Source organism: Rhinoderma darwinii, chromosome 3 (genome assembly GCF_050947455.1).
Source record: "Rhinoderma darwinii isolate aRhiDar2 chromosome 3, aRhiDar2.hap1, whole genome shotgun sequence".
Lineage (NCBI taxonomy): Eukaryota > Metazoa > Chordata > Amphibia > Anura > Rhinodermatidae > Rhinoderma > Rhinoderma darwinii.
The window spans coordinates 45,484,891-45,629,069 of NC_134689.1; the positions used below are offsets into that span (position 1 = coordinate 45,484,891).

At 42.2% G+C, this 144,179-nt stretch overlaps 2 protein-coding genes and 1 long non-coding RNA gene across 3 annotated transcripts; 1 reads left to right on the top strand and 2 right to left on the bottom strand.

Annotated features, from left to right (window-relative positions):
- Positions 1 to 1,035: 1,035 nt before the first annotated feature.
- Positions 1,036 to 109,490, bottom strand: PCBD2 (pterin-4 alpha-carbinolamine dehydratase 2). The gene is made up of 4 exons (XM_075859948.1): positions 109,191 to 109,490; positions 105,187 to 105,318; positions 12,225 to 12,305; positions 1,036 to 1,149 (listed from the first exon to the last, which is right to left on the bottom strand). Exons 1-4 carry the CDS (start codon positions 109,296 to 109,298, stop codon positions 1,057 to 1,059), a joined length of 414 nt encoding a protein of 137 aa, XP_075716063.1. The 5' UTR covers positions 109,299 to 109,490; the 3' UTR covers positions 1,036 to 1,056.
- Positions 23,957 to 56,443, top strand: LOC142750970 (uncharacterized). The gene is made up of 2 exons (XR_012882659.1): positions 23,957 to 24,033; positions 56,156 to 56,443. It is a non-coding gene; the product is annotated as an uncharacterized LOC142750970 (long non-coding RNA).
- A 12,565-nt stretch (positions 109,491 to 122,055) lies between the features above and the next one.
- Positions 122,056 to 138,105, bottom strand: TXNDC15 (thioredoxin domain containing 15). The gene is made up of 5 exons (XM_075859950.1): positions 137,924 to 138,105; positions 134,776 to 135,230; positions 128,179 to 128,342; positions 124,851 to 124,981; positions 122,056 to 122,695 (listed from the first exon to the last, which is right to left on the bottom strand). The coding sequence occupies exons 1-5, from the start codon at positions 137,991 to 137,993 to the stop codon at positions 122,499 to 122,501; spliced, it is 1,017 nt and encodes a 338-aa protein (XP_075716065.1). The 5' UTR covers positions 137,994 to 138,105; the 3' UTR covers positions 122,056 to 122,498.
- Positions 138,106 to 144,179: the final 6,074 nt, after the last annotated feature.

A 144,179-nucleotide genomic window follows, 5' to 3' on the forward strand; every position in this document is an offset into this window, starting at 1 on the left:
GATATTCTCTCCTAGAAGCAATATTGAAGGCATATGTTAGGTACAGTAGGGCCCTATGGACAGCTATAGGGGCCATATTACAGCTTTGTAGAATGTCGTATGGAGCCAAATAAACCGGTGCGCATAAACCCTAAAATGAACACTAATTAACTCTTAATATTGGCAAAAGTAACAATTTCAGTGTTATAGAACAGCAAGTGAACATAGCCAAATGGGAATACATGGCAATAAACAAAGTATGCATGATATTTTAGGATTATTATTATCGAAGGGTGTCAATTCATCGAAAGAGAAGTAAGTAACCTTTTCTATTTCATTTTTCCTTCAATTATTTGGGCCATAAAATACATTGACTGTGCTCCCGGTGACCTTTGGAGACTCATCTAATGATATTTACAGCCTGAGTAGATAGAGTATATATAAAACACCTCCAGGAACTAACAGGATCAATTTAAAGGATGTACAATTCACTTTTTCAAACCAATTCATGTTATAGCTAAACAGAAGCCCAAAACTTCTGCTTCCATAACATCAGTTTTCTAGACAACCCAATAATGAAAAAAAAAATACATCTTCAGTAGTCAGGATTAATCTCCCGTGAAGGTCTACTAGGAGTCAATTTACCATACTCTAATTATGCTCCACTACTCAGAAGATCTTTACTGCTCTGGAATATAAAATGTCCATATCATTTTTCATTTTCCATATGGTTTATCTGGTCTCTTTCTTTCTACACTTTCCCTTCAAGTTTTTCTTCCTTACCACAGAGTTTTTAAGATGTTTCCCTTTGGCAAATAACTGTATACAGTTACACTATATAGCGTAGCAACATAAATAACGGATTGAAGATGAATGCACTCTTTATCATCATTAAATGTTAAAAAAAATGTGTAATAGGGTAAAAATATTTTGAAAATTATAAAATTAAATAAGACATCCAAATGCTTGTAATAGGCAGTGCCACGGTTTTCTTATGCCATTGTTACCATAAATTACCCATTGGGGATTAATAAAGTACCACAATACGCAAAATAATGAGCTTGATTAATTTATTTATTAGAAAGAAGCAACTTTTTCAATGAACTGAGCAAGTTTCACATCTTTTCTGGTCAGTTTCCCACAATCATGTGTTGTCAGAGTTATTTGAACCTGTAAGGATAAAGCACAAAATTTCAAAATGACTACAAGTATAGAATAATATACGCCCAAATGTTTTTCGGAAAATACTTAAAATTGTCCTAAAGGTTTTTCATTTTATTCTCACCTTTTTGAAAATAGACAGTAAAGCTATCTAAAGCCAAACAGGTAGGATATGACATAAAACAATCGTTTCTATTGTGAGGCAATATGAATATTCAATCCAACTGACTGTAGCTATGATTGGAATGGTTTTCTGTACATAGTAGCAAAAGTCTGTGCATATGACCACATGCACACTGCAAAGTTACAGATCCGTAGTGTACAACATGGTGCTGGGCCCATACTGTACCTCTGTGTGCCTTTCATACAGCGACACATAGTGTAGGGTTTTTTTTAGTCATACGGAATCCAGCTCTATTGACTACCATATTACAGAGGTCTTCTCCCTTAAAAGCAATGCTCGCTGCCTCTCAGATGAAGGATACAGACCTGCGACCATGCATGGTCTGTGCACACGGCTTTGATTGGAATGTGATATTTTCCATATCATAATTTACTATGTGCTTGTTATGCTGGCCATTAAGAGAATAGACAATAAAAGGTGAAATTTGCAGTCCTCCTCCTGTACTTATTCTTGAACAGCCCTCCATCGTATTGTGAAAAAAGCGATTTTTATAAAATGTAACTTTTACGGTTTACCTTTAAAAAGTGTTTTTAGAAACATACTAACAAAACATACAAAAGTTGCACGTCAGACGCCAGAAACAGGTACCCCGCTTTGAACGTGGACAACATATGGGCCAGTAAATCCTTTTGCCACTGCAGGATTCTTTGTTGAAGCCGTCTCTACATTTTCAATCTCTATCGGCACCTATGGACTATGGGTAAAAGAGGTTTGGCCAATCTCCCCTAATGAATCTTTTGGCCATGAAGAAACGCGTCAGGAGGATCAAAACAATATAAAAAAATAAATAAAAAAATAAATAAAGAGGTTCCCCGATCCCCTTTTTTCAAAGGAGCTGACTGTACCTGACACCAGAACGGGTAGGGGGGCACTGACCCCAAGGCTCTATTACTATTTTCCTTTGTGCAAGGAGATATGTGGGACAACAGTCTATTCAAATGAGTGGAGCTTGGGTTGAAAAATATGTATTAATATACATAATGTATTACTTCTTGGTTCCTTGCATAATAGGTTCATGCATGAACCTATTATGCAAAAACCTATCATTAAAATGCAATTTTGTGTACGTTTGTTAGAGTTTTTCTAAAAACACTTTCTAAAGGAAAACAGTAAAAGTTAAATTTTATAAAAAAAACTCCGAATTAATTTTTTTTTATTTTTTTTTTCACATTAAGAGAATAGATCGCCTTCCAGGAAGTTTATGCGCACAGTAATTTTTTTTTAATTTCACACAATGTACTGATCTTTAGTTGAAATCTTAAATGGAGTCAGTCACCAACACAGACCTTTAATTGAGAGATCTAATATTCTGTATGGAAAATATCACACTCACCTAATTTATAGTATCATCTCAGTGGAGATAGCTTTGATGTTTCATACACCGTGCAGCTTCCCAAATGCTGGAGCAACGGATCAAGAGTTGAATGCATCCAGGGGGCTATATTGCATTCACTAACTTAATGTGGCTATGTTATACATAGCCTAATTTGTGGTATAAAATATCTCATTCACATGCAATGCTGGTGGAATGTGAGTGGATTCTGGCAGGATTTAGGTGCGGAATATGCTTCTGAATTCTGATCGTGTGAACATGGCCTTAAGGTGTCCAAAATGGCAAATATTGATAGTTGTTTCCATATGTCAGAGAATAATTAGAAACATTATTTTGTGAAACTGACCAATGACCAACAGAAAACATTTAATAATTTGTCATGTTATATATTTTTAGGTGCAAATTGGTTGTAAGCTGAAGGTTATGGTGAAATTGACCGATCAGTGGCCAAGTGGAGGTCATTATAGAAGTTCATGTTTGCGAATGTTTAGAACGCTTATGGCAAAAAGTTCAGTATGACAACTGATTGCTTGTGCATCTGTCTGGCAGTTTAATCCTTATATCGATCAATATTTTAATTATCCAAGAACGCAGTACAGCAGAAAGAAGTACATTACAAAGCTCAGGAAAGCTGTTAGGGGTGTGTCTTTTGACCAATTTCAGTAGCAACCTGCAGAATTGTGAATGCTGCTCTGGGCTAGATGACAAAATGTAAACCAGGATCAATACAAGATCAAAGGATGCATTTAAACGATGCAAAATCATAATTTCTGCGGTCCATAGATAACAGGGGTGATGTACGAGCAGAGATGGAAACAAATTTTAGAAGGCCCATGTGCAGGAACATTATAATAACATAGTTGAAAACAGTCCTGATTTTCGCAGAACTTTCGTGCGAACCCGACCACAAAGTGGTGTGATTATGCAAATTTGCTTACAAAGTTGATGCGGCTTAAAGTGTTCTAGTCTCCAGATGTAGTCTAGGAGACAGTAGGAAGCACTGTTATTTTTCGTCTGTCTAGAGGGCCCCTGTACAGCTGCATATATAGAATGTCCACGCTTATGTACAGGTATAAAACGGAAAGAAAATATAGAAAACAAATCCAAAAATGTAGTTATTTTTAGAATACTATTCTTTAGGACTCATGCACACGAACCGTATTATAGCTCCATACAACCTCTGAGTTGCACAGAACTGTATTACGGTCCCCATACAAGTTTATGGACCCTTGCTGTACATACAGAGATTTTTTTTCTATCGTATTCTATATTCAACCAAAAAAAATAAAATAAACTTTGCTTCTTTGGATTCTATACATATGAATGAATTCTCCCCTAGAAGCACTGTGTCTAGGGGAGAATATACAGTATAACGTAGGAAAAAAAGATTGAGACACTAGATTCAAATAAAGTCTATACTTGAATCTACAGAATATTGGACATATTATTTATCAAACATTTGCATTGATTAGGAGGTCTTTGCAAAACGGTCTACTCATTGTTACACACTTTATACTGTGTTGCTGTTCAGGTGTTTGTTATGTTGGCACTGTATTTGAAGCCTGAGTGTGGCGCCGTATGGTCTCCGTTTGGTGTGCCTTGAGTAGAGTGCATAGCGTACTGTGTGAAGGTGCACGACATAGAGAGCCAGAGTGATATATGGTGGAGCAAGCTGTCAGGTGCGAGGAGGAGATATCACACAGCACTGGCAGTACAGCGGAGACTGGAGCAAGTTCTGTGGAGAGGAGTTGGGTTGTACCAATGTTCATCGCTGATAAGGCAGACAATGGGAATCCTGCTGGATGTTACAATCCACTTACCTTGATCTGAACCAGCTGCTGTGAGTGACTTGGACCCTGATCAGAGGTTCAGTCAGAGTAAGGCTTCGTTCACATCTGCGCTAGGGCTCCGTTCTGACGGGGTTTTCCGTCGGAACGGAGTTCTGACAGACACAAACGGAAACTATAGGTTTCCATCACCATTGATTTCAATGGTGACGGATCCGATGCCAATGGTTTCCGTTTGTCTCCGTTGTGCAAGGGTTCCATCGTTTTGACGGAATCATACTGTAGTCGACTACGCTATTGATTCCGTCAAAACAACAGAACCCTTGCACAACGGAGACAAACGGAAACCATTGGAACCGGATCCGTCACCATTGAAATCAATGGTGATGGAAACGGAAACCTATGTTTCCGTTTGTGTCTGTCAGGGCTCCGTTGCAACAGAAAGCTCAGACGGAACGTAGGAACGGAGCCCTAGCGCAGATGTGAACGAAGCTTTAAACAGCATGGATACGGTGTGCCGGAAGTTTTGCCAGTAATTCTATACTCAATAAGAGACTGAAATCCCCAAGCTCTGTGCCCAATTGTGACCTTAACTGTCAAGCTCTTTTTCTATTTGTGACTGTAAGGCTGGATTCACACGAACGTGTATTGCGTCCGTGCGGGCCGCGTGGTTTTCACGCGCCACGCACAGACCCATACAAGTCTATGGGGCAGTACAGACAGTCCGTGCTTTTTGAGCAGCGTTTGTTCGCTGCGCAAAAAGCGCGACATGGTCAATATCTCGGCGTATTTTCGCATCACGCACCCATTGAAGTCAATGGGTGCGTGAAAACCACGCAGGTCGCACGGAAGCACTTCCGTGCGAACTGCCTGTTCCGCGCAACAGCTGCCAAAAGGATGAATGTAAACAGAAAAGCACCACGTGCTTTTCTGTTTACAAACATCCGAATGGCGTGTCATAATAATGGCGGCTGCGTGAAAACCACGCAGCCACGCATCATATGATGCTGCCTCACGGAGCAGGTAAGTGGCTTTTGCAAAGGCAAAACACCGCGTGTTTTGCGTGCACAAAAACGCCACGCACGTCTGAATCAGCCCTAAGGCTGGGTTCACACGACCTATTTTCAGACGTAATGGAGGCGTTTTACGCCTCGAATTACGTCTGAAAAAACGGCTCCAATACATCGGCAAAAATCTTCCCATTACTTTCAATGGGCTTTACGATGTACTGTGCCGACAACCTGTCATTTTACGTGTCGCTGTCAAAAGACGGCTCGTAAAATTACAGCCTCGTCAAAGAAGTGCAGAACACTTCTTGGGACGTTTTTGGAGCGGTTTTCTCATAGACTCCAATGAAAACAGCCCCAAAAACGGCCGTAAAAAGCGCCTCGAAAAACGCCGCGAAACACGCGAGTTGCTAAAAAAACTTCTGAAAATCAGGGGCTGTTTTCCCTTGAAAACAGCTCCGTATTTTCAGACATTTTTGACTCTACGTGTGAACATACCCTAACTGCTATGCTGTGTACCTTATTCTGTAACCGCCAAGATGTGTGCCATGTTGTAACCATTACACTCGTTGCCCCAAGTGGAGTAAAGATCCTTTCTGTTGGTAGCCGCTGTTTCCAACTCCATTACTGGGCCAACATTTAGTGCGGAACCATGTCAAGGCCAGAGGCAATACACACTATGAACTGTTCCTCTTAGACTTTGCCCTAAATGGGAAATTCTTCAGTTAGGGCCTTGTTGCCCATAAAACCAACCAGGGTAAACTCTTCATTTAAGTCCAGTTTTCTTTTAGAGAGTTTTAAAAAATGAGGCCTATGACTTTTGACATAGCAACCAACAATTCAGAAAAACATTTAAGTTAGCTATAAACATATTCTGATGGGTGGAATAGATTTTTAATGTTCAGAGTATATTCACAGTAACTACAGAGGCACCATTTACTCCAACTGCTCATGAATAGTCACATTGGCCAAATTATTGCCATGTCTATGGCCACTTTGAGGCTGGGTTCACATGACCTATTTTCAGGCGTAAACGAGGCGTATTACGCCTCGATTTACACCTGAAAATACGGCTCCAATACGGCGGCAAACATCTGCCCATTCATTCGAATGGGTTTGACAACGTACTGTGCCGACGACTGTAATTTACGCGTCGTCGTTTGACAGCTGTCAAGCGACGACGCGTAAAATTACTGCCTCGTCAAAGAAGTGCAGGACACTTCTTTGGACGTAATTTGAGCAGTTTTTCATTGAATTCAATGAAGAACAGCTCTAAATTACGTCCGTCAATGACGCCTCGCAAAATGCGAGGACGAGAAATTACGTCTGAAATTACGGAGCTGTTTTCTCCTGAAAACAGCTCTGTAATTTCAGACGTAAATGCCGTTTACGTGTGCACATACCCTTATTCAAAGTACTTGTCAGACACACACCAATTAGGGTTGCCACCAGGCCAATAAACCACCCGCCTATCCAATATTTACACTGGGAGTGTAAACTTTTTACCAGTATTTTTGCATGGTAAAATAGTCAGGTTAATTCCTATTTGGATTGGATACTCCTACTTTGCCAGGCCACCCAGGTCTAGGTAAGGGCCTGTTCACATCACCGTTCAACTCTGTTCCGGGGTTCCGTCGGAGGGTTCCGTCGGGTGTACCCCGCAACGGAAAGTGAAACTGACAGCACAGCTTCCGTTTCAGTCACCATTGATCTCAATGGTGACGAAGTCGACTACGCTATTGATTCCATCGGAAAACAGGACACCAGACGGAATGGTGAAGAACGGAAAGCATTAGCGATGTTTCCGTCACCATTGAGATCAATGGTGACTGAAACGGAAGCTGTGCTGTCAGTTTCACTTTCCGTTGCGGGGTTCACCCGACGGAACCCTCTGACGGAACCTTGGAACGGAAGCCAAACGGTGATGTGAATAGGCCCTCAAGTGTGAGATTGTGTTGCCAATGGATTTGGTGTGGGGCTAATCCAGGGAGCGGAGAAAAAGGGATTCCCAGGTGTACACGCTGTAATGTCCACACGGAGATGTGGACTTGGCTGCTAGAGATTCCCAGGTCTCTACACCCAGACTAGTCTCCGTTGCCACCAGATGATGTGAACAGATAAAGTAACCAAGACAAAAGGCAAATAAAAATCAGGGCAGGCGGCAGAATGTCAGGGCTAACAGAGCACGGTCGTAACAGACGACGGTAAGAAAGTCAGGGCAGGTGTAAGACTGTATGAGGTCAAGTATAGTCGCTAACACTAAATTCAAAGGGCAATACAGAAGGGAATAACTAGCAGGCTAGTATTGGAAGCTAAATGCCCAGGCCAAGGGCGAAGGGGGAGGGTTCCATAAGTACCCTGGGAAAGCTGAGTGAATTGGAGCGTGCTGGCCCTTTTAGAAAGGAGGAGTAAGCGCGCACGCACTAACCAATGCCAGAATATCTAGGAGAGAGCAGCGGTGAGGAGGCCGCGAGCCAGGCAGCCCAGAGGAGCGGCGTCGGCAAGGAAAGAGGAAACATCAGAAAGAGGTAAGTACATGGCAGAAACAGGGGGAGCAGAGGCAGCCATGACTGATTGGCATCAGCAGAAATTTGTATCGACATTGCAGAAGAGAGCCAGAGACACTCACATTCAGCAGCCGGATATGTGTACAAAGTCTGCCGGCACAGCCCTGAGAATTATGAGTGGCATAGAAGTATAATGACTCAGTTATAGTCATGGCCTGTCTGACACTACTAGACTAAGCCCTTATTCACACGACAGGGTTTCCCAGCCGGGTGACGGCCGTTCATAAATCGGCCGTCACCCGGCTGCATTAGGAACAATAGACCCCTAATGGGGCTATTCCCACGACCGATGTTTTGACGGCCCGGGAAACCTGGCCGTCAAAAAATGGGACATGCCCTATTTTCGGCCGTTTACCCGGCCCCCATAGAAGTCTATGGGGCCGGGTAATACACGGCCATCACCGGAATGTGTCCCGAGTGACGGCCATGTATTCCGTCGCTCGCGCGCTCTCTCTCCTCCTCCTCCTCACAGTGCAGAGTGCATGTGAGGAGGAGGAGGAGGGGGTCTTTTTTTGTTCCCTGTAGGAGTCGGAATCCCCAATCCCGACAGGAGAAGTGAGTGACTACACTGTCCATATATGGACACAGCGATGTCACTCACTTCTGCAGCGGAATCCCCGACTCTATGGCCGGGGATTCCGCTACAGGAGAAGTGCGTGAATACACTGTCCATATATGGACACAGTGAAGTCACTCACTTCTGCAGCGGAATCCCCGACTCTATGGCCGGGGATTCCGCTACAGGAGAAGTGCGTGACTACACTGTCCATATATGGACACAGTGATGTCACTCACTTCTGCAGCGGAATCCCTGACTCTATGGCCGGGGATTCCGCTACAGGAGAAGTGAGTGACTACACTGTCTGGGCTGGGTGGCATCACCTGCAGGGGGCTGGGTGGCATCACCTGCAGGGGGCTGGGTGGCATCACCTGCAGGGGGCTGGGTGGCTTACAAACAGGAAGCTGGGTGGCATTACCTACAAGAGGTAAGGTGGCATTACCTACAAGGGGCAGGGTGGCATTACCTACAAGGGGCAGGGTGGCTTTACCGACAAGGGGCAGGGTGGCATTACCTACAAGGGGCAGGGTGGCATTACCTACAAGGGGCAGGGTGGCATTACCAACAGGGACCTGGGTGGCATTACCAACAGGGACCTGGGTGGCATTACCTACAAGGGGCAGGGTGGCATTACCTACAGGGAGCTGAGTGGCATTACCTACAGGGAGCTGAGTGGCATTACCTACAAGGGGCAGGGTGGCATTACCTACAAGGGGCAGGGTGGCATTACCTATAGGGGGCTGGGTGGCATTACCTGCAGGGGGCTGGGTGGCATTACCTGCAGGGGGCTGGGTGGCATTACCTGCAGGGGGCTGGGTGGCATTACCTGCAGGGGGCTGGGTGGCATTACCTGCAGGGGGCTGGGTGGCATTACCTGCAGGGGGCTGGGTGGCATTACCTGCAGGGGGCTGGGTGGCATTACCTGCAGGGGGCTGGGTGGCATTACCTGCAGGGGGCTGGGTGGCATTACCTGCAGGGGGCTGGGTGGCATTACCTGCAGGGGGCTGGGTGGCATTACCTGCAGGGGGCTGGGTGGCATTACCTGCAGGGGGCTGGGTGGCATTACCTGCAGGGGGCAGGGTGGCATTACCAACAGGGGGCTGGGTGGCATTACCTACAGGGGGCTGGGTGGCATTACCTACAGGGGGCAGAGTGGCATTATCTACTAAAGGGCTGTGTGTGGCAACAAATTTAAATGAAATTCATCCGATTTTAAAACGGACAGGGAAAAAAACTGATGCAAAACGGGTCAAAAATCGGCCGTTAAAAAAAGCAACACGGCCCGGAACAGAATCAGAACGGATGCAAAACGGATTCAAACCGGCCGGGAAAAACGGCCCAAAACGGCCGATTTTATCGGCCGACACTCGGACCCTGTCGTGTGAATCAGACGTTAAAGGGGTTTTCCCACAAGGGACATTTATGGGATATCCACAGGATGTCATACGCTTCTTCCGTAACGGCCATTCACTTCTATAGGAGTTAAGGAAACAGCGTGGCTCAGTGTGCTACATTGTTTTCTACCTACATGGTCGGAAATTACAAATGACTATGAATGGCTCATCCACACAAGGTGTAAAAAATCAGCCAAAAATAAAAAGGTTCATAAACGTTCACTGCAGTGCAGTTTTTTTAATCCGCATCATGTCAATTTATGCTTTTGAATTGCTGCTTTTCTGTTGCAATGGGGAGCTAAAACCTGCAATAAATAGCAAATGTTGCGACCTTTCGCAAAGGAAAAGCTGCAATTACACCGCAAAAATCGCAACTCAAACAAAATAAAACCCTTTTTTTTCTTCAAAATCAATAAAAAAAAGTTAACATTTACAGCTCGGCTCTTGTCATGGCAACACTTTCTTCGGTTCGCCATCCAGGCCAGCCTCCTAGGATGAAGTTTTATCCCATGTGACTGCTGTAGTTCGAGAACCTTTCACCTCCCCATACATGTGCAGCCGAGTTCAGCATGTAATGGGGAGGGCTGCACAAACCCTGGGGCACTTTAAAAAAAAATTCTACCTCCCTCCGTTATTTAGATATCGGTCCCGTTATTTAAATAACCCCCCTGAACAGTCAACGAGGCGTGTACTGGCAAGGCGGCGTGTTACTGTGGCTGTGACACTGTCCAATCATATATAGACGGTGCCACAGCAAGAGCGAGGAGAGAGAGTGAGCGATTGCAGTCTTTTCATCCGAACTGGCAAGGGGGTGTGTCACTGCTGCGGACAGTGTAAGAGCTGTGGAGAGGAGAGCACGCATGCGCGCTCTCATCTCTTCAGCTCTTGTGAGAGATCAGTCTTGTACTAGGTCTGCCGAACTGGCAAAGGGGCGTGTCACTGCTACGGACAGTGTAAGAGCTGGGGAGCGCTTACACAGTCCGTAGCAGTGACACGCCCCCTTGCCAGTTCGGCAGACAATACGAGACTGATCTCTCGCAAAAGCTGAAGAGATGAGAGCGCGCTCTCCTCTCCACAGCTCTTACACTGTCCGTAGCAGTGACACACCCCCTTGCCAGTTCGGCAGAAGACTAATCTTGAAAGCTGAAGAGTGAAAGTGAGAAGAGCGTGTATTCGCGCGCGCGCACGCACGCACGCACGCACGCACACACACACACAGACACACAGACTCTCTCTCCTCGCTCTTGCTGTAACACTGTCCATATCTGATTGGACAGTGTCACAGCCACAGTAACATGCCCCCTTGCCAGTACCACGCCCCATTGACTGTTCAGGGGATTATTTAAATATCGGGCGCCAAATATAACGGCACCGATATCTAAATAACAGAGGAGGGTAGAAAAAAAATGTAAAGTGCCCCAGGGTTTGTTCAGCCCTCCCCATTACATGCTGCACATGTATGGGGAGGTGAAAGGTTCTCTCTAATCACAGGCTGCAGTAGTCATATGGGCTGCAGCCTCACCCCAGTAGATCAACATACACGGGAACATACGAAAGCGTCACTATGACAATGGATATATCGGATATAAAATTTTTAGAACCACTGTTTTCCGTAGTGGAGATTCCAACCCAAAAAACCGCACCACAATTTTGTGCGTTTTTTTGGCCTGAATTCCCTGTGGGTTCCAGGACTGATATGCGGTGTACTTTTACGCAGCGTATCTGTCCTGTGTGAAAAGTTGTAAAAGCAATTACATCACAACTAATTAAATAGGGAAAACAAGGTGAGTGGTTGAGATTCTGTCCATTTTGGCATGACACATTTACGGTCATATTTAAAGGATACAGTCAGAAGTATTGCTTCTGGTTGACTACAGTAAAGTCCATGGAGATTGGCTTTATTTGCCAAAACAGTACATGACACATGCTTATATATATATATATATATTATACATAAAGTTGCCAGCGGTGGTGAACACTGTGGCAATGTATGAACTGATACACTGTTACTATGCGGTGTGCGATTGAACATACTGATAGAGCGAAGGTTGCAAATTTATTCTGACACTTGACAACTATTCCTGTGTTATAACCTTGCAGGTGCCAGCACGGGTCCTTGTAGGTATGAGCAGAAAAAGCCTTAGCAGGAAGCCTTATTCCCATCTGAGCAACAAAACCTAGTAAAGTGATACCCTGAAAAAAATGCACCAGTGGTTTAAGCTCAGGTGATGGAATAAAAATGTAATGAATTACCTTGTTGTACACATTAAACCATTCTGGGTGGTGATTCATTTTCTCTGCTTGCAGGGCCACACGAGTCATAAATCCAAAGGCCTTTAGGAAAAGAAACAAAAATGATACAGACATTAGGCGAACATAGAAACACTGTTAATGGGAGGGTTTTCTTCTAGAACTGATATGTTTGCAGAGTTTTTCCACTTAAGAGACGTTTTTTCTCATGTGAGGGCTGTTCGGAACTCTCAGGCTAGAATAGGCAAGTTTAATGCAAGATAAATGGCTTTCACATGCAGTGCTGAAAGAGTTTAGAGCTGCAACGTATATTTAAGAGCACATTAAATCGACACTACACAAACTCTGGAAAAAGATACAATCTAGTCAAAGAATGAAAGGAAAGTTCCACCTCTGGAGTTATATTAATACTTCTATTAACTGAATCATTCCTTTTACAAATGCTTCAATATCCTCTATACACCATTAATGGGGAAAGCAGAAAGGCACCCTCAATGCACAGAATATGGTCACCACCTTAAAGGGGCGGTCTATTTGGACCCCTTTTTATGAGGCAATCACTCTACGAGCAATTCCCACTCCTGCAAACCCGGCCTGTCCATACATCACATAGTTGGCATGTATAGCCAGACGCGGCTTCCCCCGCAATAACTGATGATTGCCGGGGTTTAGCGTACTTTAACACACACAAAGTTTATCTATCAAAACAAAAAAATGCATGTTAGAAACGTAACTAAAAAACGTACAGTCTGACCCTAGCCTAAAACGCATGCATTTGTTTTCAAGTGACTATAATTGATGCTAATTTTTAATGAACTAATTGGGCTGGATAGTAAAGGGAGGGGAATTATATAGGAAAGAGTCTACTACTCTCTTTTTGTTCATTTATTCGTAATTTTGGCATCAAAGGCTACGTTCACACAGTGCGTAAAAATTGCACTTTGGAACTAGCCTAAAATTCTGCGTCAAAATCAGCAATAAAATATGCATGTATTTCGCTGTTTATTTTGGTGCGGACGTTAGCCACAAATTTTTATTCCATTATTGAAATCCGCAATGAAAAGCTGCACTGTTTCCGCAAAAGATAGGGCATTTAAAAATAGTCAGCATGCCTACGATAAGCAGTGTTTTTTTGTAAGGCTGTGAGTGAATGGGTTTGTTACTGTACTTTATTGCGAAATTTCGGTGTGGGTTCTGCAATAGAAATTCCGCTACAAATACGCGGTGTGTTAACATAGGCAAAAACGATATAAAAAAAAAATTCCGCAAAATGGTACATGTGAAAGCACCCTCATTAAGGTACAGAACATCACCATGTTTTATTAATTACATAACACAATAAAAAGCATTAAATTAAAAAAAAAAACAACAAATGCATTCTTTTTTTTGGTAAGACTAGCATATGCATGCGTTTATACAACGCACCAAAACTGCATAGCGTATTCACAAATGCAGGTGTTGATCAGGTTTTTTTAATTCACTTTTTAAAGCCAAATCATTAAAGTAAAGAAAGTGTAAGGCTAGGTTCTCACGCTGCGGTTTTGATGCGGGCTCTTGTGCTTGCTTTGCCACAATTTTGTGCGAATCGTGGCAACACACACACACCAATGCAGAGTGAGAACCCAGCCAAGAACAGATTTGACTTCTCCTCTGATTTGAATCCACTCCTGGTTTTGGCTTTAAAAACGGAATAAAAAACCTGAAACACAAAATGATCAAAACTTGCACATGTGAATACACCCTTAGAGAAGCCGGCTTCTTTCTTGGGTACAGTCCCAAGTAGCCGCTTCCACATGAAGCTAAAACCACATCTGCATGCAGTGGAGAATGGCTGCACGACCTTGCCGGTAAAACCCTGCAAAATCATGCGGCCATTAGTCACCACAATTGAGCAGGGATTTGGCCACATGCAGACGCCACTATGTGAGAACGTACCCTTAAAACGTAGTTGTCTTCCTTTTTGGCACCTACTCCTTAAAAGGGAACCTGTCACCAGCATTTCACCTATTAAACCAGCAATACCTGGGGCTAGTGGGTGAAAAATCATTTCTATATAACCTATTATTGTCTTCTTAGTCGGCTCTGTAGCTTTAGTATTCAGTTTTTTAGTGTTCCCATACCGTATGCAAATGAGCATAAAAGAATCAAATCTTTGTTTGAAAAGAGTCATATCTTCATTCCGCAAGTCTTTCCGAGTTTCCCCCGCCTCCTTACTTTTGATTGACAGCTCCTCGCCTTCCCCCAGCACACAAAATCCTGCGCTTGTTCATTGATATCCTCTTCTAGTGTGTGCGCACAAAGGGGCAGCGGATTATTACATTAAAAGGCGCAAAATGTTTGCAGACTGTTATTTACAGTTGGAGGAGGAGTTTGAGAGGATAACGGCAATGAACTTTTGATAGCAGCGGCCAGTGAGGGATAAGTAAAGTTCAATATGTGAAATGCTGGTGACAGGTTCCCTTTAAGGCATCAGGCACACAACAGTTTCCGTTTTGCGGATTGCAAAACATGGATCCTAGTGACTTCCGTGTGCTGTCCGTTTTTTTGCGAACCCATACACTAGAATAGGTGAGATAGACCGCAAATACGGACAAGAATAGGACCTGTTCTATCATTTAAAGAACGGACCCACGAATCCACACAAAAATGATAGTTCAGTATGCTATCTGCACAAAAAAACTGCAAGGACCATGAAGAAAACAACGGTTCATACCTATTCTTGACTATACTGTGAAAAGTTTGAAATCTTCACCTCTATATACACAAATCTCTCTCCAATATCGCCCCTCCGAATCTCTGAATTTATCTCCAGATGCCAAGCCAAACACAACCTCTGCTCTGCACATAAAAGTCTTCTTTCCTCTGCTCTAATCACACACTCGCCGTCAAGACTTTTCCCATGCTTCTCCAATCCCCTGGAATTCTATACCACAGGCCATCCAACACTCCTCAGGATGGAATCTAAAAGCCCACTTCATCAAACTAGTATATAATCTGCCATAAACTTGACTTCAATATTACTTCCCACACAACGTGCATACTGATCCTATATATAGCATGCACAACCCCACCTCCTTTCTCTATCTCCAACCCTTCTAGACTGTAAGCTTCTATGGGCAGGGCTCTCTGTATCATTTATTGTTATGTTGTACTGTTTTATGGTATTTGTACGTTCTCGCCCCTATTGTATACCACATTGTGGAGCACCGCACGAAAACGATGGCCCTAAATGAAAAATAAATCTTTATTATCAATCATAAGAAAACAGAGCCAGACCATATTTAATTTCCCACTGCTGCGACCCCAAATTGGAACTTAAGTTCCAAGGTCCTCCATGAAGGAGTTGTCCAGGATTAGGAAAACATGGCTGCCTTCTTTCAAAAATCGCTCCACACCTGTTCAGAGGTTGTGTGTGGTTTTACAGCTCAGCCTACTTCACCTCAATGGAGCTGAGGCGTAATACCAGACACAACCCAGGTGTGGCGCTGTTTTCTAAAGAAAGCAGCCATGTTTTTCTAATCCTGGACAACCCCTTTTTAATGTTTATCTACATTGCTGTGGAAAAGCATTTGAACCTTTCTGATGTCTCTATCATTATTGCATATTACCCAAACTAAATTGGCTATATATACACTTTTGCAACATTTTTTTACTGCTCCAATGCAGAAAAATGAAGCAACTTCAGATGTACGTTAAAAATATCCTATCGTATTGTATTTATACATTAAAAGAAAAAAAGATAGGGGGGATTTCTTAAAGAGACTCTGTCACCACATTATAAGTGCCCTATCTCCTACATAAGGAGATGGGCGCTGTAATGTAGGTGACAGCAGTGCTTTTTATTTAAAAAAACTATCTTTTTTCACAAAGTTAGGAGCGATTTAAGTTTATGCTAATAAGCTTTCTTAATGCCCAAGTGGGCGTACTTTTACTTTCGACCAAGTGGGCGTTGTACAGAGTAGTGCATGACGCTGACCAATCGGCATCATGCACTCCTCTCCATTCATTTACACTGCACTAGCGATATAGATATATCGCTATGTGCAGCCTCATACACAAGCCCTAACATTACTACAGTGTCCTGATAATGAATACACATGAAATCCAGCCTGGACGTCATGTGTACTCAGAATCCTGACACTTCTGACTCTTTTTTGTGAGATTCCAGCAACGGATACGAAATCTCGCGAGATCTCGGAGCTAAACGAGATTTGGTTTCACTTGCCGGAATCTCACAAAAAAAGATTCAGAAGTGTCAGGATTCTGAGTACACGTGACGTCCAGGCTGGATTTCATGTGTATTCATTATCAGGACACTAGTAATGTTAGGGCTTCTGTATGAGGCTGCACATAGCGATATATCTATATCGCTAGTGCAGTGTAAATGAATGGAGAGGAGTGCATGATGCTGATTGGTCAGCGTCATGCACTCCTCTGTACAACGCCCACTTGGTCGAAAGTAAAAGTACGCCCACTTGGGCATTAAGAAAGCTCATTAGTATAAACTTAAATCGCTCCTAACTTTGTGAAAAAAGATCGTTTTTTTAAATAAAAAGCACTGCTGTCACCTACATTACAGCGCCCATCTCCTTATATAGGAGACAGGGCACTTATAATGTGGTGACAGAGCCTCTTTAACCCCTTAATACTGAAGGTATTTTAAACATTAATAACCAAGCAATTTTTTAAGTCTTTCCATCGTCGCATTCAAATAGCTATAACTATTTTAGTTTTCCATCGACATAGCTGTAGAAGGACTTGTTTTTTGCTGGACAAGTTGTATTTTTTAATAGCACTATTTTGGGGTATTTACAATTTATTGATTAACTTTTATTAACTTTTTTGTTGGGGTAATAGAAATAAACCTGAAATTTCGCCACTTTTTTTGTGTCTTAAATCTACACCATCTACCGTGTGGTATAAATAACATAACTTTATTCAGCCAGTCGTTACGACTGCAGCGATACCAAATGTATATAGTTCTTTTATGTTTTACTACTTTTACACCGTAAAAACTGTTTTTTTTTCTAAATTATTTGTTTTTGTGTCACGATATTCTAAGAGCCATAACTTTTTTATTTTTCTGTATGAGGGCTTTTTTTTGTGGGACGACTTGTACTTTTTATTGGTACCATTTTGGAGCATATGCGACTTTTTAACCCTTTCAAGACCGAGCTCATTTTGACCTTCATGACCAGCCCCATTTTCTCAAATCTGACATGTGTCAATTTATGTGTTAATAACTCTGGAATGCTTTTGCCTATCCAAGCGATTCTTCGATTGTTTTTTCGTGACATATTGTACTTTATGTTAGTGGAAAAATGTGATCAATAAATTCATTGCTTATTTGTGAAAAACACCAACATTTTGAGAAAATTTGCAAAAATTATGATTTTTCTTATTTTAAATGTATCTGCTTGTAAAACAGATCGTAATACCACACAAAATAGTTACTATTTTACATATTCCATATGTCTACCTTATATTTGCATTGTTTTTTGAACATTATTTTATTTTTCTAGGACGTTACACGGCTTAGTACTTTAGCAGCAATTTCTCACATTTTCAAGAAAATTTCAAAAGGCTATTTTTACAGGGGCCAGTTCAGTTCTGAAGTGGCTTTGAGGGCCTTATGTACTAGATAGACCCCATAAATCACCCCATATTAAAAACTGCACCCCTCAAAGTATTCAAAACAGCATTCAGAAAGTTTCTTAACCCTTTAGGCGCTTCACAGGAATTAAAGAAAAAGTACAGGTGAAATTTACAAATTTTCTTTTTTTTGCTGAAATTCATTTGTAATACATTTTTTTCTGTAACACAGAAGGTTTTACCCGAGAAATGCAACTCAATATTTATTGCCCAGATTCTGCAGTTTTTAGAAATATCCCACATGTGGCCCTAGTGCGCTAATTTACTGAAATACCAGCCTCAGAAGCAAAGGAGCACCTAGTGGATTTTGGGGCCTCCTTTTTTTAGTATATATTTTAGGCACCATGTCAGGTTTGTAGAGGTCTTGTGGTGCCAAAACAGTGGAAATCCCCCAAAAGTAAGACGGTTTTGGAAACTACACACCTCAAGGAATTTATCTAGGGGTATAGTTAGCATCTTGACCCCACAGGTCTTTTGCTATATTTATTGGAGTAAGTCTGTGAAAGTGAAAATATACTTTTTTTCTGAAAAAATATAAAAAAAAATAATATTTGCAAGGAATAAAGATTAAAAAGCACCCCAAAACTTGTAAAGCTACTTCTCCCGATTACGCCAATACTCCATATGTGGTACTAAACTGCTGTTTGGACCCACGGCAGAGCTCAGAAGGGAAGGAGCGCCATTTGGATTTTGGAGCGCAGATTTTGCTGGATTGGTTTTCAGTGCCATGTCGCGTTTGCAACGCCCTGGAGGGAGCAAAACAGTGGAATCCCCCCAAAACTGACCCCATTTTGAAGACTACACCCCTCAAGGAATTTTTCTAGGGGTATAGTTAGCATTTTGACGCCACAGGTTTTTTGCTGAATTTAGTGGAATTAGGCCATGAAAATGAAAATCTACTTTTTTCTGAAAAAACATAGAAATGTTTAATTTTTACAATTAATAAAGTAGAAAAATCACCCCAAAATTTGTAAAGCAATTTGTCCTGATTACAGAAATACACCATATGTGGTAATAAACTGCTGTTTGAACACACGGCAGGACTCAGAAGGGAAGGAACAATATTTGGCTTTTGGAGCTCAAATTTAGCTGGAATGGTTTTCGGGTGTCATGACGCATTTGCAAAGCCCCTGAGGTACCAAAACAGTGGAAACCTCCCAAAAGTCCCTTTAGGGGACTGGAATGAGCTATCATTAGGTCACTGGTACAATACACTGCAGTACTAATGTATTGCAGTATAATGTCATTTTACAGGCTCCTGTAACAGCGCGATCGCTGTTCCTGTCAGTTAGTCCCGAGTGTCAGCTGCAATACACAGCTGACACCTGCAGAATATGGAGCGGGCGCAGCGCGTGAGTCCGCTCCATATATAACCCCTCGCTATTAAGTCGTGGTGCTCCAAGGCGTTAATGCGCAGCGGATGGTGCAAATTGAAAATTAAAATTTTCCACTGATATGCCATTTTAATGCACACTATGTTGTGCCCAGCTTGTGCCACTGAAGACAAATACCTCATACAATGTTGAGCGGGTTCTCCCAGATATAAAATATCATATATGTGGACGTAAGCTGGTGTTTGGGCACGCTGTGGGGCTCAGAAGGGAGGGAGCGGCCATTTGGCTTTTGGTGCGCAGATTTTGCTTGGTAACTGTTCTGCTTGGGGTTTTGCTGGTATTTCAGTTATGATGTGGGGGCATATGTAACCTGTGCGGAGAACATCAGGACATAATAAGAGGGTATAATAATGGGGTACATAAATAATAATCCGCAGATATGTGGCCGGTGTCGCACTGATAAATGGTCGCCCGATCTCATCTGCTTTTGGAACACTCTGCAAATTTTGAATCGCCATATTCTGAGAGCCAGAACTTTTTTATTTTTTCTCCAACTGAGCCGTGTGAGGGCTTATTTGTTGCGGGACAATCTGTACTTTTCATTGGTACCATTTTAGGGTACATGTGATTTTTTTTTAGCACTTTTTATTAGATTTTTTTGGAAGCAAAGTGACAAAGAAACATAAATTCTGACAATGTTTTTTGTATTTTTTTTTTACACTTTTCACCGTGCGGTATAAATGACATTTTACTTTATTCTGCGGGTCGGTACGATTACGGCGATACCATATGTATATAGGTTTTTTATGTTTTGTGGTGATTGCGCAATAAAATCACTTTGATAAAATTATTTATTTTCTGTGTCACCGTATTCTGAGAGCCATAATTTTATATTTTTCCGTCAAAAAAGCGGTGTAAAGGCTTGTTTTTTGCGGGACGGGTTGTAGTTCTTATTGGTACTATTTTGGGGTACATGCGACTTCTTGATCACTTTTTATTCTATATTTTGGGAGGGTTGATGACCAAAAAAAAGTGATTCTGACATTGTTTTTTAATTATTTTTTTTGCGGTGTTTACCGTGCGGGAAAAATAATATTATAGTTTTATAGTTTGGGTCGTTACGAACGCGGTGATACCAAATATGTGTACTTTTTTTTAACATTTTCATTTTTTTCCTATAATAAAAGACTTATTATAGGAAAAAAAGCATTCTTTTTTTGTGTAACTTTTATAACTTGTTTTTACACTTTTATAAAACTTTTTTATTACTTTATTTTTTACTTTTTACTTGTTTTACTTCAAGACCTGCAGCACTGATCGCTGCTATAATACATTACACTACCTAGGTAGTGTAACGTATTATAAACTGTCAGTGTGACGCTGAGAGTCACACTGACAGGAAGCTTATGAGAACCAGCATCCGGCTGGTTCTCATAGGCTGCTGTGCATGGCAGACCCGGGGGCTGTTATATGGCCCCCGGTTCTGCCTTATAACCGACTGCAGCACCAGCAATCGGTCCCCGGGAAAGTTTGTTGTAGCAACAAACTTTCCAGTTTGTTATAGCAACAAGCTTTCCAGTTCGTTGCTACAACACACTTTCCCTGCGATCACATGACCGGGACCTGAACTAATCAGGTCCCGATCATATCTCCGGGACCAGAGGCAGGTGATAACAGCGCGATCCGGGTGTCAGCGCTACTCTGAGACACCCGAATCGTGCTTTTAACACCCACCGTGAATTCACGTCGGCACTGCACAGAGCCCAGCAAGTGCCGACGTGAATATACAGTGGGCGGTCGGGAAGCGGTTAAACACTTTTTATTAAAAAAAATTCAAAACGAGATGAACTTGAAAACAGCAATTCTGGCATTGTTTTTAATTCAATTTTTATGGGGTTCACGGTGCGGGTTATATAATGCAATAGTTTTGTAGTTGGGGTCGTTAGGGATGCGGCAATACCAAATATGTGTAACTTTTTACTTTTTTTTTTCATAATAAATTATTTTCTAAGGGGAAAAAGTGGGTTTTTAATATTTTTTTACTTGGGACATTTATTTATTTATTACAAACTTTATTAAACTTTTTTCAACTTTTTTTTTAGTCTAACTAGGGGATTTTACTGTGCGATCTTTTCATCACTTTTATTATACACTTTTTAATAATACTTGCATTGTATTATTGCCTGTCAGTGTAAAACGTCCGAGTCCCGTCAGTGATCCGAGGAAAGATAGAACATGTCCTATCTTTCCTTGGATCGGAGACTCGGATCATTTTTCACGGTCCGTGAAGACTATCGGGTGCCACTAAGATGCCGTCAAAAACGGCCCGAGTGGCACAACGGTTGTATGCATGGAGGCGTAACAGGCATTTAGTAAAGGCAGACCTGGGGGCCTTTGTTACGCCCTCAGGCTGCCATAGAAACCATCCGCACCCCGTGATTGCATTGCAGGATGCCAGTGGGGTGAGAAAGAGAGCCCCCTCCCTCTAAAACCACTCAGATGCGGCGGTCACTATTGAGCGCCGCATCTGAGGGGTTAAACATGATCGGAGACCAATGCTAGTGGTCTCCAATCGATGCCCTGAAGCCTGATCTTCAGGAGCACCCCATCAGATTTGGGAAAACTTCTGAAGCGCCGACGTGAATAGAACTTCCCTTAACGCCCGACATAGAAACACTATACGCCAGTCGTTAAGGGGTTAAATCTGTATTTTCATACGCCAGTCTCTATCTCAAGAACTTAAAGTATAACGCACTTAATTATTTTTTTTAGAGGCGCATCCCTCTTAATAAATTAGGTGCATCTTTGGCCATCCGTGCACCAGAAAGTTATACTTACAACAGCTATGAGCTGCCATAGATTTGCGCCATAATTTACGCCAATTTTTGGCAGAAATTACTATAAATTTGATGTGCCGCGCTTAGTCCTACCCCTTCTGCTAAACTCTCCTTTTTTTAAAAGTGCGGGGTGCGGCGTAAAAGGGGAAAAAATGTCACAGTGATGGTGGAGGGGTGATGATTTGGGCTTGCTTTGCAGCCACAGGACCTGGGAAGCTTGCAGTCATTGAGACAACGATGACATCCACAGATGTGAAGCCATCTGTTCAGCAGCTTAAGTTTGGCCAACATAGTGTCATGTAACAGGACAATGATCACAAGCACACCAGCAGATCAACATCTGAATGGCTATGGCTGAAAAAGAAAAAAAAAAATCAAGGTGTTGGAATGGCCATGTCAAAATCCGGACATCAACCCCGTTCAGAAACTGTGGTGGAATCTTGAGAGCTGTGTATACACAAATGCCCTCAAACATCCACGAACTGAAGCAACGTTGTACAGAAGAGTGGGACAAAATTTCTCTAAAACAATGTGAGAGACAAACTCCAACAGAAAATGGTTACTTCAAGTTACTGTTGCTAATGGTGGTTCTACATATTACTATATGTATATACACAGTGCCTTGCGAATGTATTCAACCCCTTGGTGTTTTTCATGTTTTGTTGTATTATAACCTGGAATTAAAATATCACAAAACAACACTCAGTCCATACTTACCTGGGCAGACTGTTTCAGCGACTGGGCAGGAATCCGAAACAGCATGCCTGAGCTCCTGCTAGTGGCTGGAATGATAAAATACAATCTGGAACTCCCTCTAGTGGCTAGTACATGGCATTACCTACAATTCTGGTAAACTCCCCCCTGATGTCACATGATGCCTAACTATAGGACAACCCATATAATCCTCTCTCTGAGTATCAACAGGTGCCAGGGTATCTGGTCATTTCTACCTAGCTCCAGCATTGTACCATACCTTATCTGACTCCCTGTGTAACGACCTCTGCTTGTATCTTTGACTTCTGCATCTGTGCCTGTGACCCTGACCTCGGCTATTCCTGACCACGCTATCCTGATCCTGTACTGCATTTGTGGTAACATCTGCATGGTTTAAGGTCGCTTCTTTTAAGGGACGCGATCTGCAGATTCCCTGCAGCGAAGTCCAAACGGCCTTGCGGCGGTCCCTGATGAAAACTGGGGAATCTGTTAGTATCGGCGCCTCAGTGATTTTAAGCGCTACTAGAAGCTGGAGAAACGGAATCCCATCCGCCCTGCCAAGTTCATAAGAACCGCTCTGTAATGCGACTGAAGCGTGTGATTTCCGACCATGAAGAAGAAAACAGCATAGCACACCGAGCTATGCTGTTTCCGTAACTCCCAGTCAGCCGGAGCACAGAGAGGTAGAACAGAGTTTAGGGGGCCCCATTCTAGAGATAGGTGTGGGTCCAGGAGGTGGAACTGCATCTATCCGACATGTATGTCATTTCCTGTGGATAGGCCATAAATGTCCCTGATGGGAAAACCCCTTTAAAGAAACACAACAGGGTTGTTGTTTTTAGTACCATTCCTTTCTGTCTAAAATCTTCTCTTTAGTTGGGTCACATGACCTCACTCTGACCAGATAAAAGTAAGCCTCTCACTTCCTGATTTATGGACTGTGCCAAACAGATTATCCACAGAGGGGGAAACAGAAACGTACGTGTCTGCTTATCAGTAGTTAGTAACATAACTGTCATACAGATATTATGAAGGAGGTCGCAGCTCAGGCTCCTGACATAACTTTGTGACCATTATGTTTCTGCTCCTCAGTATTTAGTAACAAAAGTTTCTGTTTCCCCTCTTTGGAGAACCTGTTTGGTGCAATCCATAAATCAGGAAGTGAAGAGGCTGACTCTCAACTACATTAACTGCAGTAGAATTTATCAGGCCAGAGTGAGGTCACATGCCCCAACTAAAGAGAAGAATTCAGATAGAAAGGAATAACTTAGTAAGGTAATACTCGGTGTATATTTATTAGGGGGATAGGTATCTAATAACAGAAAAAAAAACAGAGGGCTTCTTTGAGAAGATGAATAAGGTCCGACTGCGTGCAATCAGTGTCACATGAGTCCAGTATAAATACACCTGTTCTGAAAGGCCTCTGAGTCTGCACCACCACTATGCAAGCAAAATGAAGACCAAGGAGCTTCCCAAACAGGTTAGAGACAAAGTTGTGGGGAAGTATAGATCAGGGTTTGGTTATAATAAAATATTTCAAACTTTGAACATCCCACGGAGCACCATTCAATCCATTAACCCCTTCCCGCTCCTTGACGTACTATTACGTCATGGCAGCTGTATCGTTCGCGCTCCATGCCGTAATAGTACGTCTCGGGAGTAACGGCCGTTTCGGCCGTCCTCCCGACACATACAGGAGCTGTGACGTTGCTGTCTTGTTCAGCAGCTGTCACAGCTCCTACAGCGGGGACCGATCGCTGTGTCCCCGCTGATTAACCCCTTAAAAGCCGCGTTCTATAGAGATCGCGGCTTTTTAGGGGTTAAGCTGCCATCGCCGGCCTGCTACGCGATAGCGGCCGGCGATGGTGACTATGGCAACCGGACACCAAACAATGGCGTCCGGCTATGCCATAGACGGAAGCCTAGTGGGTCCTGACAACGTCAGGACCCACTATGCTTGCTGTCAGTGAGTAGCTGACAGTTCTAATACACTGCACTACGCATGTAGTGCAGTGTATTAGAATAGCGATCAGGGCCTCCTGCCCTCAAGTCCCCTAGTGGGACAAAGTAATAAAGTTAAAAAAAAGTTAAAAAAAGATGTGTAAAAATAAGAAAATAAAAGTTTTAAAAGTAATAAAAGTAAAAGTCCCACTTTTTCCCTTATCAGTCCTTTATTATTAATAAAAATATATAAACAAACAAATAAACTATACATAATTGGTATCGCCGCGTCCGTAACGGCCTGAACTACAAAATTATTTTGTTATTTATCCCGCACGGTGAACGCCGTAAAAAAAAATATTAATAAACCGTACCACAATCACAATTGTTTGGTCACTTCACCTCCCAAAAAATGGAATAAAAAGAGATCAAAAAGTCGCATGTACCTAAAAATGGTACTGATGGAAAATACAGTTCGTTACGCAAAAAATAAGTCCTCGCACGGCTTTATTGATTGAAAAATAAAAACGTTATGGCTCTTAGAATAAGGTAACACAAAAAGTGAATGATTGTTTACAAAACGTATTTTATTGTGCAAACGCCATAAGACATAAAAAAAAACTATAAACATCTGGTATCGCCGTAATCGTATCGCCCCGCAGAATAAAGTGAATATGTCACTTATAGCGCACGGTGAACGCTGTAAAAAAAAAAGTATACAAAAACAATAGTAGAATTGCTGTTTATTAGTCACCACGCCACCTAAAAATGGAATAAAAACTGATCAAAAAGCCGCATGCACCCCATGAAAACTACAATGGATTCCTCAAGGGGTCTAGTTTCCAAATTGGGGTCACTTTTGGGGGGTTTCCAATGTTTTGGCACCACAAGACCTCTTCAAACCGGACATGGTGCCTAATAAAAAAGAGGGCTCAAAATCCGCTAGGTGCTCCTTTGCTTCGGAGGCCGGTGCTTCAGTCCATTACCGCCCGAGGGCCACATGTGGGATATTTCTCTAAACTGCAGAATCTGGGCAATACGTATTAATTTGTGTTTCTCTGATAAATCCTTTTGTGTTATAAAAAAAATGGTATAAAAAGAGTAAATTTCACCTCTACTTTGCTCTAAATTTCTGTGAAACACCTAAAGGGTTCATAAACTTTCTAAATGCTGTTGTGAATACTTTGAGGGGTCTAGTTTCTAAAATGGGGTGTTTGATAGGGGTTTCTAATATATGGGCCCCTCAAAGCAACTTCAGAAATGAACTGGAACCTAAAAAAATAAATAAATGAGGCAATACTTCGCTTCTTACATTATACTGATAATGAGCCGTGCCCACCCCGAGATTACCCCAGTTATGACCGTTTGTATAAACGGAGACCCCTATTAGACCGTTCCAGTGCCCGGTTTTCCCAAGCATACACCCCCGAGAAGTGTTTTTCTATTGATGAGTCCCTGGTACATTTTAAAGGGAGGGTTCAATTCCGCCAGTACCTGCCAGGTAAGAGGGCAAGGTATGGCGTGAAGATGTATAAGCTGTGCGAGAGTGCATCAGGGTATACCTACAGGTTTAGGATATATGAAGGAAAGGCCACCCCCAAACCAGACTGCATCCTGGACTACAATAGGTACATGGGAGGGATGGACTTGTCAAATCAAGTCCTGAAGCCCTACAGCGCCATGCGGTGTGGTATAAGAAGCTGGCCGGGCACATCATACAGATGGCTTTGTACAATGCGTATGTGCTACGTCGATGTGCAGGCCAGAGGGGAACTTTCCTGGAATTTCAAGATCTAATCTTTAGGGACCAGGAAGGGGGGGCACCCAGTACTTCTGGAAGCGAGGCCACACGCATCGTACCAGGGCAACACTTTCCAGGAGAAGGTCCCCAAACCGGTGGAAAGGGAAAGAGTCAAAAGAGGTGCAGAGTCTGCTATAAGAGGGGGATAAGGAAGAACACAATATACCAATGTGACACGTGTCCCGAAAAACCAGGGCTCTGTATAAAAGATTGTTTTAAAATGTATCATACATCCCTTGATTTTTAATTTACCCTGATGCACTCCGCACAGCTTACCCCCCTCATCTTTCCCTTCTGAGCCCTGCCGTATGCCCAGGCAGCTGATAACAGCCACATGTAGGGTATTGTCGTACCCAGGAGAACCCACATTACAATTTAAGGGGTGTATATCTCCGGTGGCGCATGCTGGGCACACTATATTGGACACTGAAATGGCATATACATATATAAAATTGCAAATCTCACACTGCACCATCTGCTGCGCATTATCTTTTACACAGTACCTGTGGGGTCAAAATGCTCACTACACCTCTAGATGAATGTCTTAAGGGGTGTAGTTTTTAAAATGGGGTCACTTCTCGGGGGTTTCAACTGTACTGGTACCTCAGGGGCTTCTGCACACATGACTTAGCACCAGAAAAGCTCCAGTAGGCCAAATGGTGGTCCTTTCCTTCTGAGCCCTCCCATGGGCCCAAAGGGCAGTTTATCACCACAAATGGGGTATTGCCGCACTAAGGACAAATTGGGCAACAAAATGGGGTATGTTGTTCCCTGTGAAAATAAGAAAATTTGATCAAAAATGACATTTTATTGGAAAAAATATCATTTTTTTCATTTCACAGCCCAATTCAAATAGGTGCTGTGAAAAAACTGTGCGGTCAAAATAACAAAAACCATAAATGAATTCCTTGAGGGGTGTAGTTTCCAAAATGGGGTCACTTCTGGTGGGTTTCCATTGTTTTGATACCTCTGGGGCTCTGCAAATGCAACATGGCACCCGAAAACCAATCCTGCAAAATCTGGACTCCAACAAACACATAGCGCTCCTTTCCGTCCGAGCCCTCCCATGGGCCCAAACGGCAGTTTATCACCACAAATGGGATATTGCCGCACGAAGGACAAATTGGGCAACAAAATGGGGTATGTTGTTCCCTGTGAAAATAAGAAAATTTGATCAAAAATGACATTTTATTGGAAAAAATATCATTTTTTTCATTTCACAGCCCAATTCAAATAGGTGCTGTGAAAAAACTGTGCGGTCAAAATAACAAAAACCATAAATGAATTCCTTGAGGGGTGTAATTTCCAAAATGGGGTCACTTCTGGTGGGTTTCCATTGTTTTGATACCTCAACGCCTCTTCAAACCTGGCATGCTGCCTAAAATATATTCTAATAAAAAAGAGGCCTCAAAATGCACTAGGTGCTTCTTTGCTTCTAGGGCTTGTGTTTTAGTCCACGAGCGCAGTAGGGCCACATGTGGGACATTTCTAAAAACTGCAGAATCTGGACAATACATATTTAGTAGTGTTTCTCTGGTAAAACCTTCTCTGTTACTAAAAAAAAATTGAATAAAATTGAAATTCAGCAGAAAAAATGAAATTTGCAAATTTCATTTCCAATTTGCTTTAATTCCTGTGAAATGCCTGAAGGGTTAAAAAACTTTCTATATGCTGTTTTGAATACTTTGAGGGGTCTAGTTTTTAAAATGGGGTGTTTTATGGGGGTTTCTAATACATAGGCCCCTCAAATCCACTTCAGAACTGAACTGGCACCTTCAAAAAAAGGCTTTTGAAATTTTCTTAAGAATATGAGAAATTGCTGTTTATGTTCTAAACCTTGTAACGTCCAAGAAAAATAAAATAATGTTCAAAAAACGATGCCAATCTAAAGTAGACATATGGGAAATGTGAACTAGTAACTATTTTGGGTGGTATAACCGTCTGTTTTTCAAGCAGATGCATTTAAATTCTGAAAAATGCTATTTTTTGTACATTTTCTCTAAATTTTGCAATTTTTCACAAATAAAGACTGAATATATCGACCAAATTTTACCACGAACATGAAGCCCAAAGTGTCACGAGAAAACAATCTCAGAATCGCTTGGATAGGTTTAAGCATTCCGACGTTATTACCACATAAAGTGAAATATGTCAGATTTGAAAAATGGGCTCTGAGCCTTAAGGCCCAAACTAGGCTGCGTCCTTAAGGGGTTAAAACAAAACGGAAAATATATGGCACAACTACAAACCTGACAAGAGAAGGCCGCCCACCAAAACTCACAGACCGAAGAACGAGGGCATCAGAGATTCAACAAAGATACCAACGATAACACCGAAAGACCTCCTAAGATCCACAGTGGGGAAGGAAGTATCTGTCCATAGGACCACTATAAGCCGTACACTCCACAAAGTTGGGCTTTATGGAAGAGTGGCCAGAAAAAAATAAGTTTCTTAAAGAAAAAGACGTAAGAAAACAAGTTTTGAGTTTGCCAAAACAGCATGTGGTAGACTCCCCAAACATATGGAAGAAGGTTCTCTGGTCAGGAGACTAAAATTTTACTCTATGTGTGGCTCAAACTCAATACTTCCCATCACCCCAAGAACACCACTCCCACAGTGGAGCATGGTGGTAAGCAGGGACTGGAAAACTGGTGATGATTGAAGGAAAGATGGATGGCAGTAAATACAGGGCAATTCTTGAGGGAAAACCTGTTTCAGTCTGCAGGGATTTGGGACTGGGACAGAGGTTCACCTTCCAGCAGAACAAGGACTCGAAATATACTTTTAAAGCTACACTGTAGTGGTTTAAGAGGGAAACATGTAAATGTCTTGGAAAGGCCAAGTCAAAGCCCAGACATCAATCTAATTGAATATCTGTGGCATGACTTGAAGACTGCTGTAGACCAACGCAATCCATCAAACTTGCAGTTTTTCTGGAAGAATGAGCAAAAATCCCAGTGTCTAGATGTGCTAATCTAAGAGACTTGCATCCGTAATTGCAGTTAAAGGAGGCTCCACAAAGTATTGACTTTCAGTGGGAAAATACTTATTTATGGTTTGCCTCACAGGAAATAGTTTATGCATGTTGTGTAAATCAAAGGGTACAAACCCCCCAAAAGTCCATTTTAATTCCAGGTTGTAATGCAACCAAACAGGAAAAACACCAAGGGTGCTAATACTTTTGCAATGCTCTGTATGTTCATGTGTTTCTATGTAATGATCTATATAAACTGTCACACTATCTTTCTTTTGAAAAAAAAACAACAAAATAAGTTTTCAAAATAAAGAAAAAAGGTGTATTAAAGCTCGAAGTAAACCTTCGGAGACCAGGGACAAGCTATTAAGTCTACCCAGTCCCTGAAAGTTTGTTTACATTTGCACAGCTGCTCAATAGGGCCACGTACATTTAATTGGTTCTTTATTGAAAATGAGTCTTTTCCCACATGATGGCCACGAGCAAATAGTGTGTAATGGCAGATAATGATTTCATGCCTCTGCGTGTTGAGAACTCACAAACACTTTGTGCAGGAATGAATCAAGAGCCAATTTGCCAGAGAAGAGAAGAGGGGGGGGTCAAAGTTGATCCCAATGAAGTTTGTCATTTGTGTCAGCAATTAAAATGTTTTCCTCAATGAGATAAAACCGATCCATAGGCCACTGGAGAGTACAGGCTGCTCATTCACTCAGCACGACATTCAGATTCTGACAAGGATGCTTCGAAAGAACTGATCTCTTATTGTTTTTCCTACCAGAGTGGAGTTACCCTATGACTTTACTGAACGTGATGATTAAAATAAACGAATTATTACAAAACATTGAGATGTGTGTTGAACAAGAAATGAATGAATATACTCATGCCATAAGGCTAGCTTCTTCAAGTAGGGGGCCAAATGAAACTCTTTATATTTAGTGATTTTTTTCAGATGGTTATCAATTGAAATAGGAGCATATGAAGCCAATAACCAACTCAACATTCTGTTCTCATTGTATTACATTATACAATATTAAAATATATGGCCTATTCTGAAAAAAGGCCATCAATATCTGATCGTGGGGGTCCGACTCTCGGCCACTCAGCTGTTTGAAGGAGCCGCAGTGCTCCAGAGATCAATGCTTTCTATTCATTGCATACACAGCTCCATACTGTACAAAATCTTGTGCAGGCAAGTGATCAGGAATGGATGGCCAGGTCTGTGGACTGCCAGGTGAGTATTAGTGACATCATTGCTCAGGCACAGTTATGTAACTTTATGTGAGTCACTCAGACAATTCATTATTTGGAAAGAAAAGCACATCAACTGCAGATCCACCACTGAATCTTAAGGGTATGTTCACACTGAGTTTTTTGCAGGCAGAAAATTATGCCTCAAAATATCTTCAGGAATTTTGAGGCAGATTTAGTCCTGCCTGCACTTTCTTTGCCCCGGTTTTCATAGCTTTTTTGGGTGTGGCCATTGAGCGCCACAGGCAAAAACGCTGCAAAAAACGCTTTCTCTGACTCCCATTGATTTCAATGAGCGGTCAGATACAGAATCGCGGGAAGAAAGAGCATGTCGCTTCTTTCTCCCCTGAGCGCTTTTTCCACTTGCGTGAAAAAAACGCCTCTGGCACCCTTTGAAATCAATTACGACAAGGTTTCCGCGTCAAACACAGCGCCAAAAACCTCCTTATAAAGTAAATTTGTGACAAAATCTATGTCGCAAAAAATCAAGTGTTTATTAACACAGCATAGCTGCTTGACAAAGACTCCTGTGCGAGTCGAAACGTTGCATGCGTTTTTGGCCTGTGTTAATGAACACTTAATTTTTTGCCTTGTGGACGCTGTCACGAATTTACTTACGATGAATATGAAATTTGGGATTTATTGGACTAGCTGAATTTTTTGCATCCTTTGAATTTTCCTGAGTTCTGTAGGCATCCATATGTACTTTCGCTACTGAACCTTGTCATCTGCATAGGTGGGAGAGGGGCTTGTGCGCTCTTTTAGCTGCTGGGCCATCAAGAAAATGCACTAATAATACCATGTAGCAGTAGTGCTGCACTATTAAGTGCGAACTTAAAGAGGTATTCCAATCTCTGACATATTTACATATCCACAGGGTATGCCATAAATGTCCGATAGGTGCAGATCTCAACTCTGGGACCCACACCTATCTCTAGAAAGGGGTGCCCCTGACCCCCATCCTACCTTTTGCCGCTAGGCTTCGTTTTGCTATGCAGTTTCCAGGAACTTCTATAGATGTGAATAGAAGTTACGCAACTCTGCAGCTACAGAATCAGCGTCGCTCGCTTTGCTACACTAATTCAGTATCCCCAATTCAATTCTATAGGAGTTCTGTTAAGTGTTACAAAACACGCTCTGCTTTTTCTAGAAAATCCGACACCTAGTAAAGCAGTAGCCAGAGCCCAGTTACAGCAGCTAAATGTAGGACAGGGGTTTCTGTTATAGAATTAGGTATGGGCCCCAGGGCCGGCCTTAGGATAAATGGCACCAAGTGCAAAATTATGCCTCGGCGCCCCATCCCCATCATAAAAAAAAATGCCGCATAAAAAAGTATAATGCCCCCCCCCCCCAGTATAATGCCCTATATAGCATACAGTATAACGGCCCTTTAGTGCCCCCATACAGTATACTAAGAATATAATATATTATAACCCCTAAAAGGACAGCATTTTGTCCTCTAATTGTGCCCACACAGTATTATGCCCCCTAAGTGCCATGCACAGTATATTGCCCTCTGTAGTGCCCCAACACAGTATAATATCTGTAAAAATAGGGAGGATTTCTCCAGCTCACCTTGTGAAAGTTGCGTGTTTTGTAATTGGTAATCCTGGCGCTCGGATCCTCGTGGTGGCACACGGAAAACTTGCTGTTTTGTAGGAAAGAGTGGTTGGATCCAGCGCTGGCAGAGGTAAAAGGAAACTTTTTCCAAGTTTTATTCGTTCTTGATTAAAAGAGGGTATTCATTAGCGTATATGGTATATCTTGCAATGAAAAATTTGAAGGTAGGTAGCCTACGCGTTTCGGATGGTGTCTCCGTCCTTATTCATGGCTTAGAATGAGATTCTAAGCCATGAATAAGGACGGAGACACCATCCGAAACGCGTAGGCTACCTACCTTCAAATTTTTCATTGCAAGATATACCATATACGCTAATGAATACCCTCTTTTAATCAAGAACGAATAAAACTTGGAAAAAGTTTCCTTTTACCTCTGCCAGCGCTGGATCCAACCACTCTTTCCTACAAAACAGCAAGTATAATATCTGCTTAGAGGCCTCCACACAGTATAATGCCCCCTCCCTTGGCTGCCTACCCTTGTATATAGTGCCCCCCTGTAGATTGTGCCATACAGCCTCCCTGTAGATAGTGCCATAATCCCCTACCTCCCCCTTGTAGACAGTGCCATACAGCCCCCACCTTCTCCATGTAGACAGTGCCATACAGCCCCCCACCTCCCCCTTGTAGACAGTACCCCCAAACCCCAAAAAATTTACTCACCTAGGCCCCGTTCCCACAACGAAATCAGCTGCTCCACGACGGGATCCTTGCGTAGGCCAGTGTGATCCTGTAGCCTAGTTCTGTAGAGTTTACCAACCTTTTCGGACTCGAGGGACCCCTGGGAAAAAAAAAATGTCCTCAGCGCACCCCTACCAAAAATAGTTTAGAGAAAGACAGAAAATGGCTAAAAACAAGCAATACACTCTTAGGGTATGTTCACACCGCGTTTTTTGTAATGCAGAAAAAATCTGCCTTAAAATTCCACCAGGAATTTTGAGGCAGATTTTTAATTGACAGTTATTTGATGGCTTTTTTTGCGTTTTTTTTTAAAGCCGTTGAAGCTAATGCAAAAGACGCAGGTAAAAAAGCACTCCAAACGAGGTATTTTCTGCCTTCTATTCATTTCAATTGGAGGTCAGTGGTGGAAACCACTTGAAGACCATCAGCCCGCCACTCTCACTAAAATAGCCATCAGCCCGCTACTCACAGATTCCCCCTGTAGATCGTGCCACACAGCCCCTTGTAGGTAGTGCCACACAGCCCCCTTGTAGGTAGTGCCACACAGCCCCCTTGTAGGTAGTGCCACACAGCCCCCTTGTAGGTAGTGCCACACAGCCCCCTTGTAGGTAGTGCCACACAGCCCCCTTGTAGGTAGTGCCACACAGCCCCCTTGTAGGTAGTGCCACACAGCCCCCTTGTAGGTAGTGCCACACAGCCCCCTTGTAGGTAGTGTCACACAGACCCCTTGTAGGTAGTGTCACACAGACCCCTTGTAGGTAGTGCCACACAGACCCCTTGTAGGTAGTGCCACACTGACCCCTTGTAGGTAGTGCCACACTGACCCCTTGTAGGTAGTGCCACACTGACCCCTTGTAGGTAGTGCCACACTGACCCCTTGTAGGTAGTGCCACACAGCCCCCTAGTAGATAGCACCCCTCCCCTTCCTGTAGATAGCGCCACTGTAGCTCCCTATCGTACATTTATTTTATCCTATCGATATGCCATAAATGTCCGAGATGGGAAATACCCCACCAGGAGAACTAAATGCCCTTTGCAGTGGCTGTATGTTCTCTGACATACAGGGATGACCCGAGTGCAGGACTGCCCTCTATGATGCCTATATGACCTAATAGGCCATATGGAATGACTGTGAGATGGGACCATACATGTAACATGTTTTTATCTATGTCCTTTATATACAAATTGTCTAGAAGCAGCTCATTCCTGAAGTAATTTAAAATATTAGGATAAAAAATAGTGGAAACAAATAAAACATTTCTAACAAAATCAATAACGCAAGTTCTGGATTAAAAAATTTGTTTTCACCTTCATGGTAACCACTCATGTATATTTATATTCTAAATAGGAAAGGAACATTTTGTACAGCGATGTGCTTAAGTAAGCACAGCTCAAACAGTAAACTTGAGAAACATTGGGTGTTCTGTGAAGTATTAAGAAAAATGTATTACTTAAATATTAAAAAAGGAAAAAAAACAGACATGAGTCCAAGTTTTGAAAAAAATACACACGACTTGGAAGTAATTTCTGTGCTGCAATCTCCATTAAACTCCTAAATACTTCCCCTGTCATTACATTAATTGAAAAGTATTGTATCTGACCAACCTTATGCATTTAAAGGTCTGAACCTTCTTACTCGCTATGATGCAATTGGTGATAAAAGGAAATTATATTTATGTTACACTATGTAATCTTGTTTTTATTCCTCATCAGTCAGGGTATTTATTCACGTCTTGAAATCTGATCACTAATTTGGTCTAATTGGTGATCAGGGAAACTATCTTACTATCAATTAAAGTAATTTTGAGCTTCCGGCTACAAAACCTATGTTAATTTTGGCAGACGTCTGTGCTTCTTCAAGTTTAATTAGCAATAATGAAAATTATCAAACAGTTTTATAGAGTAATATTATTGTCAAACACATTTATGTCACACAGCCCAAGGTTTAGTAAGATCACGTTTGTTTGTGGGATCATATCCTAGTTAATTGCACTTAAAAAAAAAAAAAAAAAAGTAATTCTTGGAAATACCCATAATAATGTGTATGACTAAGAGAATCAGATCATATTTGCTAGAAAAATCATCATCAGTAATATTCAAATAGCTAGATGGTGAAATAAAACGTTATTATATTTTCAAATGCAATCTTAATTTTAAATGTGTTTAAAGAGTCATCTGCACTTGTGTTGCCAAGTGATAAAAACAAAGGAAAACAATTAATATGAAATCAACAGATTTTTGCTAAAGGGTTTGAATCAAATGCTCATTTTGTCAAGTTTCAATCTACTCCACAGAGAATATACAGTATTTTTGGTGTGCTGAATAACCTTCTTAGTGGATATTTGTATCTGTTACGCCTCATGCACATGACCGTGTGTGCCGTCCGAGTACCGTCAGTGATCCGAGGAAAGATAGAACATGTTCTGTCTTTCCTTGGATCGGAGACTCGGACCATTTTTCACAGACCTGATTCACCCGCTAAAGTGAATGGGTCCGTGAAGACTATCAGGTGCCACTCGGATGCCGTCAAACACGGCCCGAGTGGCACAACGGTCGTGCGCAAGAGACCTAAGAAAAATCATTCTTCATTGTTCCTTTATTCATTGGGGTCAGTAAAGTATGGCTTAAAAAAATGTAACCTTTATCATCAGCTTCATGACTTTTTGTTGCTCCATCAGCAAACGGATAACTATAAATCCGTCTTTACTTTGCAACATTCAACGGTAACCATTCAACCGTGGCCATGACAGTCTGTTGACTTTTTACATTGAAGGGCCCATGCTCAAAACTAAGGCATATATATTATGGGCCAGTAGGCACTCCGTGTGCTGCTTCTGTGACCAGCCATACTCTATCCTGAAGCAATGAAAAAACCTCTGCATGCCTCTATTTGAAAATGAAGGCACAGTATGGGCAGAAAGCAGGTGATGGGTGCTGTATCCGTAGAACACAGATACATAATTCAGCCTTGTATATGAGCCCTAGGGTATGTTCACACGATAAGTGGCTTTTAAGTCTGAAAAGACAGGCTGTTTTCAGGAGAAAACAGCTGCGTCGTTTCAGACGTAAAAGCTCCTCCTCGCATTTTGCGAGGCATCTTTGACGCCCGTAATCTTGAGCTGCTCTTCATTGACTTCAATGAAGAACGGCTCAAATTATGTTGCAAAGAAGTGTCCTGCACTTCTTTGCCGAGGCAGGCAATTTACCCGTCGTCGTTTGATAGCCGTCAAACGACGACGCGTAAATGACAGGTCGTCGGCACAGTACGTCGGCAAACCCATTCAAATGAATGGGCAGATGTTTGCCGACGTATTGGAGCCGTATTTTCAGACGTAAATCGAGGCATAATACGCCTCGTTTACGTCTGAAAATAGGTCGTGTGAACCCAGCCCTAAGGTTCTGTTCACGCAGTGTTTTTTCAGGCGTATTTCAGAGCATAAAACGGTTGCATTGAAAACGCCTGCAAACAGCTTTCCATTGTTTTTAATGGTTAAAAGCTGGGTAGTGCATATGAGGCGTAATTTTACACCGCGGTTTCAAAAAACATACCTTAACAGTGCCTTCTCTGTAGACAACACAAGTGATTCAGAGCACTGAATTAAAAAAAAAAAAACCCTGCTCCAACCAGATAAATTTTTCTATTTTTTTAACCTCCCTGCATTGTGTTAGTCCTAACTTTTTCATTTTTATATTGACGTGCCTTTCTTTTTTTTTTGTGTTCAATGATCACAGGAGTTTGTTGTATGGGTGCTTATGGGAATAGAACATTACAGTATGTTTTGATTTGTGACATTTATGTAATCCATTGTTTTAGGCCCCATGCACACGACCGTAAAAAACCTCAGTTTTTGCGGACCGCAATTGCGGTCCGCAAAAACGGAGCCATTCACTTTCATTGAATGCTGACACCTTTCCGTAGCACTACGGAAGGGTGTCCGTACCGTGGAAATGTTCCGGGAATTATGGAATATGTCCGTTCTTTTGCATTTTGCGGGCCGTGCTCCCATACTTTGTATTGATTGCGGGCACGGTTGTGTGCATGGGGCCTTAGATTGTGTTTCTTGTATTTTTCCCTTTTTATAATTATTAAGGAAGGAATTTAAGAAGCCTGACGTTCCATGCGCCAGTCTTAAATTGAACAGCGCTAGAATAAAATACACCAAATTTATTAACAGGTGCACACATCAATAAATTTGGTGCCTCTTTGCCTGTCTATTCATCATAAAATCAAATCTAATAGCAGACATGGATTTACCCTATAATTTACGCCTATTTCTGGCATAAATTATAGTAAATCTTTCAGTCCGCGGGAGGCCACACACCCTCCTGCTAAACCCTACCTACTTTAAAAAGTTGTAAAAAAAAAAAAACACAAAAACTGCAAAGTCGTAAATTATTGCGCAAATATGGTGTGCACCATAATTTGGATATTTTAACACCACAGACTTCCCAAATGCACCAAAACACACAGAATAAAGGCAAAAATAGTTTATATTTGGATATTAAAGGCTACGTAAACCTTTGAACAAAATAGTTTTTTTGTTGAAAAATTTATAACGTGAGTTTAAGCAACTTTGCTTATTGCGATATAGCTTCTATGTATCCTGTACACACAGACGCGGTGTCTTGCCACCAAAGCCAAGTCTGTCAAGTCAGCTGGACCGACTGCTTCAGTCAAAGCTCTTGCACGCAGGATCCAGCGGTTATCGATGTGCCCTGGACTCCACATATAGAACAAAACCAATAAGGTCTGTCTAGGATATAAACTTTTTTTTTTTTTTTAGAATTATAATTTCAGTGTATATAAGACAAAATATAGGGCAAAACACAAATTAGCACTTGATATTTTCCATTCAGCATCCACTGGTTAATACTTTCTTGGAAAAAAGAGAAGAAGATTCCATGCACTGAACTGTTAATATTAATATGGAATATGCTGTTCCAGTGACACATCTATCTTCAGGTTACAAGGAAAACATTATTAGTGTGGAAGTAAATTAAAGACCATCTGAGTTGTCATTGCCATCTCCTTACACACATCTCTGCTATTCACTGTATGGCCATTAGTTAGATTACTTATTTCCTTCTCCTACCCATTTCCCTTTTTTGTGCAGAGTTCAATCTCCTTTCACTAACAAAGACATTTAATACTGTCAAATACCCATCTCTGCTCTTTTTAAGTTATTCACAGCTCAATGAATGAATAGAAATGAAATGTGATAAATTGATAAATAGGTAATCCCAGATTACACATTACAATGTGTAGGGTGTGGGAACAGGCAGGTGGAAGTGCTGTCAAAGTTTATTCTAGCATGGACTTACTAGAAGTTATACAACATAAATCAGAGATGATTTATTTCTAATTTACTTTTTTGGAATATTGAACAGAGTAAACCGATCAGGAATGTTCAGTAAAATGTAGTTATGAATAGTATATTGTAAAAGTAAAATTCTATTCTCATCTTTGAGTCGCCAAAACGGCACTCACTAGAACGCCCTGCTAGTCATAAACCTGGAATCTCGGGTAAAATTTTAATACAGTGTAATCTCTTTGAGATGACCATCCAAAATTGTATTACAAAGAGTTCTTCTAGGGTAGTAGTCGCCTCCAAGAAGAATAGAAGCATTGATAATATATGGTGGAACAGAAAATCTGTCAAGAAATATGGTCTAGATAAGGCGGTGGTCTTCCAAAGCCAAGGACTTTGAAGATGTTTCTATAGGTGGTAGATTCTGGTTTATAGATTTACTTATTTGTTGATAATCTAAATATGACAAATACGATTTGGTTTCTCGAGGAAGATTTAAAAGAGGTTATTCAGGATTAAGGAAAATGGTCTGCTTTATTTTCTAGAAACAGATCCATTGTTGTCCATGTGGTGTTAGTGTGGTAATTCAGCTCATATGAATGGGAGTGGTGATGTTTCTGTGGGGGAAAAAAGCAGTCCTCATTTCCTAATAAGAACAAACTGACCATGTTTTTCCAATCCCAAAACGGTTGTTACCCCTCCCCCTCAAGACATGTGTTTGACAGCCAATCCCCTTTCCTGCTCCATAGGAAAAACTACTGTGTCAGTGACCGCTCATTTTGACTTGACTTTTTCTTCAGTCAAGCCTACCATGCCTGTTAACGATGGGATAAATGGTGGTAACCTCCATTCATTTCTGTGTTTTATTACCTTATTATTGGTATCTATTTCATTCTGCTCAGTTTTTTTTTCACTATTTGAATGCACTCATCTTTATAACCAACAAGTTTTGAAATACTAAATGCCAGCGGGGAATATAGAGTCAAAATGTATCAATACCGTTTGAACATCAAGTAGTGTTTTAAAGAAAAATAGAACTTACAAAGCAATACTGGATAATGGAATTACTATGCGAGCGATTCCCCAAAGGCTGCTGGAGACTGCCAGGAGTGAGCGTGCAAATGAATCCACAATCTCAAATCCGTCACAACTCTGATCAACAGAGTGTAAGGCTACTCTATGTTTTTCGCCATAGCAGACCGCAAGGCAGGATGGTTTTTACAGGGTTCAGTTTTAGCAGAGTTCAGTGTTGAATAAGAGGTGCAATGCAGGCAACCCTGAACAGGGCAACCAGACAGCCAGAGGTTGAACAGAAAATGCAAATCAGAAAGCAAGTGGATATCAGGTATAGCAGAGGTCAAAACTAGCCGGGAGCAGATATTCCAAATCAGTAAAAAAGGGGTTATCAAGAGACAAGTCGAGGTTAGTTTCCAAGAAGTCAGAGGTATAGGAGGTATAGGGTATTGTCAGAAGCTTGATCAAAACAACTGAAGATAATAAAATCACAAGCAAAAAACAAGTGGAGGAAGCCAGGTATAAATACTCCACCCTTACCTCTAATAGGGAGAAAGATAGAGAAGAGAGATAGGCTCAAAGTAAAACCAGAACCACCCAGAAGCGACACCAGTAGTCAAGGCAATCTTAAAGGAACAGACATTTCCTAACAAATACATTGGTTTCCGATGTGAGGAAATAGCAACCTAATCCATTGTCTGATGGGCCATTTGTCATGGGTTAACATGTAATTCCACTAGTGAAGCACACCCGCTCCCTGGTCGGAGTTTAAAAAATTATGGCTGGAGACACCATAGGGGTCACGGCAACCATTGAACATTGAAGTCTCCCCTGCAAAGCAGTGATACATTTCATAGCTATATATGACATTAACCTCTAAGAACACAACAGAAGACCAAATTAAGAACACAAAAGATTATATATGCCCTATACAAAAGATCGGAATGAAGAACTCCGAATGGTGGAGGACAAATACTTACTAGTTTAGGTGGAAATACACTTCCTTATTTACACTCAAAAACAAACAGAAACCATAGATAGACAATTGTCTTTTTGATATAGATGGCCTGTCGTCCTTAGACCCAAAGTTCTGGCTATGGACAGTATGATTAGATCCAGGGGCGTAGCTAAAGGCTCATGGGCCCCGATGCAAAGGTTCTTCTTGGGCCTCCCAAACTTTTCATGGCCGACGGCCCTAAAAAAATATGTGTGCGTGTATGTATATGTGTATATAGGAGACAGCATATCTATAGCACTACGACCCTACAGCTATGGATAGGATTAGATACAGTGGCTCAGCAGACAGTATCACACATGATAGGATTAGATACAATAGCTCAGCAGACAGTATCACACATTATAGGATGTGACAGTGGGTGTGTGGACCCACTGGGCCATACCGCCGCAGCGGGATAGCAGCTGGCCAACAGGATACCAAGTCAATGTCTATAGTTCGAATAAGGATAATTTCAGACAGTAGCGATAGTTAGGCTCGGATGGGACCTTGGCAGCAGGCAGACACCAGGCGCAGTGTAACACAGCAGGCGTAGTATACAGCACAACACGACTCCAACTCCCTATGGCACAAGAACAAGGTAGCATGGGATACAGACTACAGGTACAGGAACACTGGGAACTGGAAAATACTAAGGGACCATTTGCAAAGACTAACACGGGTAAACACAATGCCCAGGCAATGAAGGAAATCCCTTCTTATAGTCCAGGGTGATCATGGGCTAATTTCACATACTTTTCAGGTGCACACGCTGGCACTTTAAGGCCGGGCACGAGCGTGCGCACGCACCCCACGGGACACAGAAGAGTTGTAAAGGATCTGCCAGCCACAGCTTCTGTGTCGACGCCCGTGGGTAATCAGTCTGCACCTGCTCCTAAGTGAGAGAGTGACACGATCTTCTACCAGTCAGGCTGGGAGGCTGAGGAGTGGGAGAGCCTATCACAGCCTAGCCAGACGGAGCTAGCTCCCGCCCTCTGTCTATTTATACCTGCATTTCCTGCTCCTCCTTTGCCTGTGATTCTTTTCTGTTTCCTGGCTCTGCTGCTCCTGCTATGATTATTGACCTTGCTTAATTTTTGACCCTGGCTTTACTGACTACACTCCTGCTCTGCGATTTGTACCTCGTGCACTCCTGGTTTGACTCGGCTCGTTCACTACTCTTGTTGCTCACTGTGTTGCCGTGGGCAACTGCCCCGTTTCTCTTAGCTTCTGTGTACCCTTGTCTGTTTGTCTGTCGTGCACTTATTGAGCGTAGGGACCGTCGCCCAGTTGTACGCCGTCGCCTAGGACGGGCCGTTGCAAGTAGGCAGGGACTGAGTGGCGGGTAGATTAGGGCTCACCTGTCTGTCTCCCTACCCCGTCATTACAAGAGTGAAGCGGAAGTGAGCGCTGGCGTCTCCTGAGGAGGAGATTCGGGCCAGTGCTCACAGATCCATGTTTGCGGCCATTGGAAGGTGAGTAATCCCCACAGTCCGTGGCCATGGGCAGTACATAGGATTAGATACAGTGGCTGAGCAGAAGAGTATCACACATGATAGGATTAAATATAGGGCTCAGCTCGCTGACATTGCGGCTCCAGCACTGGACCGAGGAAAGGTAAGTATAAGAATTGATTTGCTTTTTTGTGTGTGTTTGTGTTTTTTTTACAAGTTTGGTTGTTGGACTACTTCGGATTCGAGGACTACTTCAAAGACAGCGGTTTTTTAATCTCAATAAAATGGATAACGAGGGTTGTGTGGGATTTTTATTTTAATAATAAAAATTGACAATGTCCATTACTAAGGCGAGGCTTAATATTAGACATGGAGGCTAACACTAACCCCCACTATTACCCCGATACCCACTGCCACCAGGGGTAATGGGAAGAGCCGTGTACGATCCAGTAGCCGACCATCTGTAGTAATGGGTGGGCACTGGCGCGGCCGCAGGCTGGTATCAGGTAGAGAAAGACCAGAATACGTGACTCCTTCCACCCTGGTAATTCTAGCCCGCTGCTGCTGTGTTGTATCTGGCTGGTTATAAAAATGGGGGAACCCCACATCGTTCTTTCCAATTATTTTATTTTGAATTTTTTTACATTTCATAACCAGCCAGATACAACACAGAAGCAGCAGCCTAGCATTACCAGGGTGGGAAGTGCCGCTGTTTTTGGCCTTTCCCAGCCTCATAATACCTGCCTGCGGCCGCCCCAGTGCCCGGCCATTACTACAGATGGTCGGGTACTGGATCGTACCAGTCCCTTCCCAGCCTCCTTGGTGGCGGTGGGTACCGGGGTAATAATGGGGGTTAGTGTTAGCCTCTGCACCGGCTAACATTAAGCCCCGTCTTAGTAATGGACGCTGTCAATCAGCCAGCAGCTATTAATAAGGCAGTAGTAACAAAGTTTAAAAAAAAATACAAAGACATAGAAAAAAAAACTGGTTTATTGAAATAAAAAAAACCCACACAACCCTCATTAACCATTTTATTGATAATAAAAAAAAGCCGTCATCGAAGTAGTCCTTGAATCAGACGTAGTCCAACGACCGAATCTAAAAAAACATTAGCAAGGGCCGGTTCACATCACCGCTGCCCTTCCGTCTGAGGTTTCCGTCGGGTAACCCCTCGGCGGAAAGGCAAACTAAAACATCTGCTTCCGTTTCCCTCACCATTGATCTCCATGGTGATGGAAACGTTGCTAAAGGTTTCCGTTTGTCACCGTTGTGACAGGGTTCCATTGTTTTGACAGAATCAATAGCACAGTCGACTGTATAAGATTATGGTCTGCTTAAGCCTGCTCATGGTAGGCTTAAAAGGGGTTGTCCAGTCCCTAAACATAGGGTAGGTCATCAATAGCTGATGGGTCGGGGTCCAACTCCCAGGACCCCTGCCAATCAGCTGTTTTGAAGTGCTGCTTCCCCTTCATTTTCCTTACTTGCTCACACTGAATCGCTGACACGTCCGTGTCGGCGATTCCGTGTGAGAAAGTGACCAGAATGAAGGGGAAGTAGCGCTCAGACGAGCAGTGCACCCCCTTCAAAACAGCGGATTGGCTGGGTCGGACCCTAACCCATCAGTTCCAGCAGACAGTGGTATTAACTTACCCTCCTCTTCGGCCGCAGTGGAGGCCCTAACTCCATCCAGGGTCGAGATGTTGTGTGCAGCGAATAGCATTGGGACGTCATGCGCTGCGCGCAGCGCCGTGGCATCAGGATCGCCGCTGCGCTCCGGAAGGAGGAATTCAAGTACTGTCAGTTACTATAGTAACAGGGGCCCGTGTCGTTTATTACATAGGCCTCAGTTACTATAGTAACTTTTCATTGATGTGATGTGGGGCCACGGGCCGCGGGCCCCCTGGCTTCAGGGCCCGGTCGCAATTTGCGACCCCTATAGTAACGCCACTGATCAATTCTTTTCTTAAAAAAAGGATCTAAAGGATTAGATTCCTATCGGATACGGAGTGCTTCTAAATGATGGAAGTAGTCATTAGTAGACCAAAAAATAGAATTTAGTTTAATGTTTTTAACACAAATGTTATAATATGTCTCTTTGTGCTCTACAGACAATGTGATAAACTTAACACATTCCAGATACGCAGACAGTAAAGCAGACTGAGACGCAGAGCTGACAATCTAGCAGATACACACAATATGGTGTTGAAGGAGAAGTTGACAGCCTGCAGTTTGCTGTGATGTTAGATGGGATTTCCAGAAAACATTGCTCTGCCTCCCTTGTGCTTCAGTATAATAAGGTTTCACAGATTCTCTGTTACTTGGTAGACTTTGAGGATGGCCGGATTTAGCCAGCAAGCCACTAAAAGCTGGGAGATGTGTTTCGCTGCTGGCAGGCAAGTGTTCAATTTGATCATCTTGCGGTATCCCACAGGTTTCTTTTATAGTGTTTGCAGGGTCTTATGGACAACAAAAGTTATTTTAATGCCTCAAGAAACCAAGCAGAAACTTGTCTGTGGATGAAATATTCTGTTACTGGCAACTATGTAACATCTGTCAATGGGCATGATAAACCCATAAAAGACTCATGTTCACTATCTGATAACATAATCGTGCCTGCAGTGTTTAACAGTTATATGAGCCTTGTGTCTGACCTTCCAAATACTGAAATGGTTCAGATCTGTACCTACATAACATACTTATTGTAATAAACAAAAGGCTAAATTGATAAAACCCATTTAGACTCCACTCCTGTGGAAGTTCTAAAGATGCATTTTTACGAGTTTAGCTAATTTTTTAGATTATGAAAGTTACACAATTTTCTAATATAGTTGATGTATCAATTCCCTTACAGTTTTCAACACTAGTGTCATTGTTTCTGTTGATAACGAAACCATGACAGCTATTCCGGATCGGTTTTCAAATGGATCACCAAGGGATCTGGACAGACACTATTGACTTATGTTAAAAGGGTAACTAGACGTTCAAACTTAACATATATTGACATGTCAGAAGTTTTGACTGGTTAGGGTCTGAGCAATGAGAGCCCCCACCAATAGCTAAAACGAAGTGGCAGAAGTGCTCGTGTGAGCGCTCAGCCGCTTCGTTTCTGTTCGGCTTTTTCTGGAAATCAATGTAGTGGTGTACGGACTCAATAGAAAGTCTGTGAGCCCGTACTCCGCTACATCGGCTTTCCGGAAAAAGCCGAACAGAAACTAAGCGGCTCAGCGCTGACACGAGCACTTCTGCCACTTTGTTTTAGCGATCAATGGGGGTCTCAGTGCTCGGACCCCCACCAATCAAAACTTCTGACATGTCACTATGACATGTCAGAAGTTTGATGAACGTTTAGTTACTCTTTAACGTCTGCCAGGTTGCAGACTCTGCTATACATGTAGTCAAAAATGCAAGCGTGAACTGAGCCTTACTTTCACTAGAATAATAATTTGCATTCTGACACTTGATGGACATGTGTCTTTTTTCAGCCGTAACTATGTAACTTCTTGTTACCCTTGGTTACGCGAACACTAATTTTTATGCGCTATAGATCGCTCTCACTTAGCATCACACTTGCCATGCTCAAAACAGTTCAGGGGGTTGTAAAATGGTCTAACTCTGAGAATTTGATATATGCCCTTATATAAAGCATCCGCTGTCTCATATCAGTGGTTTAACCTATAAACCTCATTTGGTATTGTCTAGTGTAATGTAATTAGCTTTTTTATTTGTGATAAAGACCAAAAACATCTAGAAATAATACTGAACATATTGTTTACACAGCCCTATGTACACCAACCATAGCTAATCTTTTTCCTTTATTACCATATTTGAAACCATTAGCCCTGGCCTAACTAAGACTCAATCCTAAATGGCATTGTAACTTCAGAAATTGACCACGCTCTGCTGAAGATCTGCATTTTTTCAAGAATAGGTGCGACAAACCACACACTGCCCCTCAGATCAAATATCCCGGAAAAGCTTAAGGCAACTTACAAAGTCTTTTAAATAATCTCATAATATATCTGGTCTCACACTTTCTTAAGAACTGAGCCAAAAAACTATTTCATGCCCAGTAAAAGATATGATGCTTGTAACATACATCTAGGCCAGAAATGTCTTATTAAGTAATGCATCCGCATAATAATCCTATTGAACAGTATTGTATGGAAGCGGCATCCTAGCCAGCAAGCCAAAGCAATTCCGTAACCTACTATTTTTGTGAGTCTAAGCGCTTAATTGGATTGGCTGTGCGCTTTATGGGAACACTGAGAGAAGAGTGTTCTATAAAACAGCAAAATATGAATACTGCCTCAAATGGAAATAAATGTTAGCTGTTCTTCATTACATGTTTCACCTCCACGTTATTCGCAACTGGTGAACCCTATGCTTGCATATCAGAGAATGCTGCCCATACATTGCTACAGAACTTCCATGCAGAATACAAGTGCCATTAATGTTTTCTGTTGGCAGCGCAGGAAGAGTAGCCTCAGAGAATTGCCATTGGCTGCCTTCTAATATTATCCAGATTTATTTTGCTCCTAAAAGGAGCAAGCAATAAAAGTGGTTCTTGAAGGAACAGTTCAAAGAAACAAAAACGATACTCTACCAGTACATTATTTATTTTTATTTATTTTTTTTGTTGTTGTTGTTTTTTTAAATCTATTGTAAAAAAAAAAAATGTGAGACACAAGATACAACAAATTTCACTGTACAGTATATGCATAAAAAAAATTCAATAAGCATAAAATTGGAACGCAGGGCTTAAAAAAATTTTGTACAAGAGAAAATTTAAGCATTTTTAGTTAACAGGAAAACTATGTACACATTATTCCCTAGTAAGATGAATAAAGAGCAAAGTAATTGGGAAAAAAAATGTAAGCGCATATGAAGATGGAAAATTTCCACAGGAGTTTAGAATGAATTATCAAGGCCCAACTAAAACTCTCTAAGCTTTAAGCATGGGCACCACATTTTCATATATTTATCACTATTTCTTGGATTGCCAACGGTCTAGTTCCTCCAGCCTGTGTGCCCGGTTCAACTGCTCTATCCATTAAGACAGAGTTGGAGGCTTGGGAGAGCGGCAGGCAAGTGGTGAATGTAGTTTAGCCCCCCATTATAAGAACAATTCCTTAATCATGTTCAGAGGGACAGAAATTTGGGGTAGGCACCCAAATCAGAAGGAGGGGATTAGTATAAAGATCGGGAGAACAGATTTTCCGGATGGCATTTTCCATTGATTTCCAGAAGCCCTGAATTTTTTTGCCACTCCCACCAATTGGAAAAAAGGTGTTCATTAAGAAAGCATCAAGTCAAGACAGTTCTAACTTATCTAGGTACAGGTACAAGGTTTTTTTGCGGAGATCGTCAAAGACCATGAGGCGTTTAAAAGAAGAGGGTTGAATATCTTTTGACGGGGCGGAGACATTTAAAGAGGCTCTGTCACCAGATTTTGCAACCCCTATCTGCTATTGCAGCAGATCTGCGCTGCAATGTAGATTACAGTAACGTTTTTATTTTAAAAAAACGAGCATTTTTGGCCAAGTTATGACAATTTTTGTATTTATGCAAATGAGGCTTGCAAAAGTACAACTGGGCGTGTTTACAGTAAAAGTACAACTGGGCGTGTATTATGTGTGTACATCGGGGCATTTTTACTTCTTTTACTAGATGGGCGTTAGGAATGGGAGGATATGATGCTGACGAATCAGCATCATCCACTTCTGTTCGTTAACACCCAGCTTCTGGCAGTGCAGACACACAGCGTGTTCTCGAGAGATCACGCTGTGACGTCACTCACTTCCTGCCCCAGGTCCTGCATCGTGTCACCACATCGGCACCAGAGGCTACAGTTGATTCTGCAGCAGCATCAGCGTTTGCAGGTAAGTAGCTACATCGACTTACCTGCAAACGCCGATGCTGCTGCAGAATCAACTGTAGCCTCTGGTTCCGATGTGTCCTCGCTCGTCCGACACGATGCAGGACCTGGGGCAGGAAGTGAGTGACGACACAGCGTGATCTCTCGAGAACACGCTGTGTCTGCACTGCCAGAAGCTGGGCGTTCTGAAGAGAAGTGGATGATACTTCTCGTCAGAACGCCCAGCTAGTAAAAGAAGTAAACACGCCCAGATGTAACACACATAATACACGCCCAGTTGGACTTTAGCAAGCCTCATTTGCATAAATACAAAAATGGTCATAACTTGGCCAAAAATGCTCGTTTTTTAAAAATAAAAACGTTACTCTTATCTACATTGCAGCGCCGATCTGCTGCAATAGCAGATAGGGGTTGCAAAATCTGGTGACAGAGCCTCTTTAAGACCTCAAACTTCATGATCATATAAAAAAATTAGAGATCATGCTAAAATCGTGAAAAATGGCAAGTATGTGTTGAAAGGCGATTTTAGGATTGGTGGGTAAAATTAGCATGTCATCTGCGAATACAGCAGTGGTATAACCATGGCTAACCACTTTTAAGACTTGGATTCCTTCAAGTTGGCAGTTTTTGTATGAGCATTTCCATCATAAGGACGAAATGGGTTGGGAATAGTGGACAGCCATGTCGTGTTATGCCAGTAAATTATAGTAAAAAAATATATATTATAAGAATAATAGCATATTAAAAAAAAAGTTATGTTAAAAAGTTAACACATTATTTATATTCAATAAAAATAATTAAAAAAAAGAAATAATTTACACATAGTTGGTATCACGACAACCGTGACTATGGCAACAATGGCCTAACAATGGCCTCTGGGAATGCCATCTACGGTAGCCTATTAGGTTCTGCCAAAGGCAGGACTCACTAGGCTTGCTGGCAGTGAGTAACTGACAGCTCCAATACACTGCACTACGCATGTAGTGCAGTGTATAAGAATAGCGATCAGGGCTTCCAGCCTTCAAGTCCCGTAGTGGGACAAAAAAATAAAAAAATTTGTAGAATTAAAAAAATACACGTTTTAAAGCAATAAAAGTAAAAATCACCCATTTTCCCTTATCAAGTCCTTTATTATTAAATACATTAATAAAAAAATACATTTACATAATTCGTATCACGAACTCTTTAATGGCCTGAACTATAAAAGCAATTTGTTATTTATCCCACGCGGTGAACGCTATAAAAATAATAAACCATACCAGAATTGCTATTTTTTTTGGTCACTTCGTCTCCCAAAAAGTGGAAAAAAAATAAAATATCAAAATGTACCCAAAAATGGTACTAATCAAAACCACAGTTCGTACCACAAAACAACAAGCCCTCACACAGCTTTGTTGATGGAAAAAAAAAAAGTTATGGCTCTTAGAATATGGCATCACAAAATGTAAATTATTTTTTTATTTATTTTATTGTGCATATGCCTTAAAACATAAAAAAAATATATACATTTGTTATCGCCATAATCGTATCGACTGGCACAATAAAGTGAATATGTCACTTATCGCACACGGTAAACACTGTAAAAAAAATTAAATAGAGAACAATAGTAGAATTGTTGTTTTTTATACACAAAAAATAGAATACAAACTGATCAAAAAGTCGCATGTACCCCAAAATGGTACCAATGAAAACTACAGATTGTCCCGCGAACAATAAGCCCCCACACAGCTCAGTGGAAAAAAAGAAAAAAGTGTTCTGGCTCTCAGAATATGGCGACACAATATTGTTTTACGATTTTGACCTCAGAGCCCTGCAATTCTGGGCCAATGCTGTGAAAATCACCGAAATAGGACTCAAATACGCATTGTGCTCTTTCACTCCTGAGCATATGTCCAGGAAAATTATAAATGTCTTTAGAGATATAGTTTACAAAAATGGGGTCACTTTTGGGGTGTTGCCACTGGACTCTGGTACCTCAGGGGCTTTGCAAATGCGATAAGGTGCTCAAACTGCAGTTTAGGGCCACATATGGGGTATTGCCCTCCTCGGAAGAAATTGAGTAACAAATTGTGTGGTGTTTTTCTCCTATTATCCATTGTGAAAATAAAAAATTGGGGGCTAAAACTATATTTTTTATTAAATTAAATTTTTAATTTTAACGGCCTAATTCTAATAAAATGTATGACAAATCTGTGTGGTTAAAATGCTCATTACACTACTAAATAAATTCTTCAAGGGGTATTGTTTCCAAAATGAAGTCACTTTTAAAGGGTTTCCTCTGTGCAGGTACTTCAGAAGCTCAGCATATGCAACATGACTCCCAGAAACCAATCAGTCCAAATCTACACTCCAAATAGCGCTCCTGCCTTTCTGAGCCCTGCCGTTTGTCCAACCAGCAATTTATGGTCACATATGGAGTATTGCCGTACTCGGGAGAAATTAAATGACTAATTTTAGGGTGCTTATTCTCCTTTAGCTCTTGTGAAAATGAAAAATGCAACATTTTAGTCGAAAAAAATGTTGATATTAATTTTCACGGCTTAATTCCAATAGATTCTGCAAAAGATTTGTGAGGTATAAATGCTCACTATACCCCTAGATAGATTCTTTAAGCGGTGTAGTTTCTAAAATGGGGTCACTTTTGGGAGATTTCCACTGTTTTGGCCCCTCAGGGGCTTTGCAAATGTGACATGGCACCCAAAAACCATTCCAGCTAAATTTGTGCTCCAAAAGCCAAATGGCGCTTCGTTACTTTTGAGCCCTGCCAGGTGTCCAAACAGCAGTTTATGACCACATGTGGGGTATTGTCTTAATCGAGAGAAATTGCTTTACAAATGTTGCAGTGCTTTTTTTCCTTTACTCCTTGTAAAAAATTACAATTTCCACACTATATTGGAAAAATATGTGATTTTCAATTTCACAGCCTAATTCCACTAAATGCAGCAAAAAAATTGTGGGTCTAAATGCTCACTATACTCCTCGATAAATTCCTTGAGGGATTTAGTTTGCCAAATGAGGTCTTTTTGGGAGTATTTCCTTTGTTTTGGTACCACAAGGCCTCTTCAAACTTGACTTGGTGCCTAAAATATATTCTAATAAAAAAAAAAAAAAAAGAGGTCCCAAAATCTACTAGGTGCTCCTTTGCTTCGGAGGCCTGTGTTTTAATTCAGTAGCACACCAGGTCCACAGAATCTGGTCAATAAATATTTAGTTGTTTTTCTCTGGTAAAACCTTCTGCGTTACAGAAAAAAAATGGATTAAAATAGAATTTGTGCACGAAAAATGAAATGTTCTAATTTCACCTCCATTCCAGTGAAACGTCTAGAGGGTTAAGAAATTTTGTAAATGTTGTTTTGAATACTTTGAGGGGTCTAGATTTTAAAATGGGGTGTTTTATGGGGGTTTCTAATGCATAGGCCCCTCAAGGCCACTTCGGAACTGAACTGGTACCGAACAAAAAAGGCTTTTGAGATTTTCATGAAAATATGAGAAATTGCTTATGTTCTAAGCCTTGTAACATCCTTGAAAAATAATAGGATGTTCGAAAAATAATGTAAACTTAAAGTAGGCCTATGGGAAATGTTAATTAGTAACGATTTTGTGTGGTATAACCATCTGCCTTACAAGCAGATACATTTAAATTCAGAAAAATACATATTTTTTCAAATTTACTCTTGCTATTTTTCACAAATAAACACTGAATGTATCGACCAAATTTTACCACTAACATAAAGCCCAATATGTCACAGGAAAATAATCTCACAATCGATTGGATTAAAAAAGACATTCCAAAGTTATTACCACATAAAGTAACACGCCAGATTTGAAAAATGGGCTCTGAGCCTTAGAGGGTTTATCCGGGAACCAAAAGTGTAATTGCAATAATATATTTATGTGAAACTAAGTAACTTACTAATATACTTTCATTAAAAATTCTGTACTAAATGGTGCAGTTCAAACCCCATGAATTATTCAGGAAGTCATAGAGCTTTTCGAATAATGGCGACGCTACGACACGGCCCCACGTGACTGGTCTCTTGCTTCATGTGTTGTTCGTGAACATGACCACAAGGGGCTGTCACATTGCTTATTGCTGGAGTCCCGTGCAGAGCATCAGCTAGCGCCTTGCTTGGGACTCCAGCACTGCTCCCGACGTCCATATTTGATCAATTCAGGGGTTTCTTATCGCTGGAGTCCCAAAGCAGAGCATCAGCTTATGCTCTGCCTGGGGACTCCACAACTTCTGCCGACGTCAGTGTCACTGTCTATATATGGACAATGACGTCGGCAGAGCAGTACTGGAGTCCACAAGTAAAGCATCAGCTGATTCTCTGCCTATGGACTCCACAACAACTGCCCACGTCATTGTCACTGTCCATATATGGACAATGACGTTGGCAGCAGTACTGGAGTCCCCGAGCAAAGCATCAGCTGATTGTGTTACATGCAGATTTTGATGTGGATTTTACCCAATGACAAATACATGACAAATCCGCAACAGAATTGACATGCCCTCAATTCCATGTACATTTTTTCTGCTACGTGTGGAATGTTTTTTTTTTAAACTAGTTCATTTATGAACATTTCTTCATTTTCCAGTAGTTTACAGTAAGGAGCAATAAGAGTTATCAGAAAATAGACTGAATACAATTAAGTGTACATAGGCCAAAACAGAATTCTGCCACTTTCACTAACAATGAAAACATAATGTAGAAAGATAGCTTGATAAATAATTAGAGCAGAAGTCGAAACAAAAGACTGATGATGGTTAGTCATACATTATGAAATACTGTAATAGAGGCTAACTTAAGGCCCTTTTACAGGGGCCAACGATCAGGCAAACGAGCATTCACATGAACGCTCGTGCACGATTATTGACCTCTGTAGACAGGGCAACGATCAGCCGATGAACGAGCAAACAAACGCTCCTTCATCAGCTCATCTGGTCGTTTATGCAGCAAGAAATATTATCATTGTCAGCAGCACATCTCCCTCCCTCCGAACGATCGTATGATTGCTTGTCCCCATACATTACTGATCACAGCTTCTTGTTGATCGGCACTAGTTTTCACTGCCATATCAGGCCGTGTAATAGGACTCTAAGCCATTGCTCAACTGTATGTAAATGACAGAAATGGGGTAACACTGGATCAAAACACTATACGTCAGAAAGTTAAGCATAATGGACCCGCTATACAATGAAAAACAGGGCCACCTACAGGCCAAGTAGTGCATAGGAGACCACATAGAAATGTTGTCAAATACTCTGAAGAAAAGAAAGAGGAGGGAAGAGAAACAAGAAGACGAAGAGGAGAAGGGGAGAACCCGCCAGCACCAACAACTAGTAAAAGCGGCAGCACTATTTAGGCACGAGGGGAAAGGAGGATGAGCGAAAGGGAATTGCTGACATATCTGCCCAAGGGGACAATATAGAGTGCAGCTTCTCGACCTTGTCTAGGAGTATAGCCGTCATTTCTCATTATTCATGGACCAGGACAGCAGTCTCTTAAAGGCTATTTGCACCATTGAGGGTTTTTTTTTAATTTAATAAATAGATTAGTGTGATTAGTATAACTAGTATCAAAATTTGTTTTACTTTTGGAGATACAGCTGTTCTGTGTTCTCTGTACAGAACAGCTGTATCGATCGCTTTACACTGAATCCGTCAGACCCGTGGACCTGACAAGTTCAGTGTCGGGGGGTCGTGCGTGTCTGACACGCAGGAACCACCTGTAAACGATCACATCCAAGTTCATAACTCCAAAAGTAAAACGAATTTGTAATAAAAACTATTTACAAAGTTACAATAATCACACTAATTTATTTATTAAAAAAGAAAAAAAATGCCCACAAAGATTTACAAAGCTTTTAACTTCAGCAAATTCAAGTGAAGATTTCTTCCATGACATTGCTATTGTTTGTTTGATGGACAAAGAGAAATTAAAGGGGTTTTCCAGGTTCACAATTTTTTAACTAATATTCTATGTAACTATTTAATAAAGTTCCTAATATACAGTCTGTATTAAATCTGAACATATTCCTTCCTATTCTCCCTACCTCTGCCCTGCCGGAAGTTCTGATTTTCATCTGTGTCTTTTTCTCTTGGCACAGGCTCGTGCACGAGAGTTGGAATACACACAGTCCTGTGTCGATACCTCAGTGACCTACGTAACGACACAGGGCTATGCATTACTAATTATTACGCCCCCTCTGTGTCTATTGGCCCTCCCTGCTAGTTCTCCCTTCCCCTTTAGTTTATCCCACCCACCTGCTTTATCTGAGGTGCGGTCACAGAATCCTGTGACCGCACCTCAAATATCTAATGTGATCCCCATCTTACCTAAATATATGTAACCCATTATACCTAGATATAAAACCGTGCTGCTATTGAAGCAAAGAATGAACGGAGCGGACATTGAGGAGGCTGTGGACCAACAGGATGCCTCAAATCCGGGACTTCTCATGTACACCCGGGTTTGAGGCATCCTATTGATCCACAGCCTCCTCAATGTCCGCTCCGTTCTATCTTTGCTTCTACTTCCATAGCAGCACGATATTCTTTGCGAGCATACTATTGCTCAATTTTCACTGAGGAATAGAATGCAAGCAAAGAAAATCGTGCTGCTATTGAAGTAGAAGCAAAGAATGAAAGAAGCGGACATGGAGGAGGCCGTGGACCAATAGGATGCCTCAAACCCGGGACTTCTGATATAGTTTGAGGCATCCTATTGGTCCACAGTCTCCTCAATGACCACCCCTTTAAATTCTTTGATTGCGCCTCAATGCCCGCCCCATATGCCTCTTAATATTGAAACTCCTCAGTGCTCGTGCGCTGCCCGGCCTGGAAAAAAAAATGTCTCTGGCTTACTTACAGCCGAGCAAATCCTGACAGATAAACATCAGACATAGCTTAGTTTTCAAGGTCATTTGCAAAAATACATAAGGTAAAACGGTGTGGTGCACGACTGTAGGCCTGCAGCATGTTTATATGAGCATTAAGTTCTTTTATATACTACATAAGCATACCTCCCAACCGTCCCAGATTCAGCGGGACAGTCCTGGATTCTGGACGGTGTCCCGCTGTCCTGGGCGGCCGGGGGTATGTCCTGCTGTCAACTGTATCTGCGTCCTCAGGACGCAGAGTGCAGATGCATGCGGTCATAGGGGTCAGACATATATAAATGGCAAATCCTAGGGATACAAATAAGTCATCAATAATAATTAATTTTCCAAGAATATGCTTCACTACTAGGATTACAATCTGGCTAGAAGACTGCAAGGGCCTTCTTGTTAAAAATAAAATACACTTTCTGAATATGAATGACAATAGATTTTTTTTCTCACAATGCATAAAAATCTTACTTGAGAATATTCACAATTATGATACCGAGTTAAAGAAGTACTCCATATTTTTTTCCCGCCCTGTTTGAAATGTGATGTATTGTGTGTGCATATGTATTCACTGACCTGGTGCAGTATTTCACATGCCGCCGCTCCGTTCCGGTCCTCAGTGGGGGTCACGTAACCTGCATTCTGACTCCATGTATCCTACAGCGTCTGCTGTGGGTACCGGAAGTCAGGCTCTCAGTGCAAGTCAAGGAGAGCCTGGATGTGAGTCTCAAAGACTTGCATTGGAAAACTGACATCTGGTTTCCACAGTAGTTGCTGTAGAATTTGAGTTATCAGAGCACAGATCAAGTGACCCCCTACAGCAGCCCCGAATGGAGCAGCAGCCCGTGAAATACAATAGTGGTTCAGGTTCAGTAAAACGTGGACCTTAAATTTAACTAGCATGTGGGTATATTCGTGCCAATAGGAGATGCTTTCAATCTCTTTATGTATAGCATATACAGTGCCCACCAAAAGTTATGGAACACTCTCATAACTTGAACGGCTCGAGGTAGAGGGTTAAAATTTGGTGGGATTTAATGGAGTTATAAAATCTACCAGTTAATGCAAAAAAAAAACACCCCAACCCCTTGTGAATGAAGATAACTTTAAAGTTAAATATGTCTCAAAATCGATTGCGGCATTCTTTTCGTATTGAAAAGAGCTTTCAAATGAGCCCCCACTCGACCCCCTTACCATTTAAGAGTTTGCTGCCCCCGTCCACCCCACCGCCTCCCAGAGGGTGGGGTGTTTTTTTTTTTCCCGTTAACTGGTAGATTTTATGACCCAATTAAATCCCACCAAATTTCAACCCCCTACCTCGAGCTGTTCAAAAGTTTTGAGGGTGTTCCGGAACTTTTGGTGGGCACTGTAGGGTAAATGAGCACGATAAAAAGATCAAGTATTACTTTATATTTGACTTCATATTTTTGTTTTCAAAAACATGTAAGAGATACAACTTGTATATAGTGACTATCATAATTAGAGATAAAACAATGTTTGTTTTAAAAAAAAAAATATCATCAGTCTTATGTTGTCAAAGATCTTCTGTTTTATATTTAAGAATTTTGGTACCAATTGTCTCGATTTAATTTTTACAGTAGCCTCTTTAAATAACGACTAACCTATATAAACCAGCACTGAACGTCTTTACGCATGCTTGAGAAAGAGGGTGTTCCCCCGAAATGTCGCACTTGTGCCATCAGATGCCTCCATGTGTGGTTTCTGCTACCCAGCCCAGGAACTACCGGAACAGGAAGAGAAACCTGGACGGAATACTCCATGGACTCTAGCTGTGATGGGTAATACAATGTGTATATAGACATTTATAGATAAGTATCTAATACAGGTTTTGAAAATGAAAATATATTCACATTTTTCCAAAGTAATACTTTATCTTTGTATCGTGCTCATTTACCCTATAAGCCCGTGAAATACAGCACCAGGTAAGTCCATACAGATGTCCCCATTACAATGCATTTAATTTGCAAGGGATCGAGGGGACAGAAAAAATAAACCTGGAGTGCTTCTTTAAGATGGCCGGAGCACGGTACTACAATACACATGGGTTATCGGTGGAACAGTCTCTACTGCTTATACATACTCTGCGGGATTCTTTCCTTTCATTCAAACAAACAAATCTTCGGCAAAACTGTTTTGACTTCACAATTGGCTGTATGCAAATAACAGTATGTGTATTAAGGAATAACATATGAGCCATAGCTCGTGTTAAATTTAATGCAGCACAGATCTCTGCCAAAATGCTGTGATATGCCCGTAAAAAATATTCCAATTTGTTGTTTCTACATTGGATGAAACATACTGTAGCAATCTTCATAATTTATGTCCTGCTGGGACGCAATGATTTAAAGTAACATAATACAGACCAGCATCACCGCTAATCCAAACCACCTGACCAGATAAACAAAAGTTTCCCTTTTCTTTCTGCAGACGGTATTTCTGTTTATTGTCGTGTCATTTGTTAATTTGAAGAATCTTGCCAATAATTGCTGTCAAACCACCAGTCGATAGGCTCAGGGTTTCTTCTCTCCCTGCGTGTAGCCCAAATGCCTGTACTGTATGTGCTTAGCTACCAGCGAATTTACCCAAGGCTCTCCCTGCTCAGCCAATCACATCTCCAAAACCCTTTGCGGTTGAGGGTAAATCTTATGTTCATCCTCTGCAATTTAGACCAGGTGCAATGTCATAAACTACATATTTCTGTTGACACTATGGCAGCAGCTTTTGAAAAGAACTTAGGAAGCCTCAAACTGACATGCATATAAATATTTAATGTACGTGGCAAACAAATGTTGAATGGGGAGCAGTTATCCAGAAATGTGTTAAAGAGGGATTTTATCCACGTATAGATCTGACCCTGGTTCATCACGCAGCCGTTCAACAGAACTTCATTTTATCCCATGTCCTTCAAAAAAAATTTACATTGATGTCCTTTGATTTCAGAACAGAAAATAGTAAATCTACGCATGAAATCTGCAGCCAAGAAATTATTTTCATGGACAAACTCCCAAAGACTGTGGACTAGGTTTTCCTGATGCTTTTACATAGACACAAGTGATTTGCACATGTATACAATGCTCATATAGAATACATTGTTTTATCTAGCATTTATTACATCACTTAGGCCTGAAGGACAATTATATCCATCCCATATAAGATAACCACTTTTTTTTGCAACAAAAAACAGAGAGCATGGACAAAACCTACTGTAGATTGAAGCTATGTTCACACCTGCGTCGTGTCTTTCTATTGTCCTGCTCTGTCAGAGGAGCAGAACAAGTGAAAGACGGAAGCAACAGTTCTGTTGCACCACAGACACCGCTGGCAGCTGACGGAACCCATTGACTACCGTTTCTGGCAATCTTGGCCAGATCTGTGATTGAAGCCCCTAATGCAGCCTCCAACGCAGATGTGAACAAGGCCTAAACCACCTCCGTCACAGGCACAGACACTATGTTTTGCCGAAGGGCCTGAGGGAAGGCAGAACATGACACATGGATTTAAAAAGATCTCTAAATAAATAGAGAAATCCCTATGTGGGGCTCTGCACCCTCAGACCCAGTACAAGACAAAACACAGTATATCAGCTTTGCCCAGAGTGCGGCTTTAAAGTAGGGCCTCTACAATATGCTCTAATAGACATTAGTCAACACACTAAACCAGGAGTGGTAAACAAAAGGTACAAAGAAGAGCCACAAAATGTATAAGGGGCATAGGGAATCTTAAAGGGAATGTGTTGCCAGCAAAACATGTTTTTTTTTTTTTTAATTAAACAGTTAGTGTATAGGTGATTAAACATTGTTCTAATTTTTTTAATTTTTTTCACGAGTCAGGAAATATTATGAATTGGATTCAATTTATAATATTTCCCAGCACTGGTCACTAGATGGAGCCATTCCCAAAATTGCAGCATTGCATGTGGTAAAGCAACCACATTGCTTTATGCTGCAAAATTGGGTAAAAATCCCTCGCTCTAGTGAGCTCTCAGAATCCCCCCCTCCTTTATCCTGGCTAGTGCCGGGATAAACTAGGGGTTTGAACGGTCTAACCTCCTACACTGTGTGTCGCCATTTTTTGAGCTAACACACAGTGTAGAAGGTTAACATACAGTAGTAAACACACTGAAACACGAACATACATAGAAATAACTTACCTGCTCCAGTCGCCACCGCTCCCTCCGGTCCATCCGCTCCGTCTGCTGCCGCTGCTCCATGTGCACAAGTCCGGAAGCCGCGACCGGAAGTAGTAATCTTACTGTCCGGCCGCGACTTCCGGTCCACAGGAAAATGGCGCCGGACGGCGCGCATTTCAAATTGAACTGTGTGGGAGCGGCGCATGCGCCATTCCCACACAGCGGCGTACACGAAAGTGGATGGAACGGGCCCCGTTCGCAGTCCCTATAGGACTGGAGCTGCCGTATTCCATGTCTGTATGTGTCGTTAATCGACACATACAGACATGGAAAAAAAAATGGCAGCCCCCATAGGGAAGAAAAAGTGTAAAAATAAAAAAAAGTAACACACAAACACACAAATTAATCCAAACGTTTTTAATAAAGCACTAACATCTTTAACATATTAAAAAAAAATTTGTGGTGACACTGTTCCTTTAAGGCTCTATTCACACGACAGGGTCAGAGTGTCGGCTGATAGAAAAGGCCATTTTGGTCTGTAGATAATGCCACACACTGCCCTCTGTAGATAATGCCACACAGCCCCCTGTAGATACTGCCACAGCCCCCTGTAGATACTGCCACAGCCCCCTGTAGGTAGTACCATGCTGCCCCTTTGTACATAGCACTCCCGTAGATGACACCCCCCCCCCTGTAGATGGAACACCCTCCCTGAAAACATCCCCGTAATTTCAGCCGTTACGGATGCTGTCGTGTGAACGTGTGAACATACCCTTATAGTCACATGAACCCTGTCTGATGAATCGGTAACCTAGGTCCGATCACATGACAGAGGGAGATCACCAAAAACCCTGTGCACCCTCAGCCCGTCCATCCAGCCCTTTCCTGGTTATATCTGCTTCTGGGAAAGCTGGGTGACCACCATTACTCCTCCTACTGGAGTGTGAGAGGTTCATTAGTCACATCCCCAAACACACTCCAGTAGGAGGGGTAATGGTGGTCACCCAGCTTTCCCAGACCCCTGAACGGTAAATCTCTCTAGTTGTGCTGAGACTGTTTGGGGATGTGACTAATGAACCTCTCAGTCTCAGCACAACTACAGAGATTTACCGTTCAGGGGTCTGGGAAAGCTGGGTGACCACCACTGCCCCTCCTACTGGAGTGTGAGAGGTTCATTAGTCACATCCCCAAACACACTCCAGTAGGAGTGTGTTTGGGGATGTGACTAATGAACCTTTCACACTCCAGTAGGAGGGGCAATGGTGGTCACCCAGCTTTCCCAGACCCCTGAACGGTAAATCTCTGTAGTTGTGCTGAGACTGAGAGGTTCATTAGTCACATCCCCAAACAGTCTCAGCACAACTAGAGATTTATCGTTCAGGGCTTTCCCAGTACAGTTGCATCATGTGTCCTTCATACAAGGGGGGGGGCGTTAGGGGGGGGGCGTCGGGTGGGGGGGCCCGTCGGGGGTCACGAGAGCGGGGGTCTGTGAGATAGAGAGTGGGACATGCAGAGACACACATCTTACCTGCAGTGCAGCTGGTCTTCAAGATGGCGCCTGCTCTCTCCCTGCAAACAGCTGCTCTGCTGTGTGACTCTGACCTGCGTCTGCGCAGTACAGAGCCAGAGAGCAAAGTCAATGGAACGGCTCCCGTTCATTGACTCCTATGCACTGTAGCTGCCGTATTCCATCTCTGTATGTGTCGTTAATCGACACATACAGAGATGAAAAACAAAATGGGAGCACCCATAGTGAAGTAAAAGTTAGAAAAAAGAAAAAAAAGTAAAACACAAAACACACAAATAAATAAAATGTATTTTAATAACATACTAAAAGCAATATTATATTAAAAAAAAAACAATTTGCGACACTCGTCCTTTAAATAATTGAAAAATTATTTAGTCTCTAAAAGAGATGCCTAAGGAGAAACATAAATCGAAATTAAAAAAAAACTTTACACGTAAAATACCCTCAAAATACAAGGGGGCACTTTCCACATCTGGATAAAAAAGGTTATATCTCTAGAGGCGACAAGTCTTTACCATAAAAACTGTAAATCTGTGGAATAGTCACCTCATCAACTGGTTTTAGAGGTAACAGTAGATGGCTTTGGGAAAGGGTTAGTTGTTTTCTTAAAACAAAATAATATCCACCCTTTTGCAAATGTATAGAATGTATATTGAATTGGTGATTCAGTCTGATCGCCATTTATGATTAGGAAGACTATATTGTCTAAACCCTTGGGGATTTATTTTTTCCTTCCCCTGGATAAATAGGGGGGGGGGGTTATAAAATGTACCTCTAACCCTTCCATTCCTACATTGTCAATTTTAGTGAGTGTATAACTTTACCTATCTACACTGTAAGTCGTCCCTAAACTGTACCACCAGCTTCATTAGTGTGATGGTGCATTATGTGTGGTTTATTGTGAGCCCTCAGCAGAGCGGAATGACTCTGTAATGAGGTACCACAGGTCGTGTCTCCAGCCTATGGACAATCAGACGGGTCAGAGGTGCAGTCCACAAGACAAAGTGTTCTCATTGTCCAGTCTCCACAGGGGGTCATCAGGAGACACCATAGTTATATTCAGCTCAGGTGCAGACCAGCAGACAAAGGTGATCCAATTATCCCCCCCCCCCCCCCCCCTGTGTCCTCATCCTGGCTGTGGCAATACACATAGCACAAAGGACCACAACTCACATACAGACAGTAGAGACACAAACTAAAGTCATTATAATAATGATGGTGACTAGAAACTGCCAAGATGTTCCTCCCCCCCTGAGGGGTATATAATGGCTTGTCCTGGGGAGGATGAGATCTTCTGGATTTAGACCTTCAGGAGTGCTGAAGCTGAGGCCAGCGCTCTGAAGATGTTCCTGTGATCACCTGATTTTGTGGACTGTGTGTTGTTCCTGCATTGAACGCGACTTGTTCTGTCAGCATTGGATGCAATAAACCCTGTTGAAGTTGCCCTGTCGTCACTGGCTCTGTTGATCGTGCATTAACTTAACGAACCCCATGACAACTGGTGTCAGAAGTGGGATCAACAGAGTGCAGGAGAGATGGACAGAGGTCTGCACACCAGGATGTCTATCGTGAGGAGAACAATTGTGGTTTACCAGGAGGCAATGGACTGTCTCGGACCAAAGGCTACGGAAGACATTGAACACTGGGCTTGGGATAAGGCTCTGACTATGGCAAGGAAGGAACAAGTTGTTGTGCGAGCTAGGGAGTTGCACCAGGAGACCATGGATGTTCTGGGATGTTTGGCCTCCAAGGATGATAAGTTCTGGGACTGGACTTGGTGTCTGGCAACAGCGGAGCGAGAGGTGCCGCAAACATGGTGTGTACGGCCAGCACAGTGTTATAAGGATTGTGCTGCTGCTCCAGGCTCGGATCGCTACAGATCTCCTGAGAAAGCTCCAGAGTGTCCTGAGGTGAGTGATGTGAAATCTGTGGGCAGCTTATACCATAAGACATGGGAGCACCAGGAAGAGGGAAAAGATTCTGAACTTAATTCAGGACCGGAAGGAATGCATACAGAGGATGTCTATATATCTACAGAAACAAATGCTGTGGATGATGAAGATACAGGAGCTGTAACTAGCGCTGTTATGAATGATGAAGACAGGAGATATAACTAGCACTGGACCTCCTGAAACCTTTAGCACTGAGATCACCAGTGCCAGTTCTGAAAGCCCAACTGAGGTTAAGTCACACAAAACAGACCCCCTAGTGAGCAATGAAGTTTGTGCTTCTCCTGGCGATGTGTTTCCTGCATTCCTTTCATCCCAGGATTTCCAAGAGGTTGAGGAACGCAATTCTATTGTTACATTGAGCTCTGATTTGTTTTTGTCCAATGACGTAGTGGATGTTACGTTCAGTATGGACTCTCCAGGCGCACAGTCTTCCAACATGGATTAGGATGACACTGGAGTGTCAGCGAGTTCTAAGGTGGAAGGAGCAGGTCTGCGAAGTACAACAAGACACTGGTCCCAACAGCAGTGGTGACCTTCATGATGGACTCACTACAATTCTGAACAGTGACTGTATTTTGTGGTATGATCTTTGCCTAGGTGATGGGTCAGATAGTATGCCAGCATTACCCAATATATTGTGGTGGGATGCAGTGGGGAGGAAAGCGTCTGGATGGACCACGCGGAGTCTGCAGAAATCTGTAAACTGGATAAAAGGTCCCAAGAAACCCCCTGACCCCAGAGACTCCATCTCGCGGGCTGGACTATGCTGGAAGCCAGCGGATCAGGTCTTCCAAAACTAACAGATGACGTGGAACTTTTGTGGAAATTTCTTGAACTTAGTGGTTGTGTTTCCAGACATTGCTCTTTGCCCCAGATATACATGTGCACTGGACTTTCTTTACAGCCTCTGGACTGTTCTTATTGAACTGTAATAAGTGGCTTATGAGTGAGGTGGCCAGCAGCCTGTGTAGGCCACATAGCCAGCTCACTTATTATATGAGGGGAGAGGTTGTGATGGTGCATTATGTGTGGTTTATTGTGAGCCCTCAGCAGAGCGGAATGACTCTGTAATGAGGTACCACAGGTCGTGTCTACAGCCTATGGACAATCAGACGGGTCAGAGGTGAAGTCCACAAGACAAAGTGTTCTCATTGTCCAGTCTCCACAGGGGGTCATCAGGAGACACCACTGTTATATTCAGCTCAGGAGCAAACCAGCAGACAAAAGGTGATCCAATTATCCCCCCCCCCCCCCCTGTGTCCTCATCCTGGCTGTGGCAATACACATAGCACAAAGGACCACAACTCACATACAGACAGTAGAGACACAAACTAAAGTCATTATAATGATGGTGACTAGAAACTGCCAAGATGTTCCTCCCCCCCTGAGGGGTATATAAGGGCTTGTCCTGGGGAGGATCAGATCTTCTGGATTTAGACCTTCAGGAGTGCTGAAGCTGAGGCCAGCGCTCTGAAGATGTTCCTGTGATCACCTGATTTTGTGGACTGTGTGTTGTTCCTGCATTGAACGCGACTTGTTCTGTCAGCATTGGATGCAATAAACCCTGTTGAAGTTGCCCTGTCGTCACTGGCTCTGTTGATCGTGCATTAACTTAACGAACCCCATGACAATTAGCTTGAATGAACCTCATTCTCATGCACCTTAGCCCTTGCAGAAAGTATGAAAAAAGCAAGATCTTCTTGTTTAACACCTTCACGACGAAGGTCAATAGCGCTGTCAATAGCGACAGCGGCATCTAACGTGTTTGACAGAGGGAGCTCCCTCTGTCACCCTATCAGCACCCCCGCAAAGAAATTGCGGGGCCTAATAGATTGCCTGTCAGTTTTAGATTGACAGGCAATAATGCTTTGTTATACTTCGTATACCAAAGCATTATATCTGCGATCTAAAGATGGCAAAGTACAGTCCCCTAGTGGGACAAAAAAAAAAGAAGATTATAGCAAAAATAAAATGCACTTTTTCTTCCCCAAAAAGTGGTTTTATGTCGTAAAAGTGTCAAAACAAATAACGCGTACACATATAAAAGGTATAGCCGCGATCATAACGACTCGTACAATAAAATGAAAACATTAAACAAACCGCTGGATGAACGGCGTCCAAAAATACACATAAAACAATGGCAAAATGATTTTTTTTTCTCCCATACCCCCCATAAAAAAGTTCATCAATAAGTCCCATGTACCCCATAATAGTATTAATGATAACTACACTTTGCCCTGCAAACATAAAACCTTTACATATTTGGTATCCCCGTAATCGTTCCGACCCATTGAATAAAGGTAAGATGTTATTTACGGTGCATAGTAAACGCGTAATTTAGAACGTGAAAATCAATGCTGGAATAGCTGCTTATTTTCAATTCTCTCCTAAAATAAAGTTAATAAAAGTTAATTGATATATTATATGCATCCAAAAATGGTGCAATTGCAAAATACTGCGTCCCGCAAAAAAACAAGCCCTTATACGGCTATGTTGACGGAATAAAAATAAAAGTTACGACTGTTGGAATACGACCGTGAGAAAACAAAAAATAATCCTTGGTCATTAACGTGCAAAATGGCCTGGTCATTAAGGGGTTAAATCCACAAGTTAACCTCAAATGAATATGAATGACACTGGCCTACGGAAAAAGGGCTGTTTTACTGAGCAGCCCGACCAGGGACTTGTGGATATTTCCTGATGAAATGTGCAGTTTCTAATATTTTTAGCTCGTGTTAACAATACTGCCTGTCATTACATGGAGAACCTGTGACGATCATTCCAATAGCTTGCTTGGGGAATTTTAATAGAAGCAGCGGGTGAGGTTTTCAACCACTGGTTTGAGGCCTGTCAGTACCAGGGATGCAAAAATATGGAACGCTACAATTTAGAAACCAATTTGTCCGGAATATGGGCAGCTCTGTAAAATAAATTATGATATAACTATGTTTTCAATGCCCAGCTAACAACATTCCTCCTTTTTCCACCAGCAAATCGGCTGGTTATAGGTTTATTCTATAAATGGTTTCCATATATAACATCATTTTTAACAAAAAGCTTTGCAAGCTGAATACCATTTTTCCTTGGACAGATTTATATTGCTATTTTTCTGAATGCAGCTATAAAATCTAATCAAGGACTATTGAATATTTGCCTTTTTAACCTTTAGCTTTTATGGCAATAGTTAAATTGACAGTTCAGCCTATTACGTGCTTATTTAATACCTAAATAGAAAACAGGCAGCATGGAAGAGCAGAGTTTTTATCACTGCAGTTGTGTTAGTTTTTATAGTACTTAAAAGAAAATTCCACACAATGTATTTATACAGAGAAACATTCATGTACAAATGCAGCATTAGGGACAATGTAAGGACCATAAACCACCTTTCTTTTTTCATGGTCGCTATTCAGGACAATGATTTATTGGGCATCAAACATCGGCTAACTATAGCAAACCTTACACCTAGTTCAGGAGATTTCCATAGGAGAAATGCAGCTGAAAACACAGTGTGCTCCATCTGTGTGGCTTTGTTGCAGATTTGCCCGAGTTTACCCCTTTTTACTTCAATAGTTATTAGGCCCTGTACATATTACGTTTGTGACGTACATTCAGCATGTACAACAGGAAAGCTCTAGGCACACACGCTAAATGTGTCTATAGGGCTCCAATAGCCTGAACGTCCAAAAATAATGTCCTTTGGCCTCCTCTGGGCTGATATACGTAGGTAGCTTTTTATTTTTTCACTTTTAAAACTGTGGGTTGGCATAATGCTTTGTGCATTGTCTATATAGACAGTGCAGAGAGGCGTGTGCGCTTTATGGCAGCTGCAATGAATGGGAGGTACTAAACAAAAAAGGGTCTTCAGGAAGTGATGGAATACAGCCCATTTCTCCAGGGACCAGCTGCATACAGCCTTATCTAGGCCTCCAGCAGTACAATAAAGTGGTCTTCTGTCATCCCCAAAAAATTTTATACAAAAATCAAACCCTACACATATAAAACCAGATAAATCTCCCTCTCAACACCCCAAAGAGATTTGAGAAAGAGGATCAGAATTGAAAAAAATTATATGTATTATCACAACAATTTCTATAACTCCCTTCTTGCCAATTTTTTTATCGGCCCGGTGCACACCATGTTGTCGGAAAAGCCTGCGCTAAAACGTGTCCATATGCTTCCATTAGCTTGACAGTGGCCAAAAAAGTGTATTTTTGCGCTCCGTAGGGCTGGTATATGTCAATATACCTTTTCGGGGTATGGAATATTATAGTAGGCTACACTTTTCCATCGCGAGGGATCCCGCACACAAAGAAAAACGTATACATATATACGTAAATGTATTTAACATGGGAGTCACAGGTTTTTCAGTAGCCTTTCATGATGTATGCGTTAAACAGATAAAATTAGTCTATGGGCTACGGATGCATTAAACTAATGGTTAGCAGTGACATCCGTCACCCATAGGCTGTTATGCTATCTGTTTAACGTATCCGCCATGAACAGGGTCATAATAGATCATGACGTATACATTTATACCATTTAACTCTATGGTGACAGATGCCAATGGTAAGGCATCCGTCACAGCCTACGTTTAACATATACGTCGGGAGATTTTCCCGGTGTATACATTAAACGAAGGCCAAAATCGTGATTGATGTGAACGGGGCCTTTATTCAAGGTTCCATACGGCCATAACCGTGCAATGAAGAAAAGTTTAACTAGCTTTGTTTTAGGTATACCTGTATTTTTTCCATATTCCCCTGGAACTAAACAGGGACATTACCTGGTGTTTTTATTGTGAGACCAACTCTTATTTGTATAAGCACATCCGACCAAAATTTCTTAACCATAGGATATAACCAACACATGTGTATAATCTTGTTAAAGAGTTAAGGAAAAGGGGCTGGCACTGTTGAACCAGAAATTGATAGCTGAATGGAGGCTCACATTGGCACTATTCAAACTGATGGATAACGGCAGTCAGTATGCCCACGGAGTGCTCATCGACTAGTACAGCACAACTTGAAATCCAAAGTAGAAAAAAAAAAACCGAGGCACTCACCGACTTGGCAATGAATTTCTTTTTATTCAGGATCTTGGTCTAAATGATGCGGAATGAGCCTACGGCCGTTTTTCGTGCAAACACACTTTGTCAAGGCCCTGGCGTCACTTCCTTTTCCTGCCCATTTTATATGCATAGGTCAGTGCGTATTTTCATAACAAAAACTTTCATAACATCAAGCAGAAAAATACACAGCACAAGATAACATGTAATGCAACATAATCATTTCCTAGTATAAAGTAACGTTACATTGTTTTACAAAAAATAACATTGTCTATGTTATGAAAGTACTAAGATCGTTTCGGTCATGGAGACCGAGCGGTCTTAGTGCCCCTGTCTGTAGAAAGATTTCAGCCTATTTTGTAAGAGGATTTTATGTCTATCTCCCCCGGACACTATTGGCTTAATTTGAGTGATACCTGCAAACCGCATACACCGTGCATTATTTTCATGTTTGTCCTGCATGTGCTGTATCAACCTAGGGCATCCCTCACCTGTATTTAATTATCTTATATGTTCACGGAATCTTATATACATCGGTCATATCGTTTTTCCTATGTAAAATCTGCCACAATTGCAAACTACCACATATGTCACATACTGTGTTTTACAGGTTATCAGCTCATTTATTTCAAACACACAGCCCTCTAAATTAAGGTTCCTAGTGCCTATTAAGGAATTACAAAAATTGCATTGTCCACATTTGTGATTGCCTTTCGGCCCCATTGCCGAGAGCCAATTTTTCTTTTTCCTTTTGTGAAAAGCGGCCCTTAACATATATCTTAAATTTTTGCACCTACGAAAGGATACTATTGATTGTCTGGTTGCGACCTCCGCTAGCAATGGGTCATTTTCTACCAGATGCCAATTTTTTTCTGATGAAAGTACGAATTACATCACTCATAGGGCTGTGGCCAAATGATAGAACAAACCGTTTAATCTCTTTTGCACGTGATTGTTTCTTCTTTTTGTTTTGTTGTAATAAGGATGTTTGGTTATTTTTATTTGCCTTTTTCAATTCTTCCATGATAGGACCTAAAGGGTATCCCCGTAACTTCAACCTTTGACTCATTTCATTTGCCGGCTTATAGAATACCTCATTACTGTATATTCTTCTAAGACGTAGAAATTTGGCATATGGTAGGGATTGGGTGACATGTTTAGGATGGTAACTATCATATCTTAAAAGTGTATTGGTGGCAGTGGGTTTTCTATACCCATTTGTTTGAACCTTTCCCTCTTTTATGGTTAAATGTACATCCACCAATTCTATCACCTGTTCAATGAATTTATATGTAAAATTCATGTTCATATTATTTGTGTTGAGATACTGCACAAAATTTTAAGAAATCATCTTGCGTTCCAGACCACACTATAAAAATGTTGTCGATGTAACGCAAGAATAGTTGTAAATAACTAGCATAGGGGGTTAGATAAATTATACATCATTTTTTCTTCTAGGTCGGCTAGAAATAAATTTGCAAAAGTTGGGGCCACTGTGGTCCTTATACCCGTTCCTGCCTATTGACGGTACCATGTATCGTCAAATTGGAAGGAATTGTGATTCACCACAAAGTGCAATTCTTCGCAGATAAATTAAAAAAACATAGGATCCCCTTTTGTATAGTGTAATTGAAATCTGACAGCCTGTACCCCCACCTCCTACGGGATGCGTGTTTATAGGCTCTCAACGTCAATACTAGCCAACTTAAAGTCTCGCTGCCAACCGAATTCCATCAAAATTGTCAAGAAATCTTTTGTATCCTGTAAATGAGGGAATATTCCCTAATAGTGGGCGCATCACCCAATCCAAGTAGCGTGAAAGTGGCTCAGTAACCGATCGGGCAGTCCGGTGGGGATTTAATCGATTTGTGTACTTTCGGGATGAAATACCAATAAGCTTTCTTTGGGAACGATCTAAATAGTTTTTCTGCAAAACTCAGAGAAATCCACCTTCAACTCCCTTTCGTAATAGTGATCTCAATAACCCCGAGTACGATGATGTCGGATCCTTTTTAAGAATTTTATAAACGGTGCTATCGTCTAACTGGTGATGAGCTTCCTGTATATAGTATTCCCTTGACAGCAGCACTATAATCCCTCCCTTGTCTGCCGGTTTTAGGATAATTTCTCTATTGGAACTCAGCCATCTTAATGCTTATCTTTCATTAGCTGAAAAATTTGAATTGGCTGATGGATAAACACTTCACATCAGGTGTGACTTCTTTTAGAAACAAATCCAATTGTGCACCGACAGGCAAGGGAGGGTTAAAAGTGGAAGGTATTCCACCCTGGAATCTCTCAATATTCTGTGTTTGTTGATCACAATATAACTCCTCCAATGGGACGTCCGTTAATACGTGTAACAATTTTCTGTCCTCATCTGTAAAATTATCACTCAGGCTAAAACCTAGAGTTAACCCCCCTTTCCACAACAGGAGTTTCCCTAGTAGAAATTTTGTTTGAAAACATTCAATGTAAATTAATTTTCCGTACTGACCTATATACACCGTGTTCCAAATTATTATGCACATTGGATTTAAGTGTCATAAACATTTAATTATTAGTTTTTCAATTAAACTCATGGATGGTATTGTGTCTTAGGGCTCTTTGGATCATTGTAATCAATCTCAGGCACCTGTGATAATTAGTTTGCCAGGTGTGCCCAATCAAAGGAAAACTACTTAAGGACGTTCCACATTATTAAGCAGGCCACAGGTTTCAAGCAATATGGGAAAGAAAAAGGATCTCTCTGCTGCCGAAAAGCGTGAAATAGTGCAATACTTAGGACAAGGTATGAAAACATTGGATATTTCAAGAAAACTTAAGCGTGATCATCGTACTGTGAAAAGATTTGTGGCTGATTCAGAGCACAGACGGGTTCGTTCACATAAAGGCATAATGAGGAAGGTTTCTGCCAGACAAATTAATAGGATTAGGAGAGCAGCTGCTAAAATGCCATTGCAAAGCAGCAAACAGGTGTTTGAAGCCACTGGTGCTTCTGGAGTCCCGCGAACCTCAAGGTGTAGGATCCTCCAGAGGTTTGCAAGTGTGCATAAAGCTATTATTCGGCCACCCCTAAACAATGCTCACAAGCAGAAATGGTTGCAGTGGGCTCAGAAATACATGAAGACTAATTTTCAAACAGTGTTGTTTACGGATGAGTGCCGTGCAACCCTGGATGGTCCAGATGGATGGAATAGTGGATGGTTGGTGAATGGCCACCATGTCCCAACAAGGCTGCAACGTCAGCAAGGAGGTGGCGGAGTCATGTTTTGGGCTGGAATCATGGGGAGAGAGCTGGTAGGCCCCATTAGGGTCCCTGACGGTGTGAAAATTACCTCTGAAAAGTACGTAGAGTTTATGACTGACCACTTTCTTCCGTGGTACAAAAAGAAGAACCGTGCCTTAGTAGCAAAATTATCTTCATGCATGACAATGCACCATCTCAAGCTGCAAAGAATACATATGTGTCATTGGCTGCTATGGACATAAAAGGAGAGAAACTCATGGTGTGGCCCCATGTTCCCCTGACCTCAGCCCTATTGAGAACCTTTGGAGCATCCTCAAGCAAAATATCTATGAGGGTGGGAGGCAGTTCACATCAAAACAGAAGCTCTGGGAGGCTATTCTGACATCCTGCGAAGATATTCAAGCAGAAACTGTCCAAATACTCCCAAATTCTATGGATGAAAGAATTGTGAAGGTGATATCAAAGAAGGGGTCCTATGTGAACATGTAACTTGGCCTGCTAAGTTTTTTTTTGATTGAAAGAGCTTTTCATTTCTGTAAATATGATCTCCTGATGCTGCAAATTCAACAAATTACCATTTTAGTTCTCTTTACAACCTTTAAAATGTTTTGATCTCTGTTGTGCATAATAATTTGAAACAGTGCATTTTGAGTTTTTTACTTCTAAAAAAAAACCTGTTATCATTAGGAGATTTGGTCAATAAAATTCGCATTATACTCCAATGGTTTATGGCTTGAAGATTATACTGACTGTCATTTGCAGCGGCTCTTTAGGAAAATCAGCGAAAAATAACATTTGCATAATAATTTGGAACGCGGTGTAGATCTATCTCAAACTTAGTATAGTCAAATTCAGAATTTATGCAATAATTAAAACTCTTTGAAATCAAGGAAATACAATCTGAAGTCAATGTGAGATCTGAGAAATTAATCACAGTGACTTCACTATTTGGCTTGGGGACACTAGGATTAAGCAAAAATGTGGTGTCATTAGAAGCACAATCTCTTACTTCCTCCAAGAGACCTGCTTGTCTCCGACAGCGTGCACCGGAAACAACTCAGTAACTATACGTCCTCGTGCAGGAAGTAACCTCCCGCGACGACGTATAGTTACTGACTCGTGCGGATAGGGGTTAATACACACTAGCAACCTTAATTTAGGGGGCTATGCGTTTGAAATAAATAAGCTGATAACTTGTAAAACACAGTATGTGATATATGTGGTAGTTTGCAATTGCGGCAGATTTTACATAGGAAAACCGATACGACCGACGTATACAAGATTCCGTGAACATATAAGATCATTAAATACAGGTGAGTGATGCCTTAGGTTGATACAGCACATGCAGGAGAAACATGCAAATAATGCACGGTGTATGCCGTTTGCAGATATCACTCAAATTAAGCCAATAGTGTCCGGAGAGATAGACATAAAACCCTCTTACAAAAAGAGGCTGAAATCATTTTACAGACAGGGGCACTAAGACCGCTCGGTCTCAATGACCGAAATGATCTTAGTACTTTCATAACATAGACCGTTATTTTAAGTAAAACAATGTAACGTTACTTTATACTAGGAAATGATTATGTTGCATTACCTGTTATCTTGTGCGGTGTATTTTTCTGCTTGATGTTATGAAAGTTTGTTATGAAAATACGCACTGACATATGGATATAAAATGGGCAAGAAAAGGAAGTGACGCCAGGGCCTTGACAAAGAGTGTTTGTACGCGAAACGGCCGTAGGCTTACTCCGCATCAAGCTCCTGAATAAAAGAACTTAATTGCCAAGTCGGTGAGTGCCTCGATTTTTTTCTACTTTGGATTACATGTGTATAATCTTGGACTGCTAATATTTCCCCCACCACTACATTTTGACCAGCGTCGGACTGGCCCATCGGAGGATCCTGGCACTATCTACAAGAGGGGTGTGATGATGTCATTGCATCATGCTGGCCTACGACAACTGAGACGGTGGAGCGCTCCGTCCATCGTGGGAACAGGGCTAGGATAGTAAAAAAAAAAATCTTTTGGAGGGGAGGGTGTGGTGCTATCTACTGAGGGGGCTGTATGGTGCTATCTACCACAGGGGGTGTGCCACTATACAGGGGGGAGCGCTGTGTGGTGCTATCTACCACGGGGGGGGGTTTGTGCCACTATACAGGGGGAGCACTGTGTGGCGCTACCTACTAGGGGGGCTGTGTGGCACTATCTACAAGAGGGGGGCTGCGTGTGTCACAATCTACAAGAGGGGGGCTGCGTGTGTCACAATCTACAAGAGGGGGGCTGCGTGTGTCACAATCTACAAGAGGGGGGCTGCGTGTGTCACAATCTACAAGAGGGGGGCTGCGTGTGTCGCAATCTACAAGAGGGGGGCTGCGTGTGTCGCAATCTACAAGAGGGGGGCTGCGTGTGTCGCAATCTACAAGAGGGGGGCTGCGTGTGTCGCAATCTACAAGAGGGGGGCTGCGTGTGGCACAATCTACAAGAGGGGGGCTGCGTGTGGCACAATCTACAAGAGGGGGGCTGCGTGTGGCACAATCTACAAGTGGGGGGCTGCGTGTGGCACAATCTACAAGTGGGGGGCTGTGTGCGGCATGATCTACAAGAGAAGGGGCTGTGTGTGGCACTATCTACAGTGGGCTGTGTGTGGCACTATTATTATTGTGGGGCCCAAAGGGGGTACTATTATAGTGTGTGTGGCACCAATTAATTTTTTCCATCAGGGGCACTATAGATGGTGAGGGTTTTGTGGAGGGTGGGGAGGTGCTTCAAAAGCGAGAAGCCAAAAATGTTTATGTTTCAAATTCTGCAGAGGCGATTTGTAGTTGGGAGAAGGCGTCAAGGCAATCTGGGACGGATGAAGAAGAAAGGGAAAAGTGAGTGACTCCAATCTGAGAAGACGTCAATGGATTTCACTGTATTGTATAAAAGGAGTTTTCCCATCTTAAACATTTATGGCATATCCACAGGAAATGCCAAAAATTTCTGATAGATGCAGGTCCCAGCTCTGGTACCCGCAGCTATATCTAAAACTGACTGCAGAATCCAGACAGAGGCCAGTGGAGAGAGGGTCGCTGGTAACTACCATTATATGGTCACTGTATGGTTGTAATATTGGTCTTTGGTTTACTACACACGTTTTACTACACAATTAAGAGTGGTCGCATTATTTCTATATAGCTGACGGGTGGGCCCCAAGAATTATTTCCTCTGGTGGGCCCAAGGTACTCCAGTCGACTATGATTTTGACTATATTTTAGAGGTGTAATACAAGCTATTTAATGTCAAATATTGTGTGATTATGTCAGCTTTATTAAAAGATACCATCTATAATCCCTTTACAATTCCGTCCAAGTACTTGTTTTCCAGTAGCCCTAATTCCCTCTCGCATTTCATCCTATTGACATTTTTTATTCTCTTTTCTTTCATTTCTAAGACATTTTTACGCTTTCTAAATAAACCCTTTCACTTGTGTAATTTTACACACCCCCATGAAATCACAATCTAGCGCCTGATCACCTGTCAGCCCATTGCGTCTCTATTGAAGATCTCCATTATATGCATTCTTAAGCACTTTTTAATCCCTAAACAAATATTAAAAATCCTCTCAAATTACCATTCTCAAAAACTGCGCAATATACTTCAAACCATATTTACTCCTTAATCTCCTATTAATTTTTTTACCTCCTGTCTTAGTGTTGAAAAATAATATTATATTAGAAGTGCCCCTCTAATCTGAAAATTTTTCCTTACCTTTTCATGTGCATTTGCAATTACTTTAAATAATGAAGCTTTTTAAATTTATTTACACTAAAGATGCCCAAACTCCTTTACACTGAAGATGGTGGAGAACAATTTTTTCGTGTTCTCCGCAATATACCCAATGTCAGTTGATTGCTTCCATCTGGTTACATGTTGCGAATGACCGAACAAAAAAAATTATAAGCTCACGTCCTGTTCTGCCAAACCCCATTTACTTTCTTTGCTTATAAAAAGGTAACTTAACCGAATTCTGTTTTTTTCATCAGATCCCCTATGAAAAACTTTCCAGGGTTTTAAATGCTCTTTCCCCGAGCCAGATCAGACAATTAACATATATAAGATATGAGGGAGAACTATATTTTTTATCAAGCTGATCCTGTTGGACATTGACTACAGGGTTTAGCCAAGTTTTAATTTTTTCAGCCCTAATCTTGCACATAGCTGGGGATAAATTTAGCGCTGCATATTGTGCAATGCCCTTTAAAACATTGATCCTCAAGTTCCTAAAGCTTTTTTCCTTACCCAGAACTTTAATTTTGAAGTGATGTATATCCAAATCTAATGGCATAAGTACTTTCTTCTGCCAATTGACATTCAGACCAAGCAATATGCCAAACTTCTTAACAATTGCTATATGCCTAGCCAATGACTCCTCCTTGTTGGCCAGTTATATCAAAATATCATCTGCATATATGGATTTTATGTCTCCTCTCCCCAACATCCAAAGCCCTGAATATGGTGATCTTGTCTTATTTTGGCTACACACCCAATTAGATGTACAAAAAGGGCATTCAACTTTATTAAACCATGTAATATACACAGTGTATACAATACAAAATAATCAGAAAAAATAGAAACCAGGGCCAAGATTACACTGCCCAAACACTATAAGAAACATCCTTAATGTCAGACTGAAGAAAATATACATGGGAAAGGGATAGTAGCAAACAGTAATAAAATTAGCACAAAATCCACTTATATCTTATCCACAAAATCAAAGAAAAGTACAATTGTTCAGCACCAGTTTAATCCGTATTATCTAATAATCCTTATAAGTAATACCTAGGCAAAAAGTACAGACCGTCTTAATTATGATAGTAGTTGGTCAGATATTGAAAAGGAATGTATTGATAAAAACACTGAATAGGAGGAAGACTCCTGACAATACGGTAGGACAGTGAAAAGCGCGATGAGGCGTTTTGTCCTTCTTATTGTCTAACCTTACAGATGCCATATCCAAGGGTAAGCTACCTGTACCTTTTTAATCCTTTTTTATATATTCTCTGCATTATATTGTTTGGGGATAGGATTCGTTGGTCATCAATTGAATGTTATTATGATAAAACTATGGGTGAATAATACTGTGTGGGGAGGTACTATAGAGGCATTATACTATATGAGGAGTACTGTGGGGGTATTATACTGTGTAGGGGGAGGCAATATGGGGACATTATAAGGTGTATGGAGGCACAAGAGGGGTATTCTACTGTGTAAACTTGAATATGCTTTTTGTACATCTAATTGGGTGTGGCCTTGTTTTTTGCTAAATTTTTGTCTGAGTAGTTTAGAGGTGCCCTATTTATATTGTGGATACATCTATAGATCTTATATTGAATGAAAGCAAGCAGAGATCTGTATATTGAAAAATATGACTTATCTTTATCTAAAAAAAAAAAACACTTGCATTATGCTGCCCTCACTAAATGCAGCATAGTGTAGTGAGAGACATGCTGAATTCAGTGGTCTGTCACTTATTTGCTATAGTTGGTGGCGGGTGGGCGGAGGGAGTGGCAGCTCATCAACACAGAGTACTCTTCTCTGGTGGCACTGGCTACGCTCCGCATGTAGGTTCTCCAAAACAACTACACTTTAGCAAAAAAAGAACCGACAGCTGAAATCAGTAAGAGCAGAATAATATAGATGATGGCTTCACTTTAAAACCGGAATACCCCTTTAAATCCTCTTCTCTCTAATAACGATGAGATAACTGCTAACCGTTTATTAGTCTACGCAGCACAGATGACGAGTGAGGCACAGTAGATGGGAAATATCTGCCTTTTAAAAAGTAAACAATGTGAAAACTGGAATACTTCAGGATTTTTTTTTTATATGGATATTCGCATAAAACACAAAAATGCCACCAAAAATAATTAAAAAAAAGAGGTTTATACCAAGACCATAATGAACAAAATATGTAATTTTCTGATTATACATAGCCCGTAACTGTTTCTTTAGCAAAACTGCAATTCCAGCAAAATCTTAGATATTCAGAATGCTAAAATGTGATTTTACATTCGAAAGCCATTTTTAGGCTAAAGAAGTTTCTTTCTAAGTAGTTTTGATAAATTAACCTCAAACTCTTCTTTATACACACACAAACCTCTCTCTTTTTTTTTTTTAATTATTCAACATTTTAACTTCCCCCATGCCTCATGGTGGACAACCAATTTAAAATTTCTTACTGTAGGTTGTGCATTTTTTTCAAACTTCTGATTTGTTCTAAAGAGAACAGACAGCTGCTCCAAGCCATGGCTGCCACTTTGTAAAGCAAATACAGCAGCTAGTCTGTCAAACTAAGCTAAATATCCATAAAGAAAGTATTCTCACAAAGGCAAAACCCTTTTAAAAATGGAGCAGATGCGGCGATCAGCTAATCTCCTGGGATCCGGCTTCTTCTCCCCTTCCGCAGCGATCAGCTATTATTGTCAAGGTTCGCTCCACTGCAGGGGAAACGTAGCATTAAAGGACGGCCATTCAAATGAATGGCCAAGCATGTAAGGCATGGACCTGCCGGGTTCGCCAGGACGGCTCGCTGTTCTGGCTCATAGAGGGGAGACTCCTGTATTATGTGCATATGCCCTAACAGGTACAATACGTACAGGGGTTGTCTCTATAAAACAACACCTTTAATTTATGGATACTACCTACTAAATACTGCACACTATAAACAGAAATATGGAACTGACGAGGTTGGTGTGCCTTGAAGACCCCTTTTAAGTCACATATCCAAGATCCATTATGCTGTATGTTTTTAATCAAAAGGAGGATCCGATCTCGGCGCAAGGGAGAGGAAATATTCACTAACATTTCTTTAGGCAAAGTTTTTCCTCTTCCTTACGCCGAGATTCCTTTCTCCTTGTGATCAAAATAAGGGCAAGAGGCCTAACAAATATTGGACACTGGATCATTATTTACAGGGAATTGTGTCAGGCATGGATGAACCACTTTCCCGGGGAGTTTTTTGTGGCTTTTAGTGAAGAATATCTCAAAAGTTGAATGAAGCTGTAATGTGGCCATGTACATTTGATATTTTTTAAATAAATATTTTGATTCAAGCAATTACGAAGTATTATTACATAACATACTTTCATGAGTAAAGAGAATAACCTGTACGATTGCAAAATTCAATATGGACAGTCATTTTCAATAAATCCTAAAACATCTTGTGATGAAATTGCATTAACAAGGGGCGTCAGATCTGCGGCATAGAAGCTGAAATGGTGCCAAATTCCATGTTAATGGGAATACCTGGTGTTAGCATAGTGTTTGACCCATGGCTATATTTATTTAATAGACCTATAAAGGGCATGCCGGCAAATTCCTAACACTTCATTATCAGTGCTCCGACATGCTCAGCTACATGTACACCGAGAAACAGGGCATCAGTAATTTACTCTATTCCAGTCAAAATATGGTTTATATGTAACATCGCTTGATTGACACACTGTATAACTTATCAGAGTCCAATACGGTTTCCCAATGTAACAAATAATTATCTATAGTTTACAGGCTGCTGTGCTTATGGCTGAAAGACTCGAAAATAAAACCCTCGTATTGAAGCTGTACATTTCTCGTTTGCCAACTATCTTTGCTTGAGATAGTCAAGCCAAACATTGACTCAAATGTTTGCCTATAAAATTTAATATGTCTACCATTGACAATTGTCTGGAGACTTGAGAAAGAAAATAATTTTATTGCACAAAACAGGACAAGGGTACATGGCGATTGGCAAAAAAGTGCTTCAGAGCTGAAAAAAAGATGTGGCAAGCCAAACCAGGGTGACTGTTTCATCGCACACAATAAGACGCATCCTGCATAAAAGTGGAATGCCTGTTTATCATCCACATAGGAAGCCACCGCAAAATCAAAAAGCATTAGAAAGCCCATTTAGCTTTTGCCAAGGTTCATATTTTTAAAAGGTCAAGAATTTTGGGAATCCATATTCTGGTCTGATGAGACCAAAGTCAATATTCTTGGATCTGATGGCATCCTAAATGTATGGCGTCGCTAGGGGGAGGAGTATGATGTGTAAGTGCATGGTCCCCACAGTGAAGTATGGCAGTGTTAAAGTTCTTATACGTGGATGGATGAGTGCTAGAGGTGTGGGGCAATTATACCTCATCAATGGAATCATAAATTACTAGATGTACTGCAAACTTTTTAAAGAAAAAAATGCTACCTCCTCTACAAACCCTGGGATGTAAAGCACTTTTTCAACATGACAATGACTCCAAAAAATTTTTTCAAGGCTGCACTTCTGAGGGTATGTGAACACAGAAACTCAAAAATATCTGAAAATACAGAGCGGTTTTCAAGGGAAACCAGTTCCTGATTTTCAGACATTTTTTAAGCAACTCACGTTTTTTTTGCGGCGTTTTTTACGGCCGTTTTTGGAGTGGTTTTTCAATAGTCAATGAAAAACGGCTCCAAAAACGTCCCAAGAAGTGACATGCACTTCTTTTTCGAAGGCGTCCTTTTATGCGCCGTTTTAGGAAAGGGGCCGCGTAAAAACACGGCCCGTCTGCTTCCGATTTTTCAGCCGTGTGAACATACCCTAATGAGGAAAAAGGTCAAAAGGGCTGCAGTGGCCAAGTATGTAAATCAACCACAACTCTTTAGTTTCTTCGGGGAATCTTGAAAATACATATTCAGCAGCACTCCCCATCAAGAATCAAGGCCCTCAAGAAAGTCATCCTTCAGGAGTGGAACCTGATGATATATCAAGATGAGTCAGCAGTGTATTTAATCAAGGGTGTGCTCATTTTTACAACCCTGAAGTTGCCAAATTTCTTTATTTTACAGATATTGACCCTTTTCCTCCGCAGCCATTTTTTGAATTTTCACTTTAGTTTTTTCCTCCCCACTTTCAAAAGCCATAACTTTTTTATTTTTTCATCAATATTGCCGTATGAGGGCTTGTTTTTTGCGGGACAAGTTGTAGAATTTCATGATGACATTTATTGTACCATATAATGTAGTGGGAAAACGGGAAAAAATATTGTTATGAATTAGGAAAAAACAGCGATTCCTCAACCTTTTGGATTGAGGATCTTGGATCCAGAAAAGGTTGTACACCGACTCCAAGCAGTAAGCTTCTGATTGATCATCTAGTAGTGCATATGGCACTTTACCTCAGGAAAGTTAAGGGCAGGTTGCTTCTAGGAGATGGCAAAACTTTTCTTAGCAGCTAAGAAGAAAAAAGGAATTGTCCCAATTTCAAAATGATAAAGACTGAGCTCGCTTGTTGCTTGGACCTCATACGGTTGATAAACGATACGTTCCTCTACGATTCATTAGGTTTAACTATTAACATCTGCTCACACACTCAATTGTTTTATTAAGAATAAATTGTGGGTCTATTAAATACAAGTTCCCATGTGTTGTCTGTAGATTATATGGTTAACATTGGAATTATATTTTATATTTACCAAGTCTATAGTTGGTCAGACACAGATTTTTTAGCAATTTCAATTAATGACCCAATATTTTTCCATTAAAGAGGCTCTGTCACCAGATTTTGCAACCCCTATCTGCTATTGCAGCAGATAGGCGCTGCAATGTAGATTACAGTAACGTTTTTATTTTTTTTAAAACGAGCCTTTTTGGCCAAGTTATGACCATTTTTGTAGTTATGCAAATGAGGCTTGCAAAAGTCCAAGTGGGTGTGTTTAAAAGTAAAAGTCCAAGTGGGCGTGTATTATGTGCGTACATCGGGGCGTTTTTAATACTTTTACTAGCTGGACGTTCTGATGAGAAGTATCATCCACTTCTCTTCAGAACGCCCAGCTTCTGGCAGTGCAGATCTGTGATGTCACTCACAGGTCCTGCATCGTGTCGGACACATCGGCACCAGAGGCTACAGTTGATTCTGCAGCAGCATCAGCGTTTGCAGGTAAGTAGCTACATCGACTTACCTGCTAACGGCGATGCTGCTGCAGAATCATCTGTAGCCTCTGGTGCCGATGTGTCCTCGCTCGTCTGACACTATGCAGGACCTGTGAGTGACGTCACAGCGTGATCTGGCAGAAGCTGGGCGTTCTGAAGAGAAGTGGATGATAGCAATAGCAGATAGGGGTTGCAAAATCTGGTGACAGAGCCTCTTTAACTGAAACACCGGAGTGAAACATATGATGAATAAATGTGTACAGTTTTTTCCTCTAGGTTCTGAGTGAATTTGAACACTATTAAATACCTATTTAGAAGGCCTTGAATTGCTCATATGGAGAATTATTTGATAGTTATTTACACACAAACCTTTTCCAGCATACCCAATACATTTTCCGACTAATATAAAGACCCATATCATTTATTTTGAATAGTTTTGTAACGATTGACATCGAATGGGACAAAATGATCTGCACATTAATTGCTAGCACACACCTTCCTGGATGCTGAGATGTAAGGGCGGATGGAAGCGCTAGATAATAGATGGCTTTGAACAATATAGGAAAGATAAGTAACAGTATATGTATATAGCCACCATAAGGCCACAGATTGTTGGAGAAATATCAGCTGGCTGATTAGTTGAACAAAGTTTTGGAGGTTTCTACCTCATGTCTGCACAATCTTAGGCAATCTCGCCATTCATTTTTAAATAGTGAACATGCAGAAAATTTACAGATAATGGTGCACAAAACAAAAACATTCAGTGAATGAAAGTTCTGAGGGTCGAAAAGCTTGGAAAAAAGTAGACAAAAGTCGATCGTCCAGCGCACTCAAGTTTAAAACAGAACGTAGTTCCAATTTTATTTGGATAGTTAAAACAAGATCATTCCCGAATGCAAGGGTGAATATTTAGGTAAGGTGCCTACGCGTTTCAGACGTATATCACGTCCTTCCTCATGGCTTTAGTGCTAGAAAAGCTTGTTTAGAAGCTTGTTAAGTCCGCGATGGATAGCCTGACTGGTTCAATCCGACAGGAAAGTTACTCAAATGCTCATTTGTAACATGGTAGTTTGCACCATTAAAAGATCATAAGGTTCGCAAAGTAATGACATTGGGATTATATGTATAAAATTAAAAAAAGAAGAAGAACATTCATGAGGTTACATTGGCCACAGGCTAACCAAAACTAGACTGCTGAAGATTATAAAAATATTAACTTATCTGATAAATCTGAGTCCGTCCGGTTAATTGGCGGGTTAAGTATTTATTAATACCCTATAATATAAATTCAACCGAATTAAACACTAATGTATATGTACCCTAAAATGGTGCTCAAAGAAAGTTTGGCTAAGTCAAAATAGCAAAATATGCCGGGGTTCAAGGCAAAATTGGCTGGATATTCAAGAGGCAAAAGGATTAAAACTTCCATATTTGCAGACTTTATTGAACTATGTAGTGTAATTGTGACAAAAAAAAAAAAAGGATTATCCTGCAGTTTATTTTAGAAAAAGAGAATGTTGGATAAAGTGTGAATAAATATATGGTTATGTACTTAGGATGTGATAATAAAAAAAATCTCCTAATGACAGATTCAGTGGGATAAATTTGACCAAACTGATGGTGCAAATGACAGTGGAGACATGTGTAACCTTAAAGTGGATCTGTCACTAAAATGTATTGCCTTGTTAACAGCAACATATTATACCTGCAAGGTCCAAGGGGCAACTGCGATAAACAAAAAAACAAAAATACTATGCAGTTTTTCTAAGAAAACCATAGAAAGAATACGATTTAGGAATCTGCTCTATTTATTAAAGAGGATCTGTCACTAGTTTAGTAATGCCCTATCTCCTAGCTAATCTAATAGGCGCTGCCACACTGATAATGCTAGTGAAATGTATCCCAAAAAGATTTTAAAAGTTAAGCTTTTTTTCTAAATATGTAAATGAGGCTATACTAGACAAGTGGGTGTCGACACCAGTGATTCTCCTGAGGTGGAGCTACCTCACAGCGTCTGACCTGTCCTATCAGCATGAAGCTGCTTCACACAGTGTGAGAGACGGAGGCTGGAGGGAAGAGGGATTATTTCAAATAGCCATATGTCGGGCTGTGGTTCTGGTGGCATATGAAAGATGGGATTCCTCGCAGTTCTAGCTGTGAAACAACCAGAGATATCACCAGTTGAAAACACAGTCGGGAATGGAAGCTGTGTACTATATGATCAGTCTGTTGATGGGCTGGGAAGAGAACTGTATGACGATTGGACAGTGTCATACAGTGTCAAAGATTATACCGCCCAGAGTAAAAACAACAACAAGTAACCTCCCATTTTTGCAAGTACAGCCAAATTATCATATCTAGAAAAATGTTCATAACTTTGCAAATAAACGTTTTTGAAAAAAAAATACGCTGTAGTTATCAGCATCACAGCACCTATTAGATTAGTTAGGAGATAGGGCATTAAATATAAACTAATCCTCTTTAAGAGCTCAAACCTCCCCCTCCTCATAGTTGCCCCTCAGAGCTGTATTTTTGGCTGTTGCCCTTAAAAATATGTTCTTCACATAAAGCGGCTCTATCAGATTTCCCATTCTTGTGGCAGCAAAGGATATAGGGGGAGCGCGGAAATACATTGTTTTCTATTATTTAACACTGTATTTTCGTTTCAAAAAATCTTTAACTGCTGCCAGGACTTAGAGAATGGAGAAATAGAGTCCAGCTTCCCCCACCCACACACAGTGACTGACATTGCACGCTCTCTGTATACAAACTCATACAGGGTCAATCATGTTTTGTTGGGGCGAGGAAAGCCGGACTCACATGCTCTCTCTCACTCAGTCCTGGTGACATTGAAACACAAATACTTATTTGAATCATACGACTATACAGTATATCAATGAGTCCAGCATCTCCCCCTCTAACATATACTAACCTCAGATAGGGGTGCATAGAAGACCTGACATATGTGCTTTAAGAGGTGTAAAAAAATTGATATAAAACAGCGAAGAGCAATAATGCATCATTCTGTCAATTAACTTATAATTGCCTTGGAATAAATATATTCACTTGTTATATGTAGTAGACTTCATTTATGTGGTGTTAAGGAGATTCATTCTTCTGTCCGTCATGGTTTCATCAAAATCAGGAATAAAGCCCAGCACAAAGGAGAAAGGAAAGCTTTCCGAAAGAAATATTTGAGAATGTTTTACTTCTCCTTTTTGCTGGGATCCTTTCCTGTTTTTGAGGGCGGTGGAGGATTGATCTCCCGAATTCCAAATTAGGTATTATCCTGGGGCTGCACGTTTTATCTTTCACTAGAAAGAAAAGATTGCCCAAAAATTGCAGTCTTCTGAGTGATTTTAAAAAGTACTAGCTACTTATTTCCTCCATAGGGTAAAATGAAAATCGCTTGCTAATGTTATGATTATTCTGTGGAAAAAAAAAATCTTACTACAAAAAGTTTGCATTTAGCCAAAGATTGCTCGACATGAGAAATGAACTAGGGATTTGTTCTGCTATATCCGTTTCAGAAGTTTTTTTTCCCCCTTACATAAAAAGAAAAATCGGCACCTACTTTACAGAATGCACGCAGGCACCGTAGACCTCATTGGATAAGCGGGTACAAGACAGTCTCAATGTTTCCATCTGTCATGTCTGAACTATAGAAACAGTGCACAGAGGCCGTGGTAAAAAAAAACATGTTAATGGATTATTCCGTAAATTGTAAAAATTTCCTGTAATGTGGGTAGAATACAGAAAGACAATGGGGAAAGTATGCCAAAAGGAAGACTATAAGAACAGTGGCAGAAAGGAAGGAATAGGCAAAATATGGGCAAACAGTATTATACTTTCACCAATTGTGTTTTATAAGTCTTTTGGCAAGTGTCATAATGTATCTAATATTTACAATTCCTTTCAGTTCAATTAAATTAATATTCTGCAAAGGTTTACATAGAACATATTTAAAAATAAATAAAAAAATAAAATAAATCAATTTTACAGTTAGTAAATTTGGGCCAGAATTTGCTTTATTTTTTAAGACAATATGGATCTCCGATCTCTAAAATCACAAGCTTGCCAGACTAGATGAAAAATATAAAATATATCTGCAGTAATTAGATTTTTATGAAAAGCAAATGAAAAATGTGCTTTTTACTGATGAACGGAGTCTCTGCCAGCATTTTTTTTTTATGGAGCAGATGTAACATTTTAGCCAATGTGATTGTTTGTGGAAGGAATAATTCTGATCAAGAAGTAAAATGCAGGTCCTGCGTTGTGTCACTTGTAATCTGTTCTGACAGGTCACAGTAAGTGGAGATTCCTACTGTGAAGAGAGCAGATGTGAAGGGTCAGAGTCAGACTGAGGCATCAGAACAGTTAAAGTGTAAACCAGTATGCATTAAGGTATAAAATAGCCACTTGATGGATTAACGGACGGCCATTAAAGCGATTGATGCGCTTCGGAATATAGATAGTGGACATATTAAATAAAATTTACCCTTTTACTCATATGTTGACATCCAACCCTGTCGTTTTTAATTTCGTGTTTGACTACCATGGTAACCAGCATTTAAATATGTTTACATGAGATTCAGGCTGTAACACTGACTAATGAGTTAAAAGAAAAATCAAATAATTCACTTGACATTTAGACAAAAAAAAAAGTTTGTTTTTTATTTTTATAAAAATAAGGCGTTTCTAAAGGTTGGCTTTTCCAGAAAATACAGACGGAAATAGCATCATATGGGAAGCAACTTGGTGCTTTGTAGATCAGTATGCCAAAAATACCTTACAGACCTCAAGGATGTCATAGCTGATTACAGAAACCTAACAACCACCCCTAAATTGCTTGAAAGGAAAGTGTTCCTTAAAATGGTTCTAAATTGCTGCAAATCAAGATATTTTGGGAAAACAGACTGCAGATTAGACTCATTTCCCTCCCCAAAACTGTAGTGCAGATTACTCCGGCAAGAGGGAGACTTCTGGTTGGTGGTGCTGATTACAGACAGGGCAGATGAGCCTCAAAAAGTTCTAATTACATTGTAATCGGATGAAGCCAAAACCTTCCAGTTCCTTTTTAAGAAAGAAGACCGCAGCCTTACTGGAAATCAAACGCACAAAAACGAAAGAAATAAATAAAGGTTGATGCCCCGACATTGTTCAAGGAAGAAAAATATTGTTAGGGACATGATTCATTTACTAGGAACCCTGGTTATGGTACATTTTATATATTTGATAAATTCAAAACTATTTTTCATCAGATTGTCGAGGAGTTTCTACTCTTAAGACAACACAAAGTACAAATTTTTACTAGTATTTCAGGTGTAGCAGGAAAACATTAGGGAATATAAATGAACTTATATAGTGTTATTAGATGCTCGCCCATTATCTTCAGGAGCAAACACAAAATACTACAGGGCTGCATGGGTCGTTGTAATTTCCTGTATTTGCCCTGTTGGCTGTATTTTACTAATGGAGACTAAACTTCAAGAATGATTCCATTGTGGACATGCTATTTAAGTTATCTGTTCTAAGTAACTTTAGCAGCTCAAATAAATTAGGATACAAACATGATAATGTACAGAGTAACATAACTACTAGACATTAAAATAAATTTTTCAGCCCCATACATTTTTAATTTTAAATAACAAAAGGAGTAATACTTACCCTACCAATCCTCCAACGCTCCCTCGCCAAAACTCCCTTGCCTGGTCCCCAGTGATGATGTGTCATCTTAATACGTGACCATTGCAGTCAATCACCGTCTACAGCAGTGATGTATTGACTACACTGACGTCACAGCTGCCGACAGTGATAGGCTCGGCCCCATTTAAGGTCTACGGGTATGATGGAATTAGCAGAGTACATAGTTTGGCTATCTTTGTCAGTCTCAAAGACATTGAATGGAGCAGTAGTGTGCACGCGTGACCACCGCTTCATTCAAACCGGGGATGCTGGAACCTTGTTCTTGTGATTGGTGGGGTTCCCAGTGGTGAAACCCCCAGTGATCATACATTTATCACCTATTATGTGCATTAAATAGTGACAGACACAGCAATTTGTTACTTAGTCAAAAATGTGCCGTAGTTTGGGAGAATTTACACATTATAGTTGTGCCGCGCGGGGGACTGGATTATATAAAATATGATCGAACTCAAGCCCTGCATCGCCAGATGCGCGCCACAACTATAAAATTTAATTTTTGACTAAGTGACATACTGTTAAAATCAGCGTGTATGTCAAATATCTGAAGCATAAATATCTGACAGATCCGCTTTAAGCTAATGGTGCAGCGAAAAGGTCTCCATAATAAATTGCCCTTAAAAAAAGGACAGCCTAGCATGTGAACAGAGAGATAGATAGAGATATATATATATATATTCTAAATAATGTATTCGATAATTATATAGTGACGATATATTTTATTAACATTATCATTAAAGTCTTAAGTGAAAACAGGGGAAAAAAAATGTCTAGGGGAATTTTACAATGCCGTTTATTCTACATATCGAATGGTATAGTTCTCAAGTAAATAATTAGACCAGATTTAATAAAAAGAAAAAAAAAAAAAAAAAGTTACGTAGTAATAACATTGATAATTTAGTCAGTAGGATGGCACTGCCCACTATATGAGTGATGCATTACATTTTATTTAAATTGAATATGTCAAGCACCATGCCAACTCATGTTAATACTTTTAAATGAAAATATGCAAGGAAATAAGCTCATCTGTGTGGCAGAACCGAAGACCATATGTTTTAGTGCAAATTTATGAAATATACTTAAGATACAATTTCCTTTAGTGATTGTTAAAATTAACCACATTTCTGTAATAGGTTCTGTTACATATAAAAGATGACAGGATGGGGACGTTGCAGTGTAGACTTAAGCCCATCAAAGTCCTTAGGGGTTTAAATAAGGACAGCGGCCCACATAAAAGGTCACAGGAGACCCCTCAGCAGTAAAATATTCAGCAGATTTAAGCATTAAGCCAATCTATTTATATGTCTCTTGACATGTAATTGCGCCGCTGGACTTCAAAATGCACCAAACTCTGACCTGTAAATAGTCAACATGCGAGCATTTTCAGGGCAACCACATTTTTATAATCCGGGTTGTCTTTATGTTTTTTCGTAAATAAAAATATCTACATCGGATAACTGAGACTAGCTCATTGTGTCATAAACAATAATTTATTTACCGTGTATAGCTAGCTAAATAAGATAGATAGATAGATAGATAGATAGATAGATAGATAGATAGATAGATAGATAGATAGATAGATAGATAGATAGATAGATAGATAGATAGATAGATAGATAGATAGATAGATAGATAGATTTCCTAGTCAACAGCGGCTATAAGGATTAAAGTCTCAATTACACGGCTCGATAATCTGCCCAACAAGCATTTGTAAGAATGCTCGGTTCCAATCATTGGCCATGTAAACATGGCAGCGATCAGCCGACAAACAAACAAAGCCTTATTTGTTGGCAAATCGCATCTTTAATGTAGTCTTAAAAATAATAGTCTTCAGCAGCACATCTCATGGCATAAATAGGGGATGTGCTGCCGAAAATATGCAAACTAAAAAGGGTTTGAACGATCATATTAGCTATGGACAGAAATCTGTCTGTGTAAACCCAACTTAACACGTGCAAACTAAAATGGAGGTGAAGCAGTGATCGGATTGGCTGCTCTAGACAACTGCATTTATTTTTCTTTCCATTAGTTGTCCTACATTTTTTTGTGTTTGCTTCCTTAATGGGGTTTCACGAGATATGAAAAACAAAAAAAAGACTGCAAAAGTGATTTCCATATTGGAACATAGACGATAAGGCCAATTATGTGAAAAAAATTGTTGTTACCAATTAAACTTACCCTGTAGCACGCCGTTTATTTATATCACCAGTCTGCTATTGTGGTGCGATTCTAAAACTAAATTTCACATGAGTCTTTGCAGGCTGGAAAACCATGGTGTTGCTCCTCCCACCGTTTTCTGCTCGGCACCTTATCACCCACAAATGTGTCTGCTGCCCAATTTCATGCACTTACAAAGACATTGTGTCCCTCTGCCGGCTGGTAAGCTGTGCTGTTGGTCATAGAAAGCAGTGAAGGGGATATAGTTCAAACGGCACATGCATGAAGGAAGGATAGAATAACGGGGACCGCCCACGCGTGGTCCAGGAAGTGCCGCAGAGCCGCTCATCAACTGCTGACATCCCGCATACTGTGGAGAGACTTTATACTACTTGAAGTATACGGCATGTCAGCAGAGCAGACACAGAGCGTAATGTTGGCAGCATCACGAAACGGGAGCACTTTGGAGACAGAGAGTACAAATGTGATGTCTCTACAGAACAGCAGTGAAAGGCAAAATATTTATCTCGGAAAACCCCTTAAACAATATTTGAAAGGAAATTATTCCCATTGCAACACAGGATCAACTAGTACAGAGCTAGAAATGTAGAGTATTTACAAAGCATTACAACTATTATGTACGTTAGACTCTTGTTCACATGTCAGAGCAATAAGTTGGAGCTATATTTCGGGAGCATTCCCCGACGTAAGGCTCCGACATACGTCACTGGATAGCCATACATCACCCATTGGTCACAATTTAGATTTAGAATTTTTTAGTTTTAAAATTTCCATTGACAGATTTTGGAACTGGCATAATTCATTTGTTGATCTCTAAGGTCATGTGTGCAGAGAGAGAATAAGGCTCTGTTCACATGGAATATTTTGAAGGCAGAAAAAAAATCTACCTCAAAGTTCCTTCAGGGATTTTGAGGCAGACTTTGACCTTCTTGCACTTTCCTGCCGTGGTTTTCGCAGAATTTTTCGCCTGCTGTCATTGAGCACCTCGGGTGAAATACGCTGTGAAAAACTATTTTTCTGCCTCCCATTGATTTCAATGGGAGGTCAGAGGTGGAACCGCGGCAAGAAGGGACATGCCGCTTTCTTTTTCCTGTGAGAGGCTGGAAGCCGCTTTAGAAAATAAAACGCCTCCATCTCCTATTAAAATCAAAGGGGTTCGATTTCGGTCGTTTTTTGGCGCTGATTCAGACACAGTTTCCGCATCAAAAATCGGTGTAAACTGGGCCTAGTAATGTATTCAGCATTTCACATGTGGCAAAAATCTAATCATTGACCAAAGTAGCAAAATGACTGTGTGAAGTAAGCACATCTGTGTGAAAATAAAGATAAAGTGAAAAGATTTTCCTACATGAAAAATATTTCCATAGACATCTATCTTCACGACATAGAAGTGTAAGCGATCCTGCGTATGAACGATTTTTAAACATTTGCGATATAAGTGCAGGAACATCTTCGTCATAGCTGAAGATGTTTATCCTCATTTTGAAGATATAAAATATATTTTCAAATACATAAAATATCTTTAACGTTGCAGAAAGTATCGTAAGACTACTAAGCTCCTGAACATGTAATCAGGACGTGGCCCGGGGCAGTGGGAACCGAGAAAGGTAGAACGGGGTTTAGGGAGCGTCGTTCTAGAGATCGGTGCGGGCCCCAGGGGTCGGACACGCATCTATCTGACATTTATGGCATAAACTGCTCTATTTCCGCATAGCCTCTAGAATGAGGTATTTAAAGGGAGTTTCTAGAAATAGATCAAATTGACTAATACGTCCAATAGTCCATAAATGTAAGGGTATGTTCGTCCGTAACGGCTGAAATTACGGGGATGTTTCAGCCTGAAAACATCCCCGTAATTTCAGCCGTAACAGCATGTGCAGGCGCTTGAACGCCACGTCCATTACGGACGTAATTGGTGCTGCTATTCATTGGAGTCAATGAATAACGGCTTCAATTACGGCCAAAGAAGTGACAGGTCACTTCTTTGACGCGGGTGTCTATTTACGGGCCGTCATTTGACAGCGGCACGTAAATTACGCCTCGTGTGAACAGACAAACGTCTGCCCATTGCTTTCAATGGGCAGATGTTTGTCAGCGCTATTGAGGTGCTATTTTAGGACATAATTCGGGGCAAAAATGCCCGAATTACGTCCGTAATTAGTGCGTGTGAACATACCCTTAGACATGTCCATAGCTTACAAGTTAGCCATATGTATTCCCACAGAAGCCGTTTAAGTCAGTCTTGAAAAGTGTTACTTTCTGTATGGATGCCGTGACGCTGTGATGGATCTGTTATACAAGCAGATCCAAATGGTCATTGACACATACTAATGACTTATATTGGGGTTGGTCAGAATTTCCTTCATTTTGACGGCAAGAGTAGCGCCACATGCTAAACTATTCTTGCAGTCATAAGTGACAAAAAGCCTGATAAAGACTTTGTACGCATGTGAACTGAGTCTACGAGATTCTTAGGGACTCTTAGGGTAGGAACACACACAGCGTTAACACTGCGGATTTTCCGCAATGGGTTAATTGCGGAGAATCCACAGCGCATTACGGTAGCAGTAGTGTGGGTGAGAGTTCAACAAATCTCGTCCCCACACTGCGGAAGAATGCTGCCAAAAAAAAAGCACAAAAATTTACCTGAGGTGCGTTTTCTTCAACCGCAGCATGTCAATAAATGCTGTTAAATCGCGGCTCTTCTATTGTGGGTTTTCCCATTGAATTCAATGGGGTGCTTAAACCCGCAACAAAGTGGTGTGTGTTGTGATATTTGCGGCGCAATCACAGTGATTCTGCCGCAAAACTCGCAAATAAGAAAAAAAAAAAAAGTTATTCTTACCCAGAGTTCCCTGCTTCTTCCCCAGTCCGTCCTCCCTGGATGTCGTTTCAGGACATGTGACCGCTGCAGCCAATCACAGGCTGCAGCAGTCACATGGCCTGCAACGTCATCCAGGGAGGCCGAAGCAGTAGTCAGAGGAGGGGGGGGTAAGTAATGTGCGATAATTTATGCAGCGGAATTTACGCCCAAAAAAAGCGCCACAGTGTGGTGCGGGTTTTCGGATGGCATTCCCTGCGGTGTTCAGGGTGGATACGCTGCACAGCTTGAGGCAGCCTATCCGCCCTGAATACGTTATGTGTGTTCGTACCCTTAATATGGCTTTTTTTCTGCATCTGGACTAAGTCCACTGAGCGACAACCAATATGCCCACCATTTCAGCTCCCACAGGGGTTGTCAGTTGCCGGTCAGTTTTCTTAAAGTCCTGAAGGGCAAGTACTGGAAAACTAGGGTAGGGGAGTGGAGGATAGGAGTTGAATTACACGTGGAAGTGGTTACAGTGACCATATCAGATGCCATTCAGCTCTCTCAGAAGCAGGTATAACGGACGCATGGCATAGATTAGCTGGCGATTTTTTTTAGGAGTAAAACAATAAGCTACCTTTAACAATAAGGTAGCGCTCTGAATGGGGTAAAAATGTTTACAAGAAACCATTTATATACTGAACTACTTTCTTATAAAAGATAAATGTAGAATAGCAACGTGCTCATAAAAGAAAGAAACGTAAAAGTGCTAAACAATGTTGTACCCCTCACTTCAGTGCCACTGATAGGTTTACGGCTATTCAGAGGATCATAAAACACAATAAAGTTGCTTTTTTGACTTTCAACTTCATAGTTACCTGGCACAGGACTGGATGCCTCGCACAAAACTGGAAATCAAATTAAACGTAGACTTTTTTCGAACAGTCATGACAAGCATAATCCTCCTTACCATGTAAATTTATGGTAAACGGCTGCAATATCAGCCACAGGTGTTGCTTTTAATATATGGGGTGCAGCTGGCTGGGAATATCAGTTCTCACAAGACTGAGAATGACATCACTATCAGACATGAAAAAAAATACCAAAATATACACACACACACACACACACATAAATATATATATATATATACACACACACACACAAAATGCTAGGTAGATAATATGGATATTCATAGTATAAAGCTGCATAATTGTAGCAGAGAAGCGATAAAAAAAAATAGCAAAAGGTGACAATTCTGCGAATTATGTAGAAAAACTGACATTTTGCATGCTTATTATTAAATCTGCGTATATTAGTGCATTTTGGCGTAAAAATGAAAATTACTCAAAAATGTTTGAGGCAATGGTTCTTCATTTGTCCATCTGCTTTAAAGGCTATGTACACATTTGCAGGGCATTTTTTTTTTTTTAAATAAACAGGTCAGTCAGTGCGATTGGTGTAACTTTATAAATAGTTTTTGTTAAAAAATTTGTTTTACTTTTTGAGAGACAGCTGCTCTGTACAGAGCAGCTGTATCTAGCGCTAAATCCTGTTACCATCAGGTCCGCGGGACTGATGGGTTCAGTGACAGTGTGTCCTACGTGTCTCGGTAAGATCCCCCTTCACAACCTTAGGTTTTTTTTTTTATTATTGTTCCAGTGCTTCTACAATGAAAAATGAAGCAATTTTGGGAAAAGTTTTAATTAACATTTTCCTATTATTTTGTGTTTACACCTCCTATGCAGATCTATACGTTTCCATGGTAACAGATTACAAACAAACTGTGTAATCTGATCCTGCAGTCATATTGCCATCCATCTGGCCCCTACATCTTGTTAACCTGCTAAATGTAGATTAGTCAGAATTAGGGAACAGGTGAAATGGAGTAAGATTGTAGGATGAGACTACACAGTGTTTATTTGTGGCATGTTACCATGGAGACACATAGATATGAATAGGAGATGTAGACGCAAACCTTAGGGATTTTTAAGACTATTTGCAAACTTGTTTCATATTTAATTTTAGAGGCTTTTGAAAAATAAAAAAAATTGGTTGCGAAGGTGGATCTTTCCATTTTAGAGTGTGGCCAAATCGGGCAATGCTAGAGCAGTCATGAGAAGACAGCAGTGGGACAGTTACCATATGTTGACATCACAATGGCTGCTCTTTTCTATTATTTGAATTATCTAACTTGGTAAATGGGGCCCTGAGGGTAATAAAAGTATAAATATGGAATTGCTGATAATTACAGCAGAATTTTCACTTATAGGTGAGCATTCATTTTTTTTTTGTGACCACTACATTATGAGCATATAAACCTCCATATAATATAAATCTGTAATCGGAGAGAGTGCTTCCAGTAGCACAGGACTATATTACTGCAAGATGCATAATTATTGATTAAGTACACAGATATTCATGACTTTGTGCACTGAAAACTTCCACTTCAGACAGCTGTATCGCATATATTCATAAAATTACTACAAGGCCACCATGTAAAAAAGCTTTGTGCTGCTAGAAGTCGAAAAAAATGACGCCTCGAAAAAAGGTTTAATAACGTAGTAATTCAGAATTGGTTTCTTTTCTTTGGCACGCAGACCAGTGGTCGGTTCATTTTATAGATTTAAAACTGCTTTGGAAAGTATATATTTTAACACATCTTGTGCATCTTGCATATAATAATATTTTACACTGTACAATAATGATCATAATAAAAGTAGCTATTAATACTGGGGCATAGTAAACTGGTCCTCTAAAAATATGATCTGAGCAGCCATAAATACATGGCATGTAACGCCCGTGAATTTAAAGAATTTAAAAAAAACAAAAAAAAACCCTTGATACCCATATTTTCCATGATCATGTAATATCTCAACACAATCCACAGTGAGAAAAAACAACAAACAGGTTCCAACCCCACCTCTCCCTCCAGCGCTGGTGCATGTGAAACCACAGATTTCGGCAAGAAGGCTGTGCTTAGAGTGGGAGACAGCCTGCGGCAGCAGAAACCTTCTCCCACTGCAGTGTAGGCAATGAAGATCAGGTCAAATAAGCCCAGACCCATTAAACAGGTCTTACTCCCTACTTACTGATACACAGGGGCTTAACTAGGAAAGACTGGGCCCCATAGCAAACTTTTGACTGGGGCCCCCCTCCCCTGGGTGTCACACAACCCCCCCCCCATGTAGATAGTGCCTTTTTTACAGCCCCCCCTGTAGATAACGCCATACAGCCCCCTCTGTAGAGAACGGCATACAGAGTCGTCGTCCCCCTGTAGGTAACGCCATACAGAGTCCCCCATATGTAGGTAACGCCATACAGAGTCGTCGTCCCCCTGTAGGTAACGCCATACAGAGTCGTCGTCCCCCTGTAGGTAACGCCATACAGAGTCGTCGTCCCCCTGTAGGTAACGCCATACAGAGTCGTCGTCCCCCTGTAGGTAACGCCATACAGAGTCCCCCCCCCCTGTTGGTAACGCCATACAGAGTCCCCCCCTGTAAGTAACGCCATACAGAGTCCCCCCCCTGTAGGTAACGCCATGCAGAGTTTCCCCCCCCTGTAGGTAACGCCATGCAGAGTCCCCCCCTGTAAGTAACGCCATGCAGAGTCCCCCCACACCCTGTAGGTAACGCCATGCAGAGTCCCCCCCTGTAGGTAACGCCATGCAGAGTCCCCCCCCCCTGTAGGTAACGCCATGCATCCCCTATCCACAGGATAGGGGATACATGTGTGATCGCTGGCAGCGATAGGGAGAACGGGAGAACCGAAAGTCCCCCGAAGTTCTCCATGATTAACCTCTGACTTCCGGCGTCTGCGCAGTTCAATAAAAATGAAAGGAGCGCTGGTCACGCATGCGCACAAGCGCGACCGGCACTCCATTCATTTCTACGGAGCTGCCGACACAGACCCCGGAAGTCCGAGGTTTGTGATGGAGAACTTCCAGGGACTTTCAGTCCCCCGTTCTCCTTATCGCTGCCAGCAATCACACATGTATCCCCTGTCCTGTGGAGATCCTGTGGAGAGGGGATACATGTCTTGTTTAATGGCAGAGCGGGGAGATACCTGCCCTGCCGTAGTCGTGTTCAGTGGCGTCGCGCTGTAGCAGCCATAGCGGCTGCTAGCGGAGCCTCCGGCCATGGTGGGGACCCGTGCCGGCGGGCGACACGGGCCCCCTCATGCCGCGGGCCCCCGTAGCAGCCGCTACGGCGATAGTTACGCCACTGCTGATACATCATATAGTTCAGTTGGGCTGCTTAGTAGAAAAGAGCAAAATATAAAACAGTTATATAGTTCCATCACTACACAAATAGTTTATAAATTTAAATCTAATGAACGTAACTGACCCCATATCACTCTATATAGCTGTTCAATAACTGCAGGGTACCATCACAAGAAACCAATATTAAGTCCAGCGTGGCCAGGCAACATCATAGAAGCTAATTAACTAGATTAACTTTATTCTGCTGGTCAATACGATTACAAGTTTACCAAATTTTTATATTATTTTTAGCGTCACTAAGAAAAAATAAATCACTTTTTATTCAATTTTTTGATGGTGACCAAAAAAAAAAAAAAAAAAAACACCAAATCTGGCAATATACTTTTTTTTGTTTTAAACAGCACTAAATGTTATATTGTAATAGTCCAGGCTTTTTGAGACACGACGACACCAATTATGATTTATTTTTTACTTTGCATTTAAGGGAAAATAAGAAAAACAATTTTTTTTCACTTTTAATATTTTTTTTGTATATAAAAACTTTAACAGTTTTTTACTTTTATTTTTTATTAGCCACCTAAGGGACTTAAACCACCAATCGTTGGATCGCTTGCACAATATACTGAAATACTTATATATTTCGGCATATTGTGTTTTTTACGGCCTCCTATTAAGTCCTGCCTCTTGCAAGGCTTAGTAGGGGCAGAAAGATGGCAGACCTCAGGGCCATCATTAGGCCCCCAAACTGTTTAGACAACCATCGGAACCCTGAGATTGTGTTGAAGGGGGGCATGGTCTGTTGCAAGGGGCCGCCCCCTTTTTCTAATGGCTTACATGCCGCTGTCAACCGCGGCGTCTGACTGGTTAAACGGGCGGGATGGGAGTGATCTCTGATCCTGTCTGTTTCTGTAAAGTGTCAGCTGTAACATACAGCCGACACTTGCTGAGTATGGAGCAGGCTCAACTTGTGAACCCGCTTCATACTTCCCCTTGCCAACTACGACGTAACCCTATGTCAAATGTCGTCAAGGGGTTAAAACGACAAGTGAGGTAAATAAAATTGATTATCTTATTACAATGGCGCCTGTCAAGGGGTGGGATATATTAATCAGCAAGTGAACACTCAGTACTTGAAGCCAATTTGTGTTGGAAGCAGGAAAAATGGGCAAGCGAAAGCAGGAAAAAGAGCAGACCCTATTTCCCCCTTGACCCAAATAGACAAAACATAGGTTGCATCACCTGTCTATAATCCCCACATGGTCTGTCAGACAATATTATCTAGGTCAAAACTGGGTAGTGATGTAACATGTTGCATCCGAACGTTAAACAGACATCAGCAAAAAGAGAAGATTTCACGTCAAGATACGATTTTCCTAATGAAATGCATCGATTCATTCAGTCCTATGACAAGGGCTTACACCAAAATGCAATCATTCCTCAATTTACAATTCTGATCTATCTAGCAGAACGGCCCCTCCATACATCTGAAAGTGTTTTCCTATAAATACCTCCCAATGTCCATGATGTCAAGGCCCTGATCTTCTGCATGATTCCCATCTGCTGATGTAGCGTACAGAGCTTCTGAGTCTGGCAGGCATTTCAATAACGACACAATTTTCCATGCGTGTTATCAATGAATGAGCTGAAAGCTGTAATCTAATTGGCATCACATGTGGATCACAAATGAAGAACACCCTACTGTATGATCACTATCAGAGTCATGTATCACTGATTGTAACGGATACCGTGTCCTTAAGTGGAACCAGCGACTCAAGAGAATAGTCACACGCCATTGCTTTACACTTACATTGTTAAATGTGCAGGAACCAAATAAAAGTTTACCATTTATTTTCAATATTCTCAAAAAACAATTCAAGGCTTTTGTCCTTTTTTTTTTTTGCATTCTGCGTTATTTGGAGCAGTAACAAAAACATTTTTATACTATAACAAAAGTAACCAAACTTTAGCTGATTACAGATAGTGTAAAATCAATAGACCATTCAGGCTAATATTGTGTAGGTCCCCTGACAAAACAGCTCTGATCCGTCGAGGCACGGACTCACAAGACCTCTATATGTGTTCTCTGGTATCTGGCACCAAGACAATAGCAGCAGATACATTTTGAAATGTGGCCTCCATGGATCAGACTTTTTTTCCCAGCATATCCCACAAATGCTCGACCGCATTGAGATCTGGGGAAATTGGAGTCAACACCTATTCATCAGCATCATACACTTCTATTCACAACGCCCAGCTAGTAAAACAAGTAAACACGCCCAGTTGTCCATAAAATTGCTCATAACTTGGCCAAAAACGATCGTTTTAAAAAAAAACTAAAACGTTACTGTTATCTACATTGCAGCGCCGATCACATGCAATAGGAGATAGGGATTTGAGAATCTGGTGACAGAGCCTCTTTAAAGACGAAGCAGATTTTTTCAAATCTGATATGTGTCACTTTATGTGGTAATAATGTTGCTTTTACCTATTTAAACGATTCTGAGAAGGTTTTTTCGTGTCATATTGTACTTTATGTTATTGAAAAACTTGGTCGATAACTTTAATATTTATTTGTGAAAAACACCAAAATTTTGACTAAATTTGCAAACATTAGCACTTTTCTAAATTTAAATGGATCTGCTTGTAAAACAGATACTAATACTACACAAAATAGTTACTATTTCCCATATCCCATGTGTCTACTTTATGTTGGCATCGTTTGTCTGACCGTTTTTTTTTTCTAGGATGTTACAAGGCTTAGAACTTTACCAGTAATTTCTCACACATTCAAGAAAATTTCAAATTTTTTTTGGGACTAGTTCAGTTGTGAAGAGGCTTTGAGGGGCCAATACAATGCAAACCCCCATAAATCACCACATGTTAAAAACTGCACCCCTCAAAGTATTCAAAACAGCATTAAGAAAGTTCCTTAACCCTTTAGGCATTTCACAAGAATTAAAGCAAAATAGGGGTGAAATTTACACATTTAATTTTTTTTCAGAAATTCATATTTAATCCTTTTTTTTCCTCTAACACAGAGGGTTGAACCAGAGAAACACAACTCAATATTTATTGCCCAGATTCTGCCGTTTTTAGAAATATCCCACATGTGGCCTTAGTGTCCTAATGGACTGAAACACAAGCATCAGAAGCAAAAGGAGCATCTAGTGGATTTTGGGGTTTTCTTTTTATTAGAATATATTTTAGGCACCATGTCAGGATTAAAGAGGTCTTGTGGGGCCAAAAAAGTGGCAACACTCCCAGAAAGACACCATTTGGCAAACGACACCCCTCAAGGAATTCATCAAGGGGTATAGTGAGCATTTTGACCCCACTGGTTTTTTTGCTGAATTTAGTGGAATGAGGCCATGAAAATTAAAATCTAAATTGTTCCAATAAAAACGTAGAAATTTTCTATTTTAACAAGGCATAAATGACAAAAAACACCCCAACATTTGAAAAGCAATTTTCCCACTTATGGCCATACCCATATGTGGTAATAAACTGCTGTTTAGACACATGGCAGAGCTCAGAAGGGAAGGAGTGCCATTTGGCTTTTGGAGCTCAAGTTTTGCTGCAATGGTTTTCGGGTGCCATGTCGCATTTTCAAAGCCCGTGTGGGGCCAAAACAGTGGAAAAACCCCCCAAAGTAACCACATTTGTGAAACTACACTCCTCAAGGAATTTAGCGAGGGGTATAGTAAGCATTTTTACCCAACCGGTTTTTTGCTGACTTTGGTAGAATTAGGCCGTGAAAATTAAAACTTAATTTTTTTTGTAATAAAATGTAGTTTTAGCTCAGATTTTCCAATTTTCACAATAAACGAGAAAAGCACCCCAAAATTTGTAAAGCAACCTCTTTTGAGCACAGCAATACCCCATATGTGGCAATAAACTGTGCTTTGGCTTAGAAGGGAAAGGGCACCATTTGGTTTTTGGAGCTCAAATTTAGCTGGAATGGTTTGTGGTGCTGTCACATTTGCAAAGCCCCTACGGGACCAAATGAGTGGAACCTAGGGCTGGGCGATTTTGCCAAATAATTAAATCTAGATTTTTTTCAACACTTTGGGCGATTTTCGATTTAAATCTCGTTTATTTAACAGTAATACCAAGAGATAATTTAATACATTTTCTTTATATAAATAACTCTTTAAAGAGGCTCTGTCACCATATCATAAGTGGCCTATCTTCTACATAATGTGATCGGCGCTGTAATGTAGATAACAGTAGTGTTTTCTATTTAGAAAAACGATCAATTTTGACGGAGTTATGACCTATTTTAGATTTACGCGAATGACTTTATTAATGCCCAACTGGGCATGTTTTTACACTTCTCTCCATTCATTTACTCAGCACATAGTGATCTTGCTAGATCATGATGTGCTGTCACTTACTCAAACATTAACATTACTGAAGTGTCTTGAGAGTTAATAAACATCGCTTCCAGCCAGGACGCGATGTCTATTCACAATCCCGACACTTCGGTAACGTTTCTGTGGGACTTACAGCACAGCAAGCGTAATCTCGCGAGATCACGCTGTAAATGACTAAAGGAATAAAAGGAGAAAAAGCCCCCCTACATTTCAAAAGCAATTTCTCCCGATTATGGCAATACCCAATAAGTGTTCGTAAACTGCTGTTTGGACACACGGCATGGCTCAAAACAGAAGGAGCATCATTTGGAGCTCATATTTAGCTGGAATGGTTTTCGGGTGCCAAGTCACATTTCAAAAGCCCCTGCAGGACCAAAACAGTAGGAGCCCCCCAAAAGTGACCCCATTTGGGAAACTACACCCCTTAAGGAATCTATGTAATGGTATAGTGAGCATTTAGACCCCACAGGTCTTTTGCATAAATTATTGGAATTAGGCCGTAATAATTAATATCAACATTTTTTCCAATCTTTTCATTTTCACAAGGTATAAAAGGAGAAAAAGCCGCCCAACATTTGTAAAGCAATTTCACCCGTGTATTGCAATATGTGGTCATAAACTGCTATTTTGACACACAGCAAGGCTCTAAGGGGAAAGAGCGCAATTTGGTTTCTGGACTGGAGATTTTACAAGATTAGTTTTCTGACACCGTGTTGCATTAAGCTAAGGTACCAGTACATTGAAAAGCCCCGAAAAATTATCCAATTTTGGAAACTATATCCCTGGAGAAATTTATCTAGAGGTATTGTGAGCATTTTGACCCCGCAAGTGTTTTGCAGAAATTAGTGAACAGTGGATGTTGCAGATTGAAAATTGCCATTTTTCCATTAATATGCCATTTCAGTGAACAATATGTTGGGCCCAGCTTGTGTCACTGGGGACACACACCCCATAAATTGTTAAGAAGGTTCTCCAAAATACAGTAATACTCCATATGTGGTCATAAACGGCTGTTTGGGCGCACTGTCAGGCTCAGAAGGACCGCCATTTGGCTTTTGGAGCGCAGATTTTGCTTGGTAGTAGATTTGTTTCGGGTTTTACTGGTATTTCAGCTTATAATGTGGGGGCGTATGTATGCTGGGCGGAGTACATCAGGGTATGCGTATTCTGGGCGGAGTACATCAGGGTATGTGTATGCTGGGCAGAGTACATCAGGGTATGTGTAATCTGTGCGGAGTACATCAGGGTATGTGTAATCTGTGCGGAGTACATCAGGGTATGTGTAATCTGTGCGGAGTACATCAGGGTATGTGTAATCTGTGCGGAGTACATCAGGGTATGTGTAATCTGTGCGGAGTACATCAGGGTATGTGTAATCTGTGCGGAGTACATCAGGGTATGTGTAATCTGTGCGGAGTACATCAGGGTATGTGTAATCTGTGCGGAGTACATCAGGGTATGTGTAATCTGTGCGGAGTACATCAGGGTATGTGTAATCTGTGCGGAGTACATCAGGGTATGTGTAATCTGTGCGGAGTACATCAGGGTATGTGTAATCTGTGCGGAGTACATCAGGGTATGTGTAATCTGTGCGGAGTACATCAGGGTATGTGTAATCTGTGCGGAGTACATCAGGGTATGTGTAATCTGTGCGGAGTACATCAGGGTATGTGTAATCTGTGCGGAGTACATCAGGGTATGTGTAATCTGTGCGGAGTACATCAGGGTATGTGTAATCTGTGCGGAGTACATCAGGGTATGTGTAATCTGTGCGGAGTACATCAGGGTATGTGTAATCTGTGCGGAGTACATCAGGGTATGTGTAATCTGTGCGGAGTACATCAGGGTATGTGTAATCTGTGCGGAGTACATCAGGGTATGTGTAATCTGTGCGGAGTACATCAGGGTATGTGTAATCTGTGCGGAGTACATCAGGGTATGTGTAATCTGTGCGGAGTACATCAGGGTATGTGTAATCTGTGCGGAGTACATCAGGGTATGTGTAATCTGTGCGGAGTACATCAGGGTATGTGTAATCTGTGCGGAGTACATCAGGGTATGTGTAATCTGTGCGGAGTACATCAGGGTATGTGTAATCTGTGCGGAGTACATCAGGGTATGTGTAATCTGTGCGGAGTACATCAGGGTATGTGTAATCTGTGCGGAGTACATCAGGGTATGTGTAATCTGTGCGGAGTACATCAGGGTATGTGTAATCTGTGCGGAGTACATCAGGGTATGTGTAATCTGTGCGGAGTACATCAGGGTATGTGTAATCTGTGCGGAGTACATCAGGGTATGTGTAATCTGTGCGGAGTACATCAGGGTATGTGTAATTTGTGCGGAGTACATCAGGGTATATGTAATTTGTGCGGAGTACATCAGAGTATATGTAAGCTGGGCGGAGTACATCAGAGTATATGTAAACTGGGAGGAATACATCAGCGTATATGTTAACTGGGAGGAGTACATCAGGGTATATGTAAGATGTGCGGAGTACCTCAGGGTATATGCAAGCTGGGCGGAGTACATCAGGGTATATGTAAGCTGGGCGGAGTACCTCAAAGTATATGTAAGCTGGGCGGAGTACATCAGGGCATATGTAAACTGGGCGGAGTACATCAGGGTATATGTAAGCTGGGCGGAGTACATCAGGGTATATGTAAACTGGGCGGAGTACATCAGGGTATATGTAAGCTGGGCGGAGTACATCAGGGTATATGTAAGCTGGGCGGAGTACATCAGGGTATATGTAAGCTGTGCGGAGTACATCAGGGTATATGTAAGCTGTGCGGAGTACATCAGGGTATATGTAAGCTGGGCGGAGTACATCAGGGTATATGTAAGCTGGGCGGAGTACATCAGGGTATATGTAAACTGGGCGGAGTACATCAGGGTATATGTAAACTGGGCGGAGTACATCAGGGTATATGTAAACTGGGCGGAGTACATCAGGGTATATGTAAGCTGGGCGGAGTACATCAGGGTATATGTAAGCTGGGCGGAGTACATCAGGGCATATGTAAGCTAGGCGGAGTACATCAGGGCATATGTAAGCTGGGAGGAGTACATCAGGGCATATGTAAGCTGGGAGGAGTACATCAGGGTATATGTAAGCTGGGCGGAGTACATCAGGGCATATGTAAACTGGGAGGAGTACATCAGGGTATATGTAAGCTGGGCGGAGTACATCAGGGTATATGTAAGCTGTGCGTAGTACATCAGGGTATATGTAAGCTGGGAGGAGTACATCAGGGCATATGTAAGCTGGGAGGAGTACATCAGGGTATATGTAAGCTGTGCGGAGTACATCAGGGCATATGTAAACTGGGAGGAGTACATCAGGGTATATGTAAGCTGGGCGGAGTACATCAGGGTATATGTAAGCTGTGCGTAGTACATCAGGGTATATGTAAGCTGGGCGGAGTACATCAGGGTATATGTAAGCTGGGCGGAGTACATCAGGGTATATGTAAGCTGTGCGGAGTGCATCAGGTCATATAATAGGATGATGTAATAATAGGGTGAATGAATAATCCATGGATTGGTGTGGTACGCTGTACAGGCCGGGTTTTTGGGGTATTATACAAAATATTTGCGCTCCAGTATTGCCTAATCTTTGACTTCTTCACTAGCCCTATAAGCCGCACAAGGCCCCAAAGTTTCCTCATCTCCGCTGCGTCTACAGGGTCCACCTGTGGGGTCCAGCAAATGACGATGTGGGGTATTTAGTGAAATTCTACTGGACCTAAAATATTAGTCTGGGCTGTCATTTTGCATCATTGCGTTTTGAGAGTCATAACGTGTTATTTTTCCGTTGACAGAGCTGTGTGAGGGCGCGTTTTTTATGGAACGAGCTGTAATTTTTATTGGTTCCATTTTGGGGTACATGCGATTTTTTTTATCACTATTTATTCCATTTTTTGGGAGACGAGGAAACCAAAAAACAGCCATTCTAGCCATGTTTTGTTTCTTCTTTTTTAAAGTGTTCCCCGTGCAGTATAAACAACATGTTAACTTTATTCTGCTGGTCGATACGATTACAGCGACACCAAATTTATATTGTTTTTTTACGTTTTACTACTTTCCCACAATAAAAATACTCTTTCCTAAAAAAAAATCATGTTTTAGTGTCGCCATTTTCCCACAGCCATAACTTTTTTATTTTTCAGTTGATATCGCTGTGGGAAAGCTTGTTTTTTGCGTGACAAACTGGTACCATTTTGGGGTATTTGCGATGTTTTGATCACCTTTTATTCCTTTTAACGCAGTGTATTGTAACTATCATTTTACAACTGACAGTTAAGCCTATTACGTCCTGCCTTGGTCAGGATCTAATAGGCTTCCGTACCTGGCCACCAGGAAGTCGTTGCTAGGCTTCCTGGTTGCCATAGCAACCTTCGAAAACCCGCAATCTCTCACGGTGGGGTACAGAGGGAGCCCCCTCCCTCTGTCAACCACTTCAATGCGGCGGACAACATTAACCGCCGCATTGAAAGGGATAAACGGCGGCGATCGGCGGTAACTGCTACCGCCGCCGTTGCAGCGGGATATCAGCTATATATTACAGCCGACACCCACTGAAGATAAAGCACGCACAGCTCCAGTGCCCGCTTCTTCTTCATGACGGGTCTGGTACGGATTGCGGGAAGTAACTTGTTATGCCGACGTACCAGACCTGTCATTTGCGGGAAGGGGTTAAACAGTACTTTGGGTAAATAATATTGTACTGCTGTAAATGGGCTGCGGTCCCATTTGGCATTCACAATCCACAATAAGATGATTTGTCAGCAGCAGATATCCTGCTTGTCGATGCTTTCCAGTTACCAACAATTTTTTTTTATCATCATACACAGTAAAAACAAACTAAAAAATATGTGAAAGCAACAAAAAAAAAAAGCATTTGTGCTTATTTAGACGAACGTGATATACGTCCGTGCAACGCGCGTGGCTTTCACGCGCCTTGCACGGACCTATGTTAGTCTATGGGGCCGTGCAAACAGTAAAACTCACGACATGTCCTATATTTGTGCGTTTCTCGCGCATCACGCACCCATTGAAGTCAATGGGTGCGTGAAAATCACGCGCAGCACACGGAAGCACTTCCGTGGGACGCGCGTGATTCGCGCAAGAGCAGTAAAAACTATGAATGAAAACACAAAAGCACCACGTGCTTTTCTGTTTACAAACATACAAACTAAGTGTCATAATGATGGCGGCTGCGCGAAAATCACGCAGCCACGCATCATATGGTGATGACACACAGAGTTGTTAAGTACCTTTTGCACGTGCAAAACGGCGCATTTTTTTGGCGCGTGCAAAACGCACACGCTTACGCTCGTGTAAATCCAGCCTTAAACATATTACAATATGCTAGATTTTACATTTGTTGAACATATAGGCATATTAATCAAAGGTGGAGCATCACTTTAATTTAACAAAAAAATATTTAAACTTTTATTAAGTTTAGTCACCTGGTTAAAAGTCTTGAAAACAAACTCTTTGTAGATGGCATCTCTAGCGGGGATTTCCGCCCATCCCAACGACTGGAGTTCCTGGACTGCTTGCGTTCTTTCCTCTAGAGTCAATAAGTGAGCCTCTGAAGTCTGTTAAAAAAAAAGTGAGGTTGTGTTCACACATTAAGGGTATATTTTCATGTTTTTTTTCACGTATTTTGTAATTGCGGCAAAACCATCTTTTTTTCTTTTCTGTTTTTGCCACGATTATAAATCTGTATTTTTAAGCCAAAACCAGTGGATCCAAAAGACGAAAAAGTTATACTTTTCTCTTTTTATGTATTACTGCTGGATTTGGCTTCCAAATATTGAAGCAAAATACTGACCAGTTCTGCCATGTGAAAGTGGCCTAAGGCCCAGTTCACATGGAGCTTTTTGGTGTTGATTTTGGTGCAGAAACCGTGTCAGAATCAGCGCCAAAAACTGTCCGATATCGCTCCCCATTGATTTCAATGGGAGACAGAGGCGTTTTTTTTTCCCGGGTGGCTTTTAGCTGCATGTCCATTTCCGAGGATTCTTCACTGCGTTTTTTGCCCGCAGCCATGCATTAGCTTCAATGACCGTGGGCGAAAAACGCAGTGAAAACCATGGCAAAAAAGAGCAGGCAGGTCAAAATGTGCCTCAAAATTTCTTCAGGAATTTCTTTTTTTTTAATCCGATAAAGGGATTTTTCATTTAGATTTAGATTTTTTTTTAACTGTAATGAACTGGCATAGATCTATATGCCAGTACATTAGCCTGTGTACTGATTGTGCACAGGCAGTTGTTATGCCCTAACAACAGGACATATAGTCAGACAGCCCTGGGGTCCTTCACTATGTGGGAACCCGGGCTTAGGGTGTATTTACACGTGTAAACTTTGTGGCATTATTTTTACGCAAATATCATAAAACGGGCGTAATAAAAACACAGCTTTGTGCAAAACCCCAGCAAAAATGCTGGTTTTGAAAGAAAGGTTTGCATTTTACCAGTACCGGCATTGCTCCTGTCCATAGAACAAGGCTTTCTGCCGTGCCATTACTGCCCATGTGAATACGCCCTAAACTTAAAGGAGAGGTATAATTAGGCTCTTTTCACATTGGGGAAATATCTGTAATGTATATACTTTAGTACAGAACAAAATGCATACTGTAAGGATGAATTTACACCCGCAGATTTGTTGCGTAAATTTAAATTAATTTGTCTTAATGGGGATTGTAGAAATTCATGCATCTGCTGCGGAAACAATCCCATTCAGATCTATGCAGTGAATTTTCTGCAACAAATCTGCCCTGTGTGAATTTACCTTAAAGAGGATCCGTCACCTCTCCTGACTTAGTAAACAATTGTGTTCCCTATGAAATAACAATTCTGGAGCATCTTTTCTCAGAACTCTGTGTTGTGCCGTTCCTCTGTTATTTCTCCTGGAAATTTTTGAATAAATTGGCAACTGGACGTTACCAGTTGGGGGTGTGTCTAGTACTGACTGTCCAATGAGTGCTGACAGAGTGAGACTGTAGAGACACGCCCATTTGACATGGGGAAATGGTAACATCCAGCAGTCAGTGGATTCTACAGGATTGTTATTTCATGGGGAATACAAGTATTTACTAAATATAGACGTGTCAGGAGAGGCGACATAACTTTTCCACAGATTTTTATGGGGAAACATATGACTGTAGTCTGCTTTATTGTTTGGCAGTGGAAACAGGTATACACTTGCTTCTACTGATCCAAACCTATACCAAAAAAATTGTTTCTATATACTGAAATGTGTTAAAACGTAAACATATGATCAATATGCGGTTTCTATCCATTTTTTTCCGTATATTTTTAGCTCCAGTTTTGGCAAAAAAAAATGCACCTATCCTGCCCCTAAACACTGCACATTATAGTTGCTCTACTACTACAGAATTTCTTCTCTGCTCCGGAACCTACCTATATTGTGGTTGTACAGAGATCCGGAAAGTCCTTTGGGTTTTTTTTTTTTTACTTTCTTGAGAATAATACTGAAGGATAAAGATTCTGCCAGTGTAGACTGCGGTTATTGTATATGACCACTAGATGGTGCTATATAACAAGTAATATATATTTCCTCAGTCTAAATTAGCTGAAATGCAAGGTGGTTCTCACAGTGCAGTTCTGTTTTTTTTGTCTTTTGGATTTATATTTTTAAGCTAGAACTGGTAATGGATCACAAATAAAAATGGGGGAAAACTGCTCCTAGTGTTGCTTGTATGGGAATCTGCATTTGTTATATGCAGTTTAAAAAAAAAACCTTAACATGCCCCGACCAGGTAATTTGATGAATGAGGTCTAAAGTAGAAGCACAGCTTAAGGCCAGGATCACACACACAGTTTTGATGCAATTTTTTGGCTCACTTCTTTGAGCCAAAGCCAGAAGTGTGTGCAATAGTTATATAAGGTATAAAGAAAAAAAATTATACTCAGCACAGCGTGATCTTGCGAGATCACACTGTGCTGTGAATACAAATGGACATGAATGGAGAGAAGTGTATGGCGCTGATTGGTCAGCGTCATACACTTCTCTTTACAACACCCACGTGGTCAAAAGTAAAAACACGCCCAGTTGTCTATTAAGAAACTAATTAGCATAAGTCTAAAATTGTTCGTAGCTTGCTAAAAAATGATCGTTTTTCAAAATAAAAACCACTGTTATCTACATTACAGCGCCGATCACATTATGTAGGAGATAGGGCACTTATAATCTGGTGACAGCCTCTTTAAGGCGCTTACTTCGCCTCACATGTCAGTTTGATATGTCGGAAAATGTTTTTAAAATGGATTTCACCACAAAAGTGGTTGCATGATAAAAATAATTAATAAATATATATAAATGTACGATCTCTGCGAGACCGACTATTAGGACCCCCATTGATCACGAGGGTCCCCCATTCTAATGTAGTGGTGGACACGCATGAGCGCCACTGCTTTTGATCAAGATACAACTGCTGTTTCACAGCTAGAACTGCGATCCTGGTGCCATATGAAAGATTAAAATCCCATCTTTCATGTGCCACTAGGACAATTATTGGCTATATGCCACCCGACATATGGCTATTTGAAGTGATCCCCCTTCCCTCCAGCCTCAGTCTCTCACACTGTGTGAAGCAGCTTCATGCGGATTGGACAGGTCAGACGCTGTGCGGTAGCTCCACCTCAGGAGAATTGCTGGTGTTGACACCCACTTGTCTAGTATAGCCTCATTTGCATATTTAGAAAAAAAAGCTCATAACTTTTAAAATAATAAACATTTTTGGACACAATTCTCATTAGCATTATCAGTGTGACAGCGTATATTGGATTAGCTAGGAGATCGGGCATTACTAAACTAGTGACAGATCCTCATTAAGCTTCATCTACCTACAAGGGTCTGTTCACACGCAAAATTAAAAAACGGCTGAAAATGACAGCTGTTTTCAAGGGAAAACCGCCTCTGATTTTCAGCCGTTTTTGTAGCTGAAAACACGTTTTTTGGAACCATTTTTGCAGCTGTTTTTCCATTGACACAATGAAAAACAGCTCCAAAAATCGGCTCAAGAAGCGACACGCTCCTTTTTCCGGGACGTCTTTTTACGCACCATTGTTTAAAACAGCGGTGTAAAAAAAATTCCCCATCTCAACTAAACACTGTTTCTGCCATTGAATTCAACATGCAGATGTTTGTAGGCGTTTAGAGAGGCGTATTTCAAGCCGTTTACGCCCCGAAATACACCTGAAAACCCTACGTGAACATACCCTAAAGGTTTAACCTCACTTTGGTTAGAATGAGCCATTTTATTATAGTTAACTAGTTCAGCTAAATACACAGAAATAAACAAATGAGTTGCACTTGTCGGGTTGCCTCAGATGAGCTTGATATCATTTTTTTGTGCAGACAACATAGTCATTGGTGTTTATTAGCACAATGTCATGTAAAGAGCAGACACACTGCCCCGGGAGGGAAGCCTGCATGTACTCACCATGCTGGAGTAATGTTTGGTCAGGGATGATGAGATCACTTCCTTGCTGCACACAGGCTGGAGGAGCCGGGCTACAAGTCTGTCTGTAATAAACAGGAAGCTGCTCATGGCTGATCCGCTCCTCCCTACCCTGACAGCCTGATCCTGTACACTGCACTCACAGTCCCTGCCTGGCACTGTCTATGTGCCTACACTAGTATTATTTCACAAGGACTTGTACCAAGCAGGAGGTGTGACGGAGGCTCCAGGAGGTGGTGGTAGTAGTAGCAGTACTCCTCCTTCTCCTCCTCCTTCTCCTCCTCCTCCTTCTTCTCCTCCTCCTTCTCCTCCTCCTTCTCCTCAGTGGCTGCAACCCTTCAAAGAACAGTGGATCTAGTTCATACAGCTGAATGGGGTTGTTTCTGCAGCATGTGCGTGTCATATTTACAAACCTGATTTCGTTTTATAGGATGCCAACTGAAATCTGCCAGAAGTGAACTTCCCCTTACAGCCACGCGTATCAATACTGTCTAAAAATGTAAAAAAAAAAGCCAACTTTCATTGTATAAACATGGACTCGGATTGGTTGCTATGGACGCAATTCCTAATAATAACTGTCTATATAGAAGCTTTTTCAATAGCGCTCTACAATTATAGAAGCATTTCGGGTATGTTCTTTCCCGCCCCCTTTCCCGTCATTTGCAAATGTAATGTAAGGACGTGTTTCAAATGATCTGGTGCCGTATTTCACAAGATCCTGCTCCATTAGGGGCCACGTGATCTGTACTCTGATAACCCAAATCCTACAGCGTCTACTGTAGAAACCAGATTTATTTATTTTTTTTTATTGAAAGCCCGAGCCGTGCTTTCTATCACCCAAGTGCATAAAAAGTGCAGAGGTGCCACACAAAAAGTGCACAAGGATGCGGTCTATCGCAGCCCTTCTCTTAAAAGAGAGAGGCCCCGCATAACCATTCCCTGACCCTCCAAACCATAGGCCTAGAGGATCAAGGATCGATGATCCCCCCTCGCCGAAGCTTAGGGAGACCCAAACACACTCCTGGGCTGCCACCCCAGTGTCCACCTAGGAGCCTGCATCCAAGTTGCACCTCCCCTCCGAAGAAGGTACGCTGGGTTGCAGGGGAAAACGGAACCAGATGGCCACACATTTTCCCCCTAGACCTCAGGAGTGTCCCAAAAGGGCACCGCATCCCAAAATCCTTGTGACAAACGTGACAAACACACAGTGAAAAACAAAATTAAATAAGTGGATGTGCGCTGTGATACAGCCTGGACATCCGCCAGGTATAAAAAAAAATCCTCATCTCCCAGCCAGAAGGCCGGGAGAAAAAAGGTGTGTGCTTAGAAGTGTGAAAGAAGAGTGCGTGCAAATGTGCCTTCACTCAGTGGGAAACCAGATGTCAGACTCTCAATGCAAGTCTATGAGAATCACATCCAGGCTCTCAGACCTGAGCATGACCTCTGGTTTTTATAGCAGACGATGTAGGATACAGGGAGTCAGAATGAAGATCATGTGAACCCCCACGACGGGCCAGAACAAAGCCGCATCCCGTTAAATACAGCACCAGATGAGTCAATACACATCACTACATTACATTTACAAACAAGAGGGGGTGTAAAAATAGCAACCCGGAGTGCTTCTCTAACAGGGGTGTCCGAACGAACATGGTGTTACTTATTTAAAGGGGTTTTCCCAATATACTTATGTGCTCCTCACCATTTTCAAAATCTCGATGTTGTCTGTGGCTAAAACCTTTTACAGACCTGATAGTGCTCAAAGGTGAGAGCTTGCTACAATTGTTTTCAGTGTAGGGAATCCTCTGTGTGGTAAACGGACTGGACTCCAGGCTGATACAATTAGGGACCCATTCACATGATGTTATTGCCCTACGTTTATCGTGTAGGTTGGGAAAGCTCCCGACGTACATGATAAACGCATTCATAGGGCTCCATTTTCCCAACAGAGCCTAAAAGAGTGTCCTTTTGGCCTCCATCTTGCTGGTATACGTCGGTATACCTTTTTTTTTGTGGCTGGAATAGCGTAGAAGATTGCGCTATTCCATTCTGTGGGATCCCACAAAGAAAAAAAAAACATATACCACACAGTACACGTTTTTTAACATGCCAGCCTATGGGTGACAGCCAGGTGCCACTAAATGGCATCCATCACAGGAATACCTATACATATACCTCGGGGAGCTCTCGACATTACTGTTCATATATGGACAGCGACGTCAGGAGTTTCTTATCGCTGGAGTCACCGAGCACAGCATCAGCTAGTGCTCCGCCCGGGGACTCCAACACTGCTCCGGACGTCACTGTCCATACATGAACAGTGAATTCAGGCGTTTTCGCAGGGTGACGTATCCCAGCGTATGCCATACAGTGGGATACATTTGGGCCTTTCATCTGAGGTGAACGTCAGGGGTCTTCCCAACGTATATCTCCGACGGACGGCCTAACCATGTTGTGAATGGGCCCTGCTGATGAGATAAGTGGCTCACAGAGGATTATCTAGACTGAAAACAATTAGGGTATGTTCACTGCAGCCTCCGTTATTACGGCTGAAATTACGGAGCTGTTTTCAGGAGAAAACAGCTCCGGAATTTCAGACGTAATGGCATGTTGCATGCGCTTTTCGCTGCGTCCATTACGGATGTAATTGGAGCGGTTTTTCCATGGAGTCAATGGAAAACGGCTCCAATTACGTCTCAAGAAGTGACAGGCACTTCTTTGACGCGGGACAGAACATCGTAAATCCCATTCAAATGAATGGGCAGATGTTTGCCAACGCTTTGGTGCCGTATTTTCGGACGTAATTAGAGGTTAAAACGCCCGAATTACGTCCGTAAATAGGGTGTGTGAACCCAGCCTTATAAGTATATACAAATTCTCAGCAGTGATACGTATTAGGTCAGGACAGGTTTTCAGACTCTAGAAGTTAAAATCAATGTTTCTATTCACGGACAGCAAACCGAAATTTTGAAAATGGTGAGCAATCGAAACAAAGTTTACCGTTATTACTTGCATTAAAGCGGAAAAACCATTTCATCTGATTGTCCGCAAACTGATCATATGCAATATGGCTGCGACACATTGCGTTACTGAACCCTGCTCCATCCTGGACGTCATGGAAACCCATTGGCACCGATGGGGGTGACAGAGGGCGTTGGCTTTCATAATACCATGCATTAAAAAAAAGCTGCAAAAAAAAGGTGTGTGACACTGGCCTTACTCGGATTCCACCCCGTCTAACCTCTTAGATGCTGTGGTCGATATTGACTGCAAAATCTGAGGGGTTAAATGGCCAGGATCAGAGATATCTTCATTTGCAGCAGAGTGTCAGCTCTAATATACAGCGGACACCCGCTGCGGATAGTACGGGCACATTTCCTGTGCCCGCACCATCCCCACTATACACTTACGGTGCATGACACTAACTACAAAGCTCCAGCACTGCAAATGTACGGTGGATGTCAACAAGGGTTAAAATATACTCTCTCACAACACTCCATATGCATTCGTTTAAACTTTCCGGTTGTAATGTGGACGTCTTAAAAAAAACCTGTATTTCAGCCTCACTAGTCGTTTTCCTGCCGTGAGATAGTGATGGGGTCCCAACAGATAAAGTACATGATAAATGTCCTTTGTGGGGTAAACTCCTTTCACACTATATACTGAAGTAAATTCGTTTGTTTTTTTAGCTGCTACGATTTTCTTTACAGGACGATGGGGCATCTATCTTAAGGCTGGGTTCACACGACCTATTTTCAGACGTAAACGAGGCTTATTATCCCTCGTTTTACGTCTGAAAATAGGGCTACAATACGTCGGCAAACATCTGCCCATTCATTTGAATGGGTTTGCCGACATACTGTGCCGACGACCTGTCATTTACGAGTCGTCGTTTGACAGCTGTCAAACGACGACGTGTAAAATGACTGCCTCGGCAAAGAAGTGCAGGACACTTCTTTGCAACGTAATTTGAGCCGTTCTTCATTGAAGTCAATGAAGAGCAGCTCAAGATTACAAGCGTCAAAGACGCCTCGCATAATACGAGGAGGAGCTTTTACGTCTGAAACGAGGCAGCTGTTTTCTCCTGAAAACAGTCTGTCTTTTCAGACGTAAAAGCCTCTCAATCGTGTGCACATACCCCGAGCTGCTGACCTGCGCTTTGAACAGCATTTCAGAGATTTTCTTTACAGCACCCACATGAACATTAGAAACCTCAGTCAAAAAACAACCTATTGATTTCTATGTGAGAATGTTGTGAGCATGCTCTGTGACCTGGGCAGAGGTCACTGTGCAGGGAGGGTGAGGAGGTGAGCTGTGTCCATCACCTATGGTCAATGGTGTGATCCTGTGTTAGGCTGGGTTCACACGACCACATTAACGTCCGTAATGGACGGACGTATTTCGGACGGAAGTCCCGGACCGAACTCAGTGCAGGGAGCCGGGCTCCTAGCATCATACTTATGTACGATGCTAGGAGTCCCTGCCTCTCCGTGGAACTACTGTCCCGTACTGAAAACATGATTACAGTACGGGACAGTTGTCCTGCAGAGAGGCAGGGACTCCTAGCATCGTACATAACTATGATGCTAGGAGCCCGGCTCCCTGCACTGAGTTCGGTCCGGGACTTCCGGCCGAAATACGTCCGTCAATTACGGACGTAATTAGTGTGTGTGCATATACCCTTACATGACATCATCTTTCATTGTAAGGCCCTGTTCACAGTGTTTTTTTACAAGTTTTTTGACCGAAAACCACGTCAGAAAACGCGCCAAAAACCGTCCGAAAACGCCTCATTGATTTCAATGGGAGGCGTTTTTTTTGCCCACGAGTGGTAAAATCCAGCTCTCGGGAAAAAGAAGCGACATGCCCTATCTTCGGGCGTCTACGTCTCTGACCTCCCATTAGGAGGCAGAAAAAGCGTTTTTCGCTGCATTTTTGCTTGCGACGCTCAATGGCCGCAGGCGAAAAACGCGGCAAATGGCGTGCAGGCAGATCAAAATTCCAAATGGAATTTTGAGGCAGAATTTTCTGCCTGCAAAAAAAAACTCTGTATGAACAGGGCCTAAGGTTGGATTCACACATTGCGTGTTTGTTGAAGATTTTTATTTTTTATTTTTTTTTAACCAAAGTCAGAAGTGGATCCAGGAAGGAGAAGTATATGTTTTTCCTTTAGATTTCCCATTTCTCTAGAAACCACTTCTGGCTTTGGATGAAAAAAATCTGCAACAAATACGTGATGTGTGAATCCAGCCTTATCCCACCTGATGCTAATGAGGAAAAGTCTATGAAACAGGAAGTTTCAGTCTGTTAGGCTGGATTCACACGAACGTGGCGTTCTTGCGCGCGTGAAAAACGCGCCGTTTCTGTTGCGTTGCAGTTGCGTGTGGCATCCGTTTGGGCAGCGTGATAGCGTATTTAACGCGCGTATGGCATGCGTTTTTTACGCGCGTCAAAACAACGGAGGGTGGAGTAATAGAGAGGACAGCCTACAAAAAGACACCTTCTCCAACACCTGCTTGCTGTGAGCACATGTTCGCATCCAGATTTCACGTTCCCTCACACTTTGGTCCGTGTTTGTTGTATTTGGGTGGTTTTACAGGTAAAAAAACTACAATATGCCCTTGACTCCGCTGGGCCGTGTGCTGCTCGCATGGATGGTTTCTAGGAGATTTGGTGAACGCCGACCCATGCTTGAGGAGGGAACCCGTAGAAGAGGGAGGATTTGGGTTCATCCACTTGTGGCCCAGCGCAGCTCCAAAGGCCATTTTCATACTCTATATGAGGACCTTCGCAGCCACCCTGAGAAATTTCGTTCGTTTTGCCGCATGTCTGTGTTGACTTTTGATCTTCTACTGGAGCAGATTCGCGCAGGCATAACCTACACGGACACCAATATGCGGCGCTGCATTTCCCCCGAGGAGCGACTCCTAGTGACGTTAAGGTATGTGTGTTTAAAACTCTTGCTGCTTACAGGCTGGTGTGTGGTTCTCATGTCCTCAAGCACGCTTATTTGTGTTGTGTGTTTTTGCATCTCGCCCATGTAGATTTCTAGCTACCGGAAACAGCTATCATTCGTTACATTTCGAATTCCTTCTTGGAGTGAGCACAATTTCGGCCATTGTCACAGGCACCTGTGTTGTGTTGTGGCTGCGATTGAAGGCCACAGTGATGCCGCAGCCGACGACAGACCACTGGCTTTCCATTGCATCAGACTTTCTCACCACCACCCAATTTCCGAATTGTATTGGTGCCCTAGACGGGAAGCATATTCGGGTCAAGAAGCCCCCCCACTCCGGATCCCGATTCTTTAACTACAAACAGTATTTTTCAATCGTCTTGATGGCCCTGTCCGACAGCAATTATTGTTTTACAATTGTACATATAGGGTCCTATGGAAGCTCCGCTGATGCCCGCATCTTTCGTACATCCCGGATGGGCGAGCGTCTGATGTGCAATCTGCTGTCGGTGCCGGTGCCGACCCACCTGCCTGGCTCGCGAGGACCACCAGTCCCTTATGTGATCGTGGCAGATGAGGGTTTCAGACTCACAAGTCAAGTCATGCACCCATTTGCTCGAAGAGGCTTGGACGACCGCCGGCGCATATTCAATTACCGGCTTAGCAGAGCACGCCGATGTGTGGAATGTGCATTTGGCATAATGTCCTCCAAATCGCGTGTTTTCCTCACCACCATGCAACTGAAGCCGCAAAATGTCACCCGGGTCATACAAGCGTGTATCGTGCTTCATAATTTTTGTCGCATACATGATGGGGGTTGTGATGCAGAATATCTTCAGCAAAATGTTTCGTCAACAACCATTCCACTGCCAATTCCACTTGGAAGGGCGCAAACATCGGGAATACGAGTACGCGACATATTTGCACAATATTTTGACAGCCCGGATGGAGCTGTGCCATGGCAGGAGGATGTTCTGTGAGGGCTGTCCTAGTTGAGATTAGTGGGCCTCAGTAGCGTTTTTGTGTGACTTTTGTAGTTCTTTGGGGAGGGGATATTTTGATTCTGCACTCGCAAGACATGAGGACCCTTGACGTGGGTTGCGAGCTTACATCTTTGGTGGTTTTCCTTTTTACGTTAAATCTCCTCTAGACGAATTAGCTTGGGAGGCCGCTTGCCTTAGCCCTTGGACACTAATTCCATGTCAAAAATCATTTGGTCCCCATTTCTCACACGACTGCAATGCAGGCGAGGGCAATATGCGGAATGGAGGTAAACCACCAAAGACAAACTAATACCTCTATCATGGCATGCTACAAACTTGCTCCACCGTCCTAATGTGGGGACATTACCTAAAATAATGTTTGGGGGAACCTGGGTACCAACACATAAAGGGAGGCAAACACAAATAATGAAACGTCGTCACAACATAACCATTTAATCTGGTAGTTCAAACGTAAACACTGAGCAGCATCCAGCTGTCAGAAAAACATATCCAACGCACCAACATGATGCTACAGAACTAAACTGTGACTTCCATGTTGACAGTCCCACATAGAAACACGCGGCATCGGCTCCACAATTCTATAAGTCCTGATACATATGTGAGGGAGACTGGTGGCTCTGCATCTCAGCACCACTATACTGTCCCTGGGACTGCTGAGGATGTTCCACACCAGCATAGTGGTGCTGATACTGAGGGTTTAGCCCTGCAGGGGGGCCCTGGACAAAGGGAGGCTGGGGTCGGACGTAGGGGGGGAAAGTGCGGTCGCGAGGCACCACATGACCTGGTGACATTACCCTCACCATCGGCCGTTGGTACTGTGGCCTTTGAAAGGTGTGAGCAGGCTGGGAAGGGAGAGGAGCAGAAGAGGTCAGACAATCTTCAGGCAATCCACGCCATTGCTCTACTACCTGGAAGCATTGGCGTGGATTGTTAGGAGGAGTGGCAGAATCAATAATAGCGAGGATGGCCCCTTGGACGCGTGCCATCCGGTAGTCCGGTACTCGCCGAAGTAGTGGCGCTATGGTACGTCCAAAAGCGTCACATCCATCCTCCTCCGAACAGCGCCTAAGGTACTCCAGGACTCTCGCGTCCACGTTGGCACCTGCTGGGGCAACCTGGGTGCGCCGGCGTCTGGCTGGTGGCGTCCGTGGATTGTCCAGGTCCACTGGCAGCTGGGGTTGGCTGCTTAACTGTGTGGCAGCTTGGGTTTGGGTACGGTCGGGGGTCAAGGGCAGCACGGGATCTTGTTCGGTGACCTGGTGCGCCTCCACATGGCCAGCCTCCTCCTCCGTGTCATTCAGATTATCACTGCATCTGCCAGAAACATTTATCGTTACTCATTTTCCCATGGCCACAAGGGCCATACAGATTTTTATACAGGCTATGCAGTGAACACACACATGTCATCAATGTAATGTCAGTACTTACGGTCGCATCTCCATAATGTCCTTGAGAAACATCAGCTGTTTCATATATATATATATATATATATATAGGGCCTTTTTTTGGACGCCCCATCCCCACTTCGCCCTTTGTTGCCATATTCCCTCCTAAACTGATCCCGACAGCTCCTCCACCGTGTTTTGACATCATCAACTGGACAAAGGAACAGGAGACAGACACCAAAATGAGACCATCTGACCGTACAGACAACTTCACTTGTCACAAACGTTGCTATACGTAATACACAACGAAACAATAAACACTGGCCTATACATTATGCAGTGCCACACGCGCGACCAAGCACTGTACAGAACATATGAAACACAAGGCTATACACGATAGCATGGGCGATTGCATCTGCATTCATTTAGATCAGCACTTACCTATGGTTTTGCGGTCTCTTGTGGTACTTTTTTCCCACTCCTGCCCAAATAGGCTATGCGCCACCTCATCCCAGGCTACCTCCTTGCCCGTGCGGTCGTGGTAGGCCTCATCATTCGTGTTCCACAACTGGGGTCTGTCATGGACCAAGCAAATAAGTTTCTCCACATCACACGCACGTGGCATTGCTGCAGATGTGTGTTGAAACTGTGCGCATGTGCTCTGAATGTGAAAAGGCACTTCCTGGTGGGTAGTTGTTTTGTCTAGTCTGCTCCACTCATTTACATAGACTTAACAAGTGCTGCGTGAAAAACGCTGTGCGTATGGAGGTGCTTGCGTGTGCCCTGCGTTGTTTTCACGCACCCATTGACTTCAATGGGTGCGTGATGTGTTGAAAACGCAGAATCAACGGACATGTCATGAGTTTTTTGCAACGGAGTAACGCTGCGCAAAAAACGCTGCCATGTCTGCACGGCCCCATTGACTAATATAGCTACGGGCAACGCACGTGAAAATCACGCGCGTTGCACGCGCGTATTTTACGTTCGTCTGAATAAGCCCTTAAGGGCTTAGTGATCCGTGTGAAAACTGACATTTCAGGATTTTTTTTGTAGGTTTATGTTTCTTCTAAAAACTTGATTCGTATAGGTCATTTTCTGACAAAACATTCCCTTTAAAGAGGCTCTGTCACCACATTATAAGTGCCCTGTCTCCTATATAAGGAGATCAGCGCTATACTGTAGGTGACCGCAGTGCTTTTTATTTAGAAAAACTATCTTTTTTCACAACGTTAGGAGCGATTTTGGTTTATGCTAATGAGCTTTCTTAATGCCCAAGTGGGCGTACTTTTACTTTCGACCAAGTGGGCGTTGTACAGAGGAGTGCATGACGCTGACCAATCGGCATCATGCACTCCTCTCCATTCATTTACACTGCACTAGCGATATAGTTATATCACTATGTGCAGCTACATACACAAGCCCTAACATTACTACAGTGTCCTGATAATGAATACACATGAAATCCAGCCTGGACGTCATGTGTACTCAGAATCCTGACACTTCTGACTCTTTTCTGTGAGATTCCAGCAACGGATATGAAATCTCGCGAGATCTCGGAGCTAAACGAGATTTGGTTTCACTTGCCGGAATCTCACAAGAAAAGAGTCAGAAGTGTCAGGATTCTGAGTACACATGACGTCCAGGCTGGATTTCATGTGTATTCATTATCAGGACACTAGTAATGTTAGGGCTTGTGTATGAGGCTGCACATAGCGATATATCTATATCGCTAGTGCAGTGTAAATGAATGGAGAGGAGTGCATGATGCCGATTGGTCAGCGTCATGCACTCCTCTGTACAACGCCCACTTGGTCGAAAGTAAAAGTACGCCCACTTGGGCATTAAGAAAGCTCATTAGCATAAACTTAAATCGCTCCTAACTTTGTGAAAAAAGATCGTTTTTTCAAACAAAAAGCATTACTGTCACCTACATTACAGCGCCCATCTCCTTATGTAGGAGACAGGGCACTTATAATGTGGTGACAGAGTCTCTTTAAGGGTCAGTTCAGAGTTTTTTCCCGAAAATCCTCCCATTGATTCCAATGGGAGGCGGAGGCATTTTTTTCCCGCGAGCGGAAAAACCGGCTCGCAGGAAAAAGGGACATGCCCCATCTTCGGTCATTTACGTCTTTGACCTCCCATTGACATCAATGGGAGGCAGAGAAAGCGTCGTATTTCGTGGCGTTTTTTGCCAGCGGCGGTCAATGGCCAAGGGCAAAAAAACGCCACGAAAATCGGCGAGCAGGCAGAGCAAAATCTGCCGGCAATAAACAGTGTGTGAACCCAGCCTTACAATTCTCCTGCCCCTACTGAACAACGCTTGAAACAGCCATACATTAATTATTGAGTACAAGAACTCAGGGTCACCCTGGACCACAATTAATGGTGTAAGATTTGAATAAATGCTGGAAAAAACTCAAATTGCTTCACCACAAAGGAGAACATTTAGAAGATTCTCTTTACTCTTGTAATCTTCACAAGGTTTTTCATGATCGTTCCCCAACGTGATGGAAAGGCTGTGCTCCTAATGCCCATATATTTTGGTCCTGTCCCAAAGTACAGGATTGTTGAAAACCTGTTCAACTCTTGCGCTCCTAGTACCCAGATTTCAGTCTCCGTGCACATTGTGTACGAAGATTCCCGTTACAGAAAATGAGGCCTTATATTCAAATAGGTGTTTCTTTTTACTGCTGCTCGATTGACCAATACGGCCGGCAGTCTTTTCTCCATGACTCACCAGACCACTGTAAGGGCATGCCCCCACGTGGCGGATTTCCTCCGCAACTGTCCGCATCAATGCCGCACAGAATCTGCGTTGCAGATTCTGCGGCGGATCTGCTCAAAATGTGCAGTAAATTGATGCGGACTAGCTGCTGCGGACTGCGGGAAAAGTGCTTCCCTTCTCTGTATCAGTGCAGGATAGAGAGAAGGGACAGCACTTTCCCTAGTGAAAGTAAACAAATTTCATACTTACCGGCCGTTGTCTTGGTGACGCGTCCCTCTTTCGGCATCCAGCCCGACCTCCCTGGATGACGCGGCAGTCCATGTGACCGCTGCAGCCTGTGATTGGCTGCAGCCGTCACTTAGACTGAAACGTCATCCTGGGAAGCCGGACTGGAGACAGAAGCAGGGAGTTCTCGTTAAGTATGAACTTCTATTTTTTTGACAGGTTGCTGTATATTGGGATCGGTAGTCACTGTCCAGGGTGCAGAAACAGTTACTGCCGATCGCATAACTCTTTCAGCACCCTGGACAGTGACTATTTACTGACATCGCCTAGCAACGCTCCCGTAATTACGGGAGCCCCATTGACTTCCTCAGTCTGGCTGTAGACCTAGAAATACATAGGTCCAGCCAGAATGAAGAAATGTCATGTCAAAAAAGCAAGACGCATCCGCAGCACACATAACATGTGCATGACAGCTGCGGACTTCATTGCGGAATTTAGAATCTCCATTGAAGTCAATGGAGAAATTCCGCCGTGAGTCCGCAACCAGTCCGCCACAACTCCGCAAGAGCCCTAGCATGCTGCGGACACCAAATTCCGCTCCGCAGCCTATGCTCCGCAGCGGAATTTTACGTATCGTCTAAACGAACACTGCTAAATAAAAGTGGAAGTCAATGGACAAACGGCTCCGCTGCGGATTAACGCTGCGGAGTGTCCGCTGTGGAATTCAAGAGGAATTCCGCCACGTGTGGCTTTGCCCTAAGGGTATGTTCACACAACCTATTTTAGGCCGTTTTTCAGGCCGTAAACGGCCAAAAAAACGGAAGCAGAACGCCTCCAAACATCTGTCCATTGATTTCAATGGGAAAACGGCGTTCTGTTCCGACGGAGCATGACACTTCTTAAAAAACGCCACGAAAATCGCGAGTGGCACAAAAAACATCTGAAAATCAGGAGCTGTTGTCTCTTGAAAACAGCTCCGTATTTTGAGACGTTTTCAAGTGTGTGTGAACATTCCCTAAGCCTACATCAGAAGCATGTGTCTAGGGGGATGTATAAAACGAGCCCAGAACAAAAACAAGGTTTAAACACTGTGCATATTATGGCTCGGTTTGGGAGTCAAGTATTTAGCCCCTAGAAAACGGAATTGCATTCTGTCTGGTAATTAAAGTGGTTGTCCCATCAGGATAACCCCTGTCTAAAAGCCCTATTAGGGCATATGGACATCATAGAGACGGTTGTCCTGCTTAGGACCGCCGCCCTATGAGCCAGAGATTTGGCCCGTCAATGTATTACACGGTCGGGTATTCGTTTGATTGGACGCATGTAAAAACTATGTTTCCCGGGTAGCGGACTCAAAGTCAAATGAGCAGCCGGCAACAGATTCCCCACCACAAAATCAGCGATTTCACAGCAGGAAGCCGGACCCACGGCAATAAGCTGATGGCAGGGTCTCATATGAAAGGCTTTGTATGTGATGAGACAACCCCTTTAGAGAAATCCTTTTCCACTGTTGCCGTCATCAGAAAACTTCAACAAATAAGTCCGGGAACAGAAAGGTTTTCATTTTGTTTTATTTAATATTTACAATGTAAATCCGTAAGTGATCAGTCCTGGTAGTATATGTACAACCGTTTCCACTTTAAGGCACCTTTTTTGGCAAATAGTTTTGCAGGTGCTTTGGTTGTTCATGAAAGCATTAAATGGGTTTCCTCACCATAGTATTTTAGGACATGTTGATGGGACATAATACACGGATTGTGAGGGTCAGGTCCAGGTGCACATATGCAATCGCTCTATAGTAAGATGAATAGGAGTTCTGGAAAGTGGCGAGGGTCAACGGTTGTACCTCCAGTAATCAGTGATTTATACAATACAGTAAGAAAAACCCCTTTATGCAACCACTATTCGCCAATGTCAAGGGTAATTTACAGAGGAGCACATGATCAGCACGCATCGACCAGTCCTGGGGGGTTTCATCAGAGGTTTGGTTTCAGAGAATTAATCCTGGTGTTCATGTTCTTGTCCCGGTATAAGCCAGCGGATCCTATCAGTTTGCATAGTGGCATATACAATAAAGGATGTCACATAGACTACAGAGAGAACAAGGAGCCAGTCTATTCCAGCATGAGGCGTACTGGGTAATGGACCTTCGAGGTCAGCTTCTGTGACAAAAATATCCGTTTTTGCTTCAATTCCTGGAATAGAGATTGAGATTATTAGAAAACATTTACTAAAATTAATTCATTAAAGGTGGATTAAAAAGAAGGAAAACTCTGATGATCCTCCTCGGTGGATGAGATCAATGATAATTTACAATGGTAAAGTGGAAATATATAAATAAATGGTAAAGTTTTGCTTTACTAGATCACATGATACATAAGTTGCTGCTTCTATACATCTTTACCACAGTGGGCGGAGTTAAGTTGCATTGTGACTGTGTTTACCTGCCAAGTGAGACCCAAAGAGTCTGACAAATCTCAGCAGGTGTGGGAAAATGTGTGTCGTGGAGAGACTAGGCACTAGATGACATAATGGAGAAGCCATACTGTAAGGGCCAGATTCACAAGAACGTGTCCATTTTGCGTCCGCAAAAAAACTGCAATGTTTTCTAGCGTGTGGCATCAGTTTTTAATGTCAGCGTTAGACACTTTATTTTTTAATGTATTTTTTTTCTCTGCACTTAGCAACTGGTGCGTAAATCATGGACAGCACACGAATGACGTCCTTGTGCTGTCCGTGATTTTCACATACACAGTGACTTCAATGGGTACGATCGGCAAAATCGCAATAGGACATACAGTGAGTTTCACGCAACGGAAACACACGGTGTGAAAAATCACTCATGTCTGAATAGCCCCATTGAGTTGCATAGGCCAGTGTGCTGTCCGTTGTTTTCACGTACAGCACACGGACCTATACAACGATCGTGTGAATCAGGCCTTATAGAGGATAAAATGTTTCCAAGTGCAAATGATTTATGAAGGGAGAGAGGAGTCATCCAGTGTGACATTATGTGACCACGCTTGTAGGGGGCAATTTATTAAGGCTGGCATTTAATACACCAGTCTTAATAGAAAGAAAAGATTCGACCCTTAATAAATGTGTTGCATCTTTCAGCCATCCATGCGCCATCCATTGCCCCTGATCAGTCATAAAATAAAAATCACATTCAACTTCACCCCTCAGTGTCCACTCAAAATGGCACGCGGCTCATACAAGGTCCTGACGCCGGGCAGCGTCAGTGCCATATATGCAATGTACCACTTCTACGTTATCAGTGCTGTGTCACATACAACCTCGACATCCTGATGCTGCCCGGCGTCAGTACGTTGTATGAGCTGTGTCATGCTGAGGGGACCCAGAGGGGAGAAGAGGAGCGGTGAGGTAAGCATTATATTTGTTTCTTAATTTGTAGGCTGGCAGATGGTTGAGGGGAGTCCAATCACAGGGCGCAAAATACGGGACCCAGCAGGAGCCTCTATTTTGCTACGCCCAGAGTGAAATTTACTCCCGCTAGGAGATGGTGTAGATTTCCACTATAATCGACGCCAGTTTTTTGGCGTGAATTCTGATAAATATGTCTGCCCATTTCGGCATCACCCCATTTTGAAAAGCCACGCCCCTTCCACAAGTGGCGATGTTGGTGCAAAAGGACCAAAAGTTGCAATTTGCTGTGCACTTTTGAACCCTTTTGCGACTTTTTCTACTCCAGAAAACTGGCGTAGAAAGGTTGACCAATTCCCCGCAGAATTTTGTGATAGCGGACTATTGATAAGTGTACTTGTTTCATAAGGAACCTAGTTACCCAACAGGAGGACCCCATTCCCATCACACTGTAGTGCTTTATGCAGATTATTGATTGCATCGCTCGGTCTGCGTCCCCCACCCATTCCAAACGTTAGCGTTCCTGGTAAAGCATCATGGGGCAAACCCCTCAATGCAGAAGTTATTATTTATCACATCAGGACCCCTGCACTTAAAACATCTACAATCCAGTTCAAGGCGACAGCTACATAAACACACGAGGGTCAGTTGCAGATATCACCTCATAGTTTATATTTGAATGTTAGGAGAAAAATATAGCAAAAGGAGAAAACTAGCTTGACCCACGTTACCAAAGAAATATAATGGGATTTCGTTCCCCGTGTTCTGTAACACATTATAAAAACAAAATTAGTTTTATTATCAGATAATGTATTTCACATCCAGACACATCAAACAGCAGATGATTAGACACTATTGTATGGGCAGTATGGAAGCTATAGAGCGACCGTAAACATACAGGAACCTCCAAACTAAAAGCAAGAAGGCCACAGCGCTCGGCATGTCCGGTCTATCATCTCCATGTACCTGACTGGTTGAATAGAAAGGACTTGAAAGATTCCAGGTTTCTTTCACTGTGGTTAAACCGGGCCATGGGTTTTGCACCTTGAAAGAGCAGGATGTTAGGAACAGCAACGGTGCCAAATCTAGTGGACAAGCTGGAGGGGAAACAATAGTCACGTCAGGAATCAGACAGAAGGTCGTGGAAATGCAAAATGAGAACGAAAATCCCCAAGTGACAAAGCGCTGGAGGAACTAATGCAATGAATGGTTCACATTGTAACTATAGCACAACTATGAAGACCTTTGTCATGAATACAATGGAGTATCATTAACCCCTTAATGATCGGCCTATTTCAAACCTTAATGACCAAGGCATTCATTATGTTTTTCCATCGTCACATTCGAAGAGCTATAACTTTTTTATTTTTGCGTCGACATAGCTGTGTAAGGTCTTGTTTTTTGCGTGACACGTTGTATTTTTTAATAGCACCATTTTGAAGTACATATTATTTATTGATTAACTTTTATTAACTTTTTTTTGGGGGGGGGGGGGATAGAAAAAAAATGAAATTTAGCCAGTCTTTTTCGCGTCCTAAATTTACGCCGTTTACCGTGTGGTATAAATAACAATAACTTTATTCAGCGAGTTATTACGATTGCAACGATACCAAATTTGTATAGATTTTGTATGTTTTAATACTTGTACACAGTAAAAACGCTTTTTTTTCAAAATTATTTGTTTTTGTGTCTCCATATTTGAAGAGCCATAACGATGCAATTGTAGGAGGGCTTTTTTTTTGCGTGAAGACTTGTAGTTTTTATTGGTACCAGTTTGGAGTAGATGCGACTTTTTGATCACTTTTTATCACATTTTTTTTAAGTCAGGATTCACAGAAAACAGCAATTTTTCCATAGTTTTTTAATTAAATTTTTTACGGCATTCACCGTGCGGGTTAAATAATGTAATAGATTTATAGTCGGGGTCGTTACGGACGCGGCAATACCAAATATGCGTAACTTTACTTTAAGGGGAAAAGCTGGGTTTTTATTTTTATTTTTTCACTTTTTTTTTAAATTAACTTTATTAAGCTTTTTTTTTTTACTTTTTTACTAGTCCCACTAGGGGACTTTAATATGCGATCATCCGATCGCTATTATAATACACTGCAATACTTTTGTATTGCAGTGTGTTACTGCCTGTCCGTTTAAAACGGACAGGCATCTGCTAGGTCATGCCTCCGGCATGACCTAGCAGGCTTTCACTACAGGCAGACCTGGGGGCCTTCATTAGGCCCCCGGCTGCCATTGGAGACACAGATACTCGGCGATCTGATCGCCGGGTGTCAGTTGGATGAGAGGGAGCTCCCTCCCTCTCTCCAAAACAACTCAGATGCGGTGAACGCTATTGAGCACCGCATCTGAGGGGTTAAACAGGTGAAATCGATACTACTATCGATGTCACACGTTAGAGCAGGGACGCTCCCAGCCCTCAGCTACCTCTGGCAGCTGAGAGCAGGGAGATTTGACAGCTCCCTGCTCTGTTTACTTATTCCGATGCAGCGACGTAAAAAGTCTATTGCATCGGAATAAGGCCAGTTAGTGACCGACATAGAAACACTATGGGCCGGCCACTAACGGGTTAACCCTTCCCGCCACACTTTGCTGTTCTTTGAGTGTTCATTTGTCCTGTAGTATGTAAATGAAGCACTCACTGAAATCAATGAACCGTCTTCGTAATGAATGGACAAGCCGGACCCTCCAAAGTAAGAGCAGCTCATTGTAGAGGGGGTCCGAAAAGAGGCCTGCCTATATAACATTCATATGCATATATGTCTATAAAGGGGAACTCTGGCAAACCGTTCCTGTAGTTAGAACTTACAAACAAGTTATTCAGGATCCTTATGAAATAACAATTCTGGAGAAACTTTTCATAGAGCTCTGCACTGGGCTATTCCTCTGTCATTCCTCCTGGAAAGGTGTCAATAAATTGACAACTGGGTATTACTTTTTCCTTTGTCAAAGGCACAGTCTGACACTTTCCAATCATTGATGATGGTGTCAAACTGGGTAGGGGCAAAGGGTATGATAAAACCCAGTTGTAATTTTTCCTACATTTCCAGAAGCAAAAACAGAGGAACATCACAGTGCAGAATTATAAGAAACGATCGATGCTCCAATATTGTTTTTTCAGGTATTTACTAAAACAAACAGGTCAGGAAAGTTGACAGGTCCTCTAATCCTGCCATTGATTAGAGGCAGATGTCGCCACCATGAGGAAGACGACTGCCGCACCCAGCCCAGGACCATGGATTAGTGAGGTACGTGTTTATTTTCACTTCTAACCCCTTCCCAACATCTGCTGTACATGTTTGATGGAAGTCGGAGGGGGAAGTATGGAGCAGGTATATTACAGCTGACACTCTGCTCTAACAGCCAGGATCGGAGATAATTGGATGCCAGCCGTTTAATCGCTTCGATGCTGCGGAAAAAAGCGACCATGGCATCTAGGTTGTTGGGGGGGGGGGCAATGGGTTGCCATGGCAGCTGGGAGCCCTTTTAAATGGCCCAAGGTCTGACATCTTTGTCCCTCTATTAAGCCCTGCCAGAAGCAGGGTCCAATAGGAGAGTGAAAAAAGCACAATGCACTGCAATACATAAGTACTGCAGTGTATCGTGTAAGCAATAGAATAATCGCATGTTCAAGTCCCCTAGTGGGAATAAAAAGTGTGTGTGTGTGTGTGTGTGTGTGTGTGTGTATACACACACACACACATACATATATATATATATATATATATATATATATATATATATATAGTTAAACAAAATAAACTATATAAATTTGGTATCGCCGTAATCGTATGGACCCGCAGATTAAAGTTAACATGTAATTTTTACCCCAGGGTGATCGTTATAAAAACAAAACCCCAAAAACAAATGGAGAAATTGATATTTGTTTTCAATTCCAACATTTAGTTTCCCAGTACACTTTACATTGAGTGGTGCCAATAAATACCACAACTTGTCCCACAAAACAAAAATCTATCATATGGCTATGTCGATAGAAAAAAAATAAAAAAATAAAAATGTATGGCTCGAGAAAATAATGAAAATAAAACTTGGCTGCGGCTGGAAGGAGTTAATAATCCGGACTGGTTAAAGGGTGGGTGTAACTTTTTCCCACCTTGCGAGATTGTTTTTTTTTATGTTTATACTACAAGAAAGTAATTTGGTACTATGATGTCAAGAGCCAAAACACCAAATTCAAAAAATCCAGGCCTGGATAAATACTATAAATAAAGCCATAGCTGTAGATTTTCTGTATACATAGAAGCACATACATAAACCATACCTGCTGTGCTGAGAAGCATCCAGGGCTAAAAATTGCAGAGTTGGGAATGCTCTTGGCAAGGCATTAAAATGAGGTGCCAGACTGGCAGAAAACTGACACCAAGGGGTGAAGAACAAAACCAAGGTGCATTCACTGCTATTTGGATTTAGAAAATCCATAAGGTCCTGCAGAATAAAGAAACATGATCTATTATCAGCAGCACAACAGCATGAAGTACAGGCGATGTTAGTGATACCTGTACAAAACTGCATTCACTTTCAGGCCATGTTCACACGACACGTTCTGGCTGAAAAGTACAAGACGGATTTCAAAAGAAAACAAAAAAGATGTTTACAAGCATTTTTGAACCGTATTTTGAGGTGCATTTTTGAAGCATTTTTTTGAATGGTCAAAGGGAAAAATGAGCTTGTAAAACGCGTCAAGAAGTGACAGGTCATTCTTTTCTACAAAGCAGATTTTTACCAGGCGTTTTTTGAATTCAGCAGCGTAAAAATGCACATCACATGGGAAACGGTTTGCAGGCGTACTTCAAGTTGTTGTTTTTTTTAGTCTTTTCGAGTATAAATAAGAGTGTTTTACTCTATGAAATATGCCTGAAAATGTGCCGTGTGAACATGGACTTAGGGGTTGTTTTATTTTGAAATTAAAAGTTCTGCAACTTACTAATAAATTGCATTTCGAGGTCTCACCATTCTCAGCCAAGAGTCAGAAGAGCAGTGATGGGGGAAGGGAGGAGAACTGAGTATTCTACCTCTTAGTTCAGATCAGTGCTTGGTATACACTATGTGGGCTTGTAATGACTGTCCAGTGCTTTATCAATTCATTTCCTCTACCAAGATCCCCTGTATGAACATAGTCTGTTTATATGTGTACCGCGGCACACCAGGGGTGCACAACCTGTGGACCGCAATGCTGTTCTGTGCGACCCCCTGTCAACAGACGGACAAATCCTACTGATGCAGCGATCACAAGTATCTTCCATGTCAGAGGAGTGTCGAGGTGCAGCGCACGGAACAGGAGCAGAAGCAAGTACTAGTGTGTACTGTGTGGCTGGCGCGCTTCTGGGGGAACGGTCTGGCTATACGAGTCTTATTCTAAGAAACTCCAAGGTGTTGCTTCTGTATGAAGGCTAGTGCAGACCATGACTGGTATTCTCTTTTTGGTGCTCTTTGAATCACTGTCATTCACCGCCCCTTAGGCCCTATCCTAGGTGTAACACAGTGCATCACTTTAAGCCAGATTACTCCTTTAACCCTTTTCTGACATTTGACATAGGGGCAGTATGGCGCAGGTTCACGGGCAGAGTCTGTGTCATAACTAGCGGGTGTCACCTGCATGTTACAGCCGACACCTCGCTGTAACGTCCGGGATCGGAGAGAACTCAGATCCCAGCCGTTTAATGGGTAAGTAAATGTTCAACAAACTTCTGACACGTCATAGTGAAATGTCAGAAGCTGTGGGTCTAAGCACTGAGACCCCCACCGATCGCTAAAACAAAGCGACAGAAGGGCTCGCGTAAGCGCTGAGCCACTTGCTTTCTGTTCGGCTTCTCTCGGAAAGCCGAGCGGTTGGTGTACGGACTCAATAGAAAGCCTATGAGCCCGCACACTGCTGCATCGGCTTTCCGAGAAAAGACGAACAGAAACTAAGTGGCTCAGCGCTCACAAGAAAGCTTCGGCCGCTTCGTTTTAGAAATCGGTGGGGGGTCTCAGTGCTCAGACCACCAGCGATCATGTCAGAAGTTTGTTGAACGTTTAGTTACCCTTTAACCACGGAGATGCTGCGATCAAAAGAGGTGGGCAGCTCTCTTCATTGTAGTAGATGCTATTTCTGTAACTTCCACAAACTAAAATGGAGATAGCCGCGTACATGTGCTACCACCTTGTCTACTCTTCTCTGGAGATTCCGAACAGAGAACCAGCGATTCCCAATAGGTGTGAGTGGTACCCCCACCTATCTGACATTTATGGCATATACGGTTAATATGCCATATTACGCCTTGGGAGAAGTACAATCTGATAATATAAGATAAGAAAGAAGATATAGTACATTTATAATAAAGTGAATACCTAAAATGACTGATTAAGAAGTAACAATAATACTATAAAACATAAAAAAGTACTAATTAATAAATGAAAAGCCAATTTAGGCCATCACTCGATTAAATAAGGATATAGCAGTAGGTACAAATGACCTCATATACCGGTCTTTAGTGCACTTTAATTGCAGATAACCTTTACTAAATGAACTCTTGAGATTTAACACAATCATATAGGGGATGTCAAGGACAAGCAACAATCCTATCAAATTTCCGTAAAACCCTTTTTTCCACCACCGCACTAACCGGTTCAATAGCACCTCCAATAACACTACTCGCCTTCTTGACAATCTCGTTTAGCCGGTTAGTGTCCATGACCCTTGTATTACCGTGCCCAAAAAAAATCACAGCAAAAAATATTGCGCTCCCCACCACGGAATTATAAAACATTTGTAACATTTCTGAGCAGACGTTAAAGGCCCTTGGACCAGAAATGGTTGAGCATCCCTGCTACGGACCATCTATACGGACCGGTCCTTAAGTAAACATGCGGTCTATACATGGGCAGGGCCGAGATCTTGGTCCAGAAATTAATTTGTAAAGCCAGCACAAACTTTTAGCAATTCCAATTGATGGAACATTACTTCCTAAGAGTACATTACCCATATGAGATTAACCCGTTAGTGAACGCCAATACGATTTTCACGGCGGCCACTAATGGGCTTTATTCTGATGCATACGCCTTTTTACGGCGCTGCATCAGAATAAACAGAGCAGGGAGCCGTTAAATCTCCCTGCTCTCCGCTACCAGATGTAGCTGGGGGCGTCCCTGCTCGAACGGGTGAGATCGATATAAGTATCGATCTCACCCGTTTAACCCCTCAAATGCGGCGCTCAATATCGAGCACCGCATCGGAGTGGTTTTGTAGAGAGGGAGGGAGCTCCCTCTCATCCAACTGACACCCGGCGATAAGATCGCCGAGTGCATGTTTCTCCGATGGCAGCCGTGGGCCTAATAAAGGCCCCCAGGTCTGCCTGTAGCGAATGCCTGCTAGATCATGCCTCTGGCATGACCTAGCAGATGCCTGTCCGTTTTACACAGACAGGCATCTTAATGCGACGTTCTAGGACTGTCTCTATCCCACATACAATAGCCCACATGGGCATTTAACCCGTTAGTGACCGCCAATACACCTTTTCAAGGTGGCCACTAACGGGCTTTATTCTGATGCATATGCCTTTTTATGGCACTGCAGCGGAATAAGTAAACAGAGCAGGGAGCTGTCAAATCTCCCTGCTCTCAGCTGCCAGAGCTAGCTGAGGGTTGGGGGTGTCCCTGCTCTGCCGGGTGAGATCGACATAAGTATCGATCTCACCTGTTTAACCCTTCAGATGCGGTGCTCAATAGCGTGCACCGCATCTGAGTGGTTTTGGAGAGAGGGAGGGAGCTCCCTCTCATCCAACTGACACCCGGCGATAAGATCGCCGAGTGTCTGTGTCTCCGATGGCATCCGGGGGCCTAATAAAGGCCCCCAGGTCTGCCTGTAGTGTATGCCTGCTAGGTCTAGTGGGACTAGTAAAAAAGTTAAAAAAAAGTTTAAGAAAGTTAATAAAAAAATGAAAAACCCACTTTTTCCTCTTAGAAAATTCTTCACTATTAAAAAAACAAAATAAACCAAAAAAAGTTACACATATTTGGTATCGCCACGTCCATAACGACCCCGACTATAAAGCTGTTACATTATTTAACCCTCACGGTGGACGACGTAAAAAATAAAATAAACTATGGAAAAATTGCTGTTTTCTGTGAATCCTGACTTAAAAAAAAATTTGATCAAAAGTGATCAAAAAGTCGCATCTACTCAAAAATGGTTCGAAAAAAAATAAAAATAAAGGGGTCCCGCAAAAAAAAAGCCCTCATGAAACTGCATCGGCGGAACAATAAAAAAAAGTTACGGCTCTTCAAATATGGAGACACAAAAACAAATAACTTTGAAAAAAAGTATTTTTACTGTGTAAGTAGTAAAACATACAAAATCTATATAAATTTGGTATCGCTGCAATCGTAACAACCCGCTGAATAAAGTTATTGTGTTATTTATACCACACGGTAAACGGCGTAGATTTAGGACGCAAAAAAAGTGTTGCGCAATTTCTGAGTTTTTTTCTATTCCCCCCCAAATAAAGTTAATCAATAAATAATATGTACCCCAAAATGGTGCTATTAAAAAATACAACTTGTCCCGCAAAAAACAAGACCTTATACAGCTATGTCGACGCAAAAATAAAAAAGTTATAGCTCTTGGAATGAGACGATGGAAAAACGTAAAAAATAGGCTGGTCATTAAGGGGATTAAACCCCTCACCTCCACCTTCTCACAAGCCATGAAATGAGGCATAATGAGCTCTTACCTCCATGACTCAAACTGGTCTCCTCTGCCGTTCTATTTGTGGCATGGTCACTGTGCCAAAAGCCTGTTATCTTACGTGCTCTTTGATGGCACTGCGTGCTACTGTACGGGCTGTCACAAATTCCGTACTGTTAGGGTATGTTCACACGACAACGCCATATACGTCTGAAATTACGGAGCTGTTTTTAGGAGAAAACAGCTCCTGAATTTCAGAAGTTTTTACAAGTGCACGCGTTTTTCGCGGCGTCTTTTACGGACGTAATTGGAGATGGTTTTCATTAGAGTCAATGAAAAACGGCTCCAATTACGTCCCAAGAAATGTCCTGCACACTGTAATTTTACGCGCCGTCTTTTGACAGCGACGCGTAAAATGACAGCTCGTCTGCACAGAACATCGTAAGACCCATTGCAAGCAATGGGCAGATGTTTGCCGACGTATTGGAGCCGTCTTTTCAGGCGTAAGTCGAGGTGTAAAACGCCTCCATTACGTCTGAAAAGAAGTCGTGTGCACATACCCTTACAGGGAACTGGAAAAAATCAGTTCCCTGTCACTAGAAAACTTGAGCTGCTGCTTCTGCATTCTGGCAGTTGCTAGGGAACCAGTGACAACATTTAAAAGGTGATCTGTGTCTTCCCCTGCATGTCCCTGAATACAGATCATGGATAACAGCCCATTAGATCACTGTTATCAGTCATCTGTAAATTGGGACAGCAGGGTACACACAGATCATGTGTTCCCTGCCAACCTAAAGGGGGTTTTACACTGGGCAATTATCGGGCAAACAATCGTTCATAGAACGCTCGTTGCCGATAATTGCCGTGTGTAAACGGGGCAGCGATCAGCAAATGAACGAGCAAACGCTCGTTCATCTGCTCATCGTATAGTTTTAGAAAAGTAAAATATTATCGTTGTCAGCAGCGCATCTCCCTGTGTAAACAGGGAGACGCGCTGCCGACATAATAGCGTATGGGGACGAGCGATCGGAGTAACGACCGCTCGTCCCCAAACATAGCTCCTTGTGACAGGAGCAAACGAGCACCGATCAACGAGCTGTCTCGTTGATCGGCACTCGCTGCACCGGCCAAAAATATTGGCCGGTGTAATAGTGCCTTAAGCCCCAATAGTGGAAATGAAATAAATGAATACAGTAAAATGTAAAAATAATAATATAGATAAAAATGGAGTCTTTGTTCTCGGTGCTATAGAAACATAATAAGTTACACGATGTACACATTTGGCATCACTATGAAAGGTTTAATCCACTGCATATTTTCTGTACGTACATTATGCACGGAAAACCCACAGCATTTCCGTCTCGTGTGAATCCGGCCTTACTAGGAAGCTGCTGCAGCAGCGTCTCTACGTATCTCTCACTCTCCATAGACTTCTATAGGCAGCTGTAACCTAATCCCCCAGTCAGCTGACAGCCCATCTAGTTTTGAGGAGATGGATTTAGCAGTAAGTTCACAGTGAGTGAACAGTTAGAAAAGGGGGAGAAAAGGGCATTTGTCTCTAATAAGATATATTACAAGTTTCTTTTAGTCACTTGTACTAGTGATTTATGTAAAGTTTATTGAAAAACCGACCGTTTAAATAAGAAAGCAAAATAAAAAGATATAAGCTCCAATTTAAAAAAAAAAAAACCTATGTGTTCCCCAAGAAAAAAAACAAAAAACATTTTGGGGTAGGTTTAGAAATAAAAAAAATATTTCTCTTTAGGCCCTGTTCACACGGCTGAATTTTTGTGGCAGAATCCGCTGCGGATTCTGCCTCCCATTCATTTCAATAGTGGGGTGGACAATTCTTTTTCCAGCTAGCTGATTTTTTCAGCTAGCGGACAAAGGAAGCGCCCTGCTCGATCTTTGGGCGGATTCCGACCAAACCACCTAATGAAGTGAATGGGAGTAGCAATCCTTCCTGTGATGGATTTTCCGGTGTCTGAACATAGCCTTAGAATTATTCTCGACATCAAGGCTTAAAACACACCCAGTCCTGAAGGGGTTACCCATCCGCCCCTATGGAAACCTGAACTACAAGCATCTGGCAACCACTGAGTATTCGTCTGCACTCCATAATTCTAATACACCCCATAGAATCACATCTGTAGATCCATCCTTCCAATTGTAATGCTCACATTTGTAACATACCTGGGAAATATTAAGGATCTGCAAAGTCAAGTTCTTCATGTCAGTGATGTTGCGATCCTCACAGCTGACTTTCAGAGTCTTACTGCTGTCAGTAGTGTTTGAGTCATCCGTCTTCGCTGGCTCCGTATCTGTACTGTGGACTTGTTCATCTGAAGAGCCGAGCGTACGGTCACTAGAGCCACATTCTGCTCCACCTGTAGCTGCGTCACACACCGTGTCTGCTGGATCCACTGCAGCTCTGTCCTTCATATCCCTGGGCAGCATAGAGAGCAGCACAGCAGGGTCAGGTTGTATGTCTGAACGCTGCATGGCATCAGCAATCTCAGCAGTCTTGTACTGAACGCATCCTGGAACACGGTCGTCCTCATTCTTTACCGTCGCAGGTACGGTGCTTGCGCTCTGTAAGATTTCTGCCTGATAATCTTTTTCCGGATAGACATCTTCATTTTGATTACCTATTAAAAATAAATAAATTTGAGTCAAATGATATATATATATACATATAGTGCAATATTGTACAATTCACCATCATAGTAATATTACAGTGAACTTACATATTGATACATTATATAAAAGTTATGTATACACCAAATACAATCGATACAATATAAATAGTATGTATACAAGAGACAGATGTCAAACAAAGCAGTGCCAGGTCTGCAACGCCCAGAACAGTCCAAACATGTGCATGGGCAGAGACTGGCTGCCATATTGGGTAAGGGCAGCGGGCCCCATCTGTCAACCTCGCACCAACTACAGTCGCTGTCTGGAATAGAATAAGCATGGATGTATATAAAGGAAAGCCTCTATATAATATGGGGTGCGGCAGTCATGCAATATCACTTACTAATAGTTAGATATCAACCCACGATAAAGGGAACATCACTAGCACATGGATTGGGAGATATCAATAGTAGAACTTACAGCTGAATGCCCTCAAAGAGTTTATGAAATGGGGTTTTATCCCCCAATCACACAGACCCCCCCCCCCCCCACAATACACAGCGTCTCCCCCACATATATATTGTAGGGGTAGACGTCCACATAGAGGTAAAATTGCTGTTTCCTGGTCACCTCCACAAAAAAAAAAATATCAAAAAGCCGTATGCACCCCAAAATGGTACCAATAGAAACTGCAGTTTTCCCCGCAAAAAAATAAGCCGTTCCGACGCTAAAACAGAAAAATAAAAAGTTCTGCCTCTCAGAATATGGCGACATTTTTTTTATCAAATTGTTTTTATTTTGTAAAGGTAGTAAAAAAAAACTATATAAATTAGATATCGCCGTTTTCGCAGTGACCCGCAGATTAATGTTAACATGCCATTTTTACCACACAGTGAACAAGGTAAAAACAAAACCCCAAAAACTTGGAATTTCTGTATTTTTTTCATTTCACCTCACAAGAGAATTTAAGTTTCTTAGCACATTACATGCTGTATTAAAGAGGCTCTGTCACCAGATTTTGCAACCCCTATCTCCTATTGCAGCAGATAGGCGCTGCAATGTAGATAAGGGTAATGTGTTGTTTTTTTTTTAAAAACAAGCATTTTTGGCCAAGTTATGACCATTTTTATATTTATGCAAATGAGGCTTTCTAAAGTACATCTGGGCGTGTATTGTGTGTGTACATCTGGGCGTTTTTATTTCTTTTACTAGCTGGGCGTTAGGAATGGGAGTGTATGATGCTGACGAATCTGCATCATCCACTTCTCTTCACAACGCCCAGCTTCTGGCAGTGCACAGACACACAGCGTGTCCTCGCGAGATCACGCTGTGACGTCACTTCCTGCCCCAGGTCCTGCATCGTGTTGGACGAGCGAGGACACATCGGCACCAGGCGACAGAGGCTACAGTTGATTCTGCAGCAGCATCGGCGTTTGCAGGTAAGTCGATGTGTCCTCGCTCGTCCGACACGATGCAGGACCTGGGGCAGGAAGTGACGTCACAGCGTGATCTCTCGAGAACACGCTGTGTGTCTGTGCACTGCCAGAAGCTGGGTGTTGTGAAGAGAAGTGGATGATGCGGATTCGTCAGCATCATACACTTCTATTCACAACGCCCAGCTAGCAAAAGAAGTAAAAACGCCCAGATGTACACACACAATACACGCCCAGATGTACTTTTACTTTAAACACGCCCAGTTGTACTTAAGAAAGCCTCATTTGCATAAATATAAAAATGGTCATAACTTGGCCAAAAATGCTCGTTTTAAAAAGTAAAAAAAACGTTACCATTATCTACATTGCAGCGCCGATCACATGCAATAGGAGATAGGGGTTTGAAAATCTGGTGACAGAGCCTCTTTAAATATTAAAACAACAGAAGTGAGATCCAGAGAGTAGTAGATCCTGCCCATAAAATGGAAGAACATGTAAATGGTGGACTCAATAGTCTGACGAGAGATCATAGGCAGCGTGTACTCTTCATGTATGTTGTCTGGCTCCAGAATATACCTACAGACCCCCCCATATTACTGGTATATGTACATGGACCAGCGCTCTGGGCTGGCTCAGGAGCTCTGATCACGTGATACTCGCATAGAGATCGCCGTTGGGACATGATGGATGGATCCTTGCTGTCTGCCCACAACACTGGAGTAAGGAGTTAAGTATTATCCATAGGACATATGAACATCATAGGGGGCTGTAACCTCCTCCAGACCACCCTCTATTATCCACTGCAAGGAGCCCCTCTCTCTCTCTGGAGGACTCAGAGCTATATATTATTATATCAGTGAGCGGGAAACTGTTATTCCAGCAGCCAGATCCTCAGCGATCAGATCATTGTTGGGGAGATTAATTAGCAAAGTTGGTTTGCTTGATGGGTTAACCCTTTTAAAGAGTGAACTCTCTGGTTGGCACTGTTAAGCAGCACTATTTATGGGGGCACTCTCTGGATGGCACTACTTCTGGAGGCACTTTTCCTGTCAGTATGGAGGCGTGGTTAGGATCAGGGGGTGGGTGGAGTATGCCATGTCTGTAGGAGACAGAAGTAAAACACTGTCACGGCTGCTGCAGTCACTAACATCTATACATACATATAGACACGTCTTCATAGCTATGACCCTGCCATGTTTTCAGCTCGCACTCTCTCATGTTTGGTATCAGACATTCCTCTGATGTCCAGACTGACAGATGACGACTCTCACCTTTAGCGCCCAATGCCAGATAGAGGACGCACACCCCACATATAATCGCGGCACGCACACGAAACCCCATAATCTGCCCCGATTATTTTATCTATTTAGAGACATTTTTGCGTTCCAAGTAGAGCTCCGGAACCTTTCCGGGTCCCGTACATGACACGCTTCCGCTAGAAGCAACATTCCTCTTCCTGGAAAACAGCAATACATTTCTGTGTGTAAGACAGCGTCCATTTTGTTGAAGACTGCCTAGCGGTCGCGCGAAATATACGAGAAAATGGCTCCGATATCGTGTCAGCGCTGACTACGCGAGTAATGCTTCGTGCTACAACTAGATGGCGCCCCTAGCCCGTGTGATTAAAGTGATGCAGGTGACAATTCACTAGTCACTAAACGTAGAGTGGTATGAGGACGCCTGCTCAATAGCACGGGGTCTCTGTAAATGAACGCATATTGGTAGCAGCCAGGGGCGTAACTAGGAAAGACTGGGCCCCATAGCAAACTTTTGACTGGGGCCCCCCTCCCCTGGGTATCACGCAACCCCCCCTTGTAGATAGTGCCTCCCTATAGATTCCGCCACACAGCGCCCCCTATAGATAGCACCATATAGCCCCCAGTAGATAGCGCCATACACAGCCCCCCTGTACATAACGCCATGCAGCCCCCCCCCCCCCCACCCCAAAAAAAAACGGCCTATAGTTTGTCCTACTAAAGTGATGTATTCCCTGTCCACAGGATAGGGGATACATGTGTGATCGCTAGCAGCGATAAGGAGAACGGGGTACCGAAAGTCCCCCGAAGTGCTCAATGACAAACCTCGGACTTCCAGGGTCTGAGCAGTTCAATAAAAATGAAAGGAGCGCTGGTCACGCATGCGCACAAACGCGACCGGTGCACAACTCATTTCTATGGAGCTGCAGATAGACCCCAGAAGTCCAAGTTTTGTCATGGAGAAATTCGGGGGACTTTCGGTCCCCCGTTCTCCTTATCGCTGGGCGTCCCAGCGATCCCACATGTATCCCCTATCCTGTGTATAGGGGATACATGTCTTTTGTAGGAACAACCCCTTCAGCGGCGTCGCGCTGTAGCAGCCGTAGCGACTGCTAGCGGAGCCTCCGGCCATGGGGGGGCCCTCATTCTGCGGGCCCCGTAGCAGCCGCTACGGCTGCTATAGCAGTAGTTACGCCACTGGTAGCAGCTCATAACTTTATACCATTCAGTCTGGCCAGTGACTGTAGTCAGAGGTGTAACAGTAGGAGGTGCAGAAATTGGATTGGCAAATGCATACCTTCCAACTTTTGAATTTGGAAAAGAGGGACATTTTTAAGTCACGACCCTAACCACGCCCAATATCCCGCATAAGCAGAGGCGTAGCTAGGGGTTTAGTACAGGGGGCCGAAACATCTGAGTGGGCCCCAACCCAGTAGGCTCCCCAATGCATTTTTACAACTGCAGAGGCGCATCCTAATCATAGTGGTTATCATTGTGAATGAGCAGGAGTGCTGTACTGTATACGCTGCTATATTATCCATGATAATTACAAGTGTTTGCCATCAGTATAAAAGGCTGTCTTAAGTACATTACACATGTATAGCCTCGTTTAAATGCTATCTACTACATTAGAAAAGAAGTGGACTATTACACAGGGCCAGCCTTAGGGGTGTGCGACCTGTGCCATTGCACGGGCGCTTCACTCCAGCAGGTGGAAGGGGGCTCCGCTGACTTTCCGCCCAGGAGCTTCTCCCAGTGCCGTCACTACCGCTGTAGCAGCCATAGTGACTGCTAGCGGCGACACTGGGCATGAGGGCACCCGTGCCACCTGTCGGGACGGGCCCACGTCCCCCCATGCCCGGCGGCACCACTAGCAGCCGCTGCGGCTGCTACAGCGGTAGCGACGGCACTATAGCCCTGCTCTGCTATCTACTAGCGCCACTGTAGCTCCCTGAAGGAGCGGAATGCCCGTGTGGCCGGGGATTCTGCTCCTAGACGGAGCTCTCGTGGTCTCTGTTCATATATGGCAACTCCTGAAGCAAAATCTCCGGCCACAGCTTTGCCGACTCTATGACCGGGGATTCCACTCCAGGAGAAGCCAGTGACGTCACTGTGACTTCTCCTGGAGTTTAATTCTCTGTCACAGCGACGGTAACACTATGGATGGGGATTCCGCTTCAGGAGTTGCCCCTGATGCCACTGTCCATATATGGACAGATACATCAAGCGGAGCACTCCAGGAGCGGAATCCCCGGCTACAGGTGGATTCTGCTCCTTTAGGGAGCTACAGTGGCGCTATCTACAAGGGGGCTGTGTGGCACTACCTGCAAGGGGGCTGTGTGGCACTACCTACAGGGGGCTGTGTAGCACCAGCTACAGGGGGCTGTGTAGCACCAGCTACAGGGGGCTGTGTGGCACAACCTACAAGGGGACTGATGGTCATTATCCTGTGAGTGGGGGGCTGATGGTTATTTTACTGTGAGTGGGGGGCTGATGGTCTTCAAGTGGTTTCCACCTCTGTGCTCCAATTGAAATTAATAGGAGGCAGAAAATACCTGCGGTGCCCGTTTGGAATGCTTTTTTGTCTGCGTCTTTTGCATTAGCTTCAACGGCTTAAAAAAAAAAAACGCAAAAAAAAAAAAAGGTCAAATAACGCTGTCTATTCATGAAGGAATTTTGAGGCAGATTTTTTTTGCCTTACAAAAAAATGCTGTGTGAACATACCCTACGAGTGTAGTGCTTGTTTTTAGCCATTTTCTGTCTTTCACTAAACAATTTTTGATAGGGGTGCCTTGAGGAAAACATTTTCCAGTAATGCTTCAAGCCCGAAAAGGTTGGGAAACTCTGTACTAGGCTACGGGATCACGCCGGTCTACGCAAGGATCCCATCATGGAGCAGCTCAGTTTGTCGTTGCAACAGGGCCTAGATGAGTAAAAAAAAATTGGGGGGCACTATCTACAACGGGGAGGTGGGGGGCTGTATGTCACAAGCTACAAGGGGGAGGTGGGGGCTGTATGGCACGATCTACAAGGAGGAGGTGGGGGATAATGGCACGATCTACAAAGAGGAGGTGGGGGATTATGGCATGATCTACAAGGAGGAGGTGGGGGATTATGGCACTGTGTACAGGGAGGCTGTATTGCACAATCTACAGGGGGCACTATCTACAAGGGGGGCTGTGTGTGGCAGCCAGGGAGGCAGGCATTATACTGTGTGGGGATACTACAAGGGTACTGCGTGTGGCACTTAGGAGGCATAATACTGTGTGGGCACAATTAGAGGACAAAATACTGTGTCCTTGAAGGGGTTATAATATATTATATTATTAAATATTATTATTATTATTATTATTATTATTATTATACTTTAGAGGGGCACTAAAGGGGGTGGGGCGCCGACAGATAATTTCACACGGGGCACCATCTATCCGGAGGCCGCCCCTGCTATTACATTAAGAATGATTAACAGGAGAAGACACGGCAGCCGTCTCAGTATCAGCGACACATCCTAATGTATAGAAGTTTAATAGCCGACTATAATACCAGGTCAGCGGTATATCAAAGGGAGATACACATCCAAACCAACCTGATACTTGTAAGCAGTAGACTAGCCAAATATAAGCAAGGAGAACATCGGCTCTAATCCATCACATAAGCCTTATCATATACAAATCCCAGGAGCAGAGCAGGTGAGCGGCTACAAGTACATTCACAATTAGGTCCACAGCATGCAACTATGATAATTCAGATAGAAAAACACTTTAATATACTCATAGAAAATACATTTAAAAAACATGTTACTCACCAATTCGATGTCCACGTTGGCTCAAACTCAAAAATCATCATGTGATCCATTTTTTTTCAAACTCATAAGCAGATACATCCAAAAATCTGGTGATCTACAGGGTGGGCCATTTATATGGATAAAAAACACAGATTTGACCCTGGGTAGTCAGCGGGTGCAATATATAGTCAGAAAAGGAATGCCTGCAGGCAAACAAAACCCAATTTCCTGACCACCCAATAAATAATGAGGATAAAGTTAGAATTTACAACCTTTATTAAGCTACGTGTAGCAAGAACAAACTATACATAAATTTTAAAACTTTCACTGCCACAGACCGAAATCAATTTAACAGCTGTAGAAACCTAGCAAAGTATCTAAAGTTTGCAGTGTGTGCCGAGTGTCGGCAGACAGTTAGTGCAGGGGCATCAGTGCCACTATTAACATGCAGACGAAGATCCAGCTGAGGCAGGAATTAAAAATTAACAGAGCCCCCCCGACATGTTTCGCTAACTAGTAGCGTCCTCAGGGGTACATGGGGCTAATGGCGGCGCCGCGAGAAAACTACTCCTCTTATGGGAGTGTGGAATGACGAGAGGTTGTCGTCCACACACCCACCTCTCGTCATTCCACACTCCCATAAGAGGAGTAGTTTTCTCGCGGTCTGTGGCAGTGAAAGTTTTAAAATTTATGTATAGTTTGTTCTTGCTACACGTAGCTTAATAAAGGTTGTAAATTCTAACTTTTTATCCTCATTATTTATTGGGTGGTCAGGAAATTGGGTTTTGTTTGCCTGCAGGCATTTATATGGATACACCTAAATAAAATGGGAATGGTTGGTGATATTAACTTCCTGTTTGTGGCACATTAGTATATGGGAGGGGGGAAACTTTTCAAGCTGGGTGTTGACCATGGCGGCCATTTTGAAGTCGGACATTTTGTATCCAACTTTCGTTTTTTCAATGGGAAGAGGGTCATGTGACACATCAAACTTATCGAGAATTTCACAAGAAAAACAATGGTGTGCTTGGTTTTAACGTTACTTTATTCTTTCATGAGTTATTTACAAGTTTCTGACCACTTATAAAATGTGTTCAAAGTGCTGCCCATTGTGTTGGATTGTCAATGCAACCCTCTTCTCCCACTCTTCACACACTGATAGCAGCACCGCAGAAGATAGCACAGGCTTCCAGTATCCGTAGTTTCAGTTGCTGCACATCTCGTATCTTCACAGCATAGACCATTGCCTTCAGATGACCCCAAAGATAAAATTCTAAGGGGGTCAGATTGGGAGGCATTTCTTCTGCGGTGTTGTTATCAGTGTGTGAAGAGTGGGAGAAGAGGGTTGCATTGACAATGATAATATTTTGTCAGTAGTGACCAGCTCTTTCTCAATGGACAGCTCATCGTTTATATTACGGACAGTAAGGAACTCCTCTAACACTTCTGTGGACACATCACCAGAGTAGAAACGGGCAAGTTCAATCACTTTACTGCCTACGTCTGGGTCTTGAAAGTGTTTGTTATTAAGCAGTCTGAACAATTTAGCCATTTCTCTAAAGTGCGAAAAGCGGTGTTCAAACTGACCCACGAAAAAATAAAAGTATATAATAAAAAAACTTCTGTTCTGAAGCGAATGCGGCTATCCCGAATCAGCTCATCTTCAGCTTTTTCATCACAAAATCTTTTCTTACTTTCCCTTTGTGATATTCTGTTATGTCCTTGCACATAGAAGCCAAGTCTTTGGCTGTGTTCTCAATTGTTACAAATGCCTCATCTGATCGCAGCTCTCTGATATGTGTCAATTAGATGTACAGCTGCATTAATGTCCATTGATTCTTTTTGAAGCTCGTTTGAAAGGACATATGTTTTTCTTAAAGGGAATGTGTTGCCAGAAAAACATGTTGTTTTTTTTTTAATTAAACATTTAGTGTGTAGGTGATTAAACATTGTTCAAATTTTTTTTATTTTTTTCACGAGTCAGGAAATATTATAAATTAGATTCTAATTTATAATATTTCCCATTGCTGGTCACTAAATGGAGCTATTCCCAAAATTGCAGCATTGCAAAATTGGGTAAAAAGCCCTCGCTCTAGTGAGCTCTCAGCATCCCCCCCTCCTTTATCCTGGCTAGTGCCGGGATAATCGAGGGGTTTGAACGGTCTAACCTCCTACACTGTGTGTCGCCATTTTTTGAGCTAACACACAGTGTAGTAGGTTTACATACAGTAGTAAACGTACACAAACACGAACATACATTGAAATCTCTTACCTGCTCCTGCCGCCGCGGCTCCCTCCGGCCCGTCCGCTCCGTCTGCTGCCGCTGGTCCAAGTGCACAAGTCCGGAAGCCGCGACCGGAAGTAGTAATCTTACTGTCCGGCCGCGACTTCCGGTACACAGGAAAATGGCGCCGGACGGCGCCAATTTCAAATTGGACTGTGTGGGAACGGCGCATGCGCAGTTCCCACACAGACGGCGTACACAGA

What these genes read in the sequence shown, in the direction of transcription:
- PCBD2 (XM_075859948.1), bottom strand. Translation starts at nt 109,298, where the DNA reads ATGAGCAGCTTCCTGTTTATTACAGACAGACTTGTAGCCCGGCTCCTC. An exon ending in CCAAACATTACTCCAGCATG is followed by an intron (nt 105,319 to 109,190) that starts GTGAGTACATGC and finishes TTTTTTTAACAG; the next exon opens with ACTTCAGAGGCTCACTTATT. An exon ending in GGTTTAATGTGTACAACAAG is followed by an intron (nt 1,150 to 12,224) that starts GTAATTCATTAC and finishes TTATCCTTACAG; the next exon opens with GTTCAAATAACTCTGACAAC.
- TXNDC15 (XM_075859950.1), bottom strand. Translation starts at nt 137,993, where the DNA reads ATGGGGTTTCGTGTGCGTGCCGCGATTATATGTGGGGTGTGCGTCCTC. An exon ending in TCTGGCATTGGGCGCTAAAG is followed by an intron (nt 135,231 to 137,923) that starts GTGAGAGTCGTC and finishes TATTTTTAATAG; the next exon opens with GTAATCAAAATGAAGATGTC. An exon ending in AGATCCTTAATATTTCCCAG is followed by an intron (nt 128,343 to 134,775) that starts GTATGTTACAAA and finishes TTTATTCTGCAG; the next exon opens with GACCTTATGGATTTTCTAAA.